Source organism: Nannobrachium achirus (assembly GCF_963921795.1).
Source record: "Nannobrachium achirus genome assembly, chromosome: 7".
In the NCBI taxonomy this organism is placed as follows: Eukaryota; Metazoa; Chordata; class Actinopteri; order Myctophiformes; family Myctophidae; genus Nannobrachium; species Nannobrachium achirus.
The window spans coordinates 57,312,604-57,456,782 of record NC_137816.1 but is presented as its reverse complement, the minus strand read 5'-3'; the positions used below and the strand labels follow the sequence as shown (position 1 = coordinate 57,456,782).

The 144,179-nt window shown below is 42.0% G+C and overlaps 2 protein-coding genes across 2 annotated transcripts; both read right to left on the bottom strand.

Annotated features, from left to right (window-relative positions):
- Positions 1 to 52,257: 52,257 nt before the first annotated feature.
- LOC308287877 (aminopeptidase N-like) lies at positions 52,258 to 84,964 on the bottom strand. Its single transcript, XM_080729200.1, has 20 exons — positions 83,185 to 84,964; positions 73,107 to 73,249; positions 69,369 to 69,508; positions 68,754 to 68,880; positions 68,282 to 68,436; positions 66,942 to 67,055; positions 65,739 to 65,882; positions 63,223 to 63,288; positions 62,933 to 62,998; positions 61,991 to 62,169; positions 60,601 to 60,680; positions 60,180 to 60,316; positions 59,162 to 59,217; positions 58,925 to 59,072; positions 57,557 to 57,648; positions 57,078 to 57,188; positions 55,640 to 55,807; positions 54,148 to 54,288; positions 53,563 to 53,644; positions 52,258 to 52,608 (listed from the first exon to the last, which is right to left on the bottom strand). Exons 1-20 carry the CDS (start codon positions 83,859 to 83,861, stop codon positions 52,456 to 52,458), a joined length of 2,979 nt encoding a protein of 992 aa, XP_080585326.1. The 5' UTR covers positions 83,862 to 84,964; the 3' UTR covers positions 52,258 to 52,455.
- Positions 84,965 to 91,960: 6,996 nt separating this feature from the next.
- On the bottom strand, positions 91,961 to 123,040 carry LOC308287878 (aminopeptidase N-like; the record flags this gene model as incomplete). Its single annotated transcript, XM_080729201.1, has 20 exons — positions 91,961 to 92,113; positions 93,498 to 93,579; positions 94,533 to 94,673; positions 95,819 to 95,986; positions 97,638 to 97,748; positions 97,901 to 97,992; positions 98,602 to 98,749; positions 100,564 to 100,619; positions 103,332 to 103,468; positions 104,086 to 104,162; positions 105,516 to 105,691; positions 106,390 to 106,455; positions 106,722 to 106,787; positions 108,148 to 108,291; positions 108,990 to 109,103; positions 112,042 to 112,196; positions 113,837 to 113,963; positions 115,826 to 115,965; positions 121,367 to 121,509; positions 122,415 to 123,040. The coding sequence occupies 20 exons, from the start codon at positions 123,038 to 123,040 to the stop codon at positions 91,961 to 91,963; spliced, it is 2,922 nt and encodes a 973-aa protein (XP_080585327.1).
- Positions 123,041 to 144,179: the final 21,139 nt, after the last annotated feature.

Sequence of the window (144,179 nt, the reverse complement as noted above, 5' to 3'; positions counted from 1 at the left end):
CAATAATATTGTTTAGTTTTTGTCGCATTCGTAATTCTTTTTACATTAATCACATCAACCCTACCAATTCTACTCTACATGAAACGTTAGCCAAAAATAGCAGATCTACAAGCGCACAGCGCAAGGCATGTGAGCTTGTAGATCTTCTATTTTCGGGCAAAGAGGTTTGGTGTGAAAGGTGGAAAGAATCCAGGATTCCATATGATTTACTATATTTAATAAATCCTTTTTTTTTTCTTTTTTCTTTGTTTAATAAATCAAAGTAGGTCAAAGGTTTTATCATGATTCACCAGGATCCTGGATCAGCCCTATTCACGGCCCGCCCACGTAGAAAATTTCTCAGCAACTTCCTGGTGCTGACGTCAGTTTAGAAGGGGAAACAGCTGGACTTAAAGCCAACAAATCATTATTTCGAACGGTAAAGTAAATTATAATGCTTTGTGCCTTTTACTGTGTGTGTGCGCGCGCGCGTGTGTGTTAACTGCCACTGTTGACCATGAGCAACCTTGCAATCCATGTATTTGACTCTTTTTATTTGACCACCACTCAGTTCACAAGGTGTGATTTTTTCTTCAGGGGGAAGTTTACAGGAAGCCCTGACCTATGGCTGTGAGGTGGCCGGCAGGAAGTGTGGCGTCCACGGATACGATGGCATCGTGATGAAGTGACAAACAAGTGGAAAACAATGGACGTTTTCATCAGCAAAATGTGATGTCAATCCTTCCAGTGGGAAGTTGAGATGAGATGGAATCCGACAGTCTTAGATATGTTTTATAATGTCCCTATATTATGTGATAAGTGACAAACAAGTGGAAAACAATGATCAAATGAAAAGCAGAAACATCGGATGGCTCTTTCTAGCCTCGTAAACCAGACACCTCCAGCCTTCTTCGAGGTGTCAGTTTAGGCTATAGGCTCTTTCCTGCTGTGTCCAGAATAGGCTATATGAGTATGGCACGCTAGCCTGCTTCCAGACCATAGACCCCGCCCACTCTCAGAGTGGACATGGCACGCATCCTTTTGGCCACACTGTCTCCTGCATGGTTGATCTGCTTTCAGTTGCCTTCATTGTCTCCACCAGCCGAAGGCTGAGGGGAGAGTATGTTTTCCCCTCCGTCCGTCCGTCCGTCCGTCCGTGCGTCCGTCCGTCCGTCCGTCCGTCCGTGTGTCCGTCCGTGTGTCCTCGCAGTTTGTGTGCAGCTAATCTCAGTCGCCGTTGGCCCGGTCGCTGCCAAAGTGAGCACACACATTCCCTGGATGCCAATCTAGAACCTCTGCCCTAAATTTTTCAAATGGGCTTTTTCTAGCGCCACCTAGTGGCCGATGTTCGCAAGACATATTTCTGTGCACTACTCTTACAGATTTGTTCCAAAAATCCTACAAATCGGTAGGCAGTATCTCGACAGTCATGTGATCGACACAGATCTGTCCGATTTTTCATATTCCATCCTGATTGGCTAAGATTGGCTTCCAAAGTTTGTAGGATTGAGCCGTTTGGAACAAAATGCCTCAAATCCCAAACGCAAAGTGCAATTATCATGAAATCGCGCACACACGTTCCCACTAGGTCAAATAAGAAATGCCACTTAAATTTTTTGAAAGCAGCCTCATGGTGGCGCTATAACAGGCCGATTTGAGGTTTTACCTATAACTCCATCGATCAGTTTCAAACTTTGTAAGCGCATTCCCTAGAGGCCAAGGAAAAACCCTTTCCCTGCATTTTTCACATCAGCCTTTTATAGCGCCACCAGGAGGCCGACTTAAGTAAAACACTATTTTTCCTATTATTCCTTGAGATTTTATCCAAAAATCATGCAAATCGGTACACAGTATCTCTATAGTCATGTGATCAAGTACGATCCGTCTGATATTTCATATTCCATCCTGATTGGCTAATATTGGCTTCCAAAGTTTGCAGGATTGCTCAGTTTTTGAACAAAATGCCTCAAATCATCAACGCAGCTTGCGATTACCGTGAAATTTGCCACACATATTCCCACTAGGTCAAGGAACAAATGCTACCTTTTTCACATTGGCCTGTTATAGCGCCACCAGCAGGTAGACTTTAGCAAAACACATTTTTGGAACACAATGCTTCAAATCATGCATGCAGCGTCCGATTGCCATGAAAGATCTAAGGTGAAGAACATATGCCACCCTTTTTACATTGGCCTATTATACAGTAGCACCACCAGGACGCACAGCCTGGTGGAGACCTGTGCTCGGAAGAGCACTGCTTCTAGTTTAATTTGAGGTGGTGTGAAAAATCAAACCAATTTTTTCCAGCAGAACTCCCTCCACATTCTTGGGTTGGTGGACGTACAGTACATTGTGTTTTACACATATTCTCCCATTCATCTTTTCTTTGTAGGTTTACATTATTATTAGACACATTAACCCCTTCAGCCCTATATACTGTAGCTTGGTGGGCCATCCCTGATACTGCGTTTACTCATTCCTTCCACGGTATCAAGGAACAAGTGAGTGAATGCACAGTATGAGGTTGGCTTGCCAGGCTAGGAATAAGCACCAGTGATAGATACGGCACATCCATTCTCAACACTGGTCCTCTCATGCTAAAAAGAGGATTGGGACCAGTCAGAGTCATTTGAACAACAGTGACATCTTGAGGTCATTCTGGCTAACTTTTCACAGCTGATATTATGACAGGTAAATGCAGCTGAAAGTTAATAGTGGGTGTGTTTCATTTACTTTTTCAAATGTCAAACGCTCAACTGGTTTACAGTCTTTTCAACCTGTGCTACGGGAAAACGCCTGTTAGATCAATCACTTGAAGCCTATAGTTAGTTTCCCCCTGTTTCTCTTCTGGGGCAAAGATTCTGCAAAACCTAGCAGATCTACAAGCTCACAAGGCATTGTGTTGTGAGCTTGTGGAACTGCTATTTTCAACGAAGAGGTTTACTAGGATTACTAGCCCTGAGGGACCTTAGTCCACTGGTGGAAAAAGTACTTACATTGTTTACTTGTCTTTCACAAGAAAGTAACAATACTTCATTGTAGATATAATTCAAAATGTACTTTGCTGAAGATAAAAAATTAAGTCTCACAATAGTGTACAGTGTGTGATCACATCATACTTTACATCATACAACCTGTATTGGTTCATAACGGGACGACAGGACCCTGGTCGGTAAAGTAACTTGGAAACTAACTAAGGTTAATTGTAATAATATAGGCCTAACTGAATTGCCTAGCTTTTGTAACTAGTAGTTACCCTCAACACTGGTCCTCTCCAGCAAAAAAAAAGAGTATTGGGATTAGTCAGAGTAATTTGAACAACATTGCCATTTTGTTGTAATTCTGGGTAAATTCACCCTAGCCCTTTTCACAGTTGATATTTTGACTGGTAAACGCAGCTGGCTGAAAAGTGTTTCATTTAATACATGTTAGATTAACCACTAATGGGTTTCCTCAGACGGGTGGCTGGTATCTCCCTTAGAAATATGGTGAGAAGTTCAGTCACCCGAGAGAGACTTGGAGTAGAACCGCTGCTCCTACACTGGGAAAGGAGTCAGCTTAGGTGGTTCAGGCATCTAGTACGGATGCCCCCCGAGCGCCTTCCTAGGAAGGTCCTCGATGCACGTCCCACTGGGAGGAGACCGCGTGGCAGACCAAAGACCAGATGGAAAGATTATATCTCCAAACTGGCTTGGGAACGCCTCAGTATACTCCTTGAGGGAGTGGAGGAAGTTGCTCGGGATAAGGAAATCTGGAAGTCTCAGTTGGAACTGTTACCCCCGCGACCCGATTCCAGATAAGCGGTCGAAGATGGATGGATGGATTAACCACTATAATGGTTATAAGCCTAGGGTTTCTGGGGCAAACATTCAGCAAAACCCAGCAGATCTACAAGCTCACAAGGCATTGGGTTACCAGCTATAGAACTGCTATTTTCAACAAAGATGTTTCGTGCAGATTGCTAGGCCTGGTGGACCTCAGTCCAGTGTTGGGGGTAAAAGTAGGCTACTTGCATGCTTTACTTAAATAAGGAAGTATCAGTACTGCAATGTAGAAATACTGTTGGAAGTAAATGACTGGACTTCAAAATGTAACAAAAGTAGAAATTATTTTGCTGAAATCTTTCACACGTTTCAAAATTGTGGGCTTATAGATCTGCTATTTTCAAATGACCGAAATGTATATAGTTTTGAAGAGGTAAATGTATGTTTTGAAGTAATACAAATCTAGAAAGTGACTAAAGTTTTCAAATAATTGTAGAGGAGTAAACGTACAATATTTGCATCTGAGGTATATTGGAGTAAAAGTGTAGGCTTCCAGGGAGCTGTGAGTTAGTGTCGAAGAGTCCTTGAGCACGAAAGAATCTGAACCCCTAGTTCAGGGTTCCCCAATAGGCAGCCCGCGGGCCATTTGCGGCCCGCGGGGGGCTACTGTCTGGCCCCCACCAACCCCAGTAATAATGGTGGTATAAGAGCAGAAACAAAAGTAGTATATCGTCGTTGTCGGGTGGAAAACCCGCATCTCAAAATGTGTACGTTCTTTTGCAAAGTAAAGCTCTGCTTCATCAAACAAGGCCGTCGCACAATAGTAGTGAAAACAGCAGATCTACAAGCACACAACGCCTCGAGGCGCGAGGCGTTGTGTGCTTGTAGATCGGCTGTTTTCACTAGTTTAAATCATTTTTAAAATGATAATTGCAAAACGAACGGTTTTGGACATACAAGATTTTCACCCGACAACGACGATATCTGAACTGTCACTGGAGTAGCGGGAACACCACCGTCGTCCCCTGCAATGTTGTAGCCCTCGGCTTGGTACCCTAGACATAATTAGGCCCTTGAGGAAAACTAATTGGGGAACCCTGCCCTAGTTGCTCCCAGTGAGCAGGTTGATGCCTTGCATGGTTTCCTCTGCCATTGGTGCATGAATGTGTGTGTGAATGGGTGAATGTAATGTCTCTGTAAAGTGCCTTGGATAAAGGTGCTATATAAATGCACCATTTACCATTTACCAGATTCCAAAGGGCTACTAGGACCCCTCCTTTTTTGTTTTACTCTACACTAAATATTGTTGCTGAAAATAGCCAATATGCAAGCTCCCAAAGTGTGGTAACGCTAAGCGTTGTGAGTTCATAGATGTATCTACAAGTGAAATGACTTAAGATTCAAATCACAAATGCTTTGTTTTTCTTCTCTCTATCCAGATATAGTAACCTCCAGGTTTCTTCTCACAGAAGCTCTGTGCTATGTGTCTGGACGTGATCGCTGAAGGTCAAGTCGTTACCATGGACACATTTGTTTGTGTACGGACATATTGATGACCCCTAATTTTACATAATTATATGGGCTCATATTTCCTAATATTGATGTCTCAATCAGGCGGTCCGGTCCACTTCCCTTTCTTCAGAGTCTAATTCCCTTTTTCTGTGGAATTTCTGGACCTCTGACTTCCCAGTTACTGACAACAACATTGACATGTCATCGTAAAGGTCACCAGATCATCATATAGGTCTTTAATTTTAACTGGAATAATAGTCGTTACTGACTCTGACCTCTAATGACATTCAAAGTAGGGTTCTTGTGCTGCTATTTGCCGTGAGCACATGTCACTTCTCATGCTTTTTCCACTGATCAAGGAACACTTTTGTTTGGCTCTGCCGCTATGCACAATAAAGTACTATTTGAATATTATTACTTGTGTTATGACGAGACAACGGTGAAACACTTATGTAGCGATGACTGTTATGGAAACTCTCAGAGTTACAGACCTCTAAGGGTCCATTTGATTCCATCTGTACACTCTCAGAGTTACAGAGCTTTGAGGTTCCATTTGGTTCCATCTGTACACTCTCAGAGTTACAGAGCTTTGAGGGTCCATTTGGTTCCATTTGTACACTCTCAGAGTTACAGACCTGTATAAGGGTCCATTTGATTCCATATATACACTCTCAGAGTTACAGATCTGTAAGGGTCCATTTGGTTCCATCTGTACACTCTCAGAGTTACAGAGCTTTTTAAGGGTCCATTTGGTTCCATTTGTACACTCTCAGAGTTACTTACAGACCTGTAAGGGTCCATTTCCATTTGTACACTCTCAGAGTTACTGACCTGTAAGGGTCCATTTGGTTCCATTTGTACACTCTCAGAGTTACAGACCTGTAAAACCTCTAGTATAGTCCAAGGAGCTATCACCTCACCACGGTGTATTTTTCAGAGAGCTCACAGCCAAGCAGGACACGGTGTGACCTTTTAAATTGCCTATTTAGGTGATAACTAGAAAACTGGCGGCTCCACAGGGGGGCATTTGGGGCAAATGCCCACCCAGATTAGATTTTGCGGCCCCCCATTCCAGATGGACATTACTAGTTTGGCTCAAAACCCCGCAAAAATCAGCTTGCTATGTATAGTTGTGCCCCCTTTGGAAAATGTCCGGCACATCTTGTCCACGTAGCCGTGTATCTCTGAAGGTCATGCCTGACACTGTGGTTCCCTTGACACATCACTGTGAGATCACAGGTGACACCACCTATGTAAAAGTCCATATATGGGTATTCCCCAGAATCCCTTTTTTGCCCATAATGAAGATCCCTGATGTCATCGATAATTTATATACATCACTGGCCAGATGGCCAAGACATGGCCCATATCTTCTTTGTGGCTGGTTCAGAAAGGGATCTCCATGTATGGGCATAAAAGGGATTGTATGTTGTGATGTCAACTCCCCCCCCCCCCCCCATAATAGGGATGCTGGGGTTCAAGTGGTTACTTCAACTATAAAGTCATTTTCAATCTGTCCTATAATAGAAATGAATATTGTCTCAAGTTTTTTCTTCCTTTGAATCTATGGATATTTCTTTGTTTTTGTCACATTCCTAAACCAATAATCTTTTTTTTTATTGAACTATCCCTTTAAGGGGAAAGATTGACATAGGTATGTACCATTAATACGGTGTTTCTCAATTTTCTCAAATGGGGGTATGTGTGCCCCTAGGGGTACGTGGGGGTACTGCAGGGGGTACAGGAGAAAATGGGTATAATTGTGCATTTTACTATTATGGGTAATGACAAAACATTGACAGTTTTTGTGTAAACCTTCTCAGCTGTAAATGTTTAAACCAAATTACATCAATACATTGACTATGACGATCCCTGATGTCATCGATATACATCACTGGCCAGATGGCCAAGACATGGCCCATATCTGTGTGTCTGGTTCAGATTAACCTCGCCTACCAGGCTTTCTGGGGGAAAGCCTGGTGTTCGTTCACAACATTGATTTCCGCCTAAAGCATGGAAACCACTAGAAGAAGCGGCGTCGTTGATTTGGTTCCCCCCGTTTGTTTCCCCAATCCCTATTAAAATGCTCCAGTAGCCTAGTGTAGTCTTGCCAGTCGCTACGAGTTGGACTAAAAGATGCATATAGGCCTACCAAACAATGTTTTTAAAAGCAAAACTACTCTGCATCAAGGAGTTTATTAGGTAGCCCCTAAAAGTGTGTCCTTGAGCGCAGGGCAGGGGCGTCACAGGGTCTTAGATAGTGGGGGGGGGATGATTGAAATATTGCGTTTTTTATCAGTTTTTTTGTGTTTTTATTGCGGTTTCGGGCGATTTTCATTGGGGTTTTGGGTGATTTTTCCCCACACAATGGTATAGCAAGCCAGGAGCAGCAAACAGCTCCATAGTTAGCACACAGCACAGCGCACACGCACGCATGTCTCACACACACACACACACACACACACACACTACAAAGATTGTTCTGTTCCCACGTTAGATTCAATAGGCTATTACTGACAGAAAAAAAATGCACGGCGGTTTTGCAAATAAGGCATGCTTTTTGCATACACAGCGGCAGCATTGTAAGAAATATATGTCTCCAAGGGGGAAGGAGGGAGAGAGAGAGACCTTTTTAAAAAAAAACTTTATCCGATAGCGCACGAACTGTCATGATGTCAATGTTGCATGCAATGTTGTTTACTTATGCCTGGAGCCTCGCGGTTCTGTATTGAAACTGGGAGACTGCTTGCGGAAGGAATGTAAGCACAATGTTGGGGGCCAGTGGGCCTGGCAATATTAATAACCCCATATTTCTTATGTCACTGTAGGCTAATGAATGTTTGGAGACTGTGAGTCTATGGGTCTTCTGCTAGAGAGGGTGAGATAATGTAGCGTCACGGCCGGGAGGCGAACCCGGGACCCCGATTTGCCAGGTATGCACGCTGACCAGTCAGCCAAAGTGCCAGGCACGTTGGCGAGAGCCAACGCACATACCGTATAGCCTACAGTCGTCCCCTCTACCTGGAAGCGCGACCACGCGCGCCGGCCAGGATCTAAGATCGACTTTGAAACCAGGGGGTTCAAACGCAACTCAGGGGGGAACAGTCGTCTACTACTAGCCGGACAGGTCTACACGGCCGCCGGGGATGAATACTTCCCCTCTGTACCGCTGCCACCAATGTAGCGTCACGGCCGGGAGGCGAACCCGGGACCCCGATTTGCCAGGTATGCACGCTGACCAGTCAGCCAAAGTGCCAGGCACGTTGGCGAGAGCCAACGCACATACCGTATAGCCTACAATAACACCTCTTGTTTAACAGTGCCTCAGTGAATCAGTTTAATTGTATGTTTGTTGATTTTTAGCTAAACAAATTATCACGATGACTAATTAGTGTAAAGTTGACATAAGAGGAATGTTTGATTATGTAACTAAAGAATGTAATTTGAACGACTGTGTCAACTGAGGTATATTTGCCATGAGTATTCCAACTAATAATTAGTTGACAGGCAGCCTGTACTGATTAGTCATTCATTTTCAGTCTAATTCGTCTCAAAATATACAACATGGGCAAGGAGGTTGGGAGCGCTTGGCTGTAGTTTCGGTAACGAGAGGTTGCGTTTGTGTTGATGAGAGAGCCAGTTTGTAGTGAAAAAAAAAAGAAAAAGAAAAAAAGGAGCCCGGCCGGCAAAAAAGGTGGGGGGGATGAGTTCACGTTTTTATGAAAGTGGGGGTGTTCCGTCATACTCACAATGAATGGTGGTGACGCCCCTGGCGCAGGGGAATATTTTGGGTTAAAACTGAATCCGGTTTGATCTTTCCGGCAAATTGTAGTCCTTTGAGTACTACAATATGACGTGTTGTGGTTTCCGCTCCTGACCGGATACAACCCTGAAAAGTGAAGTTATCCCAGACTAGGTTCAGATAGGGATCTCCATGTATGGGCATAAACGGGATTGTATGTTGTGATGTCATGGGAACCACTCAGATCCCAGATGTCATCAATATTAAGCCCATATCTAACTTCATATGGGAATGCCATATCTGTGTGGCTGGTTCAGACAGTCTATGGGCATAAAAGGGATGTACCATATACAGTACATGGATCTCCATATATGGGTACCAGGGGTCTCCATATATGGGTAACTGGTCCGACATACATCACTGGCAAGTTGGCCAAGAATTGGCGCGACCGTTGCATGTCGCCCTGAGGTGTCTTACTAGTTTGCATTGGAACAGGACTTTTTATGTAAATTGTAAGCATAAGGCTGTAGTCAGGGGGAGGGGGTACTTGGCTTCAGAAGGCAGTAAGTACTGCAACCAAAAAGGCTTGGGAACCAGTGCCGTAATATGTATATATATGTCACGGTTTGATAGAGAAACAGTACGGTCGAGAAACGGAGCACTCGTCGTGCGGCACGGGGCGGAACAAGCGGTCGCCACAACAACGTCCTCCAGGCGGAGCCGCTCGATTGTCCACGACATTGCAAGCGGCGCAAAGGCCAGCGGACCTTGGCAGCCAGGGCCGCCGCGCGAGTTACTAAGCCGTGGTGAATGCAATCGTTATATTTATGCCCAGGCAAGCCCACGATAAACGCCCTGTCCAAGTGACTACAATGGAGCGCTCCCTAGCTCATAGTAAGCTAATGGCTAAACAATGCCGAGCTAGGCTAGTAAATAAAGAAAGAGAGTCGCAAACGAGTGACGTCAGCGCCTTCACTAGTGAATGGCTGTCGTCGCCATCTGGTGGTGATTGGTGTGTGGTGAACGACAAAACAAGCGCTCTTACAATGAACGTACTGAGTTACCCAAACGTACTGTAACATATATATATATATATATATATATATATATAATATATATATATATATATATATATATATATATATATATATATATTTTTTTTTAAGATTTGTTTTTTGGGCTTTTTATGCCTTTATTTGATAGGATAGTAGGCTGACAGGAAATGGGGAGAGAGATGGGGAATGACATGTGGCAAAGGTCGTCCGGATCGGGAGTCGAACCGGCGACGCCAGCAGGCATCATAGCCTTGTATGTGGTATGCGCCACCAGGCCAGCGGGCGCCCCCGCAATATATATTTTTTACACACACACGCACGCACGCACGCACGCACCCACGCACGCACGCACGCACGCACGCACGCACGCACGCACGCACGCACGCACGCACACACACACACACACACACACACACACACACACACACACACACACACACACTCCCTCAGCCAGTCAAAACTGCTGACTTCATCATGTATCTCAGCCTGTTTACGTCACCAGTCTATCATATAAAGCCAGTGTGTCACTGTGTGTGAGTGTGAGTGTCCACCTTGATGTGCAGCCATGCATCTGCTAAGGCTCAGCTGTCTCCTCTTCATCTGGCTGCAGACTCTCAACACAGTCCCTGCTAATGCCAAAGGTAAGACTGGTAACCAGCTGTCTTTAAACCCTTCATTTGGCATGTTGCTGTCTTGAACGTTTTCTTTTTTTACAAACAACTGTAGAATTATGTCAAATTGGCACACAATATGCAAAAAATTAGAAAAAGATATCATGGCTAATGCATGATGGCAAGAATAAAAACTGCATGTACGTGTTGCCAAATATTTTGTATTTGGAATTCTTTGATGTTGCACTACTGTTTTACTGTACATGATTATCTTACTTTTTATTCTATAGATCAGTGTTTCTAAAACTTTTTTAAGGACCCCCATAACTCTGAGAGTGTACAACAGGGGTCATCGCCATGCTTGCTTGTGGTGCACATTTTTGTCAAAAATCTATTTTTGCCAGGAACATACAAATAATATTTGTATGTTAATGGACTATATATTACCTATTACCTATAATGGACTATATTACATATTACCAGAAACACATAAAGAGCTATAACCTTAAATTACCTTTATACAGGTCTGTAACTCTGAGAGTGGACAAATGGAACCAAACGGACCCATAGGGTCCATTTGTACACTCTCATGGGGGACCTTGAAATTAAAAAGGCAGATCTGAGTGAGAGTGAGATTCAGTATTATGATCAAAATTATAATGGTGAGTTAAAGTAAAACCTATCCACAACTTTCCAACATCCCATAGTGCATTGTGCAGAAGTTGGATGGAGCTTCCGGCGTCGCAGCCGAGTGCGATCTACAAGCTCACAACGGTTGCACAGTGTGGTGCAAAAAAATCTCCAGTAAATTCCCGCGGAAAGAGGTGGATAGAATTTGCCATGGTCGAGGCCAAGTCTTGCCAATGACACATGTCTGTGTCCAAACTTTTTTTCAAACATTAGAAAATATTAAAACAGCCAAGGGCACCCTAACCCTCTTGACATACAGTAATGTACTTTTGGTCGGACCAAAACAAAGTCACATACTGTACATATGCATTACATTTAAACAACTGATTCAGTTATCATCATCAATATACTGTACATAATAGGGAACAAGGAATCCTATACTTATATGGAAAATGTCCTTGTTTGATGGTGCTAGCGTTTAGGTCGTTTATATACAATTTATTCTCCTTGTTGGAGATATTTACTCTAGCCAAACAGATGAGCTCCATTCCTTTCTTTTTCTACATGGCACAAAATATGATTCATGTTTCTCTTTTTATCGTTCAAATTGTAAACTTGACGTGACTGTCGCATCGTGACATGTTGTGAGCTTGTAGATCCGCTATTGGCACAGCATCTTTTCAGATAGGGGACCACAACCAAATCCATTTCAACTTGGGGATCCTTGATATGAAAAGGATTGACAACCTCAGTGCTTATTTGTCATCTGTTTCCATGTAAAAAAAGAAGAAAAAAAAAAGGCTTAAGGCAAAACATTCAATGAAGCTGATTAACACATTATTACTTTGACCATTATTTAACCATTATTTTATGCTTTGTCTATTAAAAATATAGCAGATTTACAAGCTCACCGTGCGGCACAGAGTGTCGCACTGTGAGCTTGTAGATCTGCTATTTTTAAACAAGTTTTTGAATATTTTTGACCCGATTTTATAAATGTCTTCTAAATCCTTCTTAAAGGTTTTTGAAAAATGCATGTTTCTATGTCAGTGGTTCTCAATTTCTTTCATGTCAAGGACCCACAAAATGACATGTATTTGGCCGCGGACCCCCATATCCAAATATTGTTGAGTTACAAATGTTCACTTTAAAAAGATGGTTCCAGGACCAGGTCTCAATGGGTTAAACATCGGTGGTCATATCACATTAATCCTTCCGATTGGTTTGTGCTTTTCTTTTACAGCCAATTCAAAATAATTATATGCCAAACTATTGCCGATCTACAAGCTCAAAGCGTTGTGAGCTTAGATATTTTTTGTCACAACTTACTATTGAGAGCAAATTGATAGAAATTAATTAATGCTTAATTCACTTTTAATTAATGATTAACGTTTCTTTCCCACCGAACGTGATAAAGATATAGCAATAAAGATAAACATGGCGATATGTCGGTGTTCACATCATTATGACGGCCTTATCGTTGTGGTGTGTACGCTACCATCCACTTCAATTGAAAACTATATTTTTTATCGTTATCTCTATCGTTATCGCGCCCAGTGGGAAAGGGGCTTAACTCATACATTAATCAATACAATATACCTAACAGTAAAAGAAAAAAATATTTACATGCAAATCAAATATGCTAAAGCACTGTGGCTCCAGGAAAAAAGAGATCTAAGTGAAGTTGTATTGATTTCAAAATCCAAGGCCGCATCTAAAGGCTACTTTTGAAGACGAAAAAAAAAAGAAAAAAAATAAGCTCAATGGAATCCAAATCCATACCTCCAACAGGCTGCATGGGTGGAACTAAGTCAAAGTTTGGAAAATACATATTATACCAGTAAGACTCGGGCGATATGCGACCGTCAGGTCGCAGCGTGATTTTAGGCCAAAATCTGTAGGAGCAGTGTCCAAAAATGTGTTTGAAAAAATCGGCCTGATGGTGGCGCTATGAAAGATCCATGTTGATGACATGAATGTAGACAAGACATACTGTGTAACGATTTGCGTGATTTTAGGGCAAAATCTGTAGGAGTAGTGTCCAAAAATGTGTTTTAAAAAATCTGCCTGAAGGTGGTGCTAAATGGAACAGATCCATGTTGATGACATGAGTGTAGTGCAAGTGTGTACCGATTTGCGTGATTTTAGGGCAAAATTTGTAGGAGCAGTGTCCAAAAATGTGTTTGAAAAAATTGGCCTGATGTTGGCGCTATATGGGACAGATCCAAGTTGATGAGATGAGTGTAGACATACTGTGTACCGATTTGCGTGATTTTAGGGCATAAATTGTAGGAGCAGTGTCCAAAAATGTGTTTTGCAAGAATCGGCCTGATGGTGGCGCTAGAAGAGGGCCATGTGAGAATTGAGGGTGGAAGTTGTGGTTTGGCAGGCAAGGAGTGTGTGTGCAAAATTTGGCCTGGATCAGGGCAACGGTTGTGGAGATATGAGCAGGGCAAAAGTGTGACGTGTGACAGACTGACAGACTGACAGACAGACCGACAGCTGGTCGAGGTTTTGACAGTAACTGCGACCTGACGGTCGCAATGAAGGTAATTACTTACTATTATCATCCACTGTGGTGAATTGTAGTTAATTAACATTGCAAAACAGAGATTTGAGTTACAAAAGTTTGCTTTGAAACATAATATATTCAGATTTGCAGTCATTTTCAAGATTTTTCAAAAATAGCACATCTACAAGCTCTTAAGTATAAAATAATTCCAGGTCTTAAAGGGTTAAACACATATTATTTGTCTATTGTACGGCTGACAAAGAGACTGTGTGTACAGTGCACCCTAACCCCGGACAGTCAAGTGACCATTCAAGAAAGATCCAAATAAAATCTATGGCGTTTACACTATGTTCTTGTTGTTCATCTCTGCAGCATGTGCCAAAGACACCAGGGCTGACATCGTCTTCTTAGTCGATGAATCTGGGAGCGTCGACAACTTCCGTAAGATCCAGAAGTTCCTCAGAAGCTTCATCGAAGGCCTGGACATTGGTTCAGATAAAGTACGTGTTGGCATGGCACAGTACAGTGACGAGATGCACCAGGAGTTCCTACTGAAGGATTACACAGACAAAAGATCTATACTCGAGCAAGTGGAGAGACGCAAAGTCCGAGGCGGAGGCACCTTCGAGGGCGAGGCCATGGCGTTTCTCCAGAGTCGTTACTTCACGAAGGAGGCCGGAAGCCGTGCTGACAAGGGGGTAGCTCAGGTGGTTGTGTTGATCACAGACGGGCCTTTAGAAGATGACGTTGTGGAGCCGTCCTTGGCCTTGAGGAACCAGGGAGTCATCATGTTTGCCATCGGAGTGGGGGACCACTATGATGATGATCAACTCGAGTCCATCGTCAGCAAACCTCATGAACAGTTTCTGATCGAAGTTGATAGCTACAAGGATCTGCAGGGAGTGAAGGACAGTCTGCTTCACAAAGTGTGTTCCTCCGTTTCTAAACCGGTGTCTACTCCTGTCCCAAAACCAGGTAAGATATTGTCTCCGCCTGGCTTAAACTATGGGCCCTATTTCGTCCATGCATTTCCCCTTATCCCTAAACTTCTTTGTCTTTTTTTCCCCCTATTTTGAAAAATATTTCAAAAAAGGCAAAGAAGTTTAGGGATATGGTGTAAGGCATGGAAGAAAATATACCTTAATGTTTTTGCTCCTGTCTGTCCGAATCTCTGCTAATATGACATGATGATCCTCCTGACTGATCTGTGCAATGCACATCTTTTACAGACATTGAACAAATAAGTCATAGTCGTATGACGATGCTGAACGGTGAAAACAGTCGGTATTCAGGCTCACAACATGTCGCAGTATGTCATGTGTTGTGAGCTTGTAGATTGGCTATTTTATTTTTAGAATATTTGAGATTCTATTCATGTTCATGACGATACATGTTTGATACATCGTGATGCCCTGAGCAGTATTGTGCAAGTTGTACAACCCCAGAGCAGTAGACTTTTGCTCAGACAAGCATGAGACCTGGGTTTGAATCCCATGAAACTTGACACATTTCCTCTTCAACTTAACATGTATCCTTTTTTTTTTTATAGCTCAAGACTGTCCCCGACCCCAAAATGGACCTACTAAGGCAGTTTTGATTAGTGCCGACATCGTCAAAAATAAGTTTCCAAATGGAGCTACTGCTACCTGGGAGTGTGAGGCTGGCTATTCAATAGTGGGGGACAATCGGAGACAAAGATGCAGCGCTGGAACCTGGGATCCTGCTATTGTGACACTGCAATGCGACAGTAAATATTTATACTTTTTATTCTTAAACATGCTATTTGTAGTAAAAACAGAAGAAATCATCCCAAGGACACCTGATCTACAAACTGAGAAAATTACCTCTCTTATCTTGGTTTGAGTCCCAGACATGTGTGAGAACTCTGAAATGTATAAGGACACTTAATCACAGCTTATCCCCCAATGACACCATATTCTATAAAATAATTTTCAATGCTTTTATTAATGGATTCCTCCTACTAAGATTTGCTATTATTATTATTATCATTATTTATTTTTTCAGGGAGAACTTGTGGCTCAATTCCGAAACCGGATAATGGAAGAATAGATTATCCTGAAGGGAGTCAGTTTGGTGACACAGCTGTGATAATCTGCAATCCTGGGTTAGTGATGACTTGATGCTTCCATCAATCGTGTTTCTCTTTCATAATCTTGATCAATGATATTTCAGATGTTCATGTTTGACAATTTGGGGTATATTCAAAGTACATTTTTCTCTATGGACTTGCACACCGGTCACGCTTTGCAATACAAACCCCCAAATCAATCCTCCAGTTCTAGGTAACACAGAAGGGGGGAACCTTTTTTTATTTTCCACACAACTCTTCTAAGTTATATTAATGACATAGTTCAATATTGAAAATGGGGGTTTGCCCCTTTAAAGACATTTTTATCATTTTGCCTAAGTGCAGGAACTTTACGCAAAGTGTTATTGTAAGGCAGTAATAACCTTGGGGTAGTTGGAAATAAATTGTCCCATCACAGTAGAATTGCACCCACATTTTGTCCAAATCCTGCTGGAATGTACAAATAAACTCAGTGTTCATTTATACATTTCCAGTGAGTTTACAGAGTGCATTACAGAAGTTTAATGTCTTCGCCCTGTTTTCCCCCAGGCACAATTTGGTAGGTGGCGCTAGAGAACGAAGTTGTGGAGCTGATGGGAACTGGATGGGCAGATTTGGAAGATGTGAAGGTTGGTAATCAAAATACACTTGGATAAGATCATAACGTTATCATAGTCATAGTCGTATGACGGTAATGAACGGTGAAAACAGTCGGTATTCAGGCTCACAACATGTCGCAGTATGTAATGTGTTGTGAGCTTGTAGATTGGCTATTTTATTTTTAGAATATTTGAGATTCTATTCATGTTCATGACGATACATTATTTGAAATATTGTGATGCCCTGAGCAGTATTGTGCCAGTTGTGCAACCCCAGAGCAGTAGAATTTTGCTCAGACAAGCATGAGACCTGGGTTTGAATCCCATGAAACTTGACACATTTCCTCTTCAACTTAACATGTATCCTTTTTTTATAGCTCAAGACTGTCCCCGACCCCAAAATGGACCTACTAAGGCAGTTTTGATTAGTGCTGACAGCGTCAAAAATAAGTTTCCAAATGGAGCTACCGCTACCTGGGAGTGTGAGGCTGGCTATTCAATAGTGGGGGGCAATCCGAGACAAAGATGCAGCGCTGGAACCTGGGATCCTGCTATTGTCACACTGCAATGCGACAGTAAATATTTATACTTTTTATTCTTAAACATGATATCTGTAGTAAAAACTGAAGAAATCATCCCAAGGACACCTGATCTACAAACTGAGAAAATTACCTCTCTTATCTTGGTTTGAGACCCAGACAGGTGTGAGAACTCTGAAATGTATAAGGACACTTAATCACAGCTTATCACCCAATGACACTTGCAACCATATTCTATAAAATAATTTTCAATGCTTTTATTAACTCATTGATTGCCAAGGCCCGAGTTTCCCGAGTTATTACAGTAGTCCCAGGCTGCCACAACCCGAGTTTCCCGAGTTGGCAGCCATTTTGAAAAAAGAAAAAACATGTTTTTTTTTTCAAAAAAATTTTTTTTAATAAAAAAAAGTCCAAAAATGCCTAAAATGTAGCATGATCGCAATCGCGAAATTGCATGTTTAGCCCCATAACAAACATCTTTCAAAATGGCAAAATGTTTGTTCTGTCTGACTTTGAAGGCTTCTCTCATGAATGCCTGAACCGATTTCCAAGCGGATTTTTTTGTTTGAAAGCTGTTAAAAAGTACTACACATATGGTGCATAATCTAGGCATGGGCGTGCACGATCCGTGCACCAGAAATCGATCCGTGCACTAGAAATTTAGGAAGGTGACAGTGTTTGTTTTGTCTGACTTTGAAGGCTTCTAACTCATGAATGCCTGAACGGAATTCCAAGCAGATTTTTTTGTTTGAAAGCTGTTAAAGTGTACTACACATATGGTGCATGATCTAGGCATGTGCGTGCACGATCCGTGTACTAAAAATTGATCCGTGCACTAGAAATTTAGGAACGTGGCATCCTGGTACTTGGCGGCCATCTTGAAAAGGGCAATCAATGAGTTAATGTATTCCTCCTACTAAGATTTGCTATAATTATTATTATTATTATTATTTATTTTTTCAGGGAGAACTTGTGGCTCAATTCCGAAACCGGATAATGGAAGAATAGATTATCCTGAAGGGAGTCAGTTTGGTGACACAGCTGTGATAATCTGCAATCCTGGGTTAGTGATGACTTGATGCTTCCATCAATCGTGTTTCTGTTTCATAATCTTGATCAATGACATTTCAGATGTTCATGTTTGACAATTTGGGGTATATTCAAAGTACATTTTTCTCTATGGACTTGCACACCGGTCACGCTTTGCAATACAAACCCCAAAATCAATCAATTCTCCAGTTCTAGGTAACACAGAAGGGGGGAACCTTTTTTAAATTCTCCACACAACTCTTCTAAGTTGTATTAATGACATATAGTTCAATATTGAAAATGGGGGGTTTTCCCCTTTAAAGACATTTTTATCATTTTGCCTAAAAGTGCAGGAACAACGCAAAGTGTTATTGTAAGGCAGTATAATAACCTTGGGGTAGTTGGAAATAAATTGTTCCATCACAGTAGAATTGCACCCACATTTTGTCCAAATCCTGCTGGAATGTACAAATAAACTCAGTGTTAATTTATACATTTCCAGTGAGTTTACAAAGTGCATTACAGAAGTTTAATGTTTTCGCCCTGTTTTCCACCAGTCACAATTTGGTAGGTGGCGCTAGAGAACGAAGTTGTGGAGCTGATGGGAACTGGATGGGCAGATTTGGAAGATGTGAAGGTTGGTAATCAAAATACACTTGGATAAGATCACAACGTTAAATTATGTCTGAGTTTCTCCATTCTGATGTATTATCTTTCATTCTACAGTGGTTAAATGTGGAAAGCCAGATGACATTTTAAAAGGCAAATACAGTCCAGTGCGAGAGGATTATGATTATGGCTTTGTTGTGACATACACATGTGATGAGAGTTTCACACTCGTTGGACCGAGGTCGTTAGACTGTCAAACTGATGGGCAGTTCCATCCTGCGCCTCCAACATGTAGAGGTAAGTTTCAGTGTTGTTTTCAACCATTCCTCAAACAATTGTTTCAATATTTCCCTTTCGCAAACAATTATTATAAGTAATTATAATTAATACTTTCTAAAGCCTTCTAATTTAATTAACTATTACTCTCATTGTGTCCCTTTTTTTTGCCATTCTTAAAAAATAGTTTTTCTTTGTTCTCACAGCGATTGAATGTGAAGCTATGGGCCCTATTTCGTCCATGCATTTCCCCTTATCCCTAAACTTCTTTATATTTTTTTTTTTTCTATTTTGAAAAATATTTAAAAAAAGGCAAAGAAGTTTAGGGATATGGTGTAAGGCATGGAAGAAAATATACCTTAATGTTTTTGCTCCTGTCTGTCCGAATCTCTGCTAATATGACGTGATGATCATCCTGACTGATCTTTGCAATGCTCATCTTTTACAGACATTGAACAAATAAGTCATAGTCGTATGACTGTGCTGAACGGCGAAAACAGTCGGTATTCAGGCTCACAACATGTCGCAGTATGTAATGTGTTGTGAGCTTGTAGATTGGCTATTTTATTTTTAGAATATTTGAGATTCTATTCATGTTCATGACGATACATTTTTGATATATTGTGATGCCCTGAGCAGTATTGTGCCAGTTGTACAACCCCAGAGCAGTAGAATTTTGCTTAGACAAGCATGAGACCTGGGTTTGAATCCCATGAAACTTGACACATTTCCTCTTTAACTTAGCATGTATCCTTTTTTTTCATAGCTCAAGACTGTCCACGACCCCAAAATGGACCTACAAACACAGTTTTGATTAGTGCCGACATCGTCAAAGATACGTTTCCAAATGGAGCTACCGCTACCTGGGAGTGTGAGGCTGGCTATTCAATAGTGGGGGGCAATCGGAAACAAAGATGCAGCGCTGGAACCTGGGATACTGCTATTGTGACACTGCAATGCGACAGTAAATACTTTACTTGTTATTCTTAAACATGCTATTTGTAGTAAAAAACAAAAGTAATCATCTCAAGGACACCTGATCTAGAAACTGAGAAAATTACCTCTCTTATCTTGGTTTGAGAACCAGACATGTGTGAGAACTCTGAAATGTATAAGGACACTTAATCACAGCTTATCACCCAATGACACTTGCAACCATATTCTATAAAATAATTTTCTTTTCTTAATGGATTTCTCCTACTAAGATTTGTTATTATTTTATTTATTTTTTCAGGGAGAACTTGTGGCTCAATTCCGGAACCGGATAATGGAAGAATAGATTATCCTGAAGGGAGTCAGTTTGGTGACACAGCTGTGATAATCTGCAATCCTGGGTTAGTGATGACTTGATGCTTCCATCAATCGTGTTTCTGTTTCATAATCTTGATCAATGATATTTCAGATGTTCATGTTTGACAATTTGGGGTATATTCAAAGTAAACTTTTCTCTATGGACTTGCACATCGGTCACGCTTTGCAATACAAACCCCCAAAACAATCCTCCAGTTCTAGGTAACACAGAAGGGGAGAACCTTTTTTTATTTTCCACACAACTCTTCTAAGTTATATGACATAGTTCAATATTGAAAATGGGGGGTTTTCCCCTTTAAAGACCTTTTTATCATTTTGCCTAAGTGCAGGAACTTTACGCAAAGTGTTATTGTAAGGCAGTATAATAACCTTGGGGTAGTTGGAAATAAATTGTCCCATCACAGTAGAATTGCACCCACATTTTGTTCAAATCCTGCTGGAATGTACAAATAACTGCAGTGTTCATTTATACATTTCCAGTGAGTTTACAAAGTGCATTACAGAAGTTTAATGTCTTCGCCCTGTTTTCCCCCAGTCACAATTTGGTAGGTGGCGCTAGAGAACGAAGTTGTGGAGCTGATGGGAACTGGATGGGCAGATTTGGAAGATGTGAAGGTTGGTAATCAAAATACACTTGGATAAGATCATAACGTTATCATAGTCATAGTCATATGACGGTGCTGAACGGTGAAAACAGTCGGTATTCAGGCTCACAACATGTCGCAGTATGTAATGTGTTGTGAGCTTGTAGATTGGCTATTTTATTTTTAAAATATTTGAGATTCTATTCATGTTCATGACGATACATTTTTTGATATATCGTGATGCCCTGAGCAGTATTGTGTCAGTTGTACAACCCCAGAGCAGTAGAATTTTGCTCAGACAAGCATGAGACCTGGGTTTGAATCCCATGAAACTTGACACATTTCCTCTTCAACTTAACATGTATCCTTTTTTTTATAGCTCAAGACTGTCCCCGACCCCAAAATGGACCTACTAAGGCAGTTTTGATTAGTGCCGACATCGTCAAAGATACGTTTCCAAATGGAGCTACCGCTACCTGGGAGTGTGAGGCTGGCTATTCAATAGTGGGGGGCAATCCGAGACAAAAATGCAGCGCTGGAACCTGGGATCCTGCTATTGTGACACTGCAATGCGACAGTAAATATTTATACTTTTTATTCTTAAACATGCTATTTGTAGTAAAAACAGAAGTAATTATCTCAAGGACACTTGATCTAGAAACTGAGAAAATGACCTCTCTTATCTTGGTTTGAGACCCAGACATGTGTGAGAACTCTGAAATGTATAAGGACACTTAATCACAGCTTATCACCCAATGACACTTGCAACCATATTCTATATAATAATTTTCAATGCTCTTCTTAATGGATTTCTCCTACTAAGATTTGTTATTATTATTATTTATTTTTTCAGGGAGAACTTGTGGCTCAATTCCGGAACCGGACAATGGAAGAATAGATTATCCTGAAGGGAGTCAGTTTGGTGACACAGCTGTGATAATCTGCAATCCTGGGTTAGTGATGACTTGATGCTTCCATCAATCGTGTTTCTGTTTCATAATCTTGATCAATGATATTTCAGATGTTCATGTTTGACAATTTGGGGTATATTCAAAGTAAATTTTTCTCTATGGACTTGCACACCGGTCACGCTTTGCAATACAAACCCCCAAATCAATCCTCCAGTTCTAGGTAACACAGAAGGGGGGAACCTTTTTTTTATTTTCCACACAACTCTTCTAAGTTATATTAATGACATAGTTCAATATTGAAAATGGGGTTTTCCCCTTTAAAGACATTTTTATCATTTTGCCTAAGTGCAGGAACTTTACGCAAAGTGTTATTGTAAGGCAGTATAATAACCTTGGGGTAGTTGGAAATAAATTGTCCCATCACAGTAGAATTGCACCCACATTTTGTCCAAATCCTGCTGGAATGTACAAATAAACTCAGTGTTCATTTATACATTTCCAATGAGTTTACAAAGTAAATTACAGAAGTTTAATGTCTTCGCCCTGTTTTCCCCCAGTCACAATTTGGTAGATGGCGCTAGAGAACGAAGTTGTGGAGCTGATGGGAACTGGATGGGCAGATTTGGAAGATGTGAAGGTTGGTAATCAAAATACACTTGGATAAGATCATAACGTTATCATAGTCATAGTCGTATGACAATGCTGAACGGTGAAAACAGTCGGTATTCAGGCTCACAACATGTCGCAGTATGTAATGTGTTGTGAGCTTGTAGATTGGCTATTTTATTTTAAGAATATTTGAGATTCTATTCATGTTCATGACGATAATTTTTTTGATATATCGTGATGCCCTGAGCACTATTGTGCCAGTTGTGCAACCCCAGCGCAGTAGAATTTTGCTCAGACAAGCATGAGACCTGGGTTTGAATTCCATGAAACTTGACACATTTCCTCTTCAACTTAAAATGTATCCTTTTTTTTATAGCTCAAGACTGTCCCCGACCCCAAAATGGACCTACTAAGGCAGTTTTGATTAGTGCCGACATCGTCAAAAATAAGTTTCCAAATGGAGCTACCGCTACCTGGGAGTGTGAGGCTGGCTATTCAATAGTGGGGGGCAATCCGAGACAAAGATGCAGCGCTGGAACCTGGGATCCTGCTATTGTGACACTGCAATGCGACAGTAAATATTTATACTTTTTATTCTTAAACATGCTATTTGTTGTAAAAATAGAAGAAATCATCCCAAGGACACCTGATCTACAAACTGAGAAAATTACCTCTCTTATCTTGGTTTGAGACCCAGACGTGTGAGAACTCTGAAATGTATAAGGACACTTAATCACAGTTTATCACCCAATGACACTTGCAACCATATTCTATAAAATAATTTTCAATGCTTTTATTAATGGATTCCTCCTACTAAGATTTGCAATTATTATTATTATTTATTTTTTTATTTTTTTCAGGGAGAACTTGTGGCTCAATTCCGAAACCGGATAATGGAAGAATAGATTATCCTGAAGGGAGTCAGTTTGGTGACACAGCTGTGATAATCTGCAATCCTGGGTTAGTGATGACTTGATGCTTCCATCGATCGTGTTTCTGTTTCATAATCTTGATCAATGACATTTCAGATGTTCATGTTTGACAATTTGGGGTATATTCAAAGTACATTTTTCTCTATGGACTTGCACACCGGTCACGCTTTGCAATACAAACCACCAAATCAATCCTCCAGTTCTAGGTAACACAAAAGGGGGGAACCTTGTTTTATTTTCCACACAATTCTTCTAAGTTATATTAATGACATAGTTCAATATTGAAAATGGGGGGTTTTCCCCTTTAAAGACATTTTTATCATTTTGCCTAAGTGCAGGAACTTTACGTAAAGTGTTATTGTAAGGCAGTATAATAACCTTGGGGTAGTTGGAAATAAATTGTCCCATCACAGTAGAATTGCACTCACATTTTGTCCAAATCCTGCTGGAATGTACAACTCAGTGTTCATTTATACATTTCCAGTGAGTTTACAAAGTGCATTACAGAAGTTTAATGTCTTCGCCCTGTTTTCCCCCAGTCACAATTTGGTAGGTGGCGCTAGAGAACGAAGTTGTGGAGCTGATGGGAACTGGATGGGCAGATTTGGAAGATGTGAAGGTTGGTAATCAAAATACACTTGGATAAGATCATAACGTTATCATAATCATAGTCGTATGACGGTGCTGAGATAATGACCTCTCTTATCTTGGTTTGAGACCCAGACATGTGTGAGAACTCTGAAATGTATAAGGACACTTAATCACAGCTTATCACCCAATGACACTTGCAACCATATTCTATAAAATAATTGTCAATGCTTTTCTTAATGGATTTCTCCTACTAAGATTTGTTATTATTATTATTTATTTTTTCAGGGAGAACTTGTGACTCAATTCCGGAACCGGATAATGGAAGAATAGATTATCCTGAAGGGAGACAGTTTGGTAACACAGCTGTGATAATCTGCAATCCTGGGTTAGTGATGACTTGATGCTTCCATCAATCGTGTTTCTGTTTCATAATCTTGATCAATGACATTTCAGATGTTCATGTTTGACAATTTGGGGTATATTCAAAGTACATTTTTCTCTATGGACTTGCACACCGGTCACGCTTTGCAATACAAACCCCCAAATCAATCCTCCAGTTCTAGGTAACACAGAAGGGGGGAACATTTTTTTATTTTCTACACAACTCTTCTAAGTTATATTAATGACATTTCCCCTTTAAAGAAATTTTTATCATTTTGCCTAAGTGCAGGAACTTTACGCAAAGTGTTATTGTAAGGCAGTATAATAACCTTGGGGTAGTTGGAAATAAATTGTCCCATCACAGTAGAATTGCACCCACATTTTGTCCAAATCCTGCTGGAATGTACAAATAAACTCAGTGTTCATTTATACATTTCCAGTGAGTTTACAAAGTGCATTACAGAAGTTTAATGTCTTCGCCCTGTTTTCCCCCAGTCACAATTTGGTAGGTGGCGCTAGAGAACGAAGTTGTGGAGCTGATGGGAACTGGATGGGCAGATTTGGAAGATGTGAAGGTTGGTAATCAAAATACACTTGGATAAGATCATAACGTTCTCATAGTCATAGTCGTATGGAGGTGCTGAACGGTGAAAACAGTCGGTATTCAGGCTCACAACATGTTGCAGTATGTAATGTGTTGTGAGCTTGTAGATTGGCTATTTTATTTTTAGAATATTTGAGATTCTATTCATGTTCAAGACGATATTTTTTTTTATATATATCGTGATGCCCTGAGCAGTATTGTGCCAGTTGTACAACCCCAGAGTAGTAGAATTTTGCTCAGACAAGCATGAGACCTGGGTTTGAATCCCATGAAACTTGACACATTTCCTCTTCAACTTAACATGTATCCTTTTTTTTATAGCTCAAGACTGTCCCCGACCCCAAAATGGACCTACTAAGGCAGTTTTGATTAGTGCGGACATCGTCAAAAATAAGTTTCCAAATGGAGCTACCGCTACCTGGGAGTGTGAGGCTGGCTATTCAATAGTGGGGGGCAATCCGAGACAAAGATGCAGCGCTGGAACCTGGGATCCTGCTATTGTGACACTGCAATGCGACAGTAAATATTTATACTTTTTATTCTTAAACATGCTATTTGTTGTAAAAACAGAAGAAATCATCCCAAGGACACCTGATCTACAAACTGAGAAAATTACCTCTCTTATCTTGGTTTGAGACCCAGACATGTGTGAGAACTCTGAAATGTATAAGGACACTTAATCACAGCTTATCACCCAATGACACTTGCAACCATATTCTATATAATAATTTTCAATGCTCTTCTTAATGGATTTCTCCTACTAAGATTTGTTATTATTATTATTTATTTTTTCAGGGAGAACTTGTGACTCAATTCCGAAACCGGATAATGGAATAATAGATTATCCTGAAGGGAGTCAGTTTGGTGACACAGCTGTGATAATCTGCAATCCTGGGTTAGTGATGAATTGATGCTTTCATCAATCGTGTTTCTGTTTCATAATCTTGACCAATGACATTTCAGATGTTCATGTTTGACAATTTGGGGTATATTCAAAGTACATTTTTCTCTATGGACTTGCACACAGGTCACGCTTTGCAATACAAACCCCCAAATCAATCCTCCAGTTCTAGGTAACACAGAAGGGGGGAACCTTTTTTTATGTTCCACACAACTCTTCTAAGTTATATTAATGACATAGTTCAATATTGAAAATGGGGGTTTTCCCCTTTAAAGACATTTTTATAATTTTTCCTAAGTGCAGGAACTACGCAAAGTGTTATTGTAAGGCAGTATAATAACCTTGGGGTAGTTGGAAATAAATTGTCCCATCACAGTAGAATTGCACCCACATTTTGTCCAAATCCTGCTGGAATGTACAAATAAACTCAGTGTTCATTTATACATTTCCAGTGAGTTTACAAAGTGCATTACAGAAGTTTAATGTCTTCGCCCTGTTTTCCCCCAGGCACAATTTGGTAGGTGGCGCTAGAGAACGAAGTTGTGGAGCTGATGGGAACTGGATGGGCAGATTTGGAAGATGTGAAGGTTGGTAATCAAAATACACTTGGATAAGATCATAACGTTATCATTGTCATAGTCGTATGACGGTGCTGAGAAAATGACCTCTCTTATCTTGGTTTGAGACCCAGACATGTGTGAGAACTCTGAAATGTATAAGGACACTTAATCACAGCTTATCACCCAATGACACTTGCAACCATATTCTATAAAATAATTTTCAATGCTTTTCTTAATGGATTTCTCCTACTAAGATTTGTTATTATTATTATTTATTTTTTCAGGGAGAACTTGTGACTCAATTCCGGAACCGGATAATGGAAGAATAGATTATCTTGAAGGGAGACAGTTTGGTAACACAGCTGTGATAATCTGCAATCCTGGGTTAGTGATGACTTGATGCTTCCATCAATCGTGTTTCTGTTTCATAATCTTGATCAATGACATTTCAGATGTTCATGTTTGACAATTTGGGGTATATTCAAAGTACATTTTTCTCTATGGACTTGCACACCGGTCACGCTTTGCAATACAAACCCCCAAATCAATCCTCCAGTTCTAGGTAACACAGAAGGGGGGAACCTTTTTTATTTTCTACACAACTCTTCTAAGTTATATTAATGACATAGTTCAATATTGAAAATGGGGGGTTTTCCCCTTTAAAGACATTTTTATCATTTTGCCTAAGTGCAGGAACTTTACGCAAAGTGTTATTGTAAGGCAGTATAATAACCTTGGGGTAGTTGGAAATAAATTGTCCCATCACAGTAGAATTGCACCCACATTTTGTCCAAATCCTGCTGGAATGTACAAATAAACTCAGTGTTCATTTATACATTTCCAGTGAGTTTACAAAGTGCATTACAGAAGTTTAATGTCTTCGCCCTGTTTTCCCCCAGTCACAATTTGGTAGGTGGCGCTAGAGAACGAAGTTGTGGAGCTGATGGGAACTGGATGGGCAGATTTGGAAGATGTGAAGGTTGGTAATCAAAATACACTTGGATAAGATCATAACGTTATGATAGTCATAGTCGTATGAAGGTGCTGAACGGTGAAAACAGTCGGTATTCAGGCTCACAACATGTCGCAGTATGTAATGTGTTGTGAGCTTGTAGATTGGCTATTTTATTTTTAGAATATTTGAGATTCTATTCATGTTCATGACGATACATTTTTTGATATATCGTGATGCCCTGAGCAGTATTGTGCCAGTTGTGCAACCCCAGAGCAGTAGAATTTTGCTCAGACAAGCATGAGACCTGGGTTTGATTCCCATGAAACTTGACACATTTCCTCTTCAACTTAACACGTATCCTTTTTTTTATAGCTCAAGACTGTCCCCGACCCCAAAATGGACCTACTAAGGCAGTTTTGATTAGTGCCGACATCGTCAAAAATAAGTTTCCAAATGGAGCTACCGCTACCTGGGAGTGTGAGGCTGGCTATTCAATAGTGGGGGGCAATCAGAGACAAAGATGCAGCTCTGGAACCTGGGATCCTGCTATTGTGACACTGCAATGCGACAGTAAATATTTATACTTTTTATTCTTAAACATGCTATTTGTAGTAAAAACAGAAGAAATCATCCCAAGGACACCTGATCTACAAACTGAGAAAATTACCTCTCTTATCTTTGTTTGAGACCCAGAGAGGTGTGAGAACTCTGAAATGTATAAGGACACTTAATCACAGCTTATCACCCAATTACACTTGCAACCATATTCTATAAAATAATTTTCAATGCTTTTATTAATGGATTCCTCCTACTAAGATTTGCTATTATTATTATTATTATTATTATTTATTTTTTTCAGGGAGAACTTGTGGCTCAATTCCGAAACCGGATAATGGAAGAATAGATTATCCTGAAGGGAGTCAGTTTGGTGACACAGCTGTGATAATCTGCAATCCTGGGTTAGTGATGACTTGATGCTTCCATCAATCGTGTTTCTGTTTCATAATCTTGATCAATGACATTTCAGATGTTCATGTTTGACAATTTGGGGTATATTCAAAGTACATTTTTCTCTATGGACTTGCACACAGCTCACGCTTTGCAATACAAACCCCCAAATCAATCCTCCAGTTCTAGGTAACACAGAAGGGGGGAACCTATTTTTATTTTCCACACAAGTCTTCTAAGTTATATTAATGACATAGTTCAATATTGAAAATGGGGGGTTTCCCCATTTAAATACATTTTTATCATTTTGCCTAAGTGCAGGAACTTTACGCAAAGTGTTATTGTAAGGCAGTATAATAACCTTGGGGTAGTTGGAAATAAATTGTCCCATCACAGTAGAATTGCACCCACATTTTGTCCAAATCCTGCTGGAATGTACAAATAAACTCAGTGTTCATTTATACATTTCCAGTGAGTTTACAAAGTGCATTACATAAGTTTAATGTCTTCGCCCTGTTTTCCACCAGTCACAATTTGGTAGGTGGCGCTAGAGAACGAAGTTGTGGAGCTGATGGGAACTGGATGGGCAGATTTGGAAGATGTGAAGGTTGGTTATCAAAATACACTTGGATAAGATCATAACGTTATCATAGTCATAGTCGTATGACTGTGCTGAGAAAAGACCTCTCTTGTCTTGGTTTGAGACCCAGACGTGTGAGAACTCTGAAATGTATAAGGACACTTAATCACAGCTTATCACCCAATGACACTTGCAACCATATTCTATAAAATAATTTTCAATGCTTTTCTTAATGGATTTCTCCTACTAAGATTTGTTATTATTATTATTTGTTTTTTCAGGGAGAACTTGTGGCTCAATTCCGGAACCGGACAATGGAAGAATAGATTATCCTGAAGGGAGTCAGTTTGGTAACACAGCTGTGATAATCTGCAATCCTGGGTTAGTGATGACTTGATGCTTCCATCAATCGTGTTTCTGTTTCATAATCTTGATCAATGATATTTCAGATGTTCATGTTTGACAATTTGGGGTATATTCAAAGTACATTTTTCTCTATGGACTTGCACACTGGTCACGCTTTGCAATACAAACCCCCAAATCAATCCTCCAGTTCTAGGTAACACAGAATGGGGGAACATTTTTTTATTTTCCACACAACTCTTCTAAGTTATATTAATGACATGACATAGTTCATTATTGAAAATGGGGGGTTTTCCCCTTTAAAGACATTTTTATAATTTTGCCTAAGTGCAGGAACTTTACGCAAAGTGTTATTGTAAGGCAGTATAATAACCTTGGGGTAGTTGGAAATAAATTGTCCCATCACAGTAGAATTGCACCCACATTTTGTCCAAATCCTGCTGGAATGTACAAATAAACTCAGTGTTCATTTATAAATTTCCAGTGTGTTTACAGAGTGCATTACAGAAGTTTAATGTCTTCACCCTGTTTTCCACCAGTCACAATTTGGTAGGTGGCGCTAGAGAACGAAGTTGTGGAGCTGATGGGAACTGGATTGGCAGATTTGGAAGATGTGAAGGTTGGTAATCAAAATACACTTGGATAAGATCATAACGTTATCATAGTCATAGTCGTATGACGGTGCTGAACGGTGAAAACAGTCGGTATTCAGGCTCACAACATGTCGCAGTATGTAATGTGTTGTGAGCTTGTAGATTGGCTATTTTATTTTTAGAATATTTGAGATTCTATTCATGTTCATGACGATACATTTTTTGATATATCGTGATGCCCTGAGCAGTATTGTGCCAGTTGTACAACCCCAGAGCAGTAGAATTTTACTCAGACAAGCATGAGACCTGGGTTTGAATCCCATGAAACCTGACACATTTCCTCCTCAACCTAACATGTATCCTTTTTTTTATAGCTCAAGACTGTCCCCGACCCCAAAATGGACCTACAAACACAGTTTTGATTAGTGCCGACATCGTCAAAAATAAGTTTCCAAATGGAGCTACCGCTACCTGGGAGTGTGAGGCTGGCTATTCAATAGTGGGGGGCAATCCGAGACAAAGATGCAGCGCTGGAACCTGGGATCCTGCTATTGTGACACTGCAATGCGACAGTAAATATTTATACTTTTTATTCTTAAACACACTATTTGTAGTAAAAACAGAAGAAATCATCCCAAGGACACCTGATCTACAAACTGAGAAAATTACCTCTCTTATCTGGGTTTGAGACCCAGACATGTGTGAGAACTCTGAAATGTATAAGAACACTTAATCATAGCTTATCACCCAATGACACTTGCAACCATATTCTATAAAATAATTTTCAATGCTTTCATTAATGGATTCCTCCTACTAAGATTTGCTATTATTATTATCATTTTTTTTTTTCAGGGAGAACTTGTGGCTCAATTCCGAAACCGGATAATGGAAGAATAGATTATCCTGAAGGGAGTCAGTTTGGTGACACAGCTGTGATAATCTGCAATCCTGGGTTAGTGATGAATTGATGCTTCCATCAATCGTGTTTCTGTTTCATAATCTTGATCAATGACATTTCAGATGTTCATGTTTGACAATTTGGGGTATATTCAAAGTAAATTTTTCTCTATGGACTTGCACACAGGTCACGCTTTGCAATACAAACCCCCAAATCAATCCTCCAGTTCTAGGTAACACAGAAGGGGGGAACCTTTTTTTATTTTCCACACAACTCTTCCAAGTTATATTAATGACATAGTTCAATATTGAAAATGGGGTTTTTCCCCTTTAAAGACATTTTCATCATTTTGCCTAAGTGCAGGAACTTTACGCAAAGTGTTATTGTAAGGCAATAACCTTGGGGTAGTTGGAAATAAATTGTCCCATCACAGTAGAATTGCACCCACATTTTGTCCAAATCCTGCTGGAATGTACAAATAAACTCAGTGTTCATTTATACATTTCCAGTGAGTTTACAAAGTGCATTACAGAAGTTTAATGTTTTCGCCCTGTTTTCCCCCAGTCACAATTTGGTAGGTGGCGTTAGAGAACGAAGTTGTGGAGCTGATGGGAACTGGATGGGCAGATTTGGAAGATGTGAAGGTTGGTAATCAAAATACACTTGGATAAGATCATAACGTTATCATAGTCATAGTCGTATGACGGTGCTGAATGGTGAAAACAGTCGGTATTCAGGCTCACAACATGTCGCAGTATGTAATGTGTTGTGAGCTTGTAGATTGGCTATTTTATTTTTAAAATATTTGAGATTTTATTCATGTTCATGACGATACATTTTTTGATATATCGTGATGCCCTGAGTAGTATTGTGCCAGTTGTGCAACCCCAGAGCAGTAGAATTTTGCTCAGACAAGCATGAGACCTGGGTTTGAATCCCATGAAACTTGACACATTTCCTCTTCAACTTAACATGTATCCTTTTTTATAGCTCAAGACTGTCCCCGACCCCAAAATGGACCTACTAAGGCAGTTTTGATTAGTGCCGACATCGTCAAAAATAAGTTTCCAAATGGAGCTACCGCTACCTGGGAGTGTGAGGCTGGCTATTCAATAGTGGGGGGCAATCCGAGACAAAGATGCAGCGCTGGAACCTGGGATCCTGCTACTGTGACACTGCAATGCGACAGTAAATATGTATACGTTTTATTCTTAAACATGCTATTTGTAGTAAAAACAGAAGAAATCATCCCAAGGACACCTGATCTACAAACTGAGAAAATTACCTCTCTTATCTTGGTTTGAGACCCAGACAGGTGTGAGAACTCTGAAATGTATAAGGACACTTAATCACAGCTTATCACCCAATGACACCATATTCTATAAAATAATTTTCAATGCTTTTATTAATGGATTCCTCCTACTAAGATTTGCTATTATTATTATTATTATTTTTTTTTTTCAGGGAGAACTTGTGGCTCAATTCCGAAACCGGATAATGGAAGAATAGATTATCCTGAAGGGAGTCAGTTTGGTGACACAGCTGTGATAATCTGCAATCCTGGGTTAGTGATGAATTGATGCTTCCATCAATCGTGTTTCTGTTTCATAATCTTGATCAATGACATTTCAGATGTTCATGTTTGACAACTTGGGGTATTTTCCAAAGTACATTTTTCTCTATGGACTTGCACACCGGTCACGCTTTGCAATACAAACCCCCAAATCAATCCTCCAGTTCTAGGTAACACAGAAGGGGGGAACCTTTTTTTATTTTCAACACAACTCTTCTAAGTTATATTAATGACATAGTTCAATATTGAAAATGGGGGTTTTCCCCTTTAAAGAAATTTTTATCATTTTGCCTAAGTGCAGGAACTACGCAAAGTGTTATTGTAAGGTAGTATAATAACCTTGGGGTAGTTGGAAATAAATTGTCCCATCACAGTAGAATTGCACCCACATTTTGTCCAAATCCTGCTGGAATGTACACATAAACTCAGTGTTCATTTATACATTTCCAGTGAGTTTACAAAGTTCACTACAGAAGTTTAATGTCTTCGCCCTGTTTTCCACCAGTCACAATTTGGTAGGTGGCGCTAGAGAACGAAGTTGTGGAGCTGATGGGAATTGGATGGGCAGATTTGGAAGATGTGAAGGTTGGTAATCAAAATACACTTGGATAAGATCATAACGTTAAATTATGTTTGAGTTTCCCCATTCTGATGTATTATTTTTCATTCTACAGTGGTTAAATGTGGAAAGCCAGATGACATTTTAAACGGCAAATACAGTCCAGTGCGAGAAGATTATGATTATAGCTTTGTTGTGACATACACATGTGATGAGAGTTTCACACTCGTTGGACCGAGGTCGTTAGACTGTCAAACTGATGGGCAGTTCCATCCTGCACCTCCAACATGTAGAGGTAAGTTTCAGTGTTGTTTTCAACCATTCCTCAAACATTTCTTTCAATATTTCCCTTTCGCAAACAATTATTATAAGTAATTATAATTAATATTTTCTAAAGCCTTCCAATTTAATGAACTATTACTCTCAATGTGTCCCTTTTTTGCCATTCTTAAAAAATAGTTTTTCTAATTAGTTCTCACAAGCGATTGAATGTGAAGCGCCTAATGTCCCACATTAAAGTCGGGTTCAGGGGGCTCCACCCCCTTATGGATATAAGTCTCATGTGACATACAAGTGCGATGCTGGATTTGAGATGGTCGGCTCACCCTCTGTGACGTGTGAAATTAGTGGGAGTTGGTCACCTCCAATTCCAGAATGCAAAGGTTTGGCTAATGTAGCTCTGGTAGCTCATTGACAAGGTTTGTGATTTCTAAAGTAAAATAAAGTAAATAGTACTTTTGCTCCTCATGGTAACAAAGACTGTTATAGGTTGTTGAAAGCCTCTTGGAAGATTCTCAGAACCCCACCTTATTGTGTAAAATCCACCTTTTTGCCAAAAAATATGTACACCAGACAGTCAGTCATCTTACCATTGTCAATGGCTATTATGGAGAGGGGAGGGCGAGCTCATCTGGCGTCCTACAGAGCACCTGACGCCGGTGAAAGCTAACCTGGTGAAAGCTAACCTGTTGAAATGCTAACCTCCGTCCCCTCGTGGGACGGTCGGGATGCGACTCGCAGGAGGACGGAGCGTGAGCAGGTACCACCTAAACCTAATCCTAACCTGAGTAAAACTGACGCTGGTGAAATGCTAACCTGCCAACGCTCCGTCCTCCTGTCCCCACGGGAGGACGCGTGGGGGACAATGCTAACCTGCCGATGATGGTGAAAGCTAACCTGGTGAAATGCTAACCTACTTCCGCTCGTGGGGACGCGACTCCGGGTCGGGGACGCAAGAAGAGATTGCTCTTCCTGCTTATGGATTCCACTGTTGATTATCTTTTCTTGGTTTTTGATCGTTTTTAAAAGGTCCTAAAGAGAAATTTAGTTAGACACTCGACGAGGACATGCTGTGATTGGCCAGTCGTCGCTTTGACTGGAAGTTCTTTGTTGCGTGTGACTTCTGTTTTGTGGGAGGAAGGGGCGGTCCCCTTCAAGAATTTATTCTATCGCAAGCAGGTGGACGTGAGAATAGTTAACAGACCTGTAGGTCTGCTCTTTCTGGGGCGCTGCCTTAACTCCAATGTGCCCACTGTCCAAACGAGAAACCACATTAGTCAGGCAGAGTCCTGCAGCAAAGTGTGTGTGATGCAGTATAAGGGGCAGGCGGTCCCCAGGTGAAACGATAGATAAATAGAGAATCTTTGTTTGACGCTCCTACCTGTGCTACCCTAGAGCTCGATTGCCCGTTACAGCCTCATTGTCTCCCCTATACATAGTAATACAGTAAAGACCCTAGCAGGGACCCGCTGAGTCTATAAAGTTGTGGAAGGGTGTTTTTGCTATTGCTTACAAATTGAGTGTAATGTGTGAGACATAGTATGCTATATAGTTACATGGTTCCGCTTTAAGTAATGGACATGACTTAATGTTGGACTTTTTAACATTTTTCTTTTGAAGGGTTGTTGTTGTTGTTTTTCATCACAGAAAAAGAAACACAGTAAGATAGTTGGGCTTTTAATTTATTTTGTTCACGAATGGGGATGCCTGGTTGGAAGTGATTCAGTGTTCAGTTCAGGTAATGTTATTTTTCCCTTTTCATTGAACTGCAGCCGTTCATTGCCCCGTGATAGAAGTGAGAAACAACGTTCACATATTTGGAGACGGCAAGGAGGCGACAGCAACCTCTGGTGATATACTCTGGTTTAGTTGCAAGTCACCTGCTGAGTTTCTGGACGGGCCAGAGATGATCTTCTGCGATGAAAATGGACGGAGTGGCCGAGCATCCGCGCGGGAAATCTTAGGGTGGGCTGGGGCTGAGCTCGGAGACACGCATGCGCGCGCTGTGGAGTGGCGCGGTTTTGGGGGACTTTTATAACGGTTTCGGTCGGTGATTTCCCCCCACGCAATGGTATATAGCAAGGAGCAACAGACAGGCAACACACACACACACACACACACACACTACAATGCCCTGTTCTGTTTCACCAACAGTGTGTTTCAAAAATATAAAACCCCCAGCCATGCAGAATAATAAACTACAGCGCAAAGCCCACAATAGCCTCAGTATAGGCCGATCAGAAAACAAACTGGATCTACATCCACAGAATCCACTGGTCTATTTTTGTGTATACAACTGAAACAAACACATATACTAGAAACAAGGCTCGAAATGTATACAGCAATAGGCTATTACTGACAGAAGAACTAGTCTGCACGGCGGCAGACAGTTTTGCAAATAAGTCATGCTTTTTGCATTCACAGCGGCAGCATTATAAGAAATATATTCCTCCAAAGGGGAGGGAGAGATAAAGAGAGAGAGAGAGAGAGAGAGCACATTATAAAGTCAATCTTCTTACCTTGTTAAAACCTCCCTTTATCCTTGATAGCGAATGAACTGTCCATGATGTCATGCAATAATCCCTTGGTAAGTGATGTGTTGCAAATTAATGAAGCAAAACACACAGTCCACCATGATGTAATCATGTTTCTGTTTACATGCCAGCACCGTGCGTTAGTGATGCGCGGTGCGGCCCGCGCCCGCGGACCCCCGCGGTCAGCCCGCAGGCCGGGTTGAGCTGGGCCAAGAAATGTACACTTTATCGGCGGGGCGGGTTGAGGCGGTCTCGGTCTATAATGCGCACCAAGTGTCCTTCCCTATGCTCGTCAGCCAAACTGGTCCGTGTCATGTAATTCTAATTAAGTCCATTACTTCCTGTAAGTAGACTTGAAAATAAAACCATTTGCCTAATCATATTACAGGAGTAGCCTATCTTATTTTGAAATCCACCGCTTTGAGAGGAAGTGCGCTCTGCTTGCTAGTTGTTGGCTACTTTCCGCAGCCGATCTTGTAAACAGAACTCACGTGTGGACTAGTGTGGATTGTACAAGCTTTTGACTAAACTAAAGTTCATTTTATGATATGAAAACAATGCTCCTTTGACTTAAACAACGTACACCCTTTGAAAGTTTGATCAACTTTGCACCTCCGCAGCCGATTAGGTAAGGAGCTGGTTAATTACCTTCTGCTGGTTCGTTGCTGTCGTGCTGCGGTGAGAGCATAGATTGTAGAGAATAATTATGTTGAGAGGCATACAGCTGTTGCTTTGGTCAAAGTGTGTTGTCTCGGCGCGGTGCGCCAGTGACTAGGCTTGTGACTCGATCCTCATCTCTCTGTGATACAGTAGTTACTAGTTGTGCTCCGTGTGTAGTCATACACATACAGTAGTGTTATCAATTAAAATAAGCATGCATGTCGTCACTCGTCATGCCGTCATCTATCTATAAATGCGAGAAGTCTCTGCGTGTGTGTTTGTAATCCGCGTATCTCGAGAACCGTTCGTCCCACCGGCTTCAGATTCGGCACGCGCGTTCCCCGCCGCGGCACGGAGTGCAGTGCCGGGCCTCGACCCGACCCGAAGCGCGGTTTTCCCTAACCGGCGCGAAACGTTCGGAATCTCCTTATGCGGAAATCGGCGCAAAATCGGCGCAAGCGCTGACTCATTGTGACATCACTGCAGTGCCGGGCGCAAGCGCTGAGTCATTGTGACATCACTGCAGGCAGATACAGGGGCCTAGCCTTGACCCGACAGACTGAGATCTCCATATATGGGCATATGGGCAGATACAGAGATCTCCATATATGGGCAATACAGGGGCCTTGCCTCGACCCGACAGATATCTCCGTATATGGGCATAAAAGGGACACAGACAGATATATCTCCGTATATGGGCATAAAAGGGACACAGACAGATATATGGGCATAAAAGGGACACAGACTGAGATCTCCATGACAGATATCTCCGTATATGGGCATAAAAGGGACACAGACTGATACAGAGAATGGGCATATGGGCAGATACAGAGATCTCCATATATGGGCATATGGGCATAAAATGGACGCAGATATATGGGCATAAAAGGGACACAGACTGAGATCTCCATATATGGGCATATGGGCAGATACAGAGATCTCCATATATGGGCATATGGGCATAAAAGATGGACACAGATAGAGTATATGGGCATAAAAGGGACACAGACAGATACAGAGATCTCCATATAATGGGGTTTGCATTAAAGGGTGGGGCATTCATTCCCTATTTACATCGTTCCCGAGTTGGCCAGGTCGCAAACTCCATATATGGGCATAAATGGGCACAGGCAAACAGATGGTCAAACCAGGTCCTACAGAGATCTCCATATATGGGCAGAAAATGGACGTAGACAGACATATCTCTCCATATATGGGCATAAATGGACACACGCAAACAGATGGTCAAAACGGATCCTATGACAACAGGTATAATGGGGTTTGCATTAAAGGCCGGGGCATTCATTCCCTATTTACATTGTTCCCGAGTTGGCCAGGTCGCCGACTAGACGCTCGGCCGCCCGAAGGGCGGCCGAGCTTCTAGTATAGCTAATTAACGGTTCATTGCTTTTAAATGTTCAAACGATATTTTTGTATGGCTCTGTTGTTGCACTGCACTAGGCTATGTGCTCTATATCAGTGTTGAAAGTTTCTCCTCCGTTCTGTTTTTGTACAGTTGAAATTGGCTGCCTTAAAAAGCCACATTCAAAGACGTATTTGACATGTATTTATTGACGGCGGGCCGGGCTGAGCTGGGCTGTGAAAATTGATGCGTTGTTGCGGGCCAGGCTGGGCTGGGTCAGATAACTAAAATCGCAGGTAGGGGGCGCTTGGTTGTATCCTCTTGGACCGCGCGGAGGTGCCGAAAGTCGAGGGGGCGAAGATTTACTATAACTCGGTAACAGCGCTGAGTCTGCTCATGCAACCGGAGGGGGGGGCTGACCAGCCACCAGGGGGGGCTGTAGCCCCCGTAGCCCCCCCCCCATTCCTGCGCTAATGTGGCCGAGTTCCATCATGCGTAATTGTATACTGTATAGTGTATAGCCTAGGGCCTAGGCTACAGTCATTTAGGCTTTAGTCATTTATGAACTTCTTCTTTCCTTTCTCCTTCAAACCAGGCAAGGCTGACCAAAACACTTGTCCTTTTAAATAACACTCAACTTCACTGTCACAGAATCACGTACGTTGACTTGAAATGTTTGGCCTATCATTGATTTGAACTGAAGTACATTTGCATGTGCAGGTGTTCTTCAACACACATGAAATGTAAAGCATTAGTGCTTGACAATATCACTGACAATAATAAAGATCAAATCCACAGGGCTACTGGGGTAAATATTGATATTTCTACGTGTTAGTTCGACTTAGTGTTAGGGTTAGGGTTTGGGTTAGCATTCACCACCGTCGGCAGGTTTGCAATTCACCAGGTTAGCATTCATCAGCGTCGAACTAATGGGGCATCGAACAAATGCTACGTCGTAATATCGACATGCTCCCGGCCTACTGCAGGTGAAATACAAAGTTAAAACCTTCTTAACCTTCAAAATGTGCAAGAGTACATTTCATTCATTCATGTGATGAAAATATATCCTAGGCTACAGAGGTTTGATAGCCCACAATGTTTGGCTATAATTGGCTTCCAAAGTTCCAGAGCCTATTTGTTGCGACCGAAGGTCGCATTTACCCTGAAAAACCTTGTCGCTTGAGTGACCTTCCTTCCTTCCTTCCTTCCTTCCTTCCTTCCTTCCTTCCTTCCTTCTGTAACCTTCCTTCTGTGTGTGATGTCAGCGAGTTGTGACATCACTTCCTGTACGGCCAGCGGCTAGATAAAGTTAGAGGAGGTGACATGGAGATGTGGATAACACTATATATGAAGATAGTCCAGTCCATCATCTCATATGGGACTACCGTCATAGACAGTAGCCATTGTTAGGCCAACTCAATGGACTGAGTCACAGTGATGTAACTCAGTACACATCATTGCTCTGAAGTTGATTGCATGGCAAAGCGAAAGTTGATAACATGCTAAAGTTCATTGCCGCGTGAACATGGAGCAGGATCCCCAGCCACCCATGTCCATGCCCACATGCTCCCATGTTCCAGGGGAGACTGCCGACGAGCGCCGGAGCCGTATTCGCAGGGAACGCCAGCGGCGCCGGCGTTCCCTGACAGCCATTGACTCTGTTAGGCCAGAGTCAATGTCTGTCTGACTGTCTGTACAGGAAGTGATGTCACATGACATACTTTTTATGCCCATATATGAGTCATTCTGTACCACATCTCCATGTTTAGGCAAACTCCGCACAGAAAGGCCCTATCGCCAACCCCACCTAGGGTGTGAGCGATAGGGCCTTTCTATGTGGAGTTTGCATGTTCTCCCCGTGTCTCCTAGGGTTGATACCCTCACAAAAACATGAACAAACTAGAATCGTCAGAGAAACGCTGTGGTTGGCCAGATGGTCAATAATTGGCGCGACCTCGCCCTTTAGGGCGAGGTCGCATGTCACCCTGAGGTCGCATGTCACCTTCAGGTGTCTTACTAGTTAAAGTCCCCCTTCCGCATTATATAACCTGTTTTGAAATGAAACAAGAAAATGCTAATTACATGCACCAGCAGAGCGCGCAAGTAGGCTACTGCATTCGGCTGCATATGTAGGTATGTAATGTATGTATGTCATGTCATTTCTGGCAACATCTTCATTAACAGCCAATGAGGGACCAGCATTCCTGGTTATGCCAGTGGTGATGCCAGTGGTGAGTGCACCTCATGGCGCTCTCTGCTGGCGCACTGTGCACAAGGGGCAAGTTGGCACTTCGACAGAGTGCAGTTCTAGTTTTGCCTTTCATGTTGGGCCACATGGATTAACTCCTTTCGTGCTCCTTCTGTGCTTTAATTGTATCATTTTATATTGTATCCTATTGTACTAGTTCCTCACCTGTCTCCTCACCCCTCATCTGTCTCCTCACCTGTCCCTACATTACAGCTGCCACTACACCTGTTACTACACCTGTTACTACACCAGGTGAGTGCATAAAAGAAAAGATGCAGCTGCAGCAATACACACTTTTCTATTTTAAACTGAGTTTGCTGTAAATCAAAGTCCAATGACATCCCTGAAGGCCTCTTTTGAAACATACTATGCTCCTGGATCCCTGCTCTGCAGCTTGTGAACCAGACACCAGGGCCGACATCGTCTTCTTGGTGTACAGCTCCACGAGTATCGGCACCGCCAACTTCCGGAGGATGAAGCGGTTCCTCCAAAGCTTCATCGAAGGCCTGGACATTGGTTACGATAAAGTACGCGTTGGCCTGGCACAGTACAGTCACGGGATATATCGGGAGTTCCTACTGAAGGATCACACCGACAAAAGGTCTCTAGTAGAGCGAGTGGACATACTCCTCTACCGAGGCGGAGGCACCTTCACAGGCAAGGGCATCAAGTTCCTGCAGAGTCACTACTTCACGAAGGAGGCCGGAAGCCGTGCTGACGAGGGGGTAGCTCAGGTGCTTGTGTTGATCACAGATGGGGCCTCACAAGATGACGTTGTGGGGCCGTCCCTGGCCTTGAGGAACAAGGGAGTCATCATGTTTGCCATCGGAGTGGGGAACCACTATAATGAGGATCAACTCAAGTCCATCGTCAGCCAGCCTCATGAACAGTTACTGATCAAACTTGATAGCTACGAGGCTCTGCAGGGAGCGAAGGAGAGGCTGCGTACTCTCATCTTTGAAGTCCCAAAGCGACCTGGTAAGTTATTTTTTTAATAATAATTAAAAAAAGACAATTAATGTCACTTTCTTAAGTGAATCATTTCTCTATTCAGAGACCACTGTTCACTGCAGCGAGAGCACCATGACAGTGGTGGTGAAGAAGAACAACCTCGTCCGACACAACGAGCACAAATTACACCTTGCTGCCTTCAACCATCCATCCTGCAGCCTGACAACTCACTCCAACCACACCCACCTGGTCGCTGTCATCCCACTCAACACCTGTGGGACCACGCTAGAGGTATGTGGCATTAATCATGTGAATAAGAGTAATAATAATAAATCGCCAATTAATAGTAATTGGCGACCTCGGATCTACAGTTCGTTTCTAATACCGGACATACAGTAGATTGAAGGTTTCAATTCTATTGGAATAACATACATTGATTGATTGATTGATTGATTGATTGATTGATTGATTGATTGATTGATTGATCAATTTATCGATTGAATACTTTATTAGCAGTTCGCTTAGGAAAAGCACAGGTAATAAAAGCACAGTAAAGTACGAGGTCTATCAATAGGATATCAACTCAAGAAAGCACAATGGCTTGTTTACATTGTGTTCTTTTTGTACTCAATTAAACATCAAATGACAGACATAAAGTACAAAATGAGCTGCGGACTCGAGACTTGCAACTCGGAGTCATCAGGTTTTAGAGGTGACTCAGACTAGACATAATGAATAGAAGTGACCTGGGCTAGGCGCTCGGACGACGTAGTGCACAGGCGTCAATTGGGTATGGCAGGGGTATGCAGCTGCCATACCCTGGGTCCAGGGGGGAGAATACACTTTACTTTAAAATATATATCCATGAATGTCTCATTGTCTATCTGTGCTGGTTATGTTGTTAAATTACATAAAAAAAAACTACAAATGCAAAATTTAACAAGGTATTAAAATGTAATACTCCACACTTTTATTCTCCCCATCTTGACAAAATGGTATATTCAGCTGCACAGGTGCAATGCATTATTGTTAATTGTGGCACGTTTACTATATATGTCAAGTTTAGCTGCACTTGAACAACTTTTCCAGACTGCCATATCCAGCCCAAGAAACCATAGACATTTTTGGGGGAAAGAAATAGAACGTACTTCTTAAAATAAATGTATCATACCTGTTGCTAAGGTATGGCAACATGACTGGTGTCTTGCACGCGTGCCTTCGCGCACGTGCAAGACACCAGTCATGTTGCCATACCTTAGCTTTTTCTGAACTGACGCCACTGGCGTAGTGGTAAAGTCCCTGCGTCCTGGAAATAAAGAACATTAATGTTGTGTAAAAAAAAAATCTTATCACCATATATGGACAAATTGATGACCCCGCTCATCTGGGTGTGATTTTATTCACTTTCAGGAGCTTGAGGAGAGCCTGGTCTTCAGCAATATGATCACGTCTGCTGGCAGCAGTGGAGCCGTGGAGGGGAAATGTGACGTCCAGGTGTCGTTCTCCTGCGTCTATCCCAGAAGGACCACTCTAAATGCGGGGAGGACCTCTCTAAAGGCGGGGACGCTGAAGAACAAAAGCCCCAGCGCCGTTACTGATAAAGCTTACGGTGAATTCAACCTGCACCTTGAATTCTACCAGAGTGACCGATTCAGGTAAAGGCTCATTAACAGTGGTGTAAAGTAACTACAGTAAGTAGATTTACTTGAAGGTCGGGTGACATGGCCAAAACAGCTAATTAAGGCTATCAAATTAGCCAATTTTTTTAATGATGTCATGTACCCCCATGTTAAATGACCCAATCAAATTAATTTATTGTAGTTACTGTACTGAAAGTAGTACTTTCTGTACAGTAACTGAAATAAATTAATTTGATTGGGCTAATATGGGGGGAGGGGCGGAGTCGATTATCCATATCATTATCTTTTGAAACTGCCCCAACAAAAGCTGTCCGAGGTGTGTTTCCGACTTTCTAAACCAACTTTAAAACTATCAGTTCTAGGGGTAAAAATTATACAGCATTGGCTATAAAATCAGTGGTTATACCGGTAAAAAAAATACAAGTCTTCTTCAAAAAAGGTGTCAGAGATTAGTTACGAGGGTCCAACACGCTTCTCCCCGTCCCTGAGACGGTTTTGTCGGCCATACCCTGCTGTCTCTTCCCTTAAATCTGACTGGAGCACCTCCGGACACCGGAGCAAGCTTAGAACAAGGGTCCAGCGATCTCCTCCTCGGCAGCTCTGACTGAGGTCCGTGGCTCATACACGTGTGTGTGTGTGTGTGTGTGTGTGTGTGTGTGTGTGTGTGTGTGTGTGTGTGTGTGACGGACGAAGTATACATTCACTGTACTAACTGATACAGCCCCGCCTCTTTTTCAGACTGTTTGGAGAAAGACCACGTGACCTACTGTATCATAATGTTAAAATTCTTTGAGTGTCATCTGGCCTTTAAGTACTGTAGTACAATTTTGAGGTATTTGTACTTTACTTGAGTATTTCCAATTTCCAATACTTAATTCTCTTCTACTCCACTAGATTTGGGGTCCAAATATTGTACTTTTACGCCACTACAATTATTTGGAAACTTTAGTTACTCTTTACTTTGCAGATATACGTTATAATATCACAAAACATACATTAACGACTTTAGCCCTATTTTATACCTAGGCTATTTGAAAATAGACGATCTACACACAACACGTCACGATCTACACGCAACACGTCTTATGTGAGCTTGTAGATCTGCTATAACATTTTGTACTTTTATTTTTGGTACTTTAAGTGCATTTTGATGCCAACACTTTCATACTTTTACTCAAGTACATTTTTAATTCCTGACTTTTACGTATTTTAAGTATTTCTATACTGCAGTATTGATACTTTTACTAGAGTAAAACATGTGAGGACTTTTTCCACCACTGCTCATTAACCTCACATCACCAGACTCTCCACCGCAGAGGAAAGCCTGTATTCGTTGTAAACCAGGCCGTCTGATCCAGTTAAAAAATAAAAAGAATAAATAAAAATTGGTTCTGGTAGGCATCGTATTGTTTTTGTTCCCCACATTCACGCTACGCTACGAGTTAGAATAAAAGATGAACATACCAAACCATTATTATAATAAAATAAAATAAACGATTATACCAATTTAAACCAATTGTAAACTAGGGGAACTGTTTTGGCGGTGCACGGCACCGGTGGTTCCGATTGGTGGTTCCGGCCGCCTGATGACTACTAAATTACGTAAAAACTACAAAACCCTACACCCTAAATGGTATTGATCCCAGGCTATAGGTCGGTCTATTTTCTTAGCGATTCTTATGATATGGATTATGTTTTTAATTAATCGAATAGGCAAATCGAGAAGCATGTATATTTGTATTTTTTTTTTTTTTTTTTTTTACATTCAGTAATTACAAAAATACTTCACCTACAGTGTTAACAGTGTTAATTTTGTTAACTAAGACTAAAAGACTAAATTACTAAGTTTCTGATATTTAGTCGACTAAGACTAGGCTGAGACTAAACAATTTTAGATGACAAAATAGGATAAAAACTAAATGGTGTGTTATTCAAAAGACTAAGACCAAATCCGAATTTGCTGTCAAAATTAACACTGGCATGACTAAAACTAAAAGACTATGTTTTTGATATTTGATTGACTAAGACTAGACTAACACCAAACAATTTCAGATGTCTAAAATAGTACTAAAACTAAATGGTGTGTTATTCATATGAGACTAAATCAGAATTTGCTGTCAAAATTAATCTGGATTAAGAGTCTGCTAAATGCCTAGATTGTAAATAGTTAAATACAGAGCAGTGTAAGCAGAGTGGCGTCACGCTTTGAACTCGCCGCAGACCGGAAGTGGCTTCTCATGGAGCCATTCTCATTCCTAGCGAGCCTCTGCTCCTCTCCTGCCCCGTCCGCCCCATTCTAGCCGAGGTATTTTCACTCGCTGGTAGTAGACTAAATCACGTCTTTTTCACCATGTTAACGCATTCACGGGCCTCTCCAAGGTAGATAACATTATTAAAAGGGTGATGTAGTGTATTGTAAACACTACATCGGAGAGTTCTGACACAAATATTAGACTGAATTATTAAGTACGAAGTTGCTGTGGATAGTTCTTACCCTTTGCTGGAGAGAGGGGACGCAGGTAATCAGGTTCTTTGATCAGTTTTATTAGGCACAGAGAAAGACAGCAGCGGAGACTGAGCGAGCCCGTCGGCTCGCCCAGTGGGAGACACACACACCTCATAAACATACATTCAGTGTTACTTATATTGGTCATGTCTGTCAGTCATTACATTGAAAAGAGCCACGAATAGGCTCAAAGGGTGAGAATGACCCTAAGTTGTTTGTCACACTTACATAAAGATGTGCTTGTTCATTCTTACCTAACCTTAAGAATATGGACCTAATATTAACAATATGTAGTTTTGATCCACTTTGATCTACTTCAAATCCTCCCTTTGAGACATAAACACTGTCTCAACACCAGAAAAAGTAGAACAAAAACAGTATGAAAGATGGATCAACATACATACGGACATGAAGATTACATTGTATTGTCACAAGGACAGGTGATTTACATCACATCATGATCTACATCATATCTAGGCTAATGCATCATTCATTTTCAGTCAGTGTGCAGGATCCCTCTGTTCTTCCTTAAACTCTTGAGCTAAAATGCCAAAAATAATAAACATCATAAACATCATAGACACAACACCACAATGAAACATGTACTTCCGCTCTTCAGTTTCTAGTCACCATGTTCATCAAAACCTCCACGCCATAAAAAGCGGAGAAACTCAAAATCCACATTAAAACCAAGAGACCAGAGAGTGAAAAGAACCTCCTTCACAACACTATATTGCCAATTGCTGCCAATAGCCCTGTAGTGGAAATCACAATCATCACAAATATACAGTATAACCTATAATGTACAGCAAACATGTTAACCCATCCATTTGGTCTAGTGTATTGTAAACACTACATCGGAGAGTTCTGACACAAATATTAGACTGAATTATTAAGTACGAAGTTGCTGTGCATAGTTCTTAGCCTTGTGCTGGAGAGAGGGGACGAGAGGCAGCAGGCAGGTAATCAGGTTCTTCCATCAGTTTTATTAGGCACAGAGACAGACAGCAGCGGAGACTGAGCGAGCCCGTCGGCTCGCCCAGTGGGAGACACACACACCTCATAAACATACATTTGATCTACTTCAGTGACTTTGATCTACTTCAGTGAAAAAGACGTGATTTAGTCTACCTACCAGCGAGTGAAAATGCCTCGGTTATAATGGGGGCGGACGGGGCTGAAGAGCAGCAGAGGCTAGCTAGGAATGAGAACAGGCTCCATGCGTGCATGCGTGCGCATGCGTAAGCTAGGCTAAGTTAGCTTCCCACCATAGAGTAAATAGGCTTTCCAATTCCACGCTTACTATGGGAGTCGACGTAAGTGTTATAACTCTCTATTTATATGACACTGGTTAAATGATGTAAGAACTAACTAGATTGGTCGGTTAAATAGTTAAATGATGTAAGAACTAACTGTATTGGTCGGTCCTTCCTAGTTAAATGATGTAAGAACTAACTGGATTGGTTGGTCCTTCCAGACACCAGATTGTAAATAGTTAATGATGTAAGAACTAACTGGATTGGTTGGTTAAATAGTTAAATGATGTAAGATCTAACCTGATTGGTGGGTCCTTCCAGACACAAGAGACATCCCAGCTTGTATCCAGTGGGCGTGTCCCTGAAGGAGGGGATCTACGTGCAGGTTGAGACCACGCCTCCCATCCCCGGAACACAGCTCTTTGTGGAGTCCTGCAAGGCCACGCCCCATGATGACAGCCCCGCCCACACCTTCATCCAAAATGGGTATTGATTGATTGATTGATTGAAAACTTTATTAACATGCTTATTAACACTTTGACTGGTATAGTTTTGCCATAACTAATGTAGATTACTACCAAAGCTTTTTCCTTTCCGAAAGTATTTTCTTTCACACAGAGATGAAAAAATACAACCGCGATGATCCGTGTGTAACTTATGGTCCATAGAAAACAGGCAGTTTTGACCAAACGTGCGATATGGGAATAGAACCCGAGATATACCTGTATCTATTTTTTCAGCAGACAGGATGAATACATCCGGGGGGGTGGAAGTCGCCGGATGGCGTCTAGTGGATTACCAAGCTTGTTTAAGGACATGGTTTAGGACCGAAGCTTGTGATTTGCTGAACCGGAGGTAGGGAGCGCTCCATTGTAGTCACTTGGACCACGGCAGAGGAGGTGAATAGAATGCGTTTATCGTGGGCTTGCCCAGGCCTTACGGCCTGGGCATAAATATAGCGATTGCATATTCACCACAGCTTCGTAACTCGCGCGGCCGGCAAGTTCCGCTGGCCTTCGCGCCGCTTGCAATATCGTGGACAATAACTGTGACATCTAACCATTGTATTCTGACAGTAACCTGCCGACGCCGACACTGGCACGGGTCAGATCGTTAACACGTATTAGGCACTCCAGGTGTTAAAGGAGTAGTTCACCCCCAAAATGACTTTTTTTCTATTGATTACTCACGCCAGGGAGACTTGAGTTCAATAATATTTTTAGATTTTTGTCGCATTCCTAAGACAATAATTTGATTATAATAAATGATTCCGGATGGGGACCCAAATGCATTGACTATCCATGTAGTCGGAGTAATGATTGTATCGTTTCATCACCAGGTGTGTGACGGACGAGACTGTGCAGATCTACAGCAGCCCCAGCAAGTCTCAGTTCAGATTTGGAATGGAGGCTCATCCTGACTCCTTCAGGGGGCAAGAGGAGGTAAAGGAATCATCAGTCTTTGATAGCTATGAAAATTAAACCTTTATATTACAAACATTATCTAAAAAGGAAAAGACGCAAGGCCAGATATCAGGAGGGTAAAAAGTGAAACATTATCTAAAAAGGAAAAGACGCAAGGCCAGATATCAGGAGGGTAAAAAGTGTTCCTTCCATGGTTTATTCAAAGAAAGTTCTGCCCCAAAACAGTCTGGACATCTCCTTACATACTTGAATTAAGTCCCTCCTCTCCAAGCAGAGGAGGGCTAAAATGGGTATTTTCGGGTATAAAGTCGGCTAAAACGACTTTATTAAATCATATTTTTCCTTTCACAATATTATTCCGGGTGTCTTTGGGGCTTCACATTGTCTATGTTATGCTAACTCCAGGCAGTCAGTTCTGTTCATATTAACTCACCGTTTATTCCTCCATAGCCTCCATTCCTTGCTGTCCCAGCTCCTCCCATCTGAGCCATCCAAATACCAAAGTTCTGTTAGCCATGTTCGCCGCGAAACTTCAGAGTTTTACTTAATTATCTCCAAATTGTCCACAGAAGCTCTGTGTCAATCTCTCATGTTCACTACAGTCTGTAGCAAATATTAAAAATACAATTTTGTTACTCACCAAAATAAATACTGTTTAGAGGAGGAAATCTTACTCTCCTTTTAATTCAATAGCCTCCATATATCAATAGCCTCCAGTAACCACACAACAGGTTTGTTGTGGTGATTCCGGGCTAGAACACACACTCGTTGCAGTGGGTTCCTAATTACCCCAAGCCCAGGCCATGGGGGGGAAGGCGGGAACCATTGGAGTGAGTGTGTTCTAACCTGGACGGTAAAGGATGGCAGACTTCATTCTTCCGTGGCACTCGTCAGTTCGCCAGTCGCAGAATTAATTAATTGAAAGATATTATAGCAGCAGGAAGGGCGGCTCCCTGGCGATTGGGGGAGCCATTTCGGTACCTGGCTGTAACCGGTGCCTATGGTGGAGGGCCTCAGCTTTGGTCTTATTGTAGTATGGGTTGTGAGCTTGTCGGCTATTTTTGGATAGCTGAAGTATAACTTCAGGGCTAATGTATATGGTTAATGTATTATGTTGTAATAATAATAAACTGAATCTGAAAAGTAACATAGCCACCGAACTGTAGTAATTGTAGTGGCGTAAAATGTATAAAATGTGTACTGTATGTGTATTTTAGACTTGATCCAAAGAGATTCCTCTGTGTTCATACAGGTCTACATCAGCTGCTCAGTCATGCTGTGTAAGACATGGACCCCTGGACCCAGGGGTCCCCGTCCTGAGATAGGGACCCCTGAGTCCAGATGCTCTCAAGGTTGTGTCCCAGGGAGCCGGCGTGGAAAGAGACATGCTAACGCTAACTCTAACGCTCAGGCTACGCACTCCGTTTCCCAGGGACCTTTGCGCCTGATCAGAAGTGACGACAGCCGAGGCAAGACACATTTTCATATATATTTTATTTTTATGTAAACATCAATGTGTTTTGTGTTTGTATTTGATATTTCTATTAATTGTATTTCATTTTCTTTTGCTTGAACGTCCTTGGTTTATAGGTTCTGGTCCAATCACAGTTTAGGCATTTAGCAGACGCTTTTAATCCAAATCGACTTCACCAGCCAACCAATCACATCACCAACGACCAATCACCAGCCTGGTCTTCCTGGCTGGCTGTGTCCTGGTGTGACCAATCACCAGCCTGGTCTTCCTGGCTGGCTGTGTCCTGGTGTGACCAATCACCAGCCTGGTCTTCCTGGCTGGTGTCCTGGTGTGTGGAGGAGTGCTGCTCTATTCCAGAAGCTCCAAACGTTCAGTCCCAACCTCTACCAACCTCTGACCTCCAATGACAACAAACACAGCTTCTTAGGAGTCATCATTATGTCTCCACACAACCTGCAAGGGCCTTAGTTTCTCCGCTGGAGCTCTCCTATTATTGTATTATTTTATAATTGTGTTCCTGTTGCATGATGTTCTGTGTAAAGCACATTTAATTGCCTTGTTGTTGAAAATAAAAAATAAAACTGCCTTAATACCTGCCTTGCCTATTACAGCAGTGGTTCTCAACATGTGGGTCGACCCCCCCAGGGGGTCCCCAGATGAAATAAGAGTAAATTGACAATTTAAGGAGTTTTGATGCCTTTTTAAAACCTCAAAAAGAAAGAAAAGAAAAAGGCCATTGCTCCATCAAAGGTATAATCAACAAACGGGGGTCACGGCCTGAAAATTAAGGTTGAGAACCACTAAACTGCATTGCCTTGCCTACAGTGCAACCTGACTTTGAATCATTAGTGTTTATCACGTTATTGACACCAATCATTATTGTTATAGCCTAACCATGATAAGTCCTTGTACTACATTGTTTTAGATTAATGTTCGTCGACTAACTAAATAAAAAACTAAACAAAAACTAAGGTACTATATGATGTCATTTGGGGTATTTTGTATCTAGAACCATTTTGATATAATGGTTGCGAATCTGTCTATGTAAAAAAGGTACAAACCGCACTCACTTTCAGTTCTTAGGAGTCTTTTGTATTAATGATGCAGCAGCAGCAGCTTGACAGACAGACGCATTTCGGCTCTAGGCCATCATCAGTGCTACTCGATTACGTCTACTTACCTGATCCCGCACCCAAGAAACTTTGAAGCAGTCCAGAAGAGACTTAAAAGTAAATATGAGTAGAGCGAACCTTCCAGTGAATTAATCTGTCTTTGTATCATGACACTGTACAATAGACATATAGCTACAAGCAGGGGCGTCACACCAAATTCTGGGCCCTGGGTACAAGGATTCACTGCGGGCCCCCCATGAATGTTAACTACGGTGCCGCGCTGTGAGCTTGTATATCTGCTATTTTTGAAAAATCAGGAAAATGTGTGCAAGAAACCTATGTCAAGGACCCCCAAGATGATATGTATTTGGCCACGGACCCCGATCTCAAAATATTTAGTTCCAGGGACCCCCAGAAGCAAAATTTGAGTTAGAAATGTTCGCTTAAAAAATACATATATTCAAAGATTTTCACACATTTTCACAACTTTTCAAAAATAGCAGATCTACAAGCTCGCAGCGCGGCACTCGGTGCCGCGCTGTGAGCTTGTATATCTGCTATTTTTCAATAGATAAAGTTATTAGGGCCCCTCCACCTTGGGCCCCAGTAACTCAGTCCCACTTTCCTACCCCTTGTGACGCCCCTGGCTACAAGTCTAGAGACACTTTGCACCTGTTGAGTCAGTTTCATCACCCCCATGGGCCAGATGTCAGTGATAAACACAAACCTGCCTTTGCTTTCCCAGCTCATGTTTAATCTGTACCCACCTGGGTATAGTCTGTTGTTGTCTGCCTACCCAACACGTTTATCTATTTATCACTCCCACAGATTTATGACTGCTACAGATTTTGTCCAAACATCACGCAAATCAGTACACAGTATCTCTATAGTCATTCAACTAAATGGATGTCTCAGAGTTTTGGGCTTCCAAAGTTTTCTCAGTTTTTAACAAAACACCTCAAAGCATGAACACAGTGTACGATTTATGTTACATTTGCAAGCACATTGCCACTGGACAGAGGAAGAAATGCCACTTGAATTGTTTAATTCAGTCTCATGGTGGTACAGGCTGATTTGTGTTTTTACCTAAATCTGCACCGATCTGCGTAAACCATTGTATGCGCACACGGCACTCCCTAAAGGCCAAAGAAAAACCTTTTTCCTGCATCTGCCTTTTATATACGCTGCTTTTTTATGTCATGTCAAATCAGATCTGTCCGACTTTTCATATTCCATCCTCCATTTCTCTAGAAACAGGCTAAATCAAATATGAACTAGAAAAGAACATTTCTAAGAAATGTTAAGTGTGCCTGCAGCTCACTAAGTGTGTGCAACATAGTGTAGTGGTTGGTGTTAGCCAGTGATGGGCAGTAGCTAGATACAAGTAGCTTAGCTACATAGCTTAACTACATTTCTAAGTAGCGTAACGGAAAAAAGCTACATTTCTCTGGGGATAGCTTGTAGTGTAGTTGAGCTATATTTAATCAAGAGTAACTAGTAATGTAGCTAACTACATTTTCCAAGTAGCTGGGCCATCACGGTCGGGATGAATAAATTAATTAATAGAACAGTCATTACAATAGTGTCCCCAATAGTGAGGGGTATACGACTTAAATCCAGACAGAAGGTTTCCAGTCTGTTTTATAAAAAAATAAAAAATAAAAAAAAGTTTTTGCCTGCATGCCCATTTTTTGGGTGAAAAAAAGAAAGAAAAAGTAGTGTTGATGTAGCTAGCTATTTTTGTCCTGTTGCTTGTAGTGTAATTTGCTACATTTCTCTGGGGATAGCTTGTAGTGTAGTTGAGCTATATTTAATCAAGAGTAACTAGTAGTGTAGCTCACTATATTTTCCAAGTAGCTTGCCCATCACTGGTGTTAGCATTAGCATTTTTAGCATTAACATTAATAGAAACTCTTCTACTGGGAGCTACATCAGTTTGCAGACTTTTCTTCTTCTCCATTGAACAAAATTACATTACAACGATTATCAAACTCAACCTTTTTAATTTTAAAATACATTTCTTTAAAAGCCTCCAACTTCAAACTATGTCACATGAAAAGAAAAAACGTCTGGTTTCATCTTTAAATAAAATAGATTATTACAAAATATATGTATATATTTTTTTGCTTTACGCGTTAAATTAAGTTATCAGACAGTCAAATGTACAGACAAGGCAGCATTATGTGCGTCTCTTGGATTAATAAAGGAGTTATGCAGCCTGGTCAGTGAACCATGTGAGGACCTGCTCTTTGTTCATGGCCACCCAGTCAATGTTAGCCTTAGTCCTTTCTAGAGCCTGGTCCAGGGCCGTGGTTGCTGAACCAAATCCACCTTCTGCGTTGTCCTCTTTAAACTGAAGCAACTGTATGGGGGGGGGGGGGAAAGACGAAGGCATGTCAATGAATATGACTACAGTATACTGAGGTCCATCAGAACATGTAGCAGCATTCTACAGTGGGATTATTCCACAGAATAGTAGTCCAGACACGGGGGATCAACATTTTTGACTGTATATATGACCACAAGGTTTTATAGCTGGATTCCATCTTGGAGAACTCCTCCCACCCCCTCCATCTGGAGATCACCAGTTACTGGATTAAGAGAGGAAACGACCGCTTTGCCTACCCAGGACGGAGATGCGAGAGATTAGGAAAATCTTTTGTACCGGCTGCCCTTAAACTGTACAACAAGACACATAACGGACGATTGAAAAGGACTTCCTTCCTAACTTAGACTGACATAACTATTGCTGTATTGACTTTGACCTCTAAGAACCTTCCAGGGAGAGTGCTCATGTGCGTCTTGCGGTGACACGCTTCTTGTTTTTTCCTCTTATCTATCTTTTTTCTTACTTCTCTGTAACTTTGTAAATAACTGTACTGCCCTACAAAGGCAGAGTGCAGTAACTACGTTTTGGGACACACCGACTTATTTGTGTCGCCCAACGGTCAAATTAGCCTTCATGATACTGGGGGATGAACAATTACCTCAAGAACAGATGTACAATCAGTGTAATATCACTTTTATATCTTTATCTCATTTGGCTGATAAGCTGTAACACTTTTAAACCCATTTTTTGGTGAAATTCGAAAACGTAGTTACTGCACTCTGCCTTTGTAGGGTGCTACAACTGGACAACTGAATTTCCCCCTTGGGATAATAAAGGTATCTATCTATCTAAGGTCTGACCACCCCCACCACTTATTTTCCCCCTTGGGATAATAAAGGTATCTACAGTATCTATCTATGACCACCCTAACTCAAGGCCAGATTAGATTAATCTATTTTTCCGCTAAATAAAGCAGCTATGCAGTACCTGTTTGTACTCAAACTCAGAGGAGAAGCGTTTGGTCACTCCGTTGATCAGGCTGCCAAAGGAAATGGATCCTCCTCCATAGCTATAGACAAAAGGGAAAGCAAAGAGGATTTAAGTGACGTTAAAACCTACTCATCACATGCGCATTAGCAATCAGTGTCCATGTAAAACAAATGCAACTGTAGGGATGGTGCGAATGGACCTTTGCTCACTCTCAGGCCTGTCGTGTTCCATTTGGATCCTAACTATCAATCATTTATTGTAGCTGGGGACCTCCTAGAACTCCTTCAAGGACCCCTAGGGCTCATTCACTCAATGAAGATATGGACCCTATACTCACTCACTGAAGATACATTATATGGACCATATACTCACTCACTGAAGATAAATTATATGGACCTTATACTCACTCACTGAAGATACATTATATGGACCATATACTCACTCACTGAAGATACATTATATGGACCCTATACTCACTCACTGAAGATACATTATATGGACCATATACTCACTCACTTAAGATACATTATATGGACCCTATACTCACTCACTGAAGATACATTATATGGACCATATACTCACTCATTGAAGATGTAGTCCCATTTTGCTCGGACGAAGTCCCAGGCCAGAGGCTGTCCGATGCTGTTACTGGATATGTAGACGATGACATAGGTGGCGTCCTGCTTACGGATCTTCTCTGGATCCAGACTGTAGTCCAGATACCTGCAAAAAAAACACATAACCCACAGAGGTCAAAGGTCAATGTACACTGTAGGCCACTTTGGTCAACATAACAAATAACAGGCCAGTAATGACAGTAAGACAATAAAGCAAACATAGAACACATTGACAAGAGCAAAAAAAAAAACGGTAATTCAAATAGCACACATTATTGAACATTCAGCAGTTGACATCTCCTAAAGAACAAACTTGGGAAAGTTCTCATTCTACCACAAACATGTTGAATGCTCTGACTCCATCTATTAAAGGATGTGTAAAACTGGTTTCATTCAAAAGTCCCCACTTGAAATGCCTTATTGTACCTGTGCTTTTAACATTTCTTATAAAGTATTCAATCAACCAAAAAACTAAATAAATACAAATTGAAAAGGTTCAATCTTTCCTATGCTGTTGTGGCCAGTGTTAATTTTGTGGGCTAAACTATGGCGAAAAATATTCAGTGACGAAAACTAAAGGTATTGATTGATTGATTGATTGAAGTATTTATTAGAAGTTTGCATAGGGAAAGGTACAGTTTCATGACAATACAGTTCACTGGTACAAGGTCAACTAAAAGGAAACTCAGGTAAGCCTTGCAGCTTATTTCCATTGAGACCCTATTGAATGACAGACAGATAGAACGCAGTACTATGCACTGTGTATGCAGTAGATATCATCAGGAATAAAAAAAAAACAGTTATAAACAAAAACAACAACGCAAAATGAGAAGGTATTTACAAAGAAGGTTCAGAGGGAGGGTCCTGTAATGTTAGGCTAGGTTTATTGTTACCAGTTTTGAGTGGCAGCCGCCTGTAGGTGCTTTTTCAGAGCGGTTTTAAAGGCAGTTAGGGACGGCCTTCGGTAGGGTATTCTACATTTTTGTGTTATAACAGGAGAACAAATTTGACCCTTTGTTTGAGCCAAATCCGGGCTGGACATGATCTGTGGTGCTGCCTCTGTGTTGTAACCGACTAAAACGTTAGGGAGGGACTAGTGGAGGAGAGATCCAGTAGAACTACTGTAAAAGACAAGTCATTTTACCTCTGGTGGCAAATCTACATAAGCTCACATGTCACGCTGCGATGTGTTGTGAGCTTGTAGATTGGCTATTTTCAGCATGCAACCAAGTATAAAATCAGCCATTACGACGCCATCAAGGCACCCCCGCATCAAGGTACAAACCTTTTTTTGTCGACAAAATCAACTGTAAATTAATTTAGTTGAATAAAATCTTCTTCTAAAACGTCTAGTTTTGACTAAAATATGACTCAAACTAAATTACATTTGATTCAAAAGGGTCAAGACTAAAAACTAAATGATATTGCTGAATCAACAGTGTGCTGTACAGACAGACCTGTTGAGTAGCCATGGCTGTCTGGTGCAGGACAGAGCGTACATCAGCTTGTCCGCCTCTGAGGCGATGGTGGCGTTCTTGTACATGGACCAGCCAAAGTCCCACTCCTCAGCACCCCCTGCTGCTATGGCACTGCAGTACACCGTGTTCCTCAGGTTGGGGTGGATGCTGTGGATATACAGTACTGTCAGTACATATAGTATGCATGGTGTTCACCGCAGGAATAACACCAATTATAGTCATCACTGTACCTTGACATCTAACATGGTAGAATGGAACAGGTCAACAACACGTTGGATTGGGAATGAGACTGAACACACATCACACCATGAAATTGTGGCAAGATGTGCATGTTGAGGGACGGAGGTTCCCCAGCAAAATGTGTTAATATACAGCATCACAAATATGTTAACCCATTTATCTATATTTTATAGGTTGGCAATCCAAAAATAGCAGATACAGTATAGAAGCTCACAGCGAGTCACTTTGTGCCGCACTGCAAGCTTGTTGATCTTAAAAAAAAGATAAAAAAAAAAAAAAAACAGAATCTTGGAATTATTGGAACATTTTGTATAAATTCGAATTTTTTAACACGCTCTCTCTCTCTCCTGCATGGGACGTGCAGAGAATGTTATCGAGGCAGGGGGTGACATTTCTAAAAGGGCCTTTTGGTGAAAATATTGAAAATAGCAGACCTCCAAGCTGTGACACGTTGTGAGCTTGGAGGTCAGCTATTTTCCGTGCTTCATACCACACTGAACTATGCATAATCAAGTACATACTGTAATGTGGCATGCCGCGTACGGCATGGATTTCTACACAGAGGGAGCAATTATGCTGCATTCAAGTTCAAGAGAGTTTGGACAAGGCAATTCTCTTGAATGCTGCCTTCAGGTATGGCATGGAAAGAGGGCATTTGCATTTCTTTCACCATAGTGAAAACTGCATTCATGGTCTGGAGAGGGCAATTTTTACAGACGGATAAAAGGGCAGGGGCTCAAGTCCCCTTTGATGTCTATGTGTCCACGTGCCTGGTACCCGGCACAAAATATTTTCAAATGGGGGTCCGCGGCCAAATATATATATCAATTTGGGGGTCCTGGACAAGAAAAATGTTTGAGAACCACTGCTGTAGAAGTGAGTCAGGCAGGCTTGATGACACATAGAAGACGAGAAGGGAAAAGGGAGAGCTATCCATGGCTTTCCAAGGCATTGCGCAGACGTTGTACCGAGCTTCCGGCGCCGCAGCCGAGTGTGATTTACAAGCTCACAACGGGCTGCATCTGCGACGCGACGTGAGCTTGTATGTCTGCTGTTAAACCGGAAGTGTGGTCCAAATAATCTCCAGTAAACTCCCGCGGAAAGAGGTGGATAGAGAAGCTTCAGTAAAAAAAAGGAATTTGAAGAAAAGGACAGGGATGGAGCTCTGTGAACATACGGGTTCCTGGCGGGGTCGTTCATCCACTGTCTGAACCAGCCAGTCACCAGCTCCTTACATCCCTCCACTCCAGTGCTGCAGGCCATGGAGATGGCATTCACCTGGTTGTACCTGCAGAGAGAAGAGGGAAGAAGATCACTATGAGGGAATGAACAAAACACTTCACACATAAGCGCCTTCCAGACGGAGTGTGGTCGCCACGGGGGCTCCCTCTATAGTATCAACGAGTGCGCGCGCGGGGATTCCGCGGGACCGCTCGCGTCGCCGCCCCTAAACTTCTACGCATGGCTAAAATAACTGCCCGCCTCTCATTGAAAATTAATTACTAGGACGTGGTGATGCGTACCGTCTGGAAGGCACTTTACTGTAGGAACGTCCCTCTCACTGCTTATGTTCATATTTTAACTTTTGGGGTTTTCATATAGTAGCCTATCGTCTCTGTCGGGATCTTGTATAATAAATAAAGTAAATGTCCTTACTGGTCAGTATGTCCCTCGGGGATCTTGGTCCAATCGGCTGTGATGTTTTTGAAGTAGTGGAAGAGTGGGGTGACCTGTTTCTTAATGTAGGCCTGGTGAATGAAAAGTCATCAAGTTTATATCATTTTATATGTGTTATGTTGATTAATTAATGTTAATAAATGTTAAACTAAATCACTGATGACCAGCATGAGATTGATTGCCATTCAAGAGTAGTGGCTAGCAATTATTGAGTTGACACTCAATAATAGTATAAATATTCCATCCTTACCAATAACATGGTTTACCCTATAGCCAGACACTTTAAAGATATTCACAATAGCAATTGTCTTTCACGTATTCTAAGTATTGATCACATCAAACTCCTGACCAGAGGTGGCGATCGGCTTAGAATGTTAAACCAAATCTTTTTGCAGTTATAATTTCTATGTTCCTTTTCACTAATACTACATTTTATGTAATGGCTTTCTTTTGCTGCTATGTTGCTTTATATTAGTATGTATATTTTCTTTCTCTTATTAGAGCCTCCTGAATATGTTAATTGATTGATTGTTCCAGGGCTGTTCTTGTGTTATTACGTCTGTGCCTATCAGATACACACATGTGTGTAGTTCTGGGTCTGTTTGCACAGATGCACACTAATGCTGATTGCATATTCAATCACCTGTGTTTGTTTGCTTGCTTCATACATGCCCTATTGAAGACCAGTGGGTCGAAACATTGGCTTTTTAACCTTTATATAATTAATAAAGTACCTTGATTTTATTAACCGTCATCATCTCTTTTTTTTTGAGTGCTGGGATCGCTCCTCTTCATTTAATAGTTGAGTGTTGTGTACCAACCTGCATGGGTCCATAGACCACTGTACCAACCTGCATGGGTCCATAGACCTCACTGTACCAACCTGCATGGGTCCATAGACCTCACTGTACCAACCTGCATGGGTCCATAGACCACTGTACCAACCTGCATGGGTCCATAGACCTCACTGTACCAACCTGCATGGGTCCATAGACCACTGTACCAACCTGCATGGGTCCATAGACCACTGTACCAACCTGCATGGGTCCATAGACCTCACTGTACCAACCTGCATGGGTCCATAGACCACTGTACCAACCTGCATGGGTCCATAGACCTCACTGTACCAACCTGCATGGGTCCATAGACCACTGTACCAACCTGCATGGGTCCATAGACCACTGTACCAACCTGCATGGGTCCATAGACCACTGTACCAAAAACCTGCATGGGTCCATAGACCACTGTACCAACCTGCATGGGTCCATAGACCACTGTACCAACCTGCATGGGTCCATAGACCACTGTACCAAAAACCTGCATGGGTCCATAGACCACTGTACCAACCTGCATGGGTCCATAGACCTCGCTGCGGTCAAACATCAGGTAGAAGTAGTCCAGGTTGCGGCTGGCCGTGGTCCAGGGCATGTACTCTGTCTCGTTGACCAGGAACGTGGTGGTCCTCAGGGCCAGCGTTGTGTTCACCATCTTTGCCCTGGAAAGAAGAACGCGTTCATTTGAGGAACTCTTACCTTCCAAATTGCTATTCAAGTATTGTGAAACTGTACTGTATTATGTTTTCACCTCACGAGGTTAAAAGCATCGTCGATGATCTGAGCTCGGTTGATGAGTGGGATTTGCTGAAATGAAATAATAATAATAATTGGCAAACTCAATGTGGTTTGGCTTGGCACATATAGACATCAAAAGGTAGATGCCTTTTCCGGCTCAGGTGCGTCTGTATCGCGAGGCGGGAGGACAAGCTTCCGCGTGCGTACGGTGGGCCCAGCTTAATCTAGGTAGGCCAATCAGAGGCAGGTGGGGGCGGGTCATTTCATAACCCAGGGTGCGTTCGGATAGGAACTGAGGGCACTGGTGTGCTAGCCTCGCAAGCCATCCCAAGTTACGTCATCACCAATGTGCTTCCTTTCTCGGTCTGGTGTCCCTCCCATCGAGTCTCTTTATTAGAATTTGGCTCTCAATTTCCAATCAAAAAGCTGCATTTGGAGCGAACCCGCCTCACACCGCTCCTGATTGGTCGAGCGGCTGCTACAGCTCTCGCATTTTGACAACAAACATGGCGGACCCCATGTCCGATGCGAGTTCACAAATCGCAAATAAAAGACTCTCCTTTTGGAGAGTCTGGCTGTTGCGAGGCTACTGGTGTGCCCCCTGGTCACTTGTTTATTCAAACTGAACAGCAGCGGCGAACAAGGTATCTACCGGCGGTAGGTGTTTATATCTATGGTTTGGCCGACTGGTAGACATTTTGACCAGTGGAGTAGAGATCCAGTAGAACTCAAAGATGACTAAAACTACATGAATTTGATTCAAAATCCTGTACTTTTCAGGATTCAAATTCGAAAGAATCAAAAGAAGCAGATGTACAAGCTCAAAGCGTGTCGCTTCGCACCGCATTTCGAGCTTGCAGATCTGCTACTTTTGATACTTTTGTGAGGTGCTGTAGCGTGATCAAGCAGGCCGTTATTTTATGAAAAGTTAGAAATGTCTAAATGAACACTTCACCGCACTCTGGACAACAACAGTGAAGGACCAGGGCTGAAAGAAACAGATAAAGGTGCTGTTTGTGTTTTTTCTGTACCTTTGGGTTTGTTTGCAGCGTGGAAAGCAGTCGCTCCCAGTTCTCGGAGTCATAGTTCACTCTGTAGAAGCCAGATACGTCAATGTTGGCCACGATCCAGTCAGAGCTGCTGCCACGGGTCATGTTGGTGTTGGTATCTGATGTGGAGTAGATTAGTAATCATTCAACAACAAACACACATCTGTAGAGCAGTGTTAACTTTGACAGCAGATTTTGATTACATTTCCATTTAGTTTTAGTCGTAATTACTTTAGTCATTTACATTTAGTTTACATCTTAGTCCTTAGACTAAATATACGACTGTACGACTGGTTAATTGATGAATTCTCCTGTGAGATACTTGATGGTCGACCCTTCAGTTTCAATCAAAACATTTGCGCATGTGGTTATTATTGTTCCGTTTACGCGAATGAAGTCTTACCTTGTTTCTTGTCGAGCCAATAGGTCTGCTCTTGCACTGCACCAGTCTTGATCCATTTAATGGGTACAATCCACTCATAACTATAGGGACAGCACATACAGCATACATTAATACATAAGCATTATGCATAGGTAGATAAGCAGTTAACAGTTATGCACATAATACTGTACAGTATAATATGGAACATTATATAAAATACAGGTATTAAGTTTAAAAATTCTGATGTTTTCCTAAACTAAAACTCTGACTGAGTTATAAACCCAAAATGTGTTGGTTCACACTGTGTTTGGAGCTTGCAGATCTGCTACTTTTGATGCTTTTGTGTGATGCTGTGGTACAGGGGTCTTCAACAGGGAGTCCGGGACCCCTGGTGGGTCTTCCAAATCTTTGTGTGATAGAATTTTTTTTCTCCTTTTTGCCAGACCCATGAAATGGGTAGGCCTACATAAGCAAATGTCGGTCTGTCCCTTTTCTATATAAAGGGTATATATGATGATGACATGATGATGACATGCCTACAAAAGGCATGATGTCATAAATGATGATGACAGACAGGGGGTCTGGCACAACCAGGTTGACCTGGTCTAGTTTATATTAACCATTTGAACCCTAGCGTCCATATTCTGAGAACTAGCCTAAAATAGCAGATCACAACGCCTCGTGCTGCGAGGCGTTGTGAGCTTGTAGATCGGCTATTTACGGCAAAGAGGTTTTGTGTAGAGGGGAAAAAGAGCAGACTAAGTACAGAGTTGAAAGGTCACGTTTATTAAGTATTGAAGTGGTTAAATATCTGAAATCACAGATTGAAATGATTCCAAAATACACTGGTTGTGGAGGTCCCTGCTTCATCTCTCTCTCAACTAAGGGGTCTTTGGCCTGAAAACGTTGAAGACCCCTGCTGTAGTATGATCAAGTAGGGTGTTATTTATGAAAAAACACAAAAGGTTAGAATATGGAGATAAGAGGTTTCTGCCTGACAGCAACGATATGGTACTGTACAATCATACATTATGAAACAGTGGTTTCCAAACTTTTTAGCTTGAGACCCAAAAGAGACATTTTAATGTCTCCCTGGGACCCAAACTAGTAAAAATAGTAGAACCTCAAGCTCACAACATGCCGTGATGCAACATGTTGAATTTGTTTTTAACTTGAACTTTTTGAAAATCTTTTGAAATAAACCAAATGTTGGAAAAAAATAATAAAACAAATAAAGGGATATTTAGCCGGGAGTCGCAACTCGCAAACGCTACAAATTGGTCTGTGACAGTATGGGTCCCGACGACCCACTGTTTGGGAGACTAGTGTTTGGGAAACGAGTTTGGGAAACTATAGTGTTATAAAAGTGTTGTTTGATCTTTGTTCTAAAAGATCAAACAGTGCTTCCTACTTGAAGGGAGAGGGTCTGTCCACTGGAGAGTCTGGGTCCAACAGGAAGTGCTTCTGGGTGACGCTTCCTGTCCGGGTGTCGATGGTCACCACCGGGAAGCCCATCTGGAGGATCCAGCGGTTCATGATGTCTTCTACAGAGTAGGGCAGGCCCAGGCTGGGAGAGGAACTGTTTACTGCCTGTATAGTACAATACATAACATCTATTATTATTATTATTATTACTACAGTAGAGAGCTCTGTTTACTGCCTGTATGGTACAATACATAACATCTATTATTATTATTATTACTACTACAGTAGAGAGCTCTGTTTACTGCCTGTATGGTACAATACATAACATCATGATGTCTTACACGGAGTAGGGCAGGCCCAGGCTGGGAGAGGAACTGTTTACTGCCTGTACATTCACAGTAGAACAGGAGATCATACACTCTTCAACATTTTCTGGGTCCCCTTCTTTAATAATAAAAAAATATGCCCGCACACTGCCGAACCGCACGGTAGAGGAGTACATTTATTTAAGGAGAAACAATGTTTTCAGTCGCTGATGAGCTTCTTCAGGCATGCATCAGTCAAGTCTAAACCAGTAGTTCTCAAATATGTTGGTGCCAAGGACCCCCAAAATGATATGTATTTGGTCGTACTGGACCCCCATCTGCAATTCTTTTGTGTGTCAGGGTGGGACCCCCAGAAGAGAAGGTTTGTGTAATAAAATAAATCACTTTCAAGACTTTTCTAAAATGTTCAAAGATAGAACAAGCTCGCAGCGCAACAAGAAGTGGCGCGCTGTGAGCTTGTATATCCGCTATTCTTGAGAACCACTGTTCGAAAACCAATGATCTAAATCCTAAGAGTTTTCTGAAAAACGTTATGTTGCTATTGGCTAATAGCGAAAATCTAAAATGACACAAGGTTTTAATGGGTTAGGAAAAAGGGTTACCATTTGTAGATGCTCCCAGAGGTCTGTGTAGACTGTATTGCTGTAGTTGAAAGTGTCTAAGTAAGTCTGTGGAGAGATGGAATTGTAATATGGAAGAGGGTGTTAGAGTTTAGTAAATTACTTACTTTATTTCAAGTTCTTGTTTTGGGAAAAATACATGATATAATGCAGCATAATATTAAAGCATGAATAGTGTCACTAGAACTGTATTTTGTCTAGTGAGCAAATTGCTGTATAAAGATTGTTGCATGTTGTTTCAGACATGTTTCTTTGTCCCATATGATACTCACAGCGAGTCCTTTGGAGAACACATCCTCTGTGATGAAGTCTGAGAGCATCCTGAGAACTGAAGCCCCCTGGAAACAACATCCACTATATTTAGTTCCACTCTAAAGAAACAACATCCACTATATTTAATTCCACTCTAAAGGAAACAACATACACTATATTTAATTCCACTCTAAAAGAAACAACATCCACTATATTTAGTTCCACTCTAAAGGAAACAACATACACTATATTTAATTCCACTCTAAAAGAAACAACATCCACTATATTTAGTTCCACTCTAAAGGAAACAACATACACTATATTTAATTCCACTCTAAAAGAAACAACATCCACTATATTTAGTTCCACTCTAAAGGAAACAACATCCACTATATTTAGTTCCACTCTAAAGGAAACAACATACACTATATTTAATTCCACTCTAAAAGAAACAACATCCACTATATTTAGTTCCACTCTAAAGGAAACAACATACACTATATTTAATTCCACTCTAAAAGAAACAACATCCACTATATTTAGTTCCACTCTAAAGGAAACAACATACACTATATTTAATTCCACTCTAAAAGAAACAACATCCACTATATTTAGTTCCACTCTAAAGGAAACAACATCCACTATATTTAGTTCCCCTCTAAAGGAAACAACATCCACTATATTTAGTTCCACTCTAAAGAAACAACATCCACTATACTTAGTTCCACTCTAAAGGAAACAACATCCACTATATTTAGTTCCCCTCTAAAGGAAACAACATCCACTATATTTAGTTCCACTCTAAAGGAAACAACATCCACTATATTTAGTTCCACTCTAAAGGAAACAACATCCACTATATTTAATTCCACTCTAAAGGAAACAACATCCACTATATTTAGTTCCCCTCTAAAGGAAACAACATCCACTATATTTAATTCCACTCTAAAGGAAACAACATACACTATATTTAGTTCCACTCTAAAGAAACAACATACACTATATTTAATTCCACTCTAAAGGAAACAACATCCACTCTTTTAGAGATCTTTACAGTGCTCACCTGACGCAATTATTAAACGTATCTACAGTAAAGACTACTATAGTTATCTTGTAACTTATCTAGAGTTCTTACAGTATGACTTACAGTGTCTACTATGACCTGTTATTATTTAACTTATCTCTTGCATTGTTTGTGCAGACATACTGTATTTTCTAACTTTCAAAGAGTGCATCTAGGGATGCAAAAGCATAATTTACAGAAAAGACTGTAGGCTGTATTATGAGTGTACTATTAAATGTCTAACGCCTAGGATTCGAACCCGGGTCTCCCGCGTGAAATATTATATCTTAACCATTGATCCAAAGGGATATTCCTATGGACCATGGAAGATACTAGAGTCTTGAGGCCATCAGGCTGAGGCATTGAGTCAAGCTGCTACATGAGTATGCTGAGTTAATTCTATATCAGTGGATCTCAACGAGTGGTCTGGGGACCACCAGTGGTCCCTGAGGGGGAGTTGGTAACCAAATGGACCCTTATAGATATTTAACTCTTGAGAGCGTAAAATGAAACCAAATGGACCTGTAAGGGACCATTTGGTTTCATTTTACACCTTGGTTTTCATTTTACACCACCATTATTATCTGCATTACTTAATTTTCAATAAGTCTACACAATTAGAGAATATAGAAGAATTGTTATTTTCTCTCAACTAAATATTCAGAGTTTTGGGTCTGAGAGCTATATGAACTAGTTACTAACTATAGTGAGGGGATTAAGGGGAGCAAATGCTAATTTCGTGCAATTTTGACTTAAAGCGCAAAATTTTGCACAGATGTAGCCCAGGGCTTGCTCTAATGATTTAGCTAGGGCGCCCGAGTCTGCGACCTTCGGGGTCGCCACAGCGGCCAAATCAAGTTGGGCTCACATTGACTTTCTATACAGGAGGAAAATACCCAGAATTACTTTTTTTTTCTGGGTATTTAAGGAGGATCTGAGGGGTCTAACTAGGGGTTTGTCATCATGCTGAATCCATTGCAGGCATTTGTTTTGCACAAAAAACATTCTGTGGGCTAGAAATGGCCTCAGAAAACAATACACGTATGGGTGCGTTTTCATGTTAGTCGGAGGCCTTAGGGTTTTTTTTTTCTCGTGCTAATCAGTCTAAAAGTTCAAAATTTTGCACAGATGTAGCTCAGGGCATGCTCTAATGATTTAGCTAGGGGGCCCGAGTCTGCAACATTCGGGGTCGCCACAGCGGCCAAATCAAGTTGGGCTCCCATCGACTTTAGTGATGAAAAGTGATGAGTCATCACTTTTCAGAGTTTTGTTGGTGCTCACTACTAGAGGAACAACGTTAAATCCTTGTCCATTCATTTCAAGGCATACAAACACACTCGGTCACTTGTTGATGCGGCTGGCTCCGCTCAAAAAAGAGAGGAAGAGAGTATATCTGTTTGTGTGTGTCTCTGACAATGTGCGTGCATGCATGCGTGCGTGCGTGCGTGCGTGCGTGCGTACGTGTGCGTGTACCTTGCTGTAGGTGATGGAGTCGAACAGTTCACTGATTTGTTCGGGTCTCTGGACCTCGTCCTCTTTTGAGGACAGAGGATGGGAGGAGGCCAGGGCGTCCACGCCCATCACCGGATGCACCGCGTCCACCACGATCAGAGATTTCTGCAGGGACAGCAACGCAGAAGTTGATGTTCATGGTTTGGCCTGAGCTCTGCCCATAGCGTTAGGAGCTCTCCTTGGTGCTATGCCAGTGGTTCTCAACCTGGGGGTCGGGACCCCCTGAGCTAGGGGTCCCCAAATTATTTTTGGGGGTTCCCAGATGATTAACTTAATCAACTTAAACCAACATAAAGTTTAAGTGTATAGAGGGTATCTGCACATTTCTTAAGTGACAATTTGAGGACTTTTAATACCTCTAAAGTGTCAAATTAAACATTGTCCAAATTGTCAAATATTAGAGATGGAAATTGTGAAAATAGCCGATCTACATGCTCACAACGCCTCGCAACACGAGGCGCTGTGAGCATGTAGATCGGCTATTTTCACAATAGAACCGTGTTATATAAAATCTAATGCCTCAACTCTTCGTCAGGGTGGGTGGGTAAAATATGATTATTTTGGGGGTCGCTGCCTGAAAAGGTTGAGAACCACTATATGCGAGTAATGCGACTGTATACGCAAGCGAATTTTTTTTTTTGCCATTTGAACAGGTGCATGATGTGTAAACTTAAGTAAAAATAAACATATATGTTCACTACAGGAACAAAGACGGTTTGGTTGGTCAAAGTCTATCCACGGTGGGAAAACACTCAGAACCCCACCTCTTGTGTAAAATCCACGTATTAGAAAATGTAATAACCCATCGTTTTATTCAGAGCACTACAGATCTGGTCAATGGTATTCTTCTATTGACCAAGTTTTTACACAAAAGATGGGATCTTCAGAGGCTTTCAACAACCTATAAAACCGTCTTCGCAGCTGACGTATTGTATATTGTTTATCTGAAGTGTTAGACATTGTACCTCCGCAACTTCCACTTTGGGCATGTTGTTACTTTCATAAGGGGATATTTATGAGATCTAGAAACAGTAAGACTTACAAAACCCCATGTTGGTTCATAAGGTGATATTTATGAGACATATAGAAACATCAGAACTTACAACACCCCATGTTGGTTCATAAGGTGATATTTATGAGACATATAGAAACATCAGGACTTACAACACCCCATGTTGGTTCAGCAGAATCGGCTCCCAGGTATGAGACATAGGTGGCAAAGCCCTCGTTGAGCCACAGGTCATTCCACCACCTCATTGTCACTAGATTCCCAAACCACTGAGGACAAGACATGGTTACATTAGAACACATTTACCATAAGGGCAATAATATTCATAATACCTGGAATTTATATAGCCCTTAGCAGGAGGTTACTACTTTTCTTCCCTTCTGCTCTTTCAGTCAGGAAACTCATGAATGGATATAAAAGAGTTTTTTATTTAATCTAAAACTCTGAATCCCCAGTACATAAAAGAAGATCCAAAATGACAGGTGGTAGCTGGGGTGGTGGAGGGTGAGCAGCAACTTTTAAAGCAGCAGCGGCAGCAAAAAGCAAGCAAGGAATGAGCAATGCAACTTTGCCCTTTAAATAGGGTGCTCTATTGTAAAGTGAGTAGGCCTATAATGTACTAACCCTATCCCTTAACCTAACCCTAACCTAACCGCACGCGTAGCCATGTAGTCAGAGTAATGAGACGTCAAACTTTCATAATCCTCAGGACAGAACTTGCTCCGCTCATTTAAAGTTATAGGGTAAGTGATTTCGTTTAATTCAAATAACAACAAAATGGGTCTATGTCATAGAGTTATGGGGTCGGTCTATGTTCTGATAGTTGCGACCGTATGGAGCATTAGTATGGAAACCTGAAGCAGAAAATCTGTCATGCTTGATTGTGACCCTGTGCAGCTGTGACACTGACAACTGCTCACACACACACACACACATACACATCCAACAGATGGCGCCAGATCAGCACATGAAGAGCTCCAGTCACTAGCTAGTGTCTGTGTATGTGAAGGGTGTCTGTGTCTATGTGTGTGTGTGTGTGTGTGTGTGTGTGTGTGTGTGTGTGTGTGTGTGTGTGTGTGTGTGTGTGTGTGTGTGTGTGTGTGTGTGTGTGTGTGTGTGTGTGTGTGTGTGTGTTTGTGTGTAACTTGGAAAGGTAAGTCAAAATAGGAAAAATAGCTGGTACTCCCTATGGTCACTACTCGACCTCAGAGAGTGTTACTTGTACTAGTTACTATAGAGTGTATGGTCCATATTTGGACTTCAGCCTTATGCCCTGTGAGGGGGAAAAAGCAGTTTCAGTTGCTCCACCAAAACTTCCTCCAATCATGGTTGAGTGGGGGCGGGCCTTACACGCACCAAGACCCGCTCCCACTTGATCATGATTGGAGGAAGGCCCCCGCCAGTCACCTGCATGAAAACTGAAACTTAAGTGAAATCACTTACCCTAGTCTCTAAGTTGGACTAAGTCAGGCGTTATCAACAGAGCATACTGTACCATGTGAGCCAGCTCATGGGAGATGACCGTAGCCACCCATTCCTTGTCTCCGTTGGAGGACATTGCCGGGTTGTAGAGGAGGGCTGTCTCCCTGTAGGTGATCAGACCCCAGTTCTCCATCGCCCCAGCACTGAAGTCAGGCAGGGCGATCTGGTCTGAAACATGGAGGAAAACCAGTTTTGCCATGTCTGCTTGTTATAAGGGATTGTTTTTCACAGGGTTTGTCATTTTCACGTGAATTTTCCACAGACCACCCCCATCTGAAAATATGCTGTGCCATGGGACCCTGTAAATATTCAAAAAATACTATTTTTTGTTCTATAGCAGAGCTTGTAGATCGGCTATTTTCAGATGGACGTACTGTAGCTTAGTTGTTTCTTTGGTAATTTGATTCACACACGTCTCTCAATGCTTCACTCCGATCATTTGTCAGTGTGAGACCAGCAGTACTTAGAGAAACAACAGTTCTTACCTGATTTTGTCAAGGGATAAGTGGAGTTGTAGTATTTTTCAAAGAAAGACAGTATGGGGCCTGTCTTTTCCAGAGCGTAGTCTCCTTGTCCCTCTAGTATGGCCTTTTTCCGAGCCCATATCCTAATCTGAACACACATGAAGTTGTATTTCACCAAATGTACAGTACCAACTTTTTAATGGACCTTTCAAACACATTATGACAATATTGTAGTGGCATGTTATTAGTTAGTAATATTGTTAGAAATCTAATACTTCAAATAGTTTTTGTAAAGTCTTCAACTACAACTGCATTATTCACCATGGTTATACACACATCTGCATAATGCCCAGTAGAGGGCAGCATTGAGTTTTTAACAAAATACTGAAGGGGCGTTTCATCTGAACATAATAGTAATACTAATTACTGCAATGTGGAAAGCCCATTCATTTTTCCCATAGAGATTTCCAAAAATATCTATATTTATTATTTTAAGGTAAATCATGACCACAACACATGATTCAAATGTGTGTCAAAACAAATGTTAAAACTGCAAAGAAAGGGGTATTTATTAAATGTAGAATAATAATTAGCTAATCTATTTTATTTTTAGAAACAGAGCTGAGAAAGGTTTACCAGAACAGCGTCATCTGGTGGAGAGCTGATGAATCCGAAGTCACAAACGACGAAGGCCAGCAGGTAGGTGGACATGACCTCTGTAGGCCCAAAGCTGGTCTGGAGTAAACTCTGACCCTCCATGGTAGCGTTGACCGTCACTGTATGGCCATAAGAGCACTATGTTAGAGCAGTGGTTCTCAAAGGGGTTTTCAGCGACTGTCTAAGTTCGTTTATTGGGGTCTAAATTGACCCTTACAAGTTACCCTTACACTGTCAAAGTTAAGGGGAGACCTTCAAATTTCAAAGTTTGAGAACCGCTGTGTTAGAGGAATAGTAGTAAACTCTGACCCCCCCTTGGTAACATTGACTGTTACTGTATGAACATAAGAGCTTACTGTTAGAGGAGAGATAGTAGTAAACTTTCATTTATAATTGTTTTGCTTTTCCTGCCCTTACTGATAGTATGCAGTAGATAGACAGGGAACAGGGAGAGAGAGACGGAGACTGACACTCAGCAAAGGTCGTCGGGACCAGGACTCGAACCCACAACGTGCTGTCAGGCTGCCTATAGGTGCCCGGACCGCAAGCCCAGCAGTTTGATTGATTGATTGATTGATTGAAGACTTTATTAGAAGTTTGTATAGGAAAAGGTACAGTTTCATGATGGTAGCCTACAGTTCACTGGTACAAGGTCTACTAAAAGGAGATCCTAGACAAGACTAAGCTTATTTCCACAGGAAACCATTTAAGTATCTCATATATAACAATAACGGTCAGGGCCAATAGTCGATTCTCAAACCTGACAACCTTTGTTGCGTGTCACTCAATGTTCCTCTCTTCCTGTTTCCTGTCATTCATTCTTCACTGCACTCAAAAAGTATATATTTAAAAAGAAGTTATTAAAAAAATCTAAAGTAAGTTACAATCATATACTGTAGAATTATGACTTCTACTTTCAGGGCAACAGTATTGTTAAATTGATAGTTTAATTCCCATTATATATGTGTATATGAATATTTTAGCACTCATATCCCTCTATTAGTCACTATATTGTTGTGCTGCTGTTATCTTGCAGAAATATTTTGGTTTTGTTCCACTGTTTATGTTGACATTCATCCCTTGGAGGGACGTTTTTGTCAGGGGGAGCGGGCCAGAGCTCTTAATTGCTCCCTTTGAACTTCAAAGGGGTTGTGCACTGAGGTAATTGATAGGGCCATAAAAGTGTCAAGTGCTCGTTAGTGACCCTTCTGCTTCTTAGTCTTATCAATGAAAGCATCAACGATGCCTGTCATAGAGGGGAGGGGACGGGGGAATGTGTTTGTATCCACACACAGACTTGCCTAATTCCTCTTTAAGGTTATTATAAGCGAGCAAGTATGGTAGTTACAATACTGTCAAGGTAGTACAAGGGTCACTCAGAACAGACAGTAGGGCTTGTAAACTTGGAATGATTATATAACAGTGTCAGTACCACAATAAGTACAATAGTGGACATGTGCCAGAACAAGTCAAATAGATAAGAGAGGCGTTGCTGTCATATTGCCACACTTATGTTGATATCTCCTTTTCCAATGTAACAGTATGATAATATCTCTTTCAAAGACAATATCAAAAGGTCAAAAGGATCTTGCTCGAGCCTCACCTACAGTACATAGTAGATACTGTGAGGCTGATCTGCACCTATTGTACATAAATATATATACTGTGATGTTTTTAATTATACCGACCTGTTGAAGTTGTTTACAAAAGGTTACAGTACAGTAGCTACTACGGGGAAAAGAAATGCCATTGGTGTATAAAATACACCAACCTTTATGCACATGTACAGCTGAGATGCTTTTCTCATTCTCTTTGCTCTTTGTTGTTGCACTCTCTTTCTTTCCTAAGTCATTATTACTTATTATTATTATCTTTAGATGTGTTGTTTTCTGTTGTTCTGCTTTATTGTATACAGTATATCACTGCCTTGTCTGTCTGTAAGGATGCCGAACAAAAATAAGTGTTACTCTTATTTACCTGTACAAAAGACGTAACAATAAAGTACAACCTTGAACCTTGAATAAGAGAAATATCATTTATGCAAAGTGTTTCATTCTCTCCAGGTTTAAAACGGACGCTAATATATTTTTTTCCTCTCTCTGTTTAAACGATGATTGTGATGTTAAATTCACCTTGTTATGTCACGATTTACAAACTGAAACTCAGTTATATGTTGCGTTCTCAAGACTGCTAGGCTGGCTGTCTCTCTCTTTCTCTGTCTATCTCCCAGGTCAAAGGGATCTTGCACAGATTGGACTTTCTATCAGTTACATTTAGGCATGATGCATCTTATTTAAATACTATACAATGTGTTTCCTTTGATTAATATGTTTTGAACCTTGTTGTCTCTGTTGTGGTCCTTCAAACATGTTCATTGTCTAAGATCACAGGAATGTGGGTGTGACCCTCCTGTTCCTTATTATCAGACATTTTCAATGCTGGAAAATATGGAATTAAAACTCAAGATTCACGAACAGACTGAAACCCACATTTTATTTATAGAATGTAAATGCAAGTGTGAATGTTATATTTCACCCCCTGGTGGTGCTGGGGTGGTGGTGGTGGTGGGAGCAAACAGGTGCATAAGCAATATAGTCAGATAAAATTAAGGCAGAGGTTGGACAACATTTTATTATTTAGTTTTTCAACTGATTCTGTTGGGAAATTAGGTCTACTAGCCAGGATAAAAAATCTACCATAATCTGCTCACTGCAAATACCCACAGTGGCCAAATCAAGTTGGGTTCCCATCGACTTTCTATACAGGACGAAAATACCCAGAAAAAAATCTGCTTTAAGTAGGATGTGAGGGGTCTAACTAGGGGTTTGTCATGATGCTGAATCCATTGCAAGCGTTTGTTTTGCACAAAAAACATTCATTGGCCCCAGAAAACGCCAACAAAAGATGATTGTTTTGATGACTCATCACTTAGTTTTCATCACTAAACCATCATTTTCTGGGGCCATCTTTAGCCCAAGGAATGTTTTTTGTGCAAAACAAATGCTTGCAATGGATTCAGCATCATGACAAACCCCTAGTTAGACCCCTCACATCCTACTTAAAGCTGATTTTTTTTCCTGGGTATTTTCCTCCTGTATAGAAAGTCAATGGGAGCCCAACTTGATTTGGCCACTGTGGGTATTTGCAGTGAGCAGATTATGGTAGATGTCTTTATCCTGGCTAGTAGACCTAATTTCCTAACAGAATCAGTTGAAAAACGAAATAATAAAATTTTGTCCAACCTGAGTGTATTTTTTCCCTAGATTTACTAGACTAATAGGCCTATACCAGCAGGGACAGGGGAGGAAGAGCAGAGACTGAGGTGTGCTCAGCTGATTGCCAGGTCAGCGTATGACTCAACATTGGCTCAACGTTGTTGAAGCACTGACTGTGAATGGACTCTTTAAGTGTTTTTACCTCTGATAAGGTCCTACGACGCTCTATACCGGCAGGGGTCTCCCAGTAGTCGGGTTAGGGTTAACTTAGGGTAAGAGTTAGGGCTAGGGTTTAGACTTTGGGCTAGCTTTCACCAGGTTAGCATTCACCTGCGTCGGCAGCTTAGCTGTCACCGGCGTCAGCAGGTTAGCGTTCACCGGTGTCGCGGACTACTGGGACCTCGAAACAACGGGGCATAGAAATATCGATACGCAGTATCTGCCTGAACTAGCTCACATGCTACACGTCAATTTCACTGAGGATTCAAAAAGGCAAACTTACTGATGTCCATAGCATTGCCTAGCGCCACAGTGTCATGGGGGTGGATCAGAGTCATGTGGAAGACAGCTTTCATAGCGGGCTCATCAAAGCAGGGAAAGGCTTTCCTGGCGTCTGTGGGCTGCATCTGAGTGGTGGCCAATACTCTGCAATGAAGAAGGACATATTCAGTACACTAGTGGTTCTCAACCACTGGTGTAGCCTACTGGGGAGTCCCCAAATTGTTTTGGGGGGTTAGATGACCGACCTAATGTGAAACATTGTTTTCTCACTCACCAGTGTGTGTGTGTGTGTGTGTGTGTGTGTGTGTGTGTGTGTGTGTGTGTGTGTGTGTGTGTGTGTGTGTGTCTGTTAAAATATGATCATTATGGGGTTTGCAGCCTGAAAAGGTCCAGTACACGATGCAATCATGTGTTAACTTAACATTAACTGTCGGGATGGTACACATTGTGAGCTTTTAGAGATGGGGGGTCTGTGGACAAATATTAATGTGGGTGTCCTTGACATGAAAATGTTTGAGAACCACTGGTTTAAACTATATTTAGGAAGTCCAAATAAGGAACTACACTGCACTGGACAAAATTAAGCCCCCTTTTTTGTTATCATTTTAACAATCATTGCAAATTGTACTTCTGTGCTAATTGCAAACTGTTAATAAAGTATTCAATCAACAGGCAATATTAACAATATTTACAAGTGACTTTGCAGAAAATAAGGCCAACGTTGCTTATAATAAGCAGAGATGGCAACACTAAAAGCAAAGGACAAATTTCACATATTATATGCAAATAAACAGTGAACAAAGTAGAGAGAATCTACCCCCACCAGCCACACCTGAAGATTGCTTATATACTTTTATCAAATGTATGTTCAAATGCTGTGAGGAACCATAGAGTATATATAAAAGTGAGGAACCCTAACCCTCCAAAAGCAAGCTAGGGGGTGTACAAATCTATCAAGGCAGAATGAGATGTTTGACAGCAGCACCCACGACACGACACAACGCATTATACGAGAAGCTAACGGCTGCAGCCTGCGGGAAGTCTGCAGACGCGGGTCTGCAGACCCGGGTCTGAAGACCCCATACTACTTGACTTTACTGCCCCCTAGTGATTCGGGGCTTTCTTCTTCATTCAATCAATCAATACACTGTGCAGACATTGTAGTCACTTGGACAGGGCGTTTATCGTGGGCTTGCCCAGGCCTTACGGCCTGGGCATAAATATAACGATTGCATTCACCACGGCTTCGTAACTTGCGCGGCGCTCCGCTGGCATTCGCGCCGCTTGCAATGTCGTGGACAATCGAGCGGCTCCGCCTGGAGCTAAGGCTGCCACTGGGAGCAGTAGAGAGGTTGACCTGGGTCTGCAGACCTGTTTGCAGACCCAGGTCTCGCAGACGCCTTCCCGCAGGCTGCAGCCGTTACTACTTGGATTATACGCACTTCTGGTCACTTCTGGTCAGACTCAGGAGGAGCCAAGCTTGGAGGCAAACTACAGTACCCTTGTTTTTTGGCAAGGTTAGAACTTCGCCAAAAACTGCTGTTAACAGCTCACCTGTCAACCTAAGCCCCCATGGAAACAGCAGGGGCAGTATAGCATTATCACGTTCTGCCCCTGCGCTGGAGTGCCCTACCCCTACCCCTGCTTTGTGCTACTACATGGCCCTGTTGTGACACAATCCTCCTGCTCACCCCTCCCCTCCCTGTGCGGCTTTATTGTGAGACTGCTTCCACCTGGCTAACTCAGCTGAAGAGACTTTCGTTAATGGGGTTTGAGGTCATGGTTTTAGGGTGCTTCTGTGCTTCGAGTGTTTGTTTAAGTTTATGTCAAATTCCTCTGTGAAGGTGTATATGAGTTTGTTCCTATAAATACTGTATGACTGAGTTAAGGTGGTTGCACACTGCTGCGTTTTTCGTTGCGAAATGCGTTTTTCAGGGCAAGGAGAGAGGCCTATGTGAAGTCAGCTGCATTAGCGTCAGCTGCAATAAGACTTCCGGTGCCGATCTCTTCAGAATAAGAGTACCCCTGAGGCGATTGAAAAATGTTGAAAAACGAGTAATTGTCCCATGATATGCACATTCAAAATATAGATTAAGCATTAAAACGAACACACACAATGCTAATTGTGTTTCTGGGTGAAACAAAAGTTTTATTAACATTAGAAAAACATTATAAATGGATAAATGCAGTTCACTGGAGTGCATAGCCTTTACAAATTGGGCACTGGACAGGAGGCGGCTCTTTGCGTCGGCACTTTGGAGACACGCACACGTTCGGGGAGACCTCCTCTATCACTCCACACTCTCCGCTAAGCAGGAGAGGTGTAAAATCAATTTCTGTTGGCTGTCCAGTGCAGCCACTCGCTCAAAATAGTGACATTTTCAGACATTTTCAAACTCTAGTTGGCGCTGGAGAGCAGACGGCTCTTTGCGTCGGCACTTTGGAGACACGCACGCGTTCGGGGAGACCTCCTCTATCACTCCACACTCTCCGCTAAGCAGGAGAGGTGTAAAATCAATTTCTGTTGGCTTTCCAGTGCAGCCACTCGCTCAAAATAGTGACATTTTCAGGCATTTTCAAACTCTAGTTGGCGCTGGAGAGCAGACGGCTCTTTGCGTCGGCACTTTGGAGACACGCACGCGTTCGGGGAGACCTCCTCTATCACTCCACACTCTCCGCTAAGCAGAAGAGGTGTAAAATCAATTTCTGTTGGCTTTCCAGTGCAGCCACTCGCTCAAAATAGTGACATTTTCAGGCATTTTCAAACTCTAGTTGGCGCTGGAGAGCAGACGGCTCTTTGCGTCGGCACTTTGGAGACACGCACGCGTTCAGGGAGACCTCCTCTATCACTCCACACTCTCCGCTAAGCAGGAGAGGTGTAAAATCAATTTCTGTTGGCTGTCCAGTGCAGCCACTCGCTCAAAATAGTGGCATTTTTAGGCATTTTCAAACTCTAGTTGGCGCTGGAGAGCAGACGGCTCTTTGCGTCGGCACTTTGGAGACACGCACGCGTTCAGGGAGACCTCCTCTATCACTCCACACTCTCCGCTAAGCAGGAGAGGTGTAAAATCAATTTCTGTTGGCTGTCCAGTGCAGCCACTCGCTCAAAATAGTGACATTTTCAGACATTTTCAAACTCTAGTTGGCGCTGGAGAGCAGACGGCTCTTTGCGTCGGCACTTTGGAGACACGCACGCGTTCGGGGAGACCTCCTCTATCACTCCACACTCTCCGCTAAGCAGGAGAGGTGTAAAATCAATTTCTGTTGGCTTTCCAGTGCAGCCACTCGCTCAAAATAGTGACATTTTCTGGCATTTTCAAACACACTCCAGAGGGTCACAATGCATATACCAAAAATAGAAGATCTACAAGCTCAAAACGTGTCGCATTTGCTATTTTTGCAAATGTTTTAATTGATATCCTTAAAAGTAATTGTTTTATTTAATTTCAAATGCATGTACAGGTTCTTATGTTACTTATGTTACTTCTTACTTTATGAACTTAATCACAAATGCATTTGACATAAAAAACCGACTATAGTAGTAGGCTACTAGTCATCAAGAAGATACTAATATACAGTCGACTGACATAATGAAAGTGGGTCATGTTTTACATTTGGAATTATAACAGCAGAAATCAATAATATATCAGTATTCTGATATTTGCCTGTGGGTCGCATTAAGTGTAGGGCCCTGTTGCCCATGTATGCTCTAAGAACTCATTCGTTCTCATTATACCGTGACATGGTTCATAATTAAGTACAACTTGATAGAACATCTGTGTAGGACATATTTAAAATAAACCAATTACATTGGTTTATTTGAGCAGCATAGACTGCAGAGAATCTCTGCAAATCACCTGAGAGTAGATCTGACCATACTGGAATACTTGGGAGGAATGTGAACAGTTTGTTTAAAATAGTTTCTGCATGATAGTTATTTATACCTGTGTCATTGGTGTTTTTCATTGCTTGATTGGCTTTAGTCCTTAGTTGTTCAAAATGGTCTTTGAAGGGAGATGCACTTAAAGGAATGTGCTCACAGTCAAATACATCATCGCCCTCAATGTCATGTGAACTGTCTGGTTGATCATGGTCTTCCTTCCCTCCCGGCATATTCTGCGTTTCAGACTGGATGCTGAGAAGACTAGCTTTCACCTCACTGGAGTTCCTTTTACTACCAAGTACAATACACGCTGCATATACTATTTTACTTGCTTGCTCTAGTGTTTTGGCATTAAGTAAAAGGCTAAAGATAAACATAGCCAATGTATACCTCTTATCTTTCTGTATGTACTGTTGTTTGCAAATGTGACTAGCCTGTTTCATCAAATGACTCTTACATGCCCTTATGGTACAGAATTTCAAATCTTTGCCATCTGCAATTCCGGTCACTATTCTCCAACAGCGTAACAAATACGCTGGCATGCTATCACCATTGAGTATATGCATACCAGCTTGCAAAAGCACTATGGACCTGTCACTATTGATCTGAACAGGTGTTGCATTGCAACCAAATATGTCCCTCTCTCTGGCCCTCAATTCCGTGAGGATCTCCTCCACAGCGTGCTGTGTATGAGTGTCGCTGATCATAAATGCTACAGGTGTTGAAGCGGATGATGAACTATGGTCAGATCTACTCTCAGGTGATTTGCAGAGATTCTCTGCAGTCTATGCTGCTCAAATAAACCAATGTAATTGGTTTATTTTAAATATGTCCTACACAGATGTTCTATCAAGTTGTACTTAATTATGAACCATGTCACGGTATAATGAGAAAGAATGAGTTCTTAGAGCATACATGGGCAACAGGGCCCTACACTTAATGCGACCCACAGGCAAATATCAGAATACTGATATATTATTGATTTCTGCTGTTATAATTCCAAATGTAAAACATGACCCACTTTCATTATGTCAGTCGACTGTATATTAGTATCTTCTTGATGACTAGTAGCCTACTACTATAGTCGGTTTTTTATGTCAAATGCATTTGTGATTAAGTTCATAAAGTAAGAAGTAACATAAGTAACATAAGAACCTGTACATGCATTTGAAATTAAATAAAACAATTACTTTTAAGGATATCAATTAAAACATTTGCAAAAATAGCAAATGCGACACGTTTTGAGCTTGTAGATCTTCTATTTTTGGTATATGCATTGTGACCCTCTGGATTGTGTTTGAAAATGCCTGAAAATGTCACTATTTTGAGGGAGTGGCTGCACTGGACAGCCAACATAAATTGATTTTACACCTCTCCTGCTTAGCGGAGAGTGTGGAGTGATAGAGGAGATCTCCCCGAACGCGTAAATGTCTCCAAAGTGCCGACGCAAAGAGCCGTCTGCTCTCCAGCGCCAACTAGAGATTGAAAATGCCTGAAAATGTCACTATTTTGAGCGAGTGGCTGCACTGGACAGCCAACAGAAATTGATTTTACACCTCTCCTGCTTAGCGGAGAGTGTGGAGTGATAGAGGAGATCTCCCCGAACGCGTGCGTGTCTCCAAAGTGCCGACGCAAAGAGCCGTCTGCTCTCCAGCGCCAACTAGAGATTGAAAATGCCTGAAAATGTCACTATTTTGAGCAAGTGGCTGCACTGGAAAGCCAACAGAAATTGATTTTACACCTCTCCTGCTTATCAGAGAGTGTGGAGTGATAGAGGAGGTCTCCCCGAACGTGTGCGTGTCTCCAAAGTGCCGACGCAAAGAGCCGTCTGCTCTCCAGCGCCAACTAGATTTTGAAAATGTCTGAAAATGCCACTATTTTGAGCGAGTGGCTGCACTGGACAGCCAACAGAAATTGATTTTACACCTCTCCTGCTTAGCGGAGAGTGTGGAGTGATAGAGGAGATCTCCCCGAACGCGTGCGTGTCTCCAAAGTGCCGACGCAAAGAGCCGTCTGCTCTCCAGCGCCAACTAGAGATTGAAAATGCCTGAAAATGTCACTATTTTGAGCGAGTGGCTGCACTGGAAAGCCAACAGAAATTGATTTTACACCTCTCCTGCTTATCAGAGAGTGTGGAGTGATAGAGGAGGTCTCCCCGAACGTGTGCGTGTCTCCAAAGTGCCGACGCAAAGAGCCGTCTGCTCTCCAGCGCCAACTAGATTTTGAAAATGTCTGAAAATGCCACTATTTTGAGCGAGTGGCTGCACTGGACAGCCAACAGAAATTGATTTTACACCTCTCCTGCTTAGCGGAGAGTGTGGAGTGATAGAGGAGGTCTCCCCGAACGCGTGCGTGTCTCCAAAGTGCCGACGCAAAGAGCCGTCTGCTCTCCAGCGCCAACTAGAGTTTGAAAATGCCTGAAAATGCCACTATTTTGAGCGAGTGGCTGCACTGGACAGCCAACAGAAATTGATTTTACACCTCTCCTGCTTAGCGGAGAGTGTGGAGTGATAGAGGAGGTCTCCCCGAACGCGTGCGTGTCTCCAAAGTGCCGACGCAAAGAGCCGCCTGCTCTCCAGCGCCAACTAGAGTTTGAAATTGTCTGAAAATGTCACTTTTTTGCGTGTGTTCAAAGTGCCAACACAAAGAGCCGCCTCCTGTCTAGTGCCCACTAGAGCTTTTGGGGGCGTTTTCTTTTTTTTTATATTGAACTCCTTACATCCTTGTTCCATCTTTTACTTAGTAGCCTACATTTTCCTTTCACTCTGTACTTGGTCTCCGGCTTTTTCACTTCAACACCAAACCTATTGCCAAAAATAGCAGATCTACAAGCTTGTAGATCTTCTATTTTTGGCTAAAGTTCTCCTCAGAAAAGGGATGAGAGGGTTGTCCATTTATTCTAAAAGAATGGTCCTATCACACATAGATTTGGTGCCTTTCCCTGTAGTAATTCTGAGGACCCGATAGGGGTCCTGGACCCCCTGTTGAAGACCCCTGGTGTACATGCACACACGGTGTATTTTCATTACTTACATTAATATAGCCCATAGTAGCCTATTACATCTGCCCAATCTAAATAAACAGATAAAGTAAAATTGATAATTAAGTAACTGGACCTCATTAGATGTAGCCTACTTGTGTCAACAACCAATTGAAGCTCTTCTATGGATTACAATAGAAAGAATGGAATTAACTTGTTAAGTGGCCTTTAATGGCTCGCATACCACGAATTTCAATCTGAAAGAACCTGGAAAATGTGTTAGGACAATTAGAAGTACACTAGTATAGAGACATACATCATACACGTACTTCTTAAATACATTTGTGTCTTTTAAATAAACATTATTTAGTTGACTTTTATTTTGAAGGCTGGAGCTTCGCTTAATGCAGCCAGCTGGCAGGCCGGAAACGCTAATGCAGCTGACTTCACGGACCTAGGAGAGAGAGAGAGATAGAGAGAGCAAGGAACCGAGTGGTGCGCGAAACGGGCGGCAGTGTGCAAACGTGACTGACATGACGTGAGGTTGATTTTTTATTTGCGCGCTCCGAAATTCACTCCGATATTCGGCCCGAAAAACGCAGCAGTGTGCAACCAGCTTTAAGCCTTGGTTTCTTGAGTTTGTGTTCTGCATAAGGGTCCGACTTCTAAGTTCGAGGTATCCTGACAAGCATGCCACTTGGACTCAGTCCGGGGTCTGGTCAGCCTCGGTTGGGTCGCCTGGAGGAGGGTGTCTGCTGTAAGACCCCAAACACCTAGCCTAGTAAACTGACTGCAGGAAGAGTCTGGTTTACGAGGCTACCAAACACCCGACTCGATCCAGGAAACAACCCGCACTCACGTTATAAGAGTCTTTTTTAATAAATAAGCAGCAGCAGCAGTAGTCAGGACATGCAGACGCGTTTCGGCCCTTAGGCCATCATCAGTGTTACACACAACAAAGGTTTGCATGCTTGGTTTTTTGAAGGGGTTGCATGAATAACAAAAGTCAAGGTAGCTTAATTTACACGTTTTATGAAAAGGACAAAGAGTATTTCTATATTGCAGCATTGATGATTACACAAGCATTTATATCTGCATCTGTGACGTTTTGATTACACACACAGCTCAGTCAGTAAACCACACACATCTTTAGTTATTAACTTTCATAGCGATATAGTTATCATTGTATATATATAAGATAAGTGTGTTGCAAGTTCCTGCCCCTTAAATTATGGATTATATGGCTTAAAAAAGGTTAGTTACCGACCCTGCACTACACATTAACCCTCACTGGTTTATAACTCAGTTCAGCTGAACATGTTGTAAGTTTATGTTGTTCTCATGAGAGACAGAGAGAGAGAGAGAGAGAGAGAGAGAGAGAGAGAGGGAGACAGAGAGAGCACGATTGGTTAAAGCCTCACTAGGTAATGTTTCTTATATGAATAAAATGCAATTTTGTCCAATCTAGTAGAGTATGTTAATACAATATACGATAACTTATTCAATTAGGGTGGTTGTATTTTGTCTCCTTGCTCTTCTATTGCATGTTGTATAGTTAGGGGCTGTTAAGTCTGACATCATTTTGTAGGCAGAGGAGAACTTTTGGGGCCAAAAGGCCCCAGCGCCCGTGAATCTTTACTATTTACTATTTACTATTTACTAATTCTTCTCTTTCTTGTCGACAGGAAAGTGGTAGAATTATACTTTAGTCGTTATTTTTGTCTCGAATCTGTTGAAATAGCAAGGGACACATTGACAATAAATCTGCTTGGAGGTCTGACTACAAAATGATGTTACGGCTTAAAGCCCCATAGTTATATTGAGAGAGAGAGAGAGAGAGAGAGAGAGAGAGAGAGAGAGAGAGAGAGAGAGCATTATTGTGTTTGTGTCGTTTTGTTTTGTTTTAAACCCCACAGAAATGTTTGATTCCCTCGCTGGCAAAAAGGTAGATTTTGTATGCCACTACTGGACAACTAGTATTACAACCAAGACTATCATTACTACAATAAAACTACTATCAACACTACCATACAATAACACTACTTATTACTACTTTTCTGCTGCTACCACTACAATTAGGCTACTACTAAGAGTAGCCTAGTCAGTTTAGCTGAGCATTTTGTACGTTTTTATTGTTCTCAAGACAGAAAGAGGGAGAGGGACAGAGAGAGAGAGAGAGAGAGAGAGAGAGAGAGAGAGAGAGAAGAGAGAGAGCATGATTTATTTTCAGTTAATGGAATTCCACTGAACTTCATTCAGTCAGACTACTATGACTACTGATACTACAACTACTGCTGCTTCAACTATTATTGTTAGCTATAAATCACCTGAGCCAAACTATAAAACTAAGCTAAACAACAAAATGGGACAAAAAGTCTCTACCAAACAATATTAAGAGAATACATGCCCGAATACACTTCCCCAACCAAAGATAACTGAGAATCCCTCTAATGCATATTGTTGCTGTCACACAGAAACCTCTTAGGTCCATATCATATAACCTTATAACGTTTTGTATGTAAATTAATTCCCTACTTGATCATACTACAGCATCACACAAAAGCTTATCAAACAGCTACTTTTTGTCACTGTCAGGCAGAAACCTTGTATCTCCAAGTTTCACATTTGTATGTTTTTTTTTTTTTCGTAAGGTGAAGCCCGGCTTTGTCATACAAGACTGCCGCACAAAAGCTGTGAAAGTAGCAGATCTATAAGCACACAACGCCTCGTGGTGCAAGGCGTTGTGTGCTTGTAGATTGCCTATTTTCACTGTTCTAAATCGTTTTTAAAATGATAAATGCAACACGAACGGTTTTGGACATACACTAGGTTTCCACCCGACAACAACATTTTGCTGCTTTAGAGTTTTAATCCTGAAAACCAACAGTCTTGGACATACAAGGTTTTCACCCGACCGAAACGATACGGTGCTACTGACCCTCCTATTGTAAATAACTTAAATTTTAGTTTTTTGTTCTTTTGTTTACAAGTGCTTTTCTGATAAATATCTATTGCATAGTACTGTGTTCTATCCATCTGACATTCAATGTTATACGAGTTAAAGAGAAGGATCTCAACGGAAATAAGCTTTGCCTTACCTGAGTTTATTCATTTTAGTTGACCTTGTATCAGTGAACTGAACTGTCAAGAAACTGTACCTTTTCCCTATGCAAAACTTCTAATAAATACTTCAATCAATTAAACTTCAAAACTTACTTCTTAGCTCCATCCTCCATGTACTCGCTCCTATAGAAGCCTCCCAGGTCGTCGGCCAGCTCTCCAATAAACTCCGTGTCCAGCTGGTAGGACTTCCCTGCCTGCAGCTTGGCGCTCAGCTGGACCACCAGGAACTGAGTGGGGACCTCCAGCCAGGTCCGGCTGATGCCCGGCGCCGCAGCCCCGTCCAGAGCCGTCAGCCGGGCTTGGTGCGCCGTCCCGTCCAGTGCCGTGAGGTTGAGCTTGTTGGAGTGGATGAGGACCAGGTCGGTCTCTCTCAGACAGGTGAAGAGCACCGAGGAGCGGCCGCTGAACACATACAAGTCCCGGTCGTCTGGCACCAGGCGAGGCCACAGGGTCACGTTGTAGGAGACTGGGGACAGGGTGGTGGGGAGACGGTACAGCTCCCAGGGTTCCTTGGGGCCGGCGGGGGTGGTGGGAGGAGGGTTGGTAGTGGTGGCTGGTGGTGCGGTGGTGGTAATGGTGGCAGGTGGAGCGGTAGTGATGGTGGTGGCAGGTGTGGTGGCAGGTGTGGCCGTGGAGGTGGGTTTCACCTCGTTCTTGGACCTCTCCTGAGAGTAGACCACGGTGAGCGCGATGATGGCCGACACGGCCGCCACGGCGGTGAGGGCGCCGACCAGCGCCACCGCCTTGCTGATGTAGAAGCCTTTACCCATGATGACGCCGATGGTGGGCAGTTGGAAACTTTCTCACCAACTTGTGATAACAAAAACACAAAACTCCTCAGGGAAGGTTTTCTCCAACAGCAGCTTTCATCCAGAAGAGGGTCACTCACTCACTCTCTGCTGCTGTCAGACCCACAGGTGGCTAATCATTAGTCAAAAAGTCTGTATCAAAAGAACGGGGAGGGAGCGCTTTGGACGAGTGCTAACACTCTGTCATCTCGGCCCTCGCGCATAAGAAAGTCACAGGAGTCGACCTCAGGTTGTCAGAAAAGGAGAAGCTTCAAAGCCACTATGATGAGGATGTTGTTGCTCTCTTGCCAGAGTGACAGCCAAAGAGAGCAGAGAGGGAGAGGTTGAGGAATCCGCCGCATATTTATGGACACTGATTTACGTCCAGCAAGTCAGATAACAAACAGGTCATCCCCCTGGGTTGTGACGACGCGGGCAGAAAGTTCAAAAACAGGTGTTGTAAAAAAAAAAGTAGGGAAAAATCAATGTGATAAGAGCAATGTCCTATCTGTGTGAACTTTATACTCCCTGGAATGGCTCATCTTAAAACCGTTAAAACTCTTTATTGTACCCGGGAAAGCTTCTGTGTCATTTTAGATTTTGTTTTGGCGTCAGGCAGCTATTCAAAAAATAGCAGATCTACAAGCTCACAGCGTGTCACTTCGTGCCGCCCCGCAAGCTTGTACATCTGATATTTTTGAAAATGTTTTGAAAAAAATCCTTACAGTGACTTGAAAAATGTTGAATCATTTTTAAATACTAAAAGAAGTTTGAGAACTACTGATTTTAGAAGGCAGTTGTAGAATCGCCCCCAGGTTCTCGATGGGTTAACAGTCTTTAGAAGGAGATATAAAAAACAATCGGCTGGTCAAAAATAAATCCTGGGCTTTTCCCAAAGGAGTTTTTCCCCCAGGTCTGTGTCCCAGTCCTCAGTCCTCAGTGGGTCAGATTCCTCAAGACATTTCCCCTGCAGCCAGTAGTTCCAGGTTGTAAGAAAGTCATCTGTTTTCACTTGCTACAAAGCTGTATTCAATGTACTTCAGTTTATAAAGCAACCATAGGTAAGTTGAAGCCTTCATGGATGAGTGAGAGACAGAGAGGAGAAGGTAGTCCAGTGCGTTCAGGAGGAAGGTGCAAACCTTTCTGTTTACTCTGCTCTGTAAACTTTGCAGACTTGGGAATATCTAACTGGGAGGGCCCAAATGTTAAGTGTACTTGTGTGCATGTTTGGAGTGCCAGTCTCTCTGTGTGTATGTGTGTGTGTGTGTGTGTGTGTGTGTGTGTGTGTGTGTGTGTGTGTGTGTGTGCGCGTGCGCACGCGCGCGTGCGTGCGTGCGTGCGTGCGTGCGTGCGTGCGTGCGTGTGTGACTCACTCACTCACATGCACGCACGCACGCGCGCACACACACACACGCACACATTCTCTGTGCCATTCTTCTCAGGATTCTGAAACATGATATGAAACAAGGTAATTTCCACATGCAGTTTGAAACTACGTTAAACACTTTGTTCTACATTTTTGGCCAAAGTGTTACAATTTCACTTTTTATTGAGAAGATTTTTTTGGGGGGGAAAACCTGTCCAAGGTGACAGGTGCGTAGGCCTAGGCAGCAAATGAATGAATGAATGTTGCAGACTCATGGTCCAAATAAAACATACAATAATATCAACAAGGAACATAAATCAAAAATAAAACAGTCCAAACAAACATGTTAAACGGGGCATTTGGGACAGTTCGGCTCATAAGGCTATAGAGGAGTATCTCTTCACAGCGTTACTTTACTTATACTGACAATGATGCTACAGTATTCACAGACTCATCCATGCGACACATGAATCCATTCATTAAGTTCTAAAGAACAGCTTGAAAAGTATTGACTCTGGCAGCCACAAACATTTCACTCTCACTGAGACAGGAAAAAGGGGAGATCCTGTATACTGTCTTCACTTACAGCTAAAATAAATACAAGTAGTCATTTATTGCGAGTACAACATTTTGCTCCAAATGACCTTCATCTTCAGGTATCAGGTATCTGATGAAGGTCAGTTTGTTCGAAACTCACTCGCAGTATTAAACATTTATATATATATGTTTTGTTGCTGTAAGTGAAGACAGTGTGCGGGATCTCCCCTTTTCCCGGTTGATAAGAACTTGCGCTGTAAATTAGTGGAGTTAGTAGAACCACATTCACAGTATGAAAGGGATTAGCTGGAGCAGATGCATGGGAGCGCTAATGTGGCCTACGTAGCGCTGAGTTCTGCTTACATTCAGTGCCAAAACCCTGCAGTTCATATGACATACAGTAACTGTGGTATCTTGTTCTCATGACTTTTAGTGGTGACTATAAAACAATTACAACGTTTCTTTTACATAGGAGAAAAGCTATGAAATACTTTGTAAAACTAATATTTAATGATAGAATGCTCATACAAATATCACACACGGCTTTAGCAGCAAGCTGGTGATGTAAGCAAACACAGATTATAATGTGATCACTGGCAGAGTCTCTGGTACCTCGCTGAGTCCCATACTGACTCATGACCAGTGGCCTCGCATAGCCAGACAATATCACTGCGTGGATAATAGTCTGTTTCTTCTCACTTGGCCCTCTTCTAGCGCCACCATCAGGCCGATTTTTGCAAAACACATTTTTGGACACTGCTCCAACTAATTTTGGCCTAAAATCACGCAAAGCGTTACACAGTATCTCTAAAGTCATGTCATCAACATGGATCTGTCCCATTTCCCATATTCCCTCCTGATTGGCTATTTGCCTTCTAAAGTTTGTGTATGCTACGTGACGGTCGCTTATCTCCAGATTAGGGAGTCTTACTGGTATTACTTGCGCCAGCGTAGCCAGACGAATCTGCCATTGCCAAGAAAAATTGCCATCGCCAGTGGTGATGCCAGTGGTGGGCGCACCTCATGGCGCACTCTGCAAGTTGGCACCTCAACAGAGTTCTTGTTTCTTTTTCCGAGGGGCGGTTACAAAAAGTATCAAACAGACTCTATTTGTTAGACCTACAACCAATCAGAGTAGCACAAAGGTGATATGGTCCAAATAAAACATTCAATAACATCAACAAGGAACATACATTAAAAAGAAAACCGTCCAAACAACATGTTAAACAGGGCCTTACATTTTATTTACAGATTCGTCTGGCTACGCGAGGCTAGATGACCCGCTCATCAAACGATTCACCCAGTAAACAAATCTCCATGAGTTCAAGGCTTCATGGTGGGTTGTGTAATTGATGGAAGTATTGTTTTAGAGTGAACTCCTTTAAACCCTCAATACTTAGAAAACGTGACCTTGGTCTGCTCTTTTTTTCCTGTGCGTGGGCAAAGTGCAAAATGTGGGCAATTGGTTCGAGGGGTCCATCAGTGGTGTAGTGATTGAGCAGAAAAATGTTCTATCCCACGCTTTATGGCTCTATTCTTCTTGACATTTACAGCCAGGGTCTTAACAAGCACTCGGATGCCTTATGATCCTTGATCAGCTTTCTCCACATGAAAGCCCCCTTTGTAAAGCCCTGAGATGGATAGCTACACGGTGCGGTCAGTTCAGTGTTGCCAAGTTTTGTGAGAGAAATAAGGCAACGGGTCGAGGAAAACAATCCCAAAAGAAGCGACTAGCCCAAGTGAGCACTTTAAACCTATATCTTTATATTATATTAATGTGATGAGTTGTGAGCTTGTAGAGCTGCTATATCCCCCCCGAAAAAAAGTCTTGAAATAAATGTGAAATATTTGGAGCCTTCCAAACAATGCAAATCTGTTTCGGAACACTAGCCGCAACAACCAATATTTACAAGTAACTTTACAGAAAAAGAAGCCTAAAGTCGCTCATAATAAGCAGACATGGCAACGCTGTCATCGTTCCGTCAGCTATGCACTAAACAGTCCAGTGGACTGGATAGGATTTCTGCTGCCTTTTTAAAACCTGTGCGGAATAGTGCTCACTATCAGGCACATGCACACATAGACATCAAAGGGGGCTTGAGCCCCTGCCCTTTTATCCCTCTGTAAAAAGTGCCCTCACCATGAATGCAGTTTTTACTATGGTGAAAGAAATGCAAATGCCCCTCTTTCCATGCCATACCTGAAGCCTGAAGCCAGCATTCAAGAGAATTCCCTAGCCCAAACTATCCTGAACTTGAATGCAGCATTTTATGTTGAAAGAATTGCCCTTTCTGTATATAGAAATCCATGCAGTACGCCACATCTCCAGTATTGACTTGATTATGCTTAGTTCAGTGTGGTATCAAGCATCGCAAATAGCCGACAATAGCACTGTGACGCGCTGTGAGCTTGGAGGTCTGCTATTTTTGATATTTTCATCAAGGCCCTTTTAGAAATGTCAGCCCCTGCCTCTCTAACATTCTCTGCACGTCCCTGCTCACTATACTACACACGCAAATATATTAGTATAATATAAAATCCTTTGTTTAGCTGTTTTCTATTTTTTTCCCACAGAATCAAAGGTCACGATTCACCATTGATCCTGGATGGCTTGATTCTAGAAATAATTGATATTAATATTTTTGTCAATCTCTATGGGAAAGATTAATGGCTGTTATAGTGGCACCAGAAAACCACTCCCACTGCTATGAGATCAAGACACATGCACGTTACCAGCTTTTGTGTGACGCTCAAGTAGGGCTTTTGTTCATTTACGAAAAAGGAAAAACACAAAAATTTTGAATATAGAGATACGAGTTTTGTGCTCCGGCAGCCACGATAATACAAGGCTGACAGCTATAGACGGGTTTCTGGTCCACGTAACACTGAGGGTCGGTACCAAAATCAGCCAATGAAACCATAGAGTATAGAATGAAACCAGCGCTCCCCAAAACAACAGGTTTGGGGATTGGACGGAATTGATTACATGATACAGTCACCTGTGCATTTAGTCTCAATGTTTGTAAACAAGAAACCCGTCTATAGGACACGCGTTGCTGCATCAGGACTTGAAACCTGAACCGCAATTAAGCTGATGCTCTAAGTTTCTGGAGCTTAATTATAAGGAATCACATACAGTTTGCAACGTCCATGCAGTCTCAGATATATACACAGTGTAGTGGAAGGTAGACACACATGCAAGGAGATGCAACATGATCCGAGGAGTGGAATAGCAGTGTTTAGCACTCATATGGCAGGGTGGTGATGTAAGCACAAATTACCAAGAACTCTGTCTGGATGGAAGCCTCCTCATAGTCATAATGATGGTTCAGTAAAAATAACTCTAAAGAGCTGGTGGTTTTGCTGACTTACGCACTCCTGACTTCTATATCCAGTATTCACTTCTCCACTCCTGACTCTGATTCATCTTCTGCATTTTGATCAAATTCCTTATTTTTTTTGTGAATTAATGCCTGCTTCCTATGTGATCATACTGATCACACAAACACAAAAGTAACAGATCTACACGTTTGAGACGTTATAGATCTGCTACTTTTGAATCCTGAAAAGTAACAGTTTTGAGGTTTCCATCCTATGTTGATAGCTGCTATATAGTCTCGCGTGGCCAGACTGTAAGACTCCCGCGATTTTTAAATGCTCCCGTGACAGTCTGGGGTAATGGAGGTCTTGTGATGAGTATCTGTTCAGTTTCGTTTTCAACATCGCTCACATTCATCCTAATATAAATAAAAAATCATCTAAGCATATTTAGCTTGCTGCTTAGCAGAAATTAAAAAAATATATTTTTGTGAACGGAAATGCCAGCTTCTATTACTTGCCGTTCAGGAGCTGTAGTTCCAGACTCTATATAGCATTCAGAGATTGTGGACTAGTTGTCTGGCTACGCGAGACTAGCTGCTATAAGTAGGATTCCAACGATTCACATTAGAGCATAATTTCATCAAATAATTATTTGATTTCAATAAAACTCGTTTTAAGACCAGTATTAAAACTACAGTAATTTGAGACAGAATAAAAATCACACATTCTTGCTTTATTCAATATCTTTTTTTTTTTACAATAGGCTATCATTTACTCAAAAGGATCGACCACTTGAGAAGCACTTGGAAATGAATATACATACAGACAAAATCTGTATAAAAACACACTTGTTCACACTGACATGACACGTTACACGTATAGACACGCACACACACACACGCATGCACGCACACACGCACGCACGCACGCACGCACACAAACAACAGAAAATCTGTATTGATGTAGAGCATGTTGTTTTCCACAAACTTCTGTTTCCAAAACCTGATGGTTAAAACATAAAACAAATATCTCAGCGCTCGGGTGGTTCAGTGGTAAAGTCCCAGGTTGTGGGTTCGAATCCAGCATGGTGTATCCGGCTTTGTTGGGTGTCTATATGAACACAACTGGCCTGTGTTGGAGGGGAGGGCCGCCAAGCGGGGAGGAGGGTGATATGTGTCACTGCATGTAATACTACAGGCTGTCAGCAGGGAGTGTTTGGCAGGAGGAATAGGATGAAGGCTCTACAACGTCCTCCCGGTGGGGGCTCCTCACTGGCAGGTGAGTCAGTAGGATACAACAGTACGTCCTCTCTGTGGGGGCTCCTCACTGGCAGGTGATTCAGTAGGATACAACAGCAGTGACAACACAGAAATGTGTATGGGGAGGAATCAATTGGCATGACGACTACATTGGGGAGAAAAAGCGGGTAAAAAGCAAAAACTAAAAAGCTAAGAAAGAAAACAAAAAACATCCCAGTTCAGACAGAGGTCAGAGATCAGGAATTAACTCAGGTCTAAAATGTTCCCTGCATTTATGTAGGCAGATTTTGCCCTACAATGTTTGAATAGCAGTGATTATTTCTTATTCTTAACAGCTTACCTTTGCGATGTTATAGAAAATTATTGCTGATATTTTCAAAAAATATATTTTTACAATACAACGTTCATATGTGTACTTTGGCCTAGCTGGCGGCAGAGGGCAGCCTTATGCAACTAATGGAATGGAATTGGCCAACGCTGCTCGCCGTGGTCCAGAGCATACCAATGCGCTGTCTAACTTCTGTCCATAGAAAAAAGCCAGGAAGTGATTTGGGACTCCATTGATGTTTACGTGCAATGGATTTTTGAGAGCAGCGTTACATGAGATGTTTTTACTGCACACACCCGCGCGACCCCTCATCAGTTTACAGACATCAAAACAAGGTAAAAAAGAACGAGCCGTATTGGCAACGCGGGAACGTCCGTAGCAGAAAAGAGTTAAGTTCTGACTAAGCATACGAATAGGGGAAGGGGATTAACGTCATGCGATTCCCATCTTTGGCCTGGAAAACACTTGGATGTGTGTCTCAAAGCATATATTATTGGCAGAATCGCGGTAAGTTTAGAATATTTGCTTTTCACTATTCGCTTTCACTCTTCACTAGATCAGTGTTTTTTGTAATTACCTGAACTACAATACTTCATCATATGTTGCGCTATGTGTACGTTCTGTGATGCAATTCCAATGGAGAAAGCCGAGTGTTGTTTCACCCAGAGAAGCAATGGCAGATTCGTCCAAGCCCCGAAAATCTGGGTGGAAAAAGTGATTAGAAACTATTGTCCTTGATCAAAGCACCATCAAAAGAAAAATCACTGCTGTGGAGTTGTTCTGTCAAGTACTAACCGTATTTGATGGTTCCCATTGGTCAACTGTAGAATGTATGAATGTGTGTAATTGTCAGTGGTGGAAAGTAACTAAGTATGCTTAGTATTGCAAGTTGCACTCCCTCCAAAAGTTTAAAGAAAAACGTGAAAAAATAAAATTCAAATAAAAACGTCATATTGTTGTCACATTTTAATGGCTGAGGTTTTGTCAGAGTAGCAGGATTAAAAAGAAAAAAGGAAAGAAAAAGAAGTAGTATGATATGATTTGTAATAAACCCTGAACGGACCTTAAGGCCCTTACTGTATGTGACTGTTATGTGAAGTCTACAAGATGGTCACATATTTCGGCACATCACACATTTCACCGTAACAGCGCCATGCTGGAGGACAGGTGACGGAGGAAGCGAGTTCAAGCGAGGGGGCAGAAATTTGAGTGTTGGAATTTGGCCTCAGACAAGGAGCAGCACATCAGTATGAGGTCTGGACCGTCTGGATCATGTGGTTTCATCGGTCAACCAGCGCAGTACTTGTGCTTTGTTTTGGGTCAGCCACCTGATGTTGGCTGTGGTCTTCTCTATGGCCTGTTCCAGGGCCATGGTCGCAGAGCCAAAGCCCACGCTTAGGTTCTCCTCTTTAAACTGCTTCAGCTGTTGGGGGGGGGGAGAGAGAGAGAGAGAGAGAGAGAGAGAGAGAGAGAGAGAGAGAGAGAGAGAGAGAGAGAGAGAGAGAGAGAGAGAGAGAGAGAGAGAGAGAGAGAGAGAGAGAGAGAGAGAGAGAGAGAGGGAGAGAGAGAGGGGGGGGGAATACAAGGAAATAAGCATACGGGTAATTGTAAGAAGAAAGGAGAGAGTGGAAACAAAGAGTAGTTACTTCAGTAATCCATGGTCCTAGATTACTGAGGCACGACACTGTCTCTATGCATTTGCTGTATGTGTTTATCGTGCTTGTTGTAAATCGCTCTGGATTGAGAGTGTCTGCTAAGTGACTAAATTGTAATTGTTTAAAATGTTCATATTCACTATGGCCATGTACAGAAGTTTGTTATCTTTCCATTTCAAGTGGCGTTGAGGCCAGAGAAGTGCACTCACACACTTGAGGCTTGAGGCAAGGTACAGTAGTTGCTCAATATGATTCATTTCAAGTTAACTTCTAGTTTAACATTCCGTTATCAAAATTGTGCCACCACCGTAGTAGCCTTTTGCTGTGGTGAAGAGCGCTACGCTACAGTATATGTCTTCTTCAAGCTTATATGGGTAGCGGACGCATTGTGTAGAGGAAAACTTGGGGTTTTCTTCAACTTTGATGCCGCAATTCTTTCTGGCAACGTGTTGAGATGCTGGTCTCCTTAGACTTAGCATTGTGCCAGTGTTGTGTTGTTGATGTACAGTATGATTTTGTTGATGTAGTATGATTTTGTTGATACTGTGAAGATGATCAAATAAAGGATCTAATTCTGGTGTGGAGGTCAGATGTACTTTATGTTACATGTGACATATGTTTCATTTCATGATCAAAAAAGATATATCAATCTATCAATCAATCAATCAGTGACACTGCTGGTGTGAATTTGCCATTTACAATTTACAGACTGTAAAGATTCTGTATTTTGTACGCGCCATTCCTGATTTCTTTGGATTTTTACTTGTACAGCACTTTACAATCACCACTGCAGCTCCATAATGAGTGTTGAAAACAGTTAATGCACACTGTATCTAGTCAGACCTGAAGCCGATTCTACAAATGCCTTCTAAATCTAGTTCTCACTCTTTCAAAAATGTTCAATTTTTGATTCTCCCAGTTTTAGAAACTGGAGAGCTTTGAAACCCTCATTTTATAATTGTGCTTCCTTGCTTCTGTGTAAAGCACATCGAATTGCCTTGTTGAAATGTGCTGTGCAAATAAAACCGCAGTGCCTACAGTACTGATGCCCTGCACAGTTATCCAGCGGTGTGCCCTGATTGTTGTATTGATTCTTATGCACCTGTAAACCTGTATTATTATTCGGATCAAGGTACAGTACGACATACGCACCTCCTTGAGCTCAAACTCTGTGTTGAATCTTCTTGTTATTCCATTGATGAGATTAGAGAAGGAGAACGAACCTTTGCCATACCTGACACACAGACAGACAGAGACATACAGACAGAAAGACACACAGACAGACAGACAGACAGACAGACAGACAGACAGACAGACAGACAGACAGACAGACAAACAGACAGACACACAGACAGAATAAAAAAGGTTTATTTCTAAGACATTGTTTCTTAGTATTTATCAATATCAGTATCAGTTGTGAGCTTGTTTCCACTTTCTTATTTTATTTGACAATTTGGACAAAGCTTCATCGGTCTCTATAGTATAGTTTGTTGATTACTTTTGATGCAGTAATGTCTTTACCCTTCGGGGTAACGCTTTAGCGTTAGTTCATGCAGGACACAAGAGTCTCGCGCCCACCTCAGCTGCAATAAGCTGTCAGCCAGCTCCTTTCCTACTCCTCCCTCACATATCTGCTGGTCATTACGTCACACTGTCATACTCCAATCAGGAGAGGATTGTAATTAAAGAATATAAAAGGTGAGTGTTAAAACTATTTCATTTACTTCTTTCTATTGTTTTAGGGGTTCTTATTCCAGTGGTTGGGGGCATGCGTACAAGTGGCTAAATATGTCATTTTACACAGAATAAGCCCATTCCCAAGATACAACGCACCCTTTCATGGTTGGATGTGACTTATGGGGCCTAGAAGTGTTACTGTAAATAGCAATAAAGAAACTGCTGGCTTATTGTGTCTAAAAAGACAAATTTAGACACTTGTATGCATGCCCCCATGCGTACGCATGCCCCACATTTTAGCACGGTAAACACGATAAAACAATAGAACGAAGCAAATGAAAACATTTTAACCCTCACTTTTTCTTTTCTCTAATTACAATCTAAAATATGAACCCTTGTTGTAAAAAACCAAAGTTGTCCTTTAACGCCACGTTTAACTGTATTCCATGTGTTGCAATAAATGGTTAAATCTACTTTGGCTTGAGTGTTCCTTCCAGTCTGAAGGCTTACTGTTGGAAGATGTAGCCCCAGCGTGCTCTGATGAAGTTCCAGGCCAGAGGCATGGCCACCACGTTCCTAGCGATGCCTGAGATGGTGGAGGTGGCGTCCTGCTTACGGATCTTTGTGGGGTCCAAGCAGTACTCCAGATACCTGCAAGTTCAGATAACAATGTTGTTGGCTTTGGTTTAGTTTAGTTTAGCACAGATATTACGTGATAGCGATGAAGCTGCACACCGTGATGAGGGCTTGACTGCCATTAGAGTATACAACACGTTATGTGATGTATCGCAATCTTAGATCATATAAGAACTGTGTTCCTAGATTTTGTCAGGTATGTGAGTCTTTTATGATATTGAGCAACATTTGATAAGGAGATTTTTGTTTCTCTTTTGATAAATTAGTAATTTTTCACCATCAGTTGATGCTTCATAACCACCAGTAAGACTCCCTAATCGGGAGATAATACACACAAACTTTAGAAGGCAATCGTAGCCAATCATGAGGGAATATTGGAAATGGGACAGATCCATGTTGATGACATGACTTTAGAGTTACTGTGTACCGCTTTGTGTGATTTTAGGCCAAACTCTGTAGGAGCAGTGTCCAAAAATGTGTTTTGCAAAAATTGGCCTGATGGTGGTGCTAGAAGAGGGCCATGTGAGAAATGAGTGGAGGTTGTGATTTGCCATCCAAGGAGTGTGTGTGCAAAGTTTGGCATTGATAGGGCCAACGGCGGCGGAGATATGAGTTGGGCAAAAGTGTGACATGACAGACTGACTGACTGACAGCCGGTGGAGCTTTTCATTTTGAGTAAAAACGCTGGTTCTTATATGACGAGATCTAAGATTCCCCCGTGGGAATTGCAATGCAAAAAGTAGTACAGTAAGGTGATTTATTTGGTGTACCTGTTAAGCAGCCAGGGGGTTTTAGTACAGTAAGGTACCTGTTGAGCAGCCAGGGGGTTTTAGTACAGTAAGGTTTACCTGTTGAGCAGCCAGGGGGTTTTAGTACAGTAAGGTTTACCTGTTGAGCAGCCAGGGGGTTTTAGTACAGTAAGGTACCTGTTGAGCAGCCAGGGGGTTTTAGTACAGTAAGGTACCTGTTGAGCAGCCAGGGGGTTTTAGTACAGTAAGGTTTACCTGTTGAGCAGCCAGGGGGTTTTAGTACAGTAAGGTTTACCTGTTGAGCAGCCAGGGGGTTTTAGTACAGTAAGGTACCTGTTGAGCAGCCAGGGGGTTTTAGTACAGTAAGGTACCTGTTGAGCAGCCAGGGGGTTTTAGTACAGTAAGGTTTACCTGTTGAGCAGCCAGGGGGTTTTAGTACAGGCCAGGGCCGAGCGGAGCTTGGCAGCCTCCGTGGCCACGGTGGCGTTCTGGAACATCCTCCAGGCAAAGTCCCACTCCTCCACCCCGCCTGACGCCAGGGCACTGCAGTACACCGTGAACTTCAGGTTGGGGTGGATGCTGAGTCAGCACAATGACAAAAAATATATAAATCTGTCAGTTCATTTATTCCGAAATTACCACCACTTAAGTAAACCAACCTACCAACTCAGAAAAACAATTGTTTAACAAATCAGCCCTTTGGGATTAGATGTTTAATCAACAGGCTCTATGCACAGCAGCCACATTGGGAAGAGGTGTCCATTTGGTTCCATTTGTACACCTGTAATAAGGGGTCATTTGAAACCCCCTCAAGGAACCATAGTGCAGAGTGTTTCCAGTGAGCCAACATGCACAATATCAGCACCCTGACTCTGTTTGACCAGCATGGAACAGAGCCTTTATTACAAATAAAATACATTACTATTATTATTATTATTATTGACTATGTTTTTGCCCCTGTCCGTGATCAGGCGGTGATGCTAAAACAGGCCAATTCACATATAACTGGACCGATCGGCGCAAACGCACACTTCCTAGAGGCCAAAGAAAGACCTCTGCCCTGCATTTTTCCCATCAGCCTTTTATAGCTCCACCAGGAGTAGCAAAACAAATGTTTTGATATCATTCCTGCACATTTTGTCCAAATATCACACGAATCGGTACGCATTATGTCTATAGTAATGACTGAATTCTGAACATTGATGGCCCACAGTAACCTAGCCTGGCATTAGCCATACTGATAACGTGGATTCACTCACATGTTAGACCCGTCACAATTATTACATAATCATCTAATCACAATTATTTGACATAATCTCAATTATTTTGTCATAATTGTCATAATCGTTTCCATGTTGAAAAATGTTCATATATTTTCAAACATTTAAAAAAAAGGGGGAAATAGACGATCTACAAGCTCACAACGTTCTGCTATCAATGTTCTTTTTAAAGTATAAATTTGTCAAATATGTCAGTCATTTCTTTGTATATTTAGGTTATGTGTCATATCTGCCATGTGCAACTTCAAAGCCTAAAAGCCAAACAGAAATGTAATTGTCAAAAACAAAAACACAATTAAATCGTTAATCGCAATTATTTGAGTGACAATTAATCGTCATGTAAAATGTCATAATCGTGACAGCCCTATCACACGTTCCTCCATGGTATCAGTCTGGACTTTGGCCAATAGGGAGTGAGAAATCAGAAAATGGCCGGGCCAATCAGTGACGGCGTTTCACTGTTCAGTAGAAACGTGGTCACTGATTGGCCCGGACATTTGCTGATCACCTGACCTGTGTAATAACCGGTCTAACTTAACTTTTTCTAGTTATTATCACCGGTAATAAGAAGACCTATGAAGGAAGTAAGGATGAGCCCCAATTCCTTTCCAATATGGCTACTGTGTATTGTATTGCCGTCCTACATTTTAAAGAATATTTTGTTACTGCTTCATATGCATTCCATGTGAAGCATATAGATTTTCCCTGTGTCCTAATGCTGTCCCAATCCCTGTGTCCCAATGCTGTACAAGTAAGTAGGTCGGCTTATTGTCGGTATCAGCCGGCAACATGCAGGAGTCTGTCCCCATTACAATGCGCTAGACTCCTGGGAGATGGATTGCTGAGGTGGAGCGCCACACCTACCATCAGCTCCCAGTACTTTCCGCACAACTTGCCGCACCCAAGCACCCATAGTACAGATAAAGGGTAGATAAGAGTTCAATACTAACGGGTTGTATTGAGGGTTGTCCATCCACTGTCTGAACCAGCTCTTGGTCAATTCCCTGCAGCCCTCCACTCCCATGCTGCAGGCCATGGATATTGCATTGATCTCATTGTACCTGACAGGACACAAACACAACTGTTAGACATTATAAGACCATGTCTCTCAGTACGGTCGGTACATGACAACTTGACATACAACGTGTGTGTGTGTGTGTGTGTGTGTGTGTGTGTGTGTGTGTGTGTGTGTGTGTGTGTGTGTGTGTTTTACTGGTCATTGTGCTCCGCTGGTACTTTGGTCCAGTTCTCTGTCACGGTCTTAAAGTGCTCAAACAGCGGTCTTATTTGTTTCTTGAGGTACGCCTGCAACAAACCAACACACTAGACTCAACAATATCTTCTTTCCTCATTTCCATGAAGCTCCTGACCAGCGATAGAATGGCCGCAGTAGTCTACATTTGCATATACTTTTCTCAACACAAAATATGCTTAAAATTGAGGATCTTAACGGCACATTCTTTGTCAGCACCCTGGCATAAGCACCTTCTCCTAGCTTGTAGATGGGCTATTTTTCTTCTTAATTATATATATATATATATATATATATATTTTTTTTTAAATGGATGGAATTTCTTAGATGTGTTTCTTTTTTTTCATTTCTAAAAGGGCCTTTGGTGGAAATATCGAAAATAGCAGACCTCCAAGCTCACAATGCGACGCGTTATGAGCTTGGAGGTCGGCTATTTTCGGTGCGTTACCACACTGAACTAAGCATAATCAAGTCAATACAGAAAGGTTTGCACAATGCCTTCAGATTATAGCATGGAAAGGGGGCGTTTGCATTTCTTTCTCCATAGTAAGAACTGCATTCATGGTCTGGAGAGGGCACATTTTACAGACGGGTAAAAGGGCAGGGGCTCAAGCCACCTTTGAGGTCTATGTGTGCACATGCCTGAGTAGTACTGTACCAACCTGTAAAGCTCCATAGACCTCTGTCCTGTCAAACATGAGCATGTAATAACTGAGACTCGTCAGCGCAGACTCCCAGGGGATGTAGCCTCTCTCGTTAATCAGGTACTTGGTCGTTCTCAAGGCTAATGTCGTGTTGATTATTTTGGCTCTATATATAGGACCAAAATAAACAAGAGATTAATAATCATCTGATTTGCACATTGCTAGGTTTTAACAAGGGTTAAAAATGTTCCACCAGCTCTATCTTACTGTACTAAAAATGTCTCATATCGTACAGTACTAAAACCATCCAGATCCATCCATCCATCTTCAACCACTTATCTGGAATCGGGTCGTGGGGGTAACAGTTCCCTATCCTGAGCAATTTCTTCCACTCCCTCCGGGAGTATACCGAGGAGTTCCACAGGCCAGTGTGGAAATGTAATCCTTCCATCTGGTCTTTGGTCTGCCACGGGGTCTCCTCCCAGTGGGACATGCATCGAGGACCTTCCTAGGAAGGCGCTCGGGAGGCATCCGTACTAGATGCCCAAACCATCTAAGCTGACACCTTTCCAAGTGAAGGAGCAGCGGTTCTACTCCAAGTCTCTCTCTCGGGTGATTGAACTTATCACCATATGTCTAAGGGAGATACCAGCTTTCCGTCTGAGAAAATTCATTTCAGCCACGTACTCGAGATCTTATAGTTTCGGTCATGACCCACACTTAGCTAGCATAGCTTTGTTATGTAAAAATGTGATCAGTTTACATGTTCTCCCCGTGTCTCCTAGGGTAGATACCCTCACAAAAACATGCAGTAATCCTGGTCTCTGTAAAGCCTCCCCCTGGCCAGCCGGGGCGCCTGATGGAGGGAAATGGAACTGGTTGGAATAACGTGTTCCTTCCACGCACTACGTCCAACCGGGGAAGCTCCCCCTGTCAGGTGATAAGAAGCGGCCTGCTCACTCCTCATGCATTGAAGGAAGCATGAGCTTAGTTCGGGGCCCTCCCCAGGTTGGCAGAGGGAGAGTAGAGCCCAGGATCACAGCTTAGGCAATTGGCACCGGGTAAAAAAAAATGGGTTACAAAAATCGTGGGATAAAAATTTAGAAAAAAAAAAAAAATGTGATCAGTATTTCCCAAGCTGTTTTGACAATCTGACTACAGCTCCTGCACGCTCAATGTATTTCTTTTTCTTTTTGTAAAAGGGACAGATATTTCCTTTCCAAAACAAGTGCATTTATGTAGGGGATAGGTACGTGATTAGGAGTTGTGGTCAGTTGTGGTCATTTTGTCACATTAAATACTTTTCCCCCCTCTAAAGTTCAAAAGGGTGAAGAGATTGAAGATCTTCTCAGCGCGCACTAGCAGGCTGAGGAACAGTTTTTCCCTGTTTTGTACTCTGTACTATGTACTTTCTTTGACGGATATTCTTTCCCTGTGTTTATTCTTTATTTCATGTTTTTAGGTCGTTTTATCGTGTTTTGGAGCTTCCGAGAGTACGTTTTTTTCACATGTACGTACCTAAACAGTGCATCTAAGTGACAATAAAGTGAATCTGAATTAGTGAAATGAATATTGACCACTCTGTCTGGATGATGGTCTGAAAAAGAGAGGGCGGTTTATTTGTCTATTTGAAAAGGATCCTCATTTGCTGTTGCCATAGCAATCAGCTACACAAAAACATATACAAAACACATAAGAAAAACTACAACATTAGATTGCATTAATTCACATTACAGTTTCATCAATATAAAACAAAAGGATTTAAAAGATAAACACTGGTATGAAATAAATAACACAGTATTGCAATTTATCATAAAAACTGCAGTATAGTCATCAGCCATTTCATTAAATGCCTTAGCACTTGTTTGAAATGTCAAGTGTTAATGTGTAAATTATTCCAATAAACTATGGTTCTATAAAATGACCATGGAGATATAGACCTACAGTACACTATAGTATGAAAGAGGAAAGCTTGTTCACCTGGCCAGGTTGAAGGCGTCATCCACTATCTGAGCTCTGTTGATCACTGGTATCACCTGGAGATGAAAATTACAACGGTTTGATAAAACAACATTTAAACCCCAGCATCTGTAATACGTATTGCGTTGTGAGCTTGTCGATCTGTCGATCACACAAATCTTTAACCCATTTTTCACCCAGTGCCAATTGCCTAAGCTGTAATCCTGGGCTCTGCTCTCCCTTTGCCAACCTGGGGAGGGCCCCAAACAGAGCTCATGCTTCCTACAGTGCACGAGGACGGAGTGAGCAAGCCGCTTCTTATCACCTGCCAAGTTATGTTATGTTTGGTTGCGTGGGGTGTTGCGCTCTGAAAATAGCAGATCTACAAGGTTGTAGATCGACTATTTTCAGCATGCAAGTGTAAAATCAGCCATTAAGACGCCATCAAGGCCCACCATAATACATTTTACTATAGATTTAGTCGACTAAAATCTTATGATATTTAGTCGACTAAAACTGGACTAAAACTAAAACATTTCAGATGAATAAAATCACTAAAACTAGATTTTATTTTATTCAGAAGACTATGACTAAAACTAAAAATCCAAAATTGCTGTCAAAATCAACTCTATATGCACATCCCCTTCCATATTTATTTATTAGTCTCTGGTTCTCACCTGGTGGTTGGTGCTGCACCGTAAATCACTCTATTCTGATTGATAAATTAAAAGCTATCGGGTTTGATAACGCAGCAGTGAGCTGGATGCAATTTTACCTGGTGGGGAGAGAACAGGTGGTGGAGGTGAACGGAACCCTGACCCCCCTCCCCCTCCCAGTAAGCTGTGGCGTTCCTCAAGGAAGCATACTAGGGCCTCTAGTGTTCCTAATATATGTACACATGGCATCTGCTTGTGACTGCAACCTGTCCCTGTTCACGGATGACTCGGCTCTCCTTGTCTCGGACAGGAACGAATTGCAGGTTGAATAGGCCCTTAACTCTGAACTAGATAAGATCTGCACCTGGCTCAATGACAACAAACTATCAATACACCTAGATAAAACTGAATCCATCCTCTTTGGGTCAAATCATAACGGTAACATGTCATTAGGTCGAACACACTTTGGATTGACCACCAAACTCTAACCCAAACCCTAATCCTAACCTCAGTAAAACTATGCCTAACCCTAACCCTAAACCTAACCTCAGTAACCGTGACGCGGGTGATTATCTAACCTGCCGACGCTGTTCGACCCAACGGGAGTTCGACCTATGGGGCAGTCCCCATCATAACCTCAGCAAGGTTGATAACTTCACAATCAAAGTAGGTGATAATGTAATAACAAGAAAAGACTAAATTACCTACTTGTGTTGCATCATAAACACAGTGGCTAATCTTTCCAGTGAAAAAATGACTAAAGGTAATTAAAACCATCAACCAACAGACTCGTTTTTGACAGAGGATCGCCCCTCTGGTCAGTAAAAATACATATTAGGAAGAGCACTCATTCAGCCCCACTTTGACTATGTATGGAGTCCACGTATGATATCGTGACGCCTCAAAGGCCCTAAAAATACGTCTTGAAACAGCCCAAAACAAACTAATTAGGCTTCTGCTTACCCTTCCTTCTCGGGCTCACCTCACCGCTAATCACTTTTTAAGCGTGGGGTGGCTCAGAGTATAATGACAGAGTACAGCATCTTATTAAAGAGAATAGAGGTCCGCACACAGCTCAATGCTCCACAGTGTTTATTTAAAACATAAGGTTAGACGACGTTTCGGCCATCAGCTGGCCTTCATCACCACCTGATGAAGGCCAGCTGATGGCCGAAACGTCGTCTAACCTTATGTTTTAAATAAACACCGTGGAGCATTGAGCTGTGTGCGGACCTCTATTCTCTTTAATCTCATGTTGACCTGAGCCCAGCACCAGCACTTTGGAAAGGATGTGCGCATCATCTTGTTCTTTTAACAGAGTACAGCATCTTGCAACGGGCCTGGTGTACAAGATACCATCAAGATACCCATCAACCTGACAAAATACTTCCAAAACGTCAAGGATGTCCCCAATTACAACACCAGTGGCAGCTCCACAGATCACGTTCAACCCAGATTCGTCTCAAACAAAGGGTCAAATGTGTTCTCCTGCTATGCCACTAAAATGTGGAACACCCTACTGAAGGCCTTAAAGGAGTGTAAATCCTTTAAAACCGCTATGAAAAGACACTTACAACTGTTTGTTTTTATATCTATATTTCCTGCATAGTTCTGTGTTTTATTTGTGTAAAAAAAGGACCCCAATTGAAACAATCAATCAATCAATCAATGAACCAATCAATCAATCAATCCTGGGATATGTTGTCTGTGAACAATGAACTAATGTTACACCATGGCTCTCACCTGGTGGTCTGTGTTGCATCCTGGGACATGGAGTTTATGCACTAATGCTACACCATGGCTCTCACCTGGTGGTCTGTGTTGCATCCTGGGACATGGAGTTTATGCACTAATGCTACACCATGGCTCTCACCTGGTGGTCTGTGTTGCATCCTGAGACATGGAGTTTATGCACTAATGCTACACCATGGCTCTCACCTGGTGGTCTGTGTTGCATCCTGGGACATGGAGTTTATGCACTAATGCTACACCATGGCTCTCACCTGGTGGTCTGTGTTGCATCCTGGGACATGGAGTTTATGCACTAATGCTACACCATGGCTCTCACCTGGTGGTCTGTGTTGCATCCTGGGACATGGAGTTTATGCACTAATGCTACACCACGGCTCTCACCTGGTGGTCTGTGTTGAGCAGGTGCAGCAGCCGCTCCCAGTTGTCCAGGTCATAGTTAACCCTATAGTAGCCAGACACATTGCTGTTAGCCAGCACCCAGTCTGCTGCTCCCTGCGCTCTCATCGCGTCATGGACATCTGGGAAGAGAAAACAATGTGAAAGGCACCAATTACTTTGAGCTATCTTTAGTCCCAGAGCTACAATAGGCCTGGTACACCTATCATTTAGCCTCGGTACCCAGGCTTTTATTTTCGTTCGCCTTCTATCATTTACACAAGTCTCCGATCTGTTGATTCATGTTCAGACAGCTTATTAGGTTTAGCCGTGCTATATTTACATTTGCCATTTAAATGAATCCCTGTCGCCCCATATGTATACTAGTATATTATGTACATCAAAATGAGGCCATTTGAGCACCAGGGGGCACACATAACTCTATGGGCACACTACTCTAATGCAGCCTGCTGGCAGCAGGGGGAGTCATTTGGGTCATCAAGGGATGGCAATGTTTTCTGCATAATGTCCACAACTCTGGATTGTTTTTGCAGATTAATCCGATGCCTTCAATGTGGTATCCCTATTTTGGGAAAGTCATTATATGGCGAACATTTTCAAACATTTATTTTCTTTTCGCCCCCAAAAACAGTGATAATAGTAGATCTACAAGCTCTCAACGCGTCACTTAGTGATGCGCTGAGAGCTTGTAAATCCACCTTTTTAGGCTATGGTATTAAAATTACACCTCTCATTGTACCTGTTTCCTGAAGCAGCCAGTGTTGCTCTTGCTCCACCCCGCTCTTCATCCATTTGATAGGTACAAACCATGTGTAACTGTGTACGCACACACACACACACACACATGCATACACGTGCACACACACGCACGCACACATACAAAAAAAAACAAGTTCAGTTGAGTTGTGATGCAGACATAATACATAGCCTAGTAGTTAAGGTGACATACCGGTACAAGCCATATTGCTTTGAAAACCAATCCTGGCTGTCAGATAAACAAACCACCCCGGCAATTTTACTCACATGGATATGAAGCATCGACGGATGGGGAAAAAGTGCTAATTTATCCAAAACACATCCCCAAACAGGCATGTGCAGGGGGGACGGGACATAAAACACTTAAAGCTATACTGTGTAAGATGCTCAACTAGTAGCCCTATAGCAAACCGCGGTCGCGTCCGCGTCTTTCGGCCGTTTTTCGTACCTTCACACCCCCGCGTCTGCCTCCACAATGCCGAGAGATATCTTTAGAGGGGTCCCTGGTTCCTGTGCGTTCAGGTATTCCGGAGAAACGGACTACTTCACCCTGCCTGGTAGGCGAGATTACCTTTTGAGTAAAGAGACACACGGGCGACTACAAATATGGCCGCCATAGCGACCCCACTTCAAGATGCGCTGTGATTGGCCGGCAGTGTATAACCCTCGCTGTGATTGGCCGGTAGTGTGATGACGCAATTTTTCCGCGAAAACCGGTCCCCGGTAGGGGATCATAGAAAACAAAGAGAAGGCTTTAGAAGCTGAAAATAACGGAGTGGGGGTTCTAAAACTTTAGCGATTTAACAGTTAGGACAATTTTAAGATTTGTTTTATAAAAAAAGTTACATGGTATAACTTTAAGGGCTTTGCAGACAAGCGCAATTTTTCGCACAGAAAACACAGACGATTTAAAAAAGAAAAAAACCAATGATCTCTATGACCTCATGCATACCTGCTCAGAACTTGCCGTGCGACAAGTGAATGTGGCAGTGCCTTTTTTCCCCGATCAAACCCAGTTCAATTCGAGCGTCATTTCACATGCAGTAAAAACTCATTGACTCCTTTTATGACTCCTTTTCGGATCCGCAGTGCGGATTCCGCACAGCATTGCACACCAAATCCAATGCTTTTAATCATGCAGCAAACAGAAAAAAAACACAGACACCATCACAAAATATTATATATCTGGGACCCTCACACAAGCGTGTCTCTATATATTCAACGATTTGCACACATTTTCACGATCTGCTATATTTGAATAGCCAAAAGTATAAAATAACGGTTCAAGTGGTTAAAATTTGAAGTGACACAGATGCGTTCCAGGTCTAAACGGGGTAACATTTCTCACTGCGCCCCACAAATCAATCAAATCAAGTTACAACAATGATAATTCAAGACAGTTTTTCTCCCTACTTGAACACAGAGGGCCTCTCCACGGGAGAGTCCGGGTCCAGCAGGAAGTGTCTCTGTGCGATGCTTCCTGTCCGGGTGTCGATGGTCACCACCGGGAAGCCCATCTGGAGAGTCCAGCGGTTCATGATGTCATGGACGGTGTGAGGAAGACTCATGCCTGGGGTGTCCTCCACCGCCTGGGAGCAAGAAGAGATGGAGAAGGATAGATCAATACTGCGCACAGTACGGTGCATGCTGGTAGGTAAACCCATACAATAGAGCAGGGGTCTTCAATGTTTTTCTAGGCCAAGGACCCCTTAACAGAGAGAGAGATGAAGCAGGGACCCCTTAGCAGAGAGAGAGAGAGAGAGAGAGAGAGAGAGCCGGGACCCCTTAGCTGAGAGAGAGATGAAGCAGGGACCCCTTAGCTGAGAGAGAGATGAAGCAGGGACCCCTTAGCTGACAGAGAAATGAAGCAGGGACCCCTTAGCTGACAAAGAGATGAAGCAGGGACCCCTTAGCAGAGAGAGAGAGAGATGAAGCAGGGACCCCTTAGCTGACAGAGAAATGAAGCAGGGACCCCTTAGCTGACAAAGAGATGAAGCAGGGACCCCTTAGCAGAGAGAGAGATGAAGCAGGGACCCCTTAGATGAGAGAGAGATGGAGCAGGGACCCCTTAGATGAGAGAGAGATGAAGCAGGGACCCCTTAGAGAGAGATGAAGCAGGGACCCCTTAGATGAGAGGGAGATGAAGCAGGGACCCCTTAGAGAGAGATGAAGCAGGGACACACATACAATTTACAATTTAGACATTTAACAGACGCTCTTAATCAAAGGTAGCATACATGTATATTCTTTAAAGGTCTTTAAAATTCAGCTTTGAGTTGAGACTTACCTTTTGGAGATGATCCCACAGGTCAGTGTATACTGTATTACTGAAGGCATAGTGATTCAGGTAGGACTGTAGAGGCAAAGAAACAACATAATACATAGTAATTACACAGGTGTTGTATTTTAGGTTGTATTATTTTCCCCTGTATGTAACTAGATGTTGGTTGATCATTGTTTGTGAATCAACATGTCGGTTCATTGTTTGTTAAGTTAAATGGACACGTATGGAACAATATGGGCTGGGCTTCATTATGAGCATATTGCAAAGGTAAAGCACATTCCTATTTATTTATTTTCCTTTTTTTTTTTTCATTTTAAAAGATGTATCATACTCACACTGAGTCCTCTGGCGAACACAGGCTCTGTGAGAAACTCTGACAACATCCTCAGCACGGCTGCACCCTGGGAAATGGCACAAAAACAGTTCAAATCAGTGTCACTGATTTCTGCAATTAAATCTAGAAAGGTGCATGCATAAAGTGAGTGGCAAATTGAGTGGCAAAGTGAGTTTAACTTTGTTTAACGTATTTTAATGCAATCAGATAGGACTTTTCTGTTTGGATGTATGGGCTGTCAAGGCCAGAAAGTAGTTTTTTGCCACTCAGTAGGCGTTCCCGCATAACTTCCGGGTATGATGATGATGTCAGGTGCTTTATTCTGGGAAATTGCAAGTGTGGTTGCACTGACGCGAGTCGCGAGGAATCCACTGGTATCTCCAGGGGCGTCAGAAGGGGTAGGAAAGTGGAACTGAGTTACTGGGGCCCAAGGTGGAGGGGCCCTAATAACTTTATCTATTGAAAAATAGCAGATATACAAGCTCACAGCGCGGCACCGAGTGCCGCGCTGCGAGCTTGTAGATCTGCTATTTTTGAAAAGTTGTGAAAATGTGTGAAAATCTTTGAATATATGTATTTTTTAAGCGAACATTTCTAACGCAAATTCTGCTTCTGGGGGTCCCTGGAACTAAATATTTTGAGATCGGAGTCCGTGGCCAAATACATATCATCTTGGGGGTCCTTGACATAGGTTTCTTGCACACATTTTCACGATTTTTCAAAAATAGCAGGTACCGGTATACAAGCTCGCAGCGCGGCACTCGGTGCCGCGCTGTGAGCTTGTATATCTGCTATTTTTCAATAGTTAACATTCATGGGGGGCCCGCAGTGAATCCTTGTACCCAGGGCCCAGAATTTGGTGTGACGCCCCTGGGTATCTCACTGATCTAATGGATTACCTTGCTGTAGGAGATGGTGTTGAACATCTCACTGATCTAATGGATTACCTTGCTGTAGGAGATGGTGTTGAACATCTCACTGATCTAATGGATTACCTTGCTGTAGGAGATGGTGTTGAACATCTCACTGATCTAATGGATTACCTTGCTGTAGGAGATGGTGTTGAACATCTCACTGATCTAATGGATTACCTTGCTGTAGGAGATGGTGTTGAACATCTCACTGATCTAATGGATTACCTTGCTGTAGGAGATGGTGTTGAACATCTCACTGATCTAATGGATTACCTTGCTGTAGGAGATGGTGTTGAACATCTCACTGATCTAATGGATTACCTTGCTGTAGGAGATGGTGTTGAACATCTCACTGATCTAATGGATTACCTTGCTGTAGGAGATGGTGTTGAACATCTCACTGATCTAATGGATTACCTTGCTGTAGGAGATGGTGTTGAACATCTCACTGATCTAATGGATTACCTTGCTGTAGGAGATGGTGTTGAACATCTCACTGATCTAATGGATTACCTTGCTGTAGGAGATGGTGTTGAACATCTCACTGATCTGTGCCGGCGTGTTGACCTCCTCCTCTTTGCGAGACAGCGGGTGCGACGAGGCCAGAGCGTCCACGGCAAACACCCTGTGGACGTCGTTCAGAATGATCTGCTCCTTCTGTCAACCAGAGGAGAAAGATCAGATGATGACCGGACACAAGATGGTGGAGAAGTCTTTTCAACTTAAGTCTCATTTAAAATGAGACTTGCACATTCACCACTGTCTCTGTCGGGCAGAAACCTTGTATCTCCAAGTTTCAAAATAGTGTGTTCTTTTCTTTTGTAAATTAAAGCCCTACGTCATCATACAAGAGTGTTGCACAAAAAAATCACACAACGCCTTGCGGTGCGAGGCGTTGTGTGCTTGTAGATCAGCTATTTTCACTACTTTAACTTGTTTTAAAATAATAATTAAAAAATGAACGGTTTTGGACATTAAAGGTCTCCACCCGACAGCAACGATATATATCCACCTGTTTCCGCGGGAGTTTACTGGAGATTATTTGGACCTGTTTGGACCACACTTCCGGTTTAACAGCAGACATACAAGCTCACGTCGCGTCGCAGATGCAACCTGTTGTGAGCTTGTAAATCATACTCGGCTGCGGCGCCGGAAGCTCGGTACAGCGTCTGCGCAATGCACTTGGAAAGTCGTGGATACATCACACCAAATGCAGCGCTTGAGCGCCGGTGACGTATATTTATGTCAAACTGTAGTTTCAGTGGTTTACAGTAGATCGCGCTCTCCCGCAGCCAGGAGCGATGCAAAGACTTCAAGTGTCTTGAAAGTACACTAGAGGAGGTGTTGGCACTTACTATGTTCCAGGTGGGCTCAGCGTGGTCGGCTCCCAGGTATTCTACGTAGGACGCAAAGCCTTCGTTCAGCCACAGGTCGTTCCACCACCTCAGAGTCACCAGGTTACCAAACCACTGAGGAACACAACAGATAGAAGATTAAATTAAATTTAGTATATACAGTATATTGCTGAGTAGGTCTGTCACAATTATTACATAATAATCGTGTAATCGCAATTATTTGACATAATCCGCAATTATTTTGTCATAATATTTGTCGAATTCGTTTACATGTTACACGGCTATTTCCACTATGAATGTTAGTTTTTAAGTATAAAGTTGATAAGTATTTCTTTGTATATTTTGGTTGTGCATCTTCAAAGCCTGAAAGCCAAACAGAAATGTAATTGTCAACGACAAAAACACAATTAATCGTTAATCGCAATTATTTGAGTGACATTTAACACATCGACTACCCACCAGGAGGCGCCAGTCATCCCCTCTGAGTGCCCCCATAGCACTTCCATAGAAAAATACGAGGCCCTGTTGCGTCAATGCATGCGTGATGACGTCACTTGGTCACATGAGCGCAGACAGGATGTTATTGTGTAACTTACTGTATGGGCTAGTGTTGATCATAGCTGTTCACTGCCGATCAAAATTTGGACATTTTGCCGCACGCGGCCACAGTTTTAGCCATAAAACAAACATCGGAGATAAAGGGCTTTAAAGATGGGGAAATGCATTGGAGTATACGGAGAAAAACGGCCGCGCGATGCTCTCAGCGTCGACTCGAAGCGACTAGCGGCTAATGGGCTACATCCAGGCGTAGCCCCGACCTAACGGTGAGATATAAAGTTATACTGTAATTACAGTAAACGCGTCCAACGCGTCGTGGGCCTCCAGCGACATCAAAGAAATTGTCGCGTAGACACCTCGTGGGCACCCGCTGTGTTAATTGTCATGTAAAATGTCATAATCGTGACAGCCCTATTGCTAACCACACCACTGAAGTACACAATGATCAGAGGATGCCAGATAGTAGATTGAACTAAATGTAGTGTATAGACAGTATACTGCTAACCACACCAGACTAAGAAGAACATAATCACACTTTCATGAACATAATCAATCGCATGTCAGTCTGAGCACCCATAGGCACCCATAGGACACTTTTGGCACCTTTTGGTGCATGGACTTAATTAAGTGCAATTACACACATACACATCACATCATGCAACACAACACCAGTAAGCGACCGTCAGGTCGCATGTATGTTGTCTGCAAAAAAGCAACCTCATGGTGGCGCTAGAAGAGGGGCATGTGAGAAATCAGGGGCGGAGGTTGTGGTTTGCCAGCCAAGGAGTGTGTGTGCAAAGTTTGGCATGGATAGGGGCAACGGTGCCGGAGATAAGAGTAGGGCCAAAAGTGTGACGTGACGTGATCGGACAGACGGAGGGACTGACAGCCCGTGGAGGTTTTCATAGTAACTTGCGACCTCACGGTCGCAATAATGTTTTATGTGTATATGAAAGGGCTGTCTTTTTTGTGTCTATCCTTTTGATAATGGTGTGACAATGTATCCAACTTATTTTGTTATCAATAAATATGTCAAAGTCAAAGTTACCCTCAAACACATTCAAAGGTAACCCTAAGTGAGAGTGCCCATCTTAAATGGATATTCCACTTTCAAAAAATCTTTTCTAATCAGGCTTTTATGAACACCCTGAACAGATTTTAGTTTGTTTCATTCAGTATTTAGATATTTGATGTACATGTTACCAGGCCTTCCTCCTCCAAGACCTTTCCCCATACACACCCATTCTAACTTCAAACTACATTTTAACCATGATAGATTCATTAAAAACACACACAAAAAAAATCGGGTGACTCATAATACCATGCTAATACGTGAGCAGGCCGTGTTTTTTCAATAACTTTTTTTTCAATTATCTTTAATATGTTTTTATTGTATTAGTTTTTTTTTTTTCATTTTCCCCCCAAAAATATTAAAAATAATTGAAAACAGTTATTGAAAAAACACGGCCTGCTCACGTATTAGGATGGTATTATGAGTCACCAGAAAAAAATAATAGGAGTTTTTAATGAATCTATCATGGTTAAAATGGAGTTTGAAGTTACAATGGGTGTGTATGGGGAAAGGTCCTGGAGGAGGAGGGCTGATAACATTTACACAAAATATCTAAATACTGAATGAAGCAAATTAAAATCTGTTCATGGTGTTCCCAAAAGCCTGATTAGACGATAAAATGACCAAAAGTTATTTTGAAAGTGGAATATCCTTTTAAGGGCAGTCAAGATGGTTTGGAGCTATCTCTATGGATTGTATAACTTCTAAAAACTAGCAAGATCTGGCATTTATTTAATGCGTCATTCAGCCTGATGGAATGTTAAAGAAGCTTTGTTTCCATTTAGCACAAGCCACTGAAGCCAGACAATGAGCAATGTTTCATGTCTGTTGTTTTGTTGTGCAATTTCCAGAGAACAATGGTGGAAAAAAATACTTTTTTTCTTTTCTTTTTTACTTATATAAAAGTACTAATACCACAATATAGAAATACTCTGTTACAAGTAAAAGTTCCATATTCACATTTTACTTTAGTAAATGTACAAAAGCATTGGCATGAAATTGAACTTTAAAAGTAACAAAAGGAAAAGTACTCATTATGCAGAATGTCCCATTTCAGGGCTAAAACTTTAATTGTGCATGGAGTTGCATAACTTAGTAAAACAGTCCTTTTGCACGCCTGTTTTAGGTGATGACAGTTCATGGCTCAGAAGCTTTTGAATAGATGTTTTTACAGCATCACTGCACCAGCAAAGACAGAACAGACTAGAACTAAAAAATATATACAGTATGTTCACCCACATAAATGAATTCACCAACTTATTACCAAGTTATTTTCCCCTGCACCCTTTAAAAAACCCTGAAAGATAAATAACCCAATACCGGAGCCGGGGCTGTCAGCACCTGTGAACCTGCCATAAAATACAATTGAACAAACAAACAAACAAACAGAAACAAAGCTTTTCTTTTTTTTTTTAAGTGTACCATATGAGCGAGTTCATGTGCGACCACAGTGATGACTCTCTCCTGGTTCCCCGTGGAGGACCTCAGGGGGTCGTAGAGCAGCGCTGTCTCTCTGTAGGTCACCAGACCCCAGTTCTCCATCGCTCCAGCGTTGAAGTCTGGCAGAGCGATCTGATCTGGAGCACAGACATTTAGGGCTGTCAGCTGTCACGATATGACATTTTACATGACGATTAATTGTCACTCAAATAATTGCCGATCTACAAGCTCACAACGCGTCGCGATGCGACGCGTTGTGAGCTTGTAGATCTGCTATTTCCACTATTTTTTACTTTAAAAAATATATATATGAAACATTTTCAACATTCACGATTATGAAAAAATAATCGCGATTATGTAAAATAATTGCGATTATGTAAAATAATTGCGATTATGTAAAATAATTGCGATTAGACGATTATGTAATAATTGTGACAACCCTACAGACATTATGAACATTACTACTAATTATGAACAAGCAGTGGTGTAAAGTAACTAAGTAGGCCTACTGTACAATTTTTTTTTTTTTATTTTTTTTTAGATGATTTTACTTTGGTTGAATATTTCCAATTTCCAATACTTTTACTTCTACTCCACTACATCTTGGATCCAAATATTGTACTTTTACTCCAACATGATTATTTGAAAATTTTAGTTACTAGTTACTTTGCAGAATTGTATTATAAAACATACATTAACCACTATACCCCTATACCATGGCTATTTGAAAATAGACGATCTACAAGCTTTGTGCATTGTGTATTTTTTTTTTTTTACTTTTACTTTTGGTGCTTTAAGTATATTTTGAGGCCAATACTTTAGTACTTTTACTCAAGTGTATTTTGAATTCCGGACTTTTCTTGTAACAGATGGTTCCAGAGTATGACCCACTGTTTGGTAAACAGTGCTGTAGATCGTCTGTCTATGTTCCCTTGATGACACAACAGGAGATTATTCTTTTTAATGCATAAAATAAAGACATCTGATGTCACTATTCCATTGTCTATACAGGCCTGTCTTAGTGCACTGTTTATGGCATCAAGAGACACTCTTTCACACCTGTAAACTTGTGATGTTACAATTGAAATGTAGTTGGAGTTGGAACTTGGAAGTTAGTAATACTTGTTAAAAACATAATGCATAATATACAAATTTGATTTAGCACACCTCTAGAATAGAGGGTGGTGTATGGTGTATGGTATTGCATGCTAAAAACTACATTTATGATAGCTTATTTTGAACGCAGGTTGTGTAGAAATCCAACATGTTAACCACTAGCCTAGAGGGGAATTCCCCTTGGCTGGGGGGAGATATTAGGTTTTTGGTCATCAGGCAGAGGTTCTGAGACACTACTGCTAGTGCGGCATGATATGGACAAAATGTAATATCTCAGTATTTATGCCAAATATTTCGATATTATTTTCATATTCAATATTTTAAGTATATTTTAAAACAGTATAATAACAAGTCAATATCACTAAGTATTCTTTCACTCTTATTTTGAATTTCTCTGACCGAAAGTAAAACGCTTACTTTCCTAGGACGCACACGCTTATTTTGAATTGTCTACTCCCATTTGACTTGACACGAACATTTCAAAGTCACAGCAAATCACTGAGTTCAATTCGCCAATATTTTTATTTATATAAATATATGGGCGCAAATTGAACTCAATGATTGCAAAAGGCAACGATATGGGCAACGATTATTGTCCATATCGTTGCCTTTTGCGATACTGGTATTGCGCATGGTCATACCTTTGTAGGTGACAGCCTACCTGACTTGGAGAGAGGGTAAGGTACATTGTAGTAACTCTCATAGAATTTCAGAATGGGTCCAGTAACATTGAGAGCATAGCTGCCTTGTCCCTCGTCGATAGCCTTCCTGCGAGCCCAGATCCTCACCTGGAAAGAAATATCATGTTTCATCAGTCAATAATAGAACCAAAGCTAGGCTATAATATTGTCTAATTGTGATGTATTATTTCACTTATTATAGACATTTGATTGTGGTCATTGTTTTCTTGTGAAGAACATTGAGTTTGCCTAACCCTACAAACAAAAGTTTGGCAAAACTTAGATCAGGGGTCTTCAATGTTTTAGTCTTTTTTTGTATTTTTTAAGGTCAAGGAACCCTTATAGCTCTGAGAGAGACGATGCAGGGACCCCCACTGAATATTGAATAGCAGATTAAACTTTTCCATAGATTTCATAGATATAGCTTCATAGACTTATTTGACAGCATTATATCATTTGTGGTGGATTCATGCTAATGTGTATTTTCAGACATTGAACAACTTAAAGCCTCGGTAGTTAATTGCGACCGTCAGGTCGCAGTTACTGTCAAAACCTCGACCAGCTGTCTGTCAGTCTGTCTGTCAGTCTGTCAGTCTGTCAGTCTGTCAGTCTGTCTGTCACACGACACACGTCACACTTTTGCCCTGTTCATATCTCCGCAACCGTTGCCCCGATCCATGCCAAATTTTGCACACACACAGCTCCTACAATTTTTGCCCTAAAATCACGCAAATCGGTACACACTATGTCTACACTCATGTCATCAACATGGATCTGTCTCATATAGCGCCACTATCAGGCCGATTTTTTCAAACACATTTTTGGACACTGCTCCTACACATTTTGCCCTAAAATCACGCAAATCGGTACACAGTCTGTCTACACTCATGTCATCAACATGGATCTGTCCCATATAGCGCCACCTTCAGGCCGATTTTTTAAAACACATTTTTGGACACTGCTCCTACAGATTTTGCCCTAAAATCACGCAAATCGGTACACAGTATGTCTACACTCATCTCATCAATGGGGCTGTTAAGTATGACATCATTTTGTAGGCAGAGGAAAATTTCTGCCCCCAGTTTCTGTGAATCTTTTTACTATTTTTACTATTTACACACTTTTCTTCTCTTTGTTGTTGAAAGGAAAGTGTTAGAATTATACTTTAGTCGTTATTTTTGTCTCGGATCTGTTGAAATAGCGAGGGACAGAAAATGCTCTGGGGGCAGAGTTCTCCTCTGCCTACAAAATGATGTCACAGCTTAAAAGCCCCATATGGATCTGTCCCATATAGCGCCACCAACAGGCCAATTTCTTCAAACACATTTTTGGACACTACCCCTACACATTTTGCCCTAAAATCACGCCGCGACCTGACGGTTGCTTATCTCCCGATTAGGGAGTCTTACAGTACTATATACTATACAGTAAGTAAACTTGACCATTGGTGGCTCTGTACTTAGTCTGCTCTTTTTCCCCTCTACACCAAACCTCTTCGCCGAAAACAGCCGATCTACCAGCACACAATGCTGTGTTGTGCGCTTGTAGATCTGCTATTTTCGCTAATGTTCCCCTTAGAATAGGGATGCTATAGGGTAAAAGAAAAAGTTCTTTAGAATTTGGAGAACACTTTAACCCAGAATGGACGGATGCTTTCACTTTCATTTTACCATCTTATGCAAATTCAATACCACTATGTTTAATTTGCCAGAAAATAATGTCAGTTGTTAAGATCAACAACATAAGGCGCCACTGAAAGGAAGAAGTTATCAAGTATCATTAAATGTTGTCATTTTATCAACTGGCCCCTGGTCCCTTGCCATTTTTGTAATAAGGCCCACCTAGCTGTTTGAATAACCCTGCCGTACTGGCCCCAGATCCCCTGTTGAAGACCCCTGACTTAGATGGATAGGCAGGTACATGACAGAGATGCAATAACACCTGCTATATAAAAAGGCTTCGGGTCTTACCGTCACATCGTTGTCACGCACAGATCCAATGTAACTGAAGTCACACACAATGAAGGCCAGCAGGTAGGTGGACATTCTCTTAGTGGGTGCAAACATGGTCACGGTGACGGCAGCGCCATCGATGACCTTCTCCACAGTCTCTACATCAATATAAACAGACAGACAAAAGTGGGATCAGTAAGAGAGACAGCAGATCTAGCTCACAATGTGTCACAGGGCAGCCTGTGCCCTATTCCAGCGGTTTTCAGACTTTTTTTTACTCAGGGCACCCCTGTAAATATTAGAAGTCAAATGAGCATGCACATCTTACAAAGAAAATTCCGGGTGCTGAGTAAAAATACGTACAAAAGATCAAGAAGAAGGCCCGCACACCGACTGTTGCTCCCAGGGGGATTTTATTAGGCAACGTTTCGACCCGTAAAAGGGTCGAAACGCCTGATCACCCCTGTAAATAACCACGGCACCCCTGGATTACACAGTAACATTTTTGAATCTTGCATCATATTATGCGATGTATATATGCACATCTTTTCACCTGAGATAAGTCAGGCTATGTCACAGAGGAATATCAGAACTGACTGAAAATAACTTTATATTTGACGTTTAACCACTTGAACCCCAGCATCCCTATTATGGGGGGAAGGTTCATCGAAAATAGCCGATCTACAAGCTCACAACGTGATGCGTTGTGTACCGGTAGATGTGCTATTTTTGGTGAAGAGAGTTTTACTAAGCATAGTAAAGTGATATTGATGTAGTGATATTGATGAATTCCAAATGTTATCAAATTATTCTGCTGCACCCCTGGACTTGTATCAGGGCACCCACTTTGGGAAACCCTGCCCTACACACACACAAACTGATGGAGGACTACACTAGCCTCACGTGGCCAGACTGACTCATCATCATCCCTCTCTGCCGCAGTGGAATGAGTCTGAGCAACGCCAGGCTACCATTACACAGCTGCTTCCAGTTGACTAACTTTGCCAGCCGGCTTGGAAGACGGTGTGAATGGACACAAGTGTTGCATGTTGATTATATTTTAGTATGTGTACCTCACAGTGCATTGCAAGAGAACACAAGTACTTTGTGTGAGTTTTAACAGCATTTCTGTTTATTGTAGAGGAGATTGCTCAAGAGCTTTTATCTTATGTTATGGAATGTTATCTTGATGTGGGGTTTAATGGTTACTAAGACTCCCTAATCGGGAGATAAGCGACCGCCAGGTCGCATACACAAACTTTAGAAGGCAATGGTAGCCAATCAGGAGGAAATATGGGAAATGAGACAGATCCATGTTGATGACATGACGTTAGAGATACTGTTTACTAATTGGTCTGTGTTCTTGGTATAGTTGGACTTCTTGGATCAAGGGGAGAGCTGCAAGAGGACTTGTGTTAGGCCGGGTGTCACCTGTTTAAAAACTTTCGTAAGTTCCTGGGTTCTTTTCTTTAATTGCTGTCAAGTGTTTTCATATTCTATCTTTTTGTAATAATCCCCCCCCCCCCCCTCCACCCCCAATCAGCCAGGAGTGGAAATTTGGACTATTCTTGGCTGACATAAAGTTGTTAACGACATCGCTCACACTCAATGGCACAGTTCTGCTGGCTTTTGCAAACCTTTTGCCTCCCTAACTTATAATTACGTACTACCACTTATTAGTAAATCTGGTATAGCCTATATGGTATCAAACTATCAACCTCAAAGTTGGGTATATAGATATAGATATATATATATAGTCCAAGAAACCATCACATACAGAAGACGTGCGGGAGCTTTAATTAACAGAGCAGCAAGCAACTCTCACTGCGTAGGGTGAGACGATTCAAGCAGTGACAACTGGCCTCAGTCTAACTAATTAGATACCGTATAGTATGACTCACAAAGCCCGATTGTGTCACTACGCACGTACAGTGCATCCAGCTAATGACACACTCAGAGAGAAGCCTCTGTCATTACAACGTTATGTAGGACTAGGGGAGGATAGCGGGTTCATTTAAGCAGCCACACCTGGCCTAACTAATTGACGTGACTGACGTGTCATGACAGAGGTGCGTGGAGATGGCTGATTATTCTGTACAGCAGCGGCTGTGCAGTCACACCTAAGCTCTATAGAGTCTATAATAGCTTGACTATTCTGGCCAGGTGTGAATACTCATATCATCCATCATTCATCAACCATCCTACACGCCACACACACTTTCAACCTAATTCATTAATCACTGAACACGCATATTACGATTAGATGTCATCTTAATTGTTTCATTTGTTATGTGTGATGTCGATGATTCGACCCCCTGTGTGCCTGGAATAAAGAGTGAATTGAATTGTCTAGAATAGATAGTTAGCGGTGGCTATTCAAAAATAACAGCTTTGTACATCTGTGAAGGCATCTACAGTATGCTGGTGTCTTTTATGTTTTCTGTTGTTGTGGGAAAAGCTTTTGCTGAAAATGGATCCGATGGATTCAATATAGCCTATATATTGTAGTTAACACATTCCTGCTAGTCTACGAATGTTACCCATCACATTTTTCCTTTTTTAACCCATTAAGACCTGAGGCTGATTCTACAAATGCCTTCTAAATCAGTACTTGGCCGTGGACCCCCCCCCCCCCCCCCCCAAACTGAAAATGTTTTGTGCCAGGGAAGAGAAGATTTCAAAATGATTTCAAGATTTTTCCAAAAATGTCAAAGCTGCATTTTTGACCAATACGGACCACAACCGAAAATATGTTCGGCACTCTTGCTCTACAGCGATAACACACCTTAATGTATCCACCATTTAAAATGAAAAACTCTCCAGTGTTTCATAATCTGTCCAGCCATGTGCTAGGTTTTGGGCTAGTCTTCTATCTATTAACTGCACCTGGTTGTACATTCTCTCATGTCACACTTTTTCAGCTACTTTTTATCTAGTGTTTTTGACCAATATGGGCAGACACTGGCACACACACACACACACACACACACACACACACACACACACACACACACACACACACACACACACACACACACACGCACACGCACACGCACACGCACACACACGCATACGCACACACGCACACACCCCTCTAGTTTCAGGGTCATAGTATTGCACATGCAGCCTATGACAAACCAGCGCAGTGTTTTCTTTGAGTTCCATGGAAGTGGCAATGAAATACACAAAACTGTCAAAGTGAATGTTTAGAATTCTTCATGTAGGAGTGTCAGCAAAACTCTGGAATAACAGTGTGCGTGCAGCTGCAATGTTATTTGACTAATGAAAGACATTTAAATGACAAATAAATATGATTTAGCTTTCCCCTTATTTGGAGAACTATGTAGACTGGATAGGGTAGTGAGAGATCTGTTCACTTCAATAGACTAGCAGATGCTCATTAAAGCCCTGTTTTCAAAGGATACATCTGAGCACACCACCTTTTTGTTCTTTTCTGTGCTCTCGAGCTATACTCATCTAGCCGGTATTGGTGGAGGGGAACAAATATGTTTAAAGTGACAAATGCCAGAGCAAATATGAAAAACAACAATGTGTATCTGCAAAAGCAATATAAATATGGAATAACTGTAAAAATCATAAAAAAAGTGTAGTTCTATCTGCAAATTTAAGAAAATGTATAAAATGAAAATGGTAATGAATAATACAATTTAATCTGTATCCGCCGGATATCGGTATCGGACGATATTTGCAGTTTTCGGTAAATCTGACATTAACCGATGGCAGTAGCCGATATTTATCTGTTGTTGATGAGCATTTAGCACTGGCTATGTTGGTATATTTGTCACTCAAATAATTGGCGATTAACGATTTAATTGTGTTTTTGTCGTTGATAATTACATTTCTGTTTGGCTTTTAGGCTTTGAAGTTGTACATGGTAGATATGACACATAACCTAAATATACAAAGAAATGACTGACATATTTGACAACTTACTACTTAAAAAATAACTTTGATAGTGGAAATAGCCGATCTACAAGCTCACAACGCGTCGCGATGCGACGCGTTGTGAGCTTGTAGATCTGCTATTTCCACTATTTCGGACATTTTTCAACATTCACGATTATGACGATTATGACAAAATAATTGCGATAATGTCAAATAATCACGATTAGACGATTATGTAATAATTGTGACAGCCCTAATTTCTTATAATGGAGATGTATTTGTTTCCCTGGCACAAAAGGGGGAAATTCATATTTAAACAAATTTCGATATCAGTATATCTGCAAAATTGTTATTTTAAACATCGGCCAATAATTTCCATATCGGTGCATCCCTAATAATAATAATAATATTCACTACTATAACAAATATAATATCTATTTATGAATGATGTAATTATTATTACTTTGTTTTGTTTCTATTGATTTTTGCAATAGTTTTTTTTATATTTTATATAGCTTATTTAAAGTAAGAAGGGTACTGTAGGCACTATAAGCTAAAAGCTTCAGCCTACACCTTTTGGGTCTAGCGGTCTTGTTTTTGTTTCTATTGTTTGGTTTTTTATTGTACGAAATGTCATAATTGTATATGGCTCATGACCCAAATAACGAAACTAAATCTAATCTTGAGCAACGCAACATTTCTTCCAATCAACATCCCCTTGAGCAACCCTACACCTTTTGGGTCTAGCGGTCTTGTTTTTGTTTCTATTGTTTGGTTTTTTATGGTACGAAATGTCATAATTGTATATGGCTCATGACCCAAATAACTAAACTAAATCTAATCTTGAGCAACGCAACATTTCTTCCAATCAACATCCCCTTGAGCAAATGAGCAAGGCATGGAGGCGAGGAACCAACCTATGTCCATGCTGTTGGAGAGAGGAACCAACCTATGTCCATGCTGTTGGAGAGAGGAACCAACCTATGTCCATGCTGTTGGAGAGAGGAACCAACCTATGTCCATGCTGTTGGAGAGAGGAACCAACCTATGTCCATGCTGTTGGAGAGAGGAACCAACCTATGTCCATGCTGTTGGAGAGAGGAACCAACCTATATCCATGCTGTTGGAGAGAGGAACCAACCTATGTCCATGCTGTTGGAGAGAGGAACCAACCTATGTCCATGCTGTTGGAGAGAGGAACCAACCTATGTCCATGCTGTTGGAGAGAGGAACCAACCTATATCCATGCTGTTGGAGAGAGGAACCAACCTGTGTCCATGCTGTTGGAGAGAGGAACCAACCTATGTCCATGCTGTTGGAGAGAGGAACCAACCTGTGTCCATGCTGTTGGAGAGAGGAACCAACCTATATCCATGCTGTTGGAGAGAGGAACCAACCTATGTCCATGATGTTGGAGAGAGGAACCAACCTATGTCCATGCTGTTGGAGAGAGGAACCAACCTATATCCATGCTGTTGGAGAGAGGAACCAACCTATGTCCATGCTGTTGGAGAGAGGAACCAACCTATGTCCATGCTGTTGGAGAGAGGAACCAACCTATGTCCATGCTGTTGGAGAGAGGAACCAACCTATATCCATGCTGTTGGAGAGAGGAACCAACCTATGTCCATGCTGTTGGAGAGAGGAACCAACCTATGTCCATGCTGTTGGAGAGAGCCACGGTGCCGCGGTCGTGGATGAGGATCACGTTGAAGACAGCCTTCATGGCCGGCTCATCGAAGCAGGGGAAGGCCTTCCTGGCGTATGTCGCCTGCATCTGAGAAGTGGCCACGACTCTGAAGAAAAACAAAACAAAACAAAAAACAGAGCAAAACATGAAAGTCATTTTTACCCAATTCACTGCAGTAGTTTCACCTCAAGGAAGGGAAGCCGGGGGCGGGGACGGTGATATTTGTCACTGCACTTAATCCTACGGGGTTGGGGGGGCAGGGAGTGTTGGGCTAGAGGAGCAGGAACGAAGGTCCTACGTCCTCCCTCCCTCCCGGTGGGGGCTCCTCCTCACTGGCAGGTGAGTAGTGGTGGGGGAAACCGTTCATTTCAGTGAACGAATCATTTCATTCACGTTCACGGCAATGATCCGTTCACGTTCACCGTTCGCTATTATTGTATCCGTAGGAGATGCAAGGGAAAGGAGCGCTTGTTTTCGGTGATGAGGACGGAGGCGCGCCGTCTCAGGCAAACTTGATCCACGCGAGACACCGCCGAGTGAGCGGTAGCGAGTGAGTCGCCGTGTCGAGCGTTGTGAAGGTCGCATGCCGACTCAGCGCCGTTAGAAGTTGTAAACCAGGGTGACGGAATAGTAAATCTTCATCCCCCCTGGCCCTGACTTTTGCCACCTCCACACGGTCCAATCACAAGCCATGACAAACCACGGATCTCCTACGGACACCATTATCGTTCACCTTTCATAGCACAATCGTCCCGTGAAAAACACTATCGCAGGAGCGTTTTGATTACTTGTGTACGTGTACAGCCTGCCCTCCCGTCCTGTGTGTCGAAGGCTATTAGGGGGAGGGGACGGGGGTTTGAACGAAAGCGTGAACGTAACAGTTTAAGGAAATGAACGAATCATTCACGATTCATTTTTGTGATTCGTGAACACTCATGAACGACACATCACTACAGGCGAGTCAGTAGGACACAACAGCATGCAGTGACAACAACACATAACAGTTCTTACTTCTTGACTCCGTCCTCCACGTACTCGCTCCGGTAGAAGCCCTCCAGGTCGTCGGCCAGCTCTCCCCTGAACTCGGTGTGGAGGACGTACTGCTTCCCAGCCTCCAGCGGGCCGGCCAGACGGATGGCCAGGTACTCCGTCTTGGCCACCAGCCAGGAGCTCAGGGCGGCTGGCGCGGACGTGCCGTTGGCGCCTGTCAGCCTCGCCGGCACTCCCTGGAAGTCGGTGAGGTTGAGCTTGTTGGAGTGGATGAGGACCAGGTCGGTCTCTCTCAGGCAGGTGAAGAGCACCGAGGAGTGGCCGCTGAACACGTACAAGCCCTGGTCGTCTGGTGTCAGGTGAGGCCACAGGGTCACGTTGTAGGAGACTGGGGACAGGGCGGTGGGGAGACGGTACAGCTCCCAGGGTTCCTTGGGGCCGGCGGGAGTGGTGGACAGTGAGGTTGAAGCGGTGGTCGCAGGCGTGTTAATGCCGTCGCTCGCCGCCGCTGCTGCTTGGAGCGCCGCGTTCCTGCCTCTCTCTCGGTCGTAGACCGCCGACAGTGCTATGATCACGACCACGGCGATGGCCGCCAGCAGCAGCAGTGCCATCGCCATGCTTTTGCTGACGTAGTACCCCATCCCCATGGCAGCTTAGAGGAGAAGGTTACAGTGCCGAAAAAACTGAAGGTGGTGACTGTAGGACAGACAATATCGGCTGACTATTTTCTCTCTCTCTCTCTCTCTCCTCAGTTAATTGGTGAGTTATTATTTAAGACTGGGGGAGAAGTCTACTCCTCTGTGTTTCTGTGTTATTTTTAAAGACAGACTAGAACGCTGAGAGGGGGACCCTAGAGGGGAGGGGCTGGTGGTGTTTTATACTTGGGTTCAGCTGAGGATAAATGAGTTTCTGGAGGACGGAGGTCTTGACTGATCGCTGATGGCTGAACTTGCGTGGCAGACCATCGTCGTTTCCCATGACACCTGGGAAGAGAGAGGAGCAAGAGAGAGAGACTTCAGTTATACAGAGAAACCCGGAACCTTTTCATCTACTGTCCCATCAGTGTAAAGAAAGCAACAATCCTCTCCCATATCAAAGCAAGCAACCTCTCTGTTTCCTATGAGACCTTTACACACACGTTTCCAGTGACTTTAGCGCTTGATAATAATAACAAGCATTATTATCATTAATTTGAACAAGCTGAGTGCAGGGAGATCTTGTAGGGTGAGTAGGTAGACTAATGTCGCTAAAGGGCAAAAAGACTAATCTACGCACTATGGGGAAGCGGGCCTTCTGTTCAGCTCCTCGACTGTGGAATGCCCTCCCTGACCACCTGAGAGCACCACAGTCCATCGATGCTTATGCTTTTAAAGGGGGACTAAAGACCTTTCTTTTTATGGCTGACTACAGGAAGTGATTTCCATAATTCACGCATGCGGACACGCACGCACACACATCCTTTTCCAAAGTAAGCTCCCTAGGAATTTAAGGAACTTGTGGATACAGAACAGGATAAAATGGATGATGGATGACAAGTGCATCCGGAGTCAATTTCCAGAGAGTGCATATGGTCTATTTTCAGCCAATCAGGAAAGAGTACCCATTTACCCACCAGATCCAATTTTGTCTGCCAATTTATTTGTCTGTGACACAACATATCAGAGATTGTAGATCTGCTGTTTTTGAATCGTTTTAAGTGAAAGTGAATAGTAACAGTTTTGGATATACCGTACAAGGTTTCCATCTGATAGCAACAATATTCTGAGTGAGTTTGAGTTTAATTTAGCAAATGATGATAATGCATTTACATTACATTACAATAGTACACAACATTGGTGCTGTAGACCCGAGAGCAACCAAACATAAAATTACTTGTCTTACTCTTCTACTGGATCTCCCTAACATTTTAGTCTAGTTTTTTTATTTGTTGACAAAACTTTCTATATAGTAACATTTTTCGTCATAGTTTTAGTCGACAAAAATGTACACACACTGTGCCTATCAGTAAAATGTCCACTTTGTGCAACTTTTAGGTTTGTTCCAAAGGCTGCTAGAAACTCAGACGCTCACAGGGCAGCGTAGATCATTGAAGCCAGTGACTCACCTGGACTTAATAAACTCTATACTGGACTCTATAAAAGTCAAGTATCTTAGAGATATCAGTATTTATGAACTTTATATCAACTGAATTTCCCCGCTGGCGCCTGGCGATCAAGAGAGTTTTATCTTACTATCTCTCCATTGTTGAATAATCTCATCTCTAGTCTTCACATCTGCCCATATAAAAGGTAGATACGATACCCTGGAAGACCTGAATCATAATCTGCAGGCGATAAAACTTTAAAGGGGAATCAATAAAGCTACAACAATGAATTTTATAGTTCCATGTAATGATCGTTCTGCATCCTGTCCAACAAAGACAGAGCGAGGCAACAGATTAGTTTTAAATGTCAAAAATCCCTATCAAGTACTACTGATAAAAGATGGATCAGCTGCTTTGAAATCAGCACTTTTACAATGACTGGAGTTATCACAATGGAGTGTATTTCACCATCTTATTTACACGTTGCACTGCAAGGGTCATTAGCATATCCTAAATGTGTCTGTGGCAAGACTTAATTGGTCTTGTCCATGGCAAGTTCTAGATTTTCTTTTTTACACACCATTATAATGTTTTATTTTGATCATAAGACCCAATTGCTGAATGTCAGTCTCCAGGTTTTCTTCAGAATATGTATGACACTGTGTCGCACCACTAGTCCTAGTGGTTCTCAAATGTTTTATTTGCAAGGACCCCCTTAACTCAGAGAGTGTATGTAAATGAGTTCGTTTGACGAGGGCAAGGTGTTCAGAACAAGACCAGACCAAAGTTCAAAAATGACGATTTATTTTCTTCTGGCAATGTGTAAAGTTCAAAAAGGTAAATAGACAAAAATGAAAAAATAGATAATAGACAAAAATGAAAAAGGGAATACCTAAAGCAGGTATAAGTGCAAGTTCTCCAGACTTCAACACTATATGTTAGGGCAGAGCTCTGAGCATTGTGCCCCAACTTCCCTCCCTCAAGACAGAGACAAGAATAAGTGAATCAATATCATTTCAAAAGACCTTAAAGGAGTAGTTCACCCCCAAAATGACTTTTTTTCTATTGATTAGTCATGCCATGGAGACTAGAGTTCAATAATTATTTTTGTTTTTTGTCGCATTCCTAAGACAAAAATGTGATAACAATAAATTTACCCCCATTCATTCCGGATGGTGACCCGTTTACTCGAATCAAATTTTTGTCTTAGGAATGTGACAAAAAACAAAAAATATTATTGAACTCTACTCTCCATGGCATGACTAATCAATAGAAAAAAAGTCATTTTGGGGGTGAACTACTCCTTTAAGTAGTGGGGGAACTCCTCCCCTAATTGGTTCAAACCAACTCCTTCATTCAAGGAACACTACTCAACCTCAATTCCAACTTCAAAGTGTCCGAATCAAGAAAACCTTTCATAATCACATAGTAAATCAAAACAATCTATAAAGGTAAGTATTGTTTATATTTAGTTAACCCAAAACTCTCTTGTAACGACAAATAAAGCTTTAGTCTCCATACAAACTCCCCTGCCCATTGGTACACTCCAAATGACCCTGCTCCTCACTATAAATTGTGCTCTGGAGCCAGGTGTGACTCTTTTAGAGGACCAAACAGGAAGTAAGTAGCCGGTTGAGTTTAGCAAAGATGCTGACTTTAAACTATGCAGAATAAACAATGTAATAAACCCACCATTTGTATTGCGTGCCATTTTTGTAAACTGAATGAATATTAAAGTAAATATTGGGGTCAAGATGTTAAACATCTGAATACACAAGCGCGCATTGTAGCACTCAAATGTTTGCGCTGACCATGTGGTTGTAACAAAAGGTACTGGTGATAATTGTTCAAAAGACATGGAGAATATAATGGAACAGATAAGTTAAAAGTGGGAAAGCAGTCTGTCTTTACCACAGTGTACAAATGGGACCGGTGCATTCGGTTCCATTTGTACACTCTCTGAGTTACTGACCTGTTATGGTCAATCAGGGCTATCTCTTTGTGTTATTATTGTCCACTCATTATTTTTGTACAGTATGTCCGTGGCAAAAAAATATTTTTTGTCATAAATGTCCACAACAAGCCAGCATGGCGATGACCCTAACTAGAGTCCATCCTGCAATCTGTCATGACAAGCATTTTGATGTCACCTTTTGGTATCACCTGCCCTCACTTGGAAACCCCTGCAGCCACAGATATAAAAAGCTAGATACCTCGTCCACCGCTGCAGTTGATTGGAGCGACCCGTCCAACTTGATAGGCAGAAAAGCGGAAGTGTCTGACCAGTTACCCATATATTAAGAGCTGCGTACGAAAAGACCCGCCCCCACCTGCCTCTGATTTGCCTACCGACCTTCCGTGTCTGTTACGCACACGGAAGAATTCCAAGCCTGTCAATCAAAAATGCCTATCAATGCGAGACGGGTACCAGAGAGCCGGAAGAGGCGTGTACCTTTTTATGTCTGTGCTAACTAATGTCCGCTTAAAAAATACATATTCAAAGATTTGCACACATTTTCACGACTTTTCAAAAATAGCAGATCTACAAACTCGCAGCGCGGCACTCGGTCACTCGGTGAGCTTGTATATCTGCTATTTTTCAAAAGCTAAAGTTACTAGGGCCCCTCCACCTTGGGCCCTGGTAACTCAGTCCCACTTTCCTACCCCTTGTGACACCCCTGATTGTAAGTGAGGCCATACAGTTTGCATAGATTCCCTGGGTGTGCAGAGGACAAAGATCTTCGCCAGAAGTTGAAATGTATTGGCAGAACCCTCCCTCATAGGTAGAATAAAAGCGTGGTGTGACCCTGCCCTAACAGAGTATGTCTACTTTTACTTTAAAAAAAAGAAGTGAGCATTTCTTGCAGCACGCACTGCCACAGAGCAGTGTGCTGTGTCAGCAGAAAAGCCAGATCAGCATTCTGACTGTGTGGGAATGTTATTCTTGGGGGGGGCCACAATAAGTCACATATTTCTGGGAGAGAAGATTACGCCAAGCCGGGGGAGGCATGCAGGTGACCTTTCCTTCATGTTGTATGGAGTTTGTGTGGGGGAGAATCTTTATTTCATTGAAAGGGAAGCCGTGAAGGAGAGTAGAAATGAGCTCCGGTGGAATTAGTGCCCAGGGTCACGAAAACCTACACGTGGGTCCAGAGACAGAGGCAGGGGCGTCACAAGGGGGGGGGGGAGTGGGACTGAGTTAGTAGGGCCCAAGGTGGAGGGAGGGGCCTGGAATTATTTTATACTTTAGCTATTGAAAAATAGCAGATCTATAAGCTCACAGTGTGGCACTGAGTGCCGCGCTGCGAGCTTGTAGATCTGCTATTTTTGAAAAGTCCGGAAAGTGTGCAAATCTTTGAATATATGTATTTTCTAAGGGAACATTTGTAACTCAAATTTTGCTTCTGGGGGGTCCCTGGAACTAAATATTTTGAGATGGGGGACCGTGGCCAAATACATATCATTTTGGGGGTTCTTCAGATGAAAACTTTTGAGCACCACTGACATAGAAACATAGGTTTTTCAAAAAACCTTCAAAGACTTGCACACATTTTCACGTTTTAAAAAAAATAGCAGATCTACAAGCTCGCAGCGCGGCACTCGGTGCCGCGCTGTGAGCTTGTATATCTGCTATTTTTCAATAGTTAAAGCACAAAATAACGCAGTGAATCCTTGTACCCAGGGCCCAGAATTTGGTGCGACACCCCAGAGACAGAGGTCTCAATTACCAGAGCTATTTACTTTCATGATCCTTGTAGGATCACAGGAATGTCTGTCCACTATGACTCTAATAATTCCTTAATATTGGTTATTATACAGTACATTTTAAAATCTTGTGTTTGAAGCCCGTTCTACAGCTGAAGTCACTGCTAAAGGCGGCTTTTAACCACAGACTTTCCGCCGATTTGCATCGATAAGCGTCGTTTGCCGACAGTCTGCCGTCAGGGAGCTTATCGACAGGTTTTCGGCAGCGGGTCGGGAACGCTATCGACCAGTATCGACGGAAAACTGGAAGACTGCTCTTTCCCAGTTTTGTTGAGTCAAGTTCCCAGTTTTGTTGAGACCCCAGTTCTCAAACTGGGGTCTGGGGACCCCCAGGGGTCCTTGGACTCCCCAAGGACCTCCAATCTCCATATATATATATTTTAAAGCAGAATTTCTTTACTCAAATCTTCCGGAGGTCCCTGGCACAAAATATATTGAGACTGGGGTCGGTGGACAAGTAGGCAACATATCATTTCGGAGGTCCTTGACATGAAAAAGGTTTGAGAACCACTGACATAGCAGACTGTAGGAAGACGTCATTCTGACACGTGCAGGACAACCACTGTGTGTGTGTGTGTGTGTGTGTGTGTGTGTGTGTGTGTGTGTGTGTGTGTGTGTGTGTGTGTGTGTGTGTGTGTGTGTGTGCGTGCGTGCGTGCGTGCGTGCGTGCGTGTGCGCGTGCGCTTTGGTAATGTTAATGTATGTTTTCTCATGCTAATAAAGCTTGTTTGAATTGAACTGAATTGAATTGAATGTGTGTGTGCGTGCGTGCGTGCGTGCGTGCGTGCGTGCGTGCGTGCGTGCGTGCGTAACCATCACATGTGTGGTGGTATAGCGTGAGGAACATTAACCCATGGCCTTCCAACAGTCAGGCAGTCACGTTCCTTCTAATCCACTATCTGTCAACTCCACTATCACATGCTCTGCTGTAACCATTACTAGCACAACGCTGTGTGCGCGTATGTCATGATTTATGAACTTTATCTGCTTGACCCAGTACACACTGTACATGTGGTGATAATCACTCATAATGTGTAACATAGCTGATATTACCCATGATATGATGACCATCAACTACTGTATCAGATAGACTGACTTCTGTTCACAATGATATGACATGCATCTTCTAATCCTGTCCTTGACTTATCGTATCTGGTTACGTCATGTGTCCAATACTGTGTATATATATTGTATATGGGTAAAACCCTGACGAGCACCAAGAGTTGAGGCATTACATAACGGATCCATTGTGGAAATAGCAGATCTACATGCTCAAAACGCCTCGCAACAGCTATTTTCACAATTTCTGCCTTTGATATTTGACAATTTGGCCAATGTTTAATTTATCATTTTAGAGGTATTAAAAAGTCCTTAACTTGTCACTATAGAAATGTGCATACCCTCTATACACTTAAACGTTATGTTGGTTTGTTTACTGTTGAGTGAGAAAACAATGTTGCACATTAAGCTAATCATCTGGGGACCCCTCAAAATAATTTGCCGACCCCCTTGGGGGTCCCGACCCACAAGTTGAGAAGCACTGTTTTAAGGCAGTAGTAGTGCTTCCCTTCCCAGTGCGTCACTTTGTGCCGCATTATGATCTTATTTAAATCTTCTCTGCTGGGGGTCACCGGGCACAAACTATGAGGTCAAACAAGAACTGTTCAGTTGAAAGGAAACTGTGTTTATGGACAGTGATTATTGGCATGCATGCGCTGTAAAAAAAAAAAAAAGAAAAAGAAAGGCTTCATCCGTTCTGTAAACAATAAAGTGTTTACAGTCTACTGAATGCAGAATAAATCAATCTCTGTTGTGTTGGTGTAGCAATAACTCTACTTAATCTGTGAGCTGAATGTAAGGGCTCAACTGACAGCAGCAACAAGTTCCCAGCTAGTCTGTCCTCTACAAAGCCAAACAAACAATCAATCAAACTTTATTTATACAGCACATTTAAAAACAACCATAGTTGACCTGAAGTTCTGCGCAAATTAAAAAGGCAAAGCCTAGGCAAGTATCCATAGAGCATGAGCACAGGAAGTAGTAGTACAAACAGACTTATTGTTACTCAAATACAGAGGGTGAAAGATACAGTAAAAGGTAATATGAAGGGCCTTTACTGTTCTTGGTGTATTATGTAAACGACACACCATCAGCATGTTTCTGCAATCCGTTCTTGTTCGCAGATGACTCTACACTCCCTGTCTCGGCCAAGGAAAGATAGCAGGTTGAGGAGGCCCTTAGCTCTGAGCTGGGTAGAATCTGCACCTGGCTTCTTAAGCCATCTTAAGTTGTGTAGCCCTGACCTACATCTATTACCTCTTCACGGTCAAAGTGGGCAACAATGTCATCACAAGGAAAGTTCATTAAATGACCTACCTGGGTTGTATCTTGGAGGCCAACGTCTCAAGTCAAACAAAAGTAATCAGAAAAGTCAACCAAAGAACAAGTTTTCTATTCAGGATGTCCTCTTGGTCAGTAGGAACACACTGGGGACTCCGGCATTTAGACCATGCACGTGCCTCAACCCTCAACATTAAAAACAAAACTGCATACCTCAAAACAAACTGGTCAGGTTACTACTACAGTAGGCCTCACACCCAGAACTCACCTAAGCACTGCTCATGATGCTAGGGTGGGATGGCTCAGGGTAGAGGACAGAGTACAGCAACCTGTCCTGGCCTGGTCACACTGATCTCAATTCAATTCCAATTCAATTCAATTCAATTCAATTCAGCTTTATTGGCATGAGAAGACATACGTTTACATTGCCAAAGCAAGTGTCATATACAGTATCCCTGAACCCAGTTTCGGCACAACAATGGGGTCAAACTCGTTATACTGCCATCAGAATGTGGAATGCTCTACTGACAGGTCAACCAAAAAAGAGTGACTCCTTATCCTCCTTTATTTTTTTTGGATAGAAATGTGGGATTATCTCTGGACACAGAGACACACAGACCCTCTTCTAGGTAAGAGACTATCATACCTAAAAAAATCACATTCGTGTGAACTGAGCGGTGGAGGCTGCGTGTGTGCGTGCGTGCATGCGTGCGTGCGTGCGTGTGTGTGTGTATGTGTATGTGTGAATGTGAGTGTGAGTGTGCCTGGCCAGCTGGCCTGAACAACAGCGCCCCTCCCTTAACATGTGTGGTCAGAAAAGGTACTGCAGGCTACATACAGACAGACAGACACGCACGCACGCATACACACACGGCCACGTATAGGAGACGGTGTAACCACCGCTCAAAAAACAATAATCATGATCCATGCTTTTAACGCACAGAAAGTATAGTGTCAGTTCTTGGTCTTTGCAAGGGAGAAAAGTATCCCACGCTGGATGAATGTGGAGGGTTTCTTTCCAGGAATAAGAGTGACATATTAATGGAGCGCGGAGAGCCAAGAACTCGGTAACGGTCAAACTGGGAGTTGGAGAACAGGAGTAATTACTTCCGTTCTCCCAGATCCACCGCTCCGCTCCTGATCCACCGTCCATATGTCACTGAGTGATTACTGGTGATTATTTCCAGTGGTGGGAGAAGCACATGTTTTACTTAAGTAAAAGTACCAATACTGCAATGTAGGAATACTCTGTTACAATTAGAAGTCCTGTGTTCAAAATGTACTTGAGTAAAAGTACAGAGCAAAGCTAACGGCATCGAAATGTACTTATAGTACCAACAGTTAAAGTAGTCATTCTGCATTGTAGATCGGTTATTTTCGAATGGCTGTTATATAAATAGCGGCTAATGAATGGTTTGTAATAATGAGGTGTTTTTCCTGCTTTAATGGATGACATACGTGGGGGAGAGAAGGAGTGAGAAAGAAAGGAGCTTGCGGAGACAAGGAAACGTGGAAAAGACGGAGGGGAACGTTAGAGCAAAGGGAGAGAGAAAGAGGAGGGGAGTGAAAGACGTGAGGGGGAGGGGATGGACAGTATGGGGACAGATGAATGGATAACATGTAGGCATACGTAGGTGAGAAAGAGAGAGAGAGAGAGAGAATTTACAATTGACATGCAAGTAAGCACACAAAACACGCTTGTCCCAGGTCAAATCCAGCGACCTCGGAAGGGTCGCCACCAGGTATTCCTAACCTTATTCCTAAACGTAACCTCAGTAAAACTATGCCTAAACCTAACCTTATTCCTAAACGTAACCTCAGTAAAACTATGTCTAAACCTAACCTTATTCCTAAACGTAACCTCAGTAAAACTATGTCTAAACCTAACCTTATTCCTAAACGTAACCTCAGTAAAACTATGTCTAAACCTAACCTTATTCCTAAACGTAACCTCAGTAAAACTATGCTTAAAAAAACCTAACCTTATTCCTAAATGTAACCTCAGTAAAACCATGCCTAAACCTAACCTTATTCCTAAACGTAACCTCAGTAAAACCATGCCTAAACCTAACCTTATTCCTAAACGTAAACTCAGTAAAACTATGCCTAAACCTAACCTTATTCCTAAACGTAACCTCAGTAAAACCATGCCTAAACCTAACCTTATTCCTAAACGTAACCTCAGTAAAACCATGCCTAAATCTAACCTTATTCCTAAACGTAACCTCAGTAAAACTATGCCTAAACCTAACCTTATTCCTAAACGTAACCTCAGTAAAACTATGTCTAAACCTAACCTTATTCCTAAACGTAACCTCAGTAAAACCATGCCTAAACCTAACCTTATTCCTAAACGTAACCTCAGTAAAACCATGCCTAAACCTAACCTTATTCCTAAACCTTAAACTATCTAAAACAGATAAAAGAACAGAAGAACCGCTGAGTGGCGAGTGGGCAGAGAAAACAATGGTGGCGAGTGTGTTTTGGGGCAAGCCTTCCAGTTACAGGGCTTGAAGGGACGTCTTCAGGACTGAAGTGTTTCCTAAGCGATGACACCTGGTGTGTCCGGGATGAACTCATGTTCTGTCACGAAAATAAATCTGACTAAAACCGCATCCCTTTCCCAGGCAACTCTACAAAAACCACACAGCCATGGATCGGTCACATACTGTACAGTTCTGAGAAATGTCTCACCAGAAGAGAGAGATGAATAGAATATAAGATGGTTAGCAACAGATGTAGAATATGTTTTTGCCAACTTGCATTCATTCAACAACTTTGTATAACGTCACACAACCAGTGGTGTAAAGTAACTAAGTAGTAAGTATGTTTACTCGTACATGTACTTAAGTACACTTTTGAGGTGTTTTTACTGAGTAGCTCAGTCGGTAGAGCTCTCGCCTTTGTACCGCAAGGTCATGGGTTCGATTCCGGGCACCGCCAACTCAGCGTATGAGTAGCACGGCTTGGCAAGTTGTGCGGCAAGTACTGGGAGCTGATGGTAGGTGTGGCGCTCCACCTCAGCAGTCCATCTCCCAGGGGTCTAGCGCATTGTAACGGGGACAGACTCCCGCGTGTTACCGGCTGATAACGACAATAAGCCACTCCCGACCTACTTTTGGATTAATTCCAATTTTCATTAATTTTACTAACTACTCCACTACATCTCAGAGGCATAAATTGTACTTTTACTCCACTACAATTACTACAAGTCCCTGTAGTCTATGAATAGAATAAAGAAGAAGCAGTCTTTTCAGCAAATGTTGCGTTGTGTACAAATAGCATGCTGCGTTCCACTCCTCCTGAGTCTAAACCGACAACGCAGATTCAAGGTTGGTGTTGCGGTTTATTATATTCTTTGCATTGGTTGATTATTCAGAAATAATGGCTGAATCTTCAGATGATGCAGACGCCTTTGAATATGATGTTGCGGGACAGGGACGTGCAGAGAATGTTAGAGGCAGGTGCTGAAATTTCTAAAAGGGCCTTTTGGTGAAGTTTTTGAAAATAGCAGACCTCCAAGCTCACAACGTGTCACAGTGTGACTCGTTGTGAGCTTGGAGGTCGGCTATTGTCAGTACTTGATATCACACTAAACTAAGCATATTCAAGTGAATACAGCATGGATTTCTACACAGATAGGGCAATTCTTTCAACATAAGATGCTGCGTTCAAGTTCAGGACAAGGTTTGGACAAGGCAATTCTCTTGAATGTTGCCTTCGGGTGTGGCATGAAAAGAGGGCGTTTGCATTTCTTTCACCAGAGTGAAAACTGCATTCATGGTCTGGAGAGGGCACTTTTTTACAGACGGGTAAAAGGGCAGGGGCTTAAGCCCCCTTTGATGTCTATGTGTGCACTTGCCTGTGGTGCGGGACATATGTTTGAGGCTGAATACAATGATGGAGAACTGGAAGAGCAGGAGAGCATGGCGCTACTACACCACTGAATCCACGCTGTCTGTCCTGGAACGCAGCAAGCATGCTATTTGTACACAACGCAACATGTGCTGAAAACACCGCTTTTTCTTTATGCTATTCATAGACTACAGGGGACTCGTTTGCGACAAACCAAGGCATGGCGATGTATGTATTTAATGTCAACTAATAATACCTTCATGAAAAAAGGAATCACTTTTGACCGCAACAAACTGTGTTAAATGCTCTCCCTCAAGCTGTCAGGGATGCTGACTCCCTTGACATTTTTAAATCCAAGCTAAAGACCCACCTTTACGGGGCGCCTGGTGGTCAAGGCGCATACCACATATTAGGCTATGATGCCTGCTGGCGTCGCCGGTTCGATTCCCGATCCGGACGACCTTTGCCGCATGTCATTCCCCATCTCTCTCCCCATTTCCTGTCAGTCTACTGTCCTATCAATAAAGGCATAAAAAGCCCAAAAAAAACAAATCTTAAAAAAAAAAGACCCACCTTTTTTGCCTGCACTATGGTTTGCCCTAGTTCAGTGTTTCTCAAATGGGGGTACGTGTACCCCTAGGGGTACGCGGAGGTACTGCAGGGGGTACTCAAGATAATGGCCCCCAAAAAGAAAAATAGAAGTATAAACCATGATACTATTATTCATAGTTAAATAACTACAATTGAATTGAGAAAAAACTTTTACTATTATGTTTAATGATGACACTTGGAGAAACTTGTGAGCCTGATAGTTGCCAACCCAAATTACATATAAGGCTACCAGGCAACTGTGTTTCAAATGTGTTTGAATGTTGTTTGAATATACTGTTACTAGAATTTCACGGGCGCTTCGCTGTTAAAAGTTGTTATCCTTTTGCATAGATTAAAAGCTGCCGTTTCATTTGCCGTGATGTTGAAAGTGAACACGGTAACACGTGTGAAATCAGTGGTGGAAAAAGTACTCACATGTTACTAAAAGTATCAATGAGCAGAGTGAGATCAGCATGACAGAACAGTTAGCTTAAATGGGACTAATTGTAGTTTGTCAGTAGTCAGTGTCAAATTAAGCAAAGTACAAATTGTATTTAAGGCAGGTGTGAGATTCAAGTTAGAAGAAAGGCTCAGCTTACAAAACTGCAGACGAATTGACAGGAAGGGTGTAAATGTTAATGTGTCTGATAGCTGAATGTTTGTGAGACAAAAATTGTGAAAGAAATGGTTTATCTGCAATTGTGTCTTGATTCTTAACCGTTGACAAGACAAAAGTGATGAAAGTAGCTGTTTATCTGCACTTGAATCTGAACTTGTGGGCTGTGTTTCTCTGTTCTTCCCTATTCTGAGATATTGTGGGTATTTTGCGAAACTCTCCCCCAGAGAAACACCACAATTCTTTCACATTTCACAAGCCCTAGTTGCTTATTTTTGCTTGTTGTGTTTTGTTTGTCATGTCTAACTCACGACTAAGATGTTATGGCCACAGTGTTGAAACTCTCACTTCCTTTATTTTTTATTTTTTGTGATGTTAGATTCTTGAAAAGGGGGGTTATACTGTTATATACCGCTAGTTATGGTTTTAATTGCAGTTGGAAAACTGTTGTTGTCGGGTAAAGGGGGAACTTGGATTCAAAAATCTGCGAAAGGGGGTACTCTAGCCAAAAAAGATTGAGAAACACTGCCCTAGTTCATTACCACTGTTATGACCAAATCCTACTGCCCCGTGGTCATTAACATTGTGTTCTAACGTGTCGTTTTACTTCTATATGATAATTTTGTCTTGTATTTTGTTGTTTTTGCTTTCTTGTGTTGTTGACTATACTATTTGACTGTTTTTATTTTCTTTGAAAACTGTCTTGTTTTGCCCTGTTGTGAAGTGTACAGAGACCCCTCGGGGTGATTTTGTACTATTAATTAAAATAAACTGAAACTGTAAAAGCGATAGGTGTTTTTACTTAATTCATTCCGATTTTCAATCATTTTACTTACTACTCCACTACATCTCAGAGGCAAATATTGTACTTTTCTCCACTACAATTATTTGAAAACTTTAGTTACAAGTAAAGGAAAAGGAATTATGTTGTTTGCTTGTCCGTTTACAGTACATTCTCCTCAATGAAACGATTGAAACAAAACAAAATGTGCCCAAAACAAAATGGCAAAAATTCTCTACAGCCACAATTCTTCCGCTACAATGTAACTGAAGGCCTTCTTGCACAAGAAGGAGCTTTAATGGTGCTTCAGGCCATGATGTGCCATGTCAGAAATGTTCTCACACCCACACCCACACATTCCCCTACACATGGGCAGGGACGTGCAGAGGATGTTAGAGAGGCAGGGTCTGACATTTCTAAAAGGGCCTTTTGGTGGAAATAGCAGACCTCCAAGCTCACAACACGTTGCAGCGAGACACGTTGTGAGCTTGGAGGTCGGCTATTTTCGGTACATGATACCACACCGCATAATCAAGAGAGGGCAATTCTTTCAACATAAGATGCTGCATTCAAGTTCAGGAGAGTTTGGACAAGGAAATTCTATTGAATGCTGCCTTCAGGTATGGCATGGAAAGGGGGCGTTTGCATTTCTTTCACCATAGTAAAAACTGCATTCATGGTCTGGAGAGGGCACTTTTTACAGACAGGTAAAAAGGGCAGGGCTCAAGCCCCCTTCGATGTCTATGTGTGCATGTGCCTGCACATGGGGGTGAAGGAGTCAATGATAGAGAAGTGGAATTCAGTCTCTGTTAACCTTAAATGCCTTTTAGAATGATTGCCTGTCAGGTGGTGGGCCAGGATCCCAGGCAGGGGCTGTGGCAGGGATTCTAAGTGGGATGGCTGTTTTTGTGTGTGATTTGGCCTCTTTTTCTCCCTTTAATTTCTTCCCCTTTTCTAACCATTTGTTATGATCTTGATCTCAGGATTTCATCCTTTGTGTGTGTGATCACTATGCACCGTTGAAACAGAACAAGATTGAGCGGATCGTGATGTTTTACTATGTAAATGAGTTGTTCTTTTCTGGTATCTTATACACTGGGACAAATCAGTGACCATGGACTAGTGCAAGTGAAATGTTTGTGACCTGTTATGTACCCACCTTTCATGCTACATTTTATGTTTAGATTTATGTGTAGACTGATAAAGTCAGAGAATGTTTTAATTATGGCCTTAACAGCGATCACACAGAGTTATACAAAGTATTCCTCATGCCTTCTGGAGACACTGGAGGCAAAGTTTATATGTTTTTTAATTGATCTGGGCTGTATGGAGTGAAAACAATCTGGTACTCACTCAGGCTATCTCTTATTGTCTGTTTTATATTTCATTTGTTTTATATACGAACCTATTGTGTCTGAAATAAAGTTAGATTATCATCATCAAGCATGTGTACACAGCAGAAGAGAGTGACTCGGTACATTGTATCAAGTACATAGGCGTCATTAGATGGCCTCAGACCATTCGTAACAGATACCGTATATGATAACAACACATTTTTCCCCTTGTGGACACTGAAAATGTTATGTTAATGTATGTTTTGCATGCTGAATGTCAATAAAGGATAAAACTGATCACAAAAGAGAGGAGGGCAACATAACTGCAACATGCAGGCATGTGTATTGGCAAGTAATGAGGATACACTCCTAATCAAATATGAGGGACGTTTACATAGCACTCATCTGCAGCTGGCTGGCTGGCTGGCTGGCTGGCTAGCTGACTGACTGAAATGGTATATAATCCAGTAAAGTAACACGTGCCTCAAAAGTGTACTTAAGTACAGTACTTGAGTAAGGCTTACCAAATGTACTTAGTCACTTTCCACCACTGACATCAGGTTATACTCAGGAAATGGTTGAAAAACCAAAGCTTTTTTGCAGCAGGCGGCAGCAGCAGTCTGGCACACATCAGTTCCACTCGGAATGCCAAATTAAAAAGCTAACACACGAGAGGTATGCAGCTTGATGACAATCATTGTTACTTTTCCACACTTTAAATCAACATTGTGGAAGGAGGTGACATTCACTGCAGACATTGTCTTTTTCTCATGTGTACGTAGTGTGTTTTATATCTGTTGATGACATGTATAATTGTGTTATTTTTATGCTATGTTGGTGAAGGACGACAATGGAAACTTTTTTGTGTCCGACTGCACCTCGTGCTGTTACATTTCTGACAATAACGTATTCAATCAATCCAAGTGTTAGAGGTATCAAACGTCAACAGGGAAGAAGAGGACATACCTTAAACCTTGGCAGATGTCACAACATGTCCATCATCTGTGGACATTCGAGACGTCCTTCAACTTGAGTCATGCAACGTGCCAGTGATGCCATTTTACCTTTTATGGTAAAACAAATAAACAAACATGAAGAGAAAAGAGAACCAGGTGCTCAACATACCTTACTTGTGTGAAAGTATCACTACTGCAATGTAGACATACTCCGTTAGGGCACGGTCACGCTGCATTTTTATTCTACCTATGAGGGAGGATTCTGCCAATGCATTTCAGTGGAATGGAGCGTTTCTTTGCAGAAATCTGTGCACTAAGGGCATGCTCACACCGCACTTTCAACCGGTTCAACTAACCAGTTTAGCCCTACATTTCGGCCATTTGAAAATAAGAATAGCAAATAGAATAATCAAAATCTAGTAACTAAAGTTTTCAAATTATTGTAGTGGAGTACAAGTACAATATTTGTTGCTGTGATGTAGTGGCGTACAAGTCAATTGGAAATCCAGTAAATCCAGTAAAGTCAAAATACACTTAATTTTACTTGAATACTTAGTTACTTTACACCCTTGCCTTTAAAGCTGGCTGACTGACTCTCCCATGCAGGAAACCACAAACTGCACAACAAAAAAGAAGCATGCAACTTGGCAGTGATGCTCCTATTCATACTCCCCTACACCGTGTACAGTAGAATTCACACATACTGTAGTCCAATGCCATATCGGAGAGTAACTAAAACAAAACGTTGCGGCTGGCTGGTGACACAGTGGACTGAACACATCATCAACACGAGCAATAATTAAGGAAAGCCTGTAACTTGGTAACTGTTATATTTTCCAGAGTTAACCTAAAGGGGGCTATTATATAAACCCTACAGTATGTTTATTGGTTTTATTTATATATATATATATATATATATATATATATATATATATATATATATATATATATATATATATATATATATATATATATATATGCACGTCTACTACAGTCTTACTCTTGACTCTTGACAATCAGCTTTAACTTCAACTTTTCCTGTGATGAGGTGGCTTTCTCTTTCATTCTCCCCTCTGGACAAACTCTTTATTTCATTCTTTTTTTTTTTCTTCACAAAGACAGGAAAAAGAGTACATACCGATTCTTTTGGAGATGGCAGTCCAAATCACAGGCAGTGGTTTGTACTAAGGCGTGCGTATGAGAGAGTCAGAGGAATGTGTGTGTGTGTGTGTCTGTGAGCAGAGCGGGCTCAGGTTCGGAGCTCTGTAATGATCCCAGCTGATGTGAAAAACAGTTTTCCATCTACAAAGTGGGAGGGAGGGAGAGAAGAGGAGATGAAGAGTGGAGGAGGAGGAGGAGGAGAGTGGTGACTGGTGGGGCTACCGCAGGTTTATCTCAGGATGGAGGGAGGGAGGGAGCAGTGGATGAGTGAAGGATCTGACATGGGGAGTGAAGAATAAAAATCCTCCTCCAAATTTCACACAAAACAAACCTTCCCTGAACTTCAGCTGTATAGGAGGGGTTGACAGGGGAGTGTGTGTGTGTGTGTGTGTGTGTGTGTGTGTGTGTGTGTGTGTGTGTGTGTGTGTGTGTGTGTTTTAGGGGTCATTGAAAGAATGTGGCTGTATCAACAACAGCGGTGAACTCGTTGTGAGCGAAGCTTTTCGGGGAGATGCTTTAATGGTACAGAATGTACAGAATGAGGTGGGTCAGACGGACACCTACATATTAAATATGACCGTACGGTACCAGGGCTTCACAGGGGAATGACCCGCTGACCGCTGGGTGATGCGGCCACAAAGTGACTCAGGGCTGAGGTCACTAAGATCAGTCACATCGCTGACACACCGGACCAAAAAGCATGACCAAACGTCGGCCGACACCGCAAAGCAAGTCCTGCTCGCTTATTGTGTTAACGTTTGTTTTGCTTTAAGGTTAGTCTGCTTCTCTTCATGGAGGCCACATGGATTTTTATGTCCCAAAGGTGGGTCCCTCACAGGATGACCCGACACTGACTCAAGGCTCGAGGACAAAGAGAGGATCATGAATGGTGCAATGACTTTAATACTCTGTGGTGCCGTGGGTCAAGGCCAAGTCCACATCCCCATCAGGGTGAAACCAGTCAAGAAAAGTTGATGATAATGGCCACAAATCCTCTCGAAACCATGCCGTCAGGAAAATGACACATGAACGTCTAATTTTTTTTAGCGGTGCTCCTGAAAGGAGCTAAGCTCCAACATATGGCTTTGACCAGGGACGCCAAGCGTGTCCTACATCTTGGCACAAAGCGCTCAAAGTTTGTTGTACGCCCAGGGTCACATGGTGGCCCAGTGGTGGAAAATAACTCAAATACTGTACTTAATTGCAATTTTGAGGTACTGTATGTTTTTCTTTTATCAGTATTGTGATACTGAATTTCCAAATTTCAATAATAGACCTACTTCTACTCCACTCCATCTCAGAGGCATACACTTTTACTCCACCCTATTATTTGAAAACATATTTAGTGACCAAAGCTACTTTGTAGGTTTGATTATTATTACAAAACATACATGGGGGCGGAAGTAGCTCAGGGGTAGAGTTGCCGTCTTAAGAACATGGAGGGTTCCCGAACGGTTCCCAGTTTGATCCCGGGCTCCCCCAGAGTTAGTGTCGAAGAGTCATTGAGCAAGACTCTGAACCCCTAGTTGCTCCCATTGTGCTGGTCTGAACTTTGGCTATTTTCAAAATATGAAAATGTTTTTATAGATTTTATACATTTGAAAACCTGTGACATGGGACATTCTGCATGACAAATACTTTCACTTTTAGTTATTTAAATATATGTTGATGCCAATACTATTGTACTTGTACTCAAGTAAATTTTGAATACCAGACCTTGAATTCTACTAAAATGAGAAAAAAAGAAAAGTCCACACACCTTATATTATCATTTCGAGGTCCAAAAATGGTCAGACTGTGTATGTGAGAGAACAGATGTTTGCAGGAGTTGTAGGATGGATGACACAGCAGGGACTTGGCCGGGTCCTAAAAAGAACATTTGCATACTTTATTTACATATTTTCTGCTGAACCGTGGCATTCTGTACTCCGGGGAGAAAGAAAAGCCCACATCAGGTTTGTTCACAAAGCAGGACATCTGTAACACAATTGGAATAAATCGCTGCTATGGGGAAGAAACCCATCTGGTCTCCATAATTATTTAAACTTTTGCGTTTTATTTCCCCCCGCAAATGAATGCCCCCTACTTCGTACCTCATACTACAGCAGCATCACACAAAGAAAATCAAGAGTAGCAGATCCACATTCGAGCTCGTCGATCTGCTACTTTTGCTGTTTTCGAATTTGAATCCTGGAAATAGTTTTGGACATAATATGAGGTTTCCACCGACAGAGAGGATAATAAGATCTGATAAAGGGTCTGATGCCGTATTGCTAACCTTAAAGTATGTTACATTGAAGTAACATTGATAGATCTGATAAATATGTGTTTCATGTGTATTTCTTCTTCCTCTTCTTTTTTGAGAGGTGCTCCTGGAGGGAGCTAAGCTCCAACATCTGGCTTTGTCCGGGCTCTGAAGCGTGGCCTACATCTGGCCTACATCTTGGAACAAAGCGCTCAAAGTTTGTTGTACGCCCAGGGTCACATTGGCCATGCTTCACAAATACTTACATTTCTTGAGATTATTACACTGGCCCGGGCGCTGTCAGATGAAAGGGAACGACATAGGACAAGACAAAAAAGAACTCGGTCACACTGTCAGTCAGTCACAACAGGAGGGAGTAAAGGCTACACACGCACGCACGCACACACGCAAACACACACACACACACACACACACACAGTGTTCCCCCTACCCTGCCCTGTACATTACGGTAGGCCAGTGTGGAAATACCACTCTCGGAGTGATATGTAGTTACAAAAGGTCAAAGGAAGGCGTTTTTGTTTTACTGTAAGCTCTGGGAGATATGTTCAATCAAGCTCATCCAGAACTTCACAGGTGTTTCAGGTGCACGCACATCTCCAAAAAAGTACAGGTGCCGAACCAAAAATACGCACCATAGAAAGAAGAGAGGTCCGCACACTGTTCTGCTGCTCCAGCGACAATTTTATTTTAAGATGGGTACAACGTTGTATCTGAGACTGCGGACCTCTCTTCTTTCTATGTTTCATATAATGTGCCTCAATGAGCTGATCCTTAAGCTTGAAGTGCTTTTTGAATTGAAGCATAAGCCTCCTCAAATGACCAGTGATAATGATGATCAGGGACATCAGAATGTTAGGGAGGCAGGAGCTGAAATTCCCTAAAAGGAACTTTCGGTCAAAAACTGACGCCGGTCTACAAGTGCACAACGTGCGTTGAGAGCTTGTAATCCGCTATCTTCAAGGCTCACTCTTTAGCTATTGGAGACATGGATTTCAACAGAGAGGACACATTTGTTCAACGTAAAATGTTGTGTTCAAGTTCAGGAGAGTTTCAGAAAAAGGCAATTCTCCTGAATGCTGCCTTTGTGTTTAGCATAGAAAGAGGGGCATTTTACATTGCTTTCACCATAGTAAAAACTGCATTCGTGGTCTGGAGAGGGCACTTTTTTTACAGACAAAAGGGAAGGGGCTCAAGCCCCTTTTGATGTCTATGTGTGCACCTGATGATGATAACGGCTTTGATTCCCCTGTCCTCAAATACCAAGTTAAAGGTGGCCTGTCACCTAAAGGGTTACTGTCACTTTAAGAATCATCTTAAAAAACAAGTTAATATTTTTATGATGTCATTGTGGGGATGCGCAATTATAAGCCAATCAAATGAATTGTCTTTATAGCCCGACTGTATGACTACTTACTGTACTGGTCAGCTGTTGTTGGGCAGATTACACTGTGAGAGTTTCAGACTGTTTCAGGATCCACACTGGAGAGAGACCACATGAACTACTGTACTAGGAAGACACCTGAGGGTGGAATGCGACCTCAGGGTGACATGCGACCTCACGCCAATTCTTGACTATCTAGCCAACCACAGCGTTTCTCTGACGATTCTAGTTGTTATCATTCTGGGGGGAGTTTGTTCGTGTTTTTGTGAGGGTATCAACCCTAGGAGACACGGGGAGAACATGCAAACTCCACACAGAAAGGCCCTATCGCCAACCCCACCTAGGGTGTGAGCGATAGGGCCTAAACATGGAGATGTGGAGAACACTATATATGGAGATAGTCCAGTCCATCATGTCATATGGGACTACCGTCATAGACAGTAGCCATTGTTAGGCCGGAGTCAATGGCTGTCTGTCTGACTGTCTGTACAGGAAGTGATGTCACATGACATACTTTTTATGCCCATATATGAGTCATTCTGTACCACATCTCCATGTTTAGGCCAAACAGGTTCGCTCCATTTCTCAATGTATAGGTCCAAATGACCTACGTCGAGCTTGACAAGGAGGATACCGCACATTGTACCTCATCCACCC

Bases quoted from the DNA above. Each gene is read 5' to 3' on its own strand.
- LOC308287877 (XM_080729200.1), bottom strand. From the start codon at position 83,861: ATGGGTAAAGGCTTCTACATCAGCAAGGCGGTGGCGCTGGTCGGCGCC. The intron at 57,649-58,924 runs GTTGGTACAGTG...TTCATTCACCAG, and splicing joins AGGTCTATGGACCCATGCAG to GCCTACATTAAGAAACAGGT. The intron at 57,189-57,556 runs GTAAGGACATTT...TTCTCTCTGCAG, and splicing joins CCCGAGGGACATACTGACCA to GTACAACCAGGTGAATGCCA.